At 31.6% G+C, this 144179-nt stretch overlaps 7 protein-coding genes and 1 long non-coding RNA gene across 10 annotated transcripts in view; 4 read left to right on the top strand and 4 right to left on the bottom strand.

Annotated features, from left to right (window-relative positions):
- LOC134680998 (uncharacterized) overlaps positions 1 to 16268 on the top strand; it is a 17847-nt gene extending 1579 nt beyond the window's left edge. The window contains exons 2-13 of the mRNA XM_063540331.1: positions 4672 to 4914; positions 6141 to 6197; positions 6549 to 6631; positions 8279 to 8430; positions 9182 to 9304; positions 9486 to 9645; positions 10434 to 11018; positions 11773 to 11879; positions 12779 to 12897; positions 13820 to 13893; positions 14954 to 15115; positions 15636 to 16268. Of these exons, the coding sequence (XP_063396401.1) occupies positions 4699 to 4914; positions 6141 to 6197; positions 6549 to 6631; positions 8279 to 8430; positions 9182 to 9304; positions 9486 to 9645; positions 10434 to 11018; positions 11773 to 11879; positions 12779 to 12897; positions 13820 to 13893; positions 14954 to 15115; positions 15636 to 15813 (2016 nt within the window). The 5' untranslated portion in view covers positions 4672 to 4698 and the 3' untranslated portion in view covers positions 15814 to 16268. The remainder of the gene's footprint in view (positions 1 to 4671; positions 4915 to 6140; positions 6198 to 6548; positions 6632 to 8278; positions 8431 to 9181; positions 9305 to 9485; positions 9646 to 10433; positions 11019 to 11772; positions 11880 to 12778; positions 12898 to 13819; positions 13894 to 14953; positions 15116 to 15635) is intronic.
- A 13387-nt stretch (positions 16269 to 29655) lies between these two features.
- Positions 29656 to 49457, bottom strand: LOC134680997 (golgin subfamily A member 3-like). Its single transcript, XM_063540330.1, has 15 exons — positions 49375 to 49457; positions 47848 to 48075; positions 46725 to 46943; positions 44350 to 44567; positions 43909 to 44059; positions 43370 to 43485; positions 37310 to 39877; positions 36524 to 36755; positions 35539 to 35753; positions 34960 to 35238; positions 34563 to 34679; positions 32430 to 32555; positions 31744 to 31910; positions 30976 to 31089; positions 29656 to 30019 (listed from the first exon to the last, which is right to left on the bottom strand). Exons 2-15 carry the CDS (start codon positions 48035 to 48037, stop codon positions 29878 to 29880), a joined length of 4854 nt encoding a protein of 1617 aa, XP_063396400.1. The 5' UTR covers positions 48038 to 48075; positions 49375 to 49457; the 3' UTR covers positions 29656 to 29877.
- A 234-nt stretch (positions 49458 to 49691) lies between these two features.
- Positions 49692 to 67853, top strand: LOC134680996 (uncharacterized). Of its 2 annotated transcripts, none has more exons than XM_063540329.1 (8): positions 49692 to 49855; positions 56632 to 56893; positions 57403 to 57765; positions 58153 to 58231; positions 58676 to 58829; positions 59899 to 60019; positions 60602 to 60651; positions 64225 to 67853. In XM_063540329.1, the coding sequence occupies exons 1-8, from the start codon at positions 49784 to 49786 to the stop codon at positions 65362 to 65364; spliced, it is 2241 nt and encodes a 746-aa protein (XP_063396399.1). In that variant the 5' UTR covers positions 49692 to 49783; the 3' UTR covers positions 65365 to 67853. The 2 variants fall into 2 exon arrangements, with proteins under 2 accessions (XP_063396399.1, XP_063396398.1); XM_063540328.1 differs by having other exon boundaries at positions 57400 to 57765; positions 64225 to 67851.
- Positions 67854 to 71323: 3470 nt separating this feature from the next.
- On the top strand, positions 71324 to 75999 carry LOC134727698 (cytochrome P450 2F5-like). The gene is made up of 4 exons (XM_063592079.1): positions 71324 to 71912; positions 73465 to 73690; positions 74611 to 74624; positions 75821 to 75999. The coding sequence occupies exons 1-4, from the start codon at positions 71558 to 71560 to the stop codon at positions 75997 to 75999; spliced, it is 774 nt and encodes a 257-aa protein (XP_063448149.1). The 5' UTR covers positions 71324 to 71557.
- A 3459-nt stretch (positions 76000 to 79458) lies between these two features.
- Positions 79459 to 80556, bottom strand: LOC134727696 (uncharacterized). Its single transcript, XM_063592078.1, has one exon. The coding sequence runs from the start codon at positions 80554 to 80556 to the stop codon at positions 79459 to 79461; it is 1098 nt and encodes a 365-aa protein (XP_063448148.1).
- Positions 80557 to 88328: 7772 nt separating this feature from the next.
- On the bottom strand, positions 88329 to 106310 carry LOC134680994 (uncharacterized). 2 transcript variants are annotated; one of them, XM_063540324.1, is made up of 13 exons: positions 106165 to 106310; positions 98869 to 98969; positions 97232 to 97344; positions 96128 to 96311; positions 95072 to 95176; positions 94491 to 94567; positions 93267 to 93380; positions 92829 to 92925; positions 92183 to 92351; positions 91583 to 91674; positions 90083 to 90250; positions 89295 to 89420; positions 88329 to 88637 (listed from the first exon to the last, which is right to left on the bottom strand). In XM_063540324.1, exons 1-13 carry the CDS (start codon positions 106241 to 106243, stop codon positions 88623 to 88625), a joined length of 1440 nt encoding a protein of 479 aa, XP_063396394.1. In that variant the 5' UTR covers positions 106244 to 106310; the 3' UTR covers positions 88329 to 88622. The 2 variants fall into 2 exon arrangements, with proteins under 2 accessions (XP_063396394.1, XP_063396395.1); XM_063540325.1 differs by having other exon boundaries at positions 98875 to 98969.
- A 114-nt stretch (positions 106311 to 106424) lies between these two features.
- Positions 106425 to 117979, top strand: LOC134680995 (meiotic nuclear division protein 1 homolog). The gene is made up of 6 exons (XM_063540327.1): positions 106425 to 106562; positions 109332 to 109397; positions 111877 to 112050; positions 112273 to 112380; positions 113807 to 113966; positions 117734 to 117979. Exons 1-6 carry the CDS (start codon positions 106560 to 106562, stop codon positions 117838 to 117840), a joined length of 618 nt encoding a protein of 205 aa, XP_063396397.1. The 5' UTR covers positions 106425 to 106559; the 3' UTR covers positions 117841 to 117979.
- Positions 117980 to 131595: 13616 nt separating this feature from the next.
- LOC134681935 (uncharacterized) lies at positions 131596 to 133147 on the bottom strand. Its single transcript, XR_010100724.1, has 3 exons — positions 133029 to 133147; positions 132041 to 132170; positions 131596 to 131664 (listed from the first exon to the last, which is right to left on the bottom strand). It is a non-coding gene; the product is annotated as an uncharacterized LOC134681935 (long non-coding RNA).
- Positions 133148 to 144179: the final 11032 nt, after the last annotated feature.

Raw genomic sequence — 144179 nt, 5'->3', positions numbered from 1 at the left:
GCACATTTAACATGCTTACAGAATGCAATTTTTTTCAGGGAATTGTTTACTGACGATCAGAATTTTTTGCATTTATTGGGCTTATATTCAATTGGTTAAAACATTTTCCCAAAAATATTTAAAAGTAATGATGAAATAAGTGACGATTCTTTGGCCAGCAAAGATAAGGATGGCCTATTTTTTTTAAATTATTTTCAAAGATTGGGGAGTATATACAATTTAAGGGTCCATTATAAGACGCTGATATACATTTAAATCCAATGTTGTGGAAATCAGTTACTGGGGGTACTATTTTTTTAGGTATAAATAATGATTTTTTATAAAACATGATCATGTAGAGTTCATAGTTTAACTGTTTGTCAGCAGGGACCTGCTGTAATATATTGACATGATATCTCTTGTATTAGGGTTATATTTATTCCCCAGTCTGTTGTCCATTTATCCAATAATTCAAGGACTTTCTGAATATGAGCTGGTCCCCAGTAAGTTTAAATGTTATACAAAAGACATCTTTTAGGTATTAAACATACAGGGACTTACAATTTTACACAGAGAGGTAAAGAGGAAAGAAGCTGTTTTTTAGGGCACATAAGGTTGAAAAGTGAGGATTTGAACTCAGAAGCAATATTCAAATGTTTCTTTTACTTAAATCTGAGTGACTGCACCAAAAACTTTTTCAATACTAGCCTGAAGACCAATATTCTGACATTTTTCTTATCGGTGCAAATAAAGTTTTTCAAAAACTTACTATTCCAAATGAAATTTTACTAGTCTGGGGCATCAGACTAGTGGCTAATCCTGCAGACTGAAATCTGTATGTCATGTACATGTCTGTTTTGGCATTGAATTTGCACAATGTCTTATATCTACTATGATTTTTCTAATGTTGTTCAGAAAGCTAGCTTGAAATGTTTCACCTGACAACATACAATGTATAATGTTATCAGTTGAAGCAGTTTTTAGCTAGCTTTCAGTAACATCAATCCGTCTTTCTTATAAAAGAAATTCCACTATATACTAGAATAAATCTCTTTTCCATTCATGTTCTTTTTATGCCCCACCTACAATAGTAGAGGGGCATTATGTTTTCTGGTCTGTGCGTCCTTCCGTCTGTGAGTCCTTCTGTCTGTCCGTCCGTCTGTTCATCCGTCCGTCCCATTTCAGGTTAAGGTTTTTGGTCAAGGTGGTTTTTGAAGAAGCTAAAGTCCAATCAACTTGAAACTTAGTACACATGTTCCTTATGATACGATCTTTCTTATTTTAAAACAAAATTAATCTTTTGACCCCATTTTCATGGTCCACTAAATATAGAAATTAAAAGTGTGAGTTTCAGGTTATAGTTTTTGGTCAAGGTAGTTAATGTTTCCAAAGAAGTGAAAGTCCAATCAACTTGAAGTCTTGAAACTTAGTACACATGTTCCCTTTTGGTTGATCTTTTTACTTTTAAGGCCAAATTAGATTGTTTACCCAATTTCACGGTCCATTGAACATGGAAAATGATAATCGAGTGGGGCATCTGTGTACTTTGGACACATTCTTGTTTCATGCTAATCATGATTAAAAAGGGTGAGGGTTGAGATATCAAAAAACTAGTTTAAGCCTGCATCATATTGATGTGTCTGTGAAAAGTCAGAAATCTGTGTCATATATATCCAATTATGTTATTTATCTCAAGTATATTGAGTTGATTGTCTTTTTATCAAACCGCAAAAATTGAAAACATTTTGGTCGTATATTGGTATCACGTTGACGTCGTCGTAGTCTGAAGACATTTTTTTTTTGCACTCTAACTTTAGTAAAAGTAAATAGAAATTTATGAAATTTAAACACAAGGTTTATGATCATAAAAGGAAGGTTTGGATTCATTTTGGGTGTTTAAAATGGTCCCAACAGTTAAGGAATTAGGGGCCAAAAAGAGCCCAAATAAGCATTTTCTTGGTTATCGCACAATAACTTTAGTACTAGTAAACAGAAATCTATGAAATTTTAACATAAAGTCTATGACCACAAAAGGAAGCTTGGGATTGATTTTGGGCGTTTTGGTCCCAACAGTTTAGGAATAAGGGGCCAAAAACAGGTCCCAAAGTAAGCATTTTTCTTGTTTTTTGCACAAAACTTTAGTATAATTCAGTAAATAGAAATCCATGAAATTTTAACACAAGGTTTATGACCACAAAAGGAAGGTTTGGATTGATTTTGGTAGTTTTGGTCGAAACAAATTCGGGTCCAAAAGGGTCCAAAATTGAACTATTGGGATTCTTTGATATACTGAATCAAACTGTGTATTTAGATTCTTAATTTTTAGTCCCGTTTTCAGATTGGTCTACATTAAGTTCATAGACCTTATGTTAAAATTTTGGTCCCAACAGTTAAGGAATTAGGGGCCAAATAAGCATTTTCTTGGTTTTCACACTATAACTGCAGTTTAAGTAAACAGAAATCTATGAAATTTTAACACAAGGCCTAGGTCTTCCAAAATTTAACTTAGTTTGATTTTAACAAAAATTGAATTCTTGGGGTTCTTTGATATGCTGAATCTAAAAATGTACTTATTATTTTATACTACATGTATATTGGTATCACAGTGGCGTTGGCGTCTTCTGGAAACTTATGGTTTATGCAGTATAACTTTAGTATAAGTAAATAGAAATCTATGAAATTTAAACACAAGGTTTTTGACCTCAAAAGGAAGGTTGGGATTGATTTTGGGAGTTTTGGTCCCAACAGTGTAGGAATTAGGGGCCAAAAAGGGCCCAAATAAGCATTTTCTTGGTTTTCACACCACTATCACTGTAGTTTAAGTAAACAGAAATCTATGAAATTTAAAATAAGGTCTATGACCACAAAAGGAAGGTTAGGATTGATTTTGGGCGTTTTGGTACCAACAGTTTAGGAATTAGGGGCCAAAAACAGGTCCCAAAATAAGCATTTTTCTTGGTTTTTGCACAATCACTGTAGTATAATTAAGTAAATAGAAATCCATGAAATTTTAACACAAGGTTTATGACCACAAAAGGAAGGTTTGGATTGATTTTTGGAGTTGAGGTCCCAACACTGCGGTTGTATAAAGCTGCACCCTGCAAAGCTTCTGGTTACAGGAATATGACCCTTAACTACTCTCTTCGGCATCAGTTCAAAAGTTGACCTTTCGATGCATATGTCTTGGTTATGTTTGGCATATAAAGTCCACATCTCCTTCAGACCTTTTATTGCCTCACCTGTAAAGAAGGTCACAAAATTCTAGACATTTTGTATACAGATGCCATATGTTTAGTCATGCAGTTTCTGTCTGTCATATTTCCATTGTTCTTTAATTAATATTTGTGGTTCAGTGACTACTTGAAAAAAACACTTAGGAGCGTTTTTTGTTATGTGAATATTTCACTTATTATTATGAGTAAAGTGCCTTGAATTTATATTTTTTTTATTAAATTCAAAGTATTCAATAGTTATTTAAAAAAAAACGAGAGAAGTTTTATATGACTACATTGATGTCTATGTGAGATTTAATACATACATGACATATATGTTCTTAAAATACGATATAAAATGAACAAAAACCATAAAATTTAATAATTTTAAAGAAAGTAAAAAAGTGCATGATGTGCTAATCATGACTGAGATAGCCTCTAATCTTGATTAACATTTAAGCAATACTTTACATTAGTTAATCTAAAGTACCTGAATTCTAAAATAAACAGTAAAAAAAAAGAGAAAAAAAACACTTGTCTGATCATTTTAAGATGAGCAAAGATTTGAAATGATTGTAAAATAAATATTTTTTAGATAGAGAGATTATGTATTTAATTATTAAAGTCTATCCATACATTTTGATAAAGAGAGTGAATTATCAGCAAGTAAAAAACAAAGATTAATAGATCTGTCATATTAACATAAAACATATGCAATGTTACTAAGTTCATTTTGAATTTAGATTTCAATTTTTTAAAATAAATCTAATTATATAGACATTATTAAAATTTATAATATAGTTCAGAAACTTAATCAGAGCTAAAATCACCAGTATCAAATAATATTCCATCTTTTGTGTATGTGGTTGGTGTGAAGGGGTAGAGAATCCAAGCGCTTGATAATATGTCAGAGTATTTTTTTATTCCCGCAACAATATGTGGGGTAGGACTTAATTTTGATTAAGTCCCGTCAGTCGATCCCACATAGGTTATAATGGTTCAGGGGTGCACTGAATATTTTACAGTTTCGAAGCTGAAACTTTCACGTTATGTAGGGCATGGTAGGGTTTAAAATTACTAGTTTATCTTCATGTCATGATGTGTCCACATACATGTACTCAGCATTTTGATATTCTTAAAATTTTGTTCAAATGACAGATTCTTGAACTGTCATTTAAAAAAAAAACATTGTTTGTACCAAGAAAAGCCCATGTCCTTCCAAATAAGTTAATTGGTTGGTGTCGTAATAATGCATACTATTTACAAAGTTATACATGTTTATCATTATGTATAATGTTTTAGGCCTATCATTTCTTCTTCTTTGTTTTTTATTTAAATTAAATGATACATGTATTTGATTTATACTGTTTAAAAATATTTAAGGTATTTTGTTTATACATGTATTTGTCATCTGTCAAGTAAAATAATGCATGTTAATAACACAGAACATATAAATTCAACTGATTTATTTGTTTTGCAGGTTTTGTGCTTTAAATAAAACTTAAACATGAATAAGACTAAAAAAACAGAAGATTTTGATTGTGACCTTGATAAGAACACAGAGGTCAAAACAGCAACTAGTAACCATGACAACTCCTCTGAGGTGAAACTTCCAAGGAGAAAGTCATCAGTATGGGTTCTAGTGAAGAAAAAGATGAGTGTGACCGAGAAAGGGGCAACGCCCATTCAGTGGAAAATGGTCATTTTAGTATTTATTTCACTGGTAAGTGAATGAGAATTCATTATTTTTCATAAAAAAAAATAAGTGACATTTGTTGGAAATAATTATTCTTCATTCTAAGATCCCTTACACTTTTACCCCTGCTCATGAAAAAAATAATGTTATGGAATGGTTGTTTCAAAAGTTGATGAATTTAATGTGTGTACAATGGCCATACAATAATGTTCTCTCCTTGACACATACCGCATACAAATCTTATTTTATTCAATTTGAAGCGTGATTACAGATTTTGACATGTCTGACATTAAGACAAATAAAACTATATGTATGGTTGCAGTTACCTGACCAACCCTAGTTTAAACCCTAAAACTTTTTTGTCATTTCTTAAAAATAAATTTTTAAACAATCAAATTTTGAGGGATGTGAATTGAATTCACAGACTTTTGTAATAAATTTTTATTCGAAGTATTCACTATGCATGGCCATGCTATGGATGAAATGCAACAAATTAACAGAATTCAACAAAATTAACTAAAAATGTAACATATCTGCTTATTTTTAAACTAAACACATGGAAAACGACAAACACATTTTTTCTTGCATTTTAACCATTCAAGATAAAAATTAAAAAAATAAAAATTGCCGACCTACCGACCTTGTTTTATTTAATGATATAACTGGAACCACACATATATTTTTCTTTGGCCTTCAGAGGAGTCAGGACATGTATTACAGCTATCAGTACAGTTTCCAGATGTAAAGGGAGTTCGCTTTTCAGTTTCAAAATAATTAACTTTTCAAAACACTTGCATATATTGAAAGGGGATTCATAAAGGAATCAAAAGAGCAAAAAAGTTATATAGGTCACTGTGCTCTTTTCGACATATTAGTACTTGAAAATTTGGTGGGAAAATGTTCTCTCTTGACTTTTCATAGCTTTATCATTGACAAGTTTAAGTCCTCAAAAACTATTGAAAAATAATTAAAATTTTATAAGACTTTAACAGACAGCTTATCGTTATTCAGGTAAAAAAATAATAAAAAGAAAAATGGAGGTCACCGGGCAATTTTTTTTAAGGCATTCAATTGGGTAAAACCAGAGGATTCCGAAAAATCTGACCAAATTTCTAAAAGTGACAAGTAAGCTTTCTTTAAATGCTTCAAATTCTTTTTACAATTTCATTCTTTTTTATACGAAAGAATTTAAGAAATTGGTTTATGCATAAGAGATAAAAAAAAATCTAACATAAGATATTATTTTATTTCAGTTCGGCAGTGCATTCAGTCTGACATTCCTGTTCCCATTTTTACCTGAAATGGTTTTGGTAAGATATATACTTTTTACAGGTAATCATATAAAAAGTCATGTCTAAAAGTACAATTTGAATCTGATCATTTTATATTTTTCAAGGAAAATGAAGTTTTCTGTATTAAATGAAGATATCAAGGGGAGACAATTTAAGCAGTAGGATTAATTTATTTTAGCAGATTCATTGCTCTGGAAATTTTCTGAAATTAGTAATTTTTTTTACAGAAATTTGATTCTTTTGTTAACTTGATATTAAAAAAATGAAGTGTAAAAAGAAGAGAAAGATAGAATACTAGAATTAGTTGAAATTTGATTGAATCTTTCATTTATAGAAGTTTCACATTAGAAATGAGTTTATTTTTTGTAGTGGTTTGGTTATGAAGAAGAAGAGAAGGGCTACTATGCTGGATTGATAGCCTCAGCTGTGTTTCTTGGAAGGGCAGTAGGAAGGTAAAACTAATTTAATCTTCCACAAGGAAATATTGTTTTCAGTACATATGACCATATTCCACACTCATCTCAAGAATCATTAATTTTACTGTAAAATTATAATAAAAAAAAATGTTCCTTGTAGTTACAGTGAACGTTCTCATTTTAAAATTTAAATTAAGATTCTTGATTTAAAATTTGTATGACTATGACTGCTCATGATACACCATGTGAATTCAGGATTATGGACTTTCAGTTCTACCAATGAAACATATATCCATCAAAGTTCAAATGAAGTGGATGTAAGCAATTATGGGTGCTATAAACAGTTTCGTATAAAAAACTAGGGGTTACTCCCCAACTAAAAATAGACATGGAGGGAAGTCCCTTTTTATCAACATAATTGGTGAAAAAGTATCATGTTTTTTGTATTTGATTGTAAAAATAAGTTAATTAGCTTTAATTAAAACAGGTTGAATGATTAAAAAGATTTTAAAAAATTAGATTAAATACACATGTTTTGAGGGGAGACAAACTGTAAACATCCTTTTTTTTTTTTTGGCAGTGAAAAGTGCAAAACTTATTTGCACCCACTGTATCTCTTTTCGGAGCAGGCGAACATAGCCTGAAGCATAAATTTTTAGAAAGACCAGGTAAAAACCTATGAAATTCATACAGTTTTGATTATGAAAAATGTGCATGTACAAAAATGTATCATGTCTGCATGGGTGTGCATATGGCCTGATTTCATGTTTTTTATGCATAGATTAGGCAATGTTTTTCCCATTTTCTCTGGATAAAACTTTTTGGTACTATTAAAAGTACAATTTAATTTTATTTCATTATAAACTAGAGAAAATTCTGATTCTAATGATATTTAGTTTTATACAAGTATCTTTATTAACCTTAACACCACTAAGGGTCAATTAAGAGATAACTGTATTGTATTTGAAGCTTTAAGGACGTCAATCGGTAGTTTTACTGTCGCAAATTTAGTTTACCTGGCGACGCGGAGCGGAGACAGTTAAACAGGTATTTGCGACAGTAAAACTACCGATGGACGTCCGAAAAGCTTCAAATACAATACAGTTATCTCTATTCTAATACAAAACAAGTTTATAATTAAATTTCAATCATTATTTCAGTATAAAACCTTCATTAAAGAAAATTCCGCGAAAAGACGTTATCTTCTTTGGTCCCTACACTAGGTGACGTCATAGGTATGCTTCCGGCGTCAAACATAAACACCGGGCGTTTTCAGGCTTTTGTGCCGCTTCAGAATGTAATAAAATTTGATAAAAAGAAGATTTTTAGGCGCAACAAGTGAGTTTTTCGTTTATTATTGCAGAAATAACATGTCAATTCATTCCAAAATTCAAAATGTCGGCTTCCTTAGTTACAGACAAGGAGATAGAGATTTTTACGCTTGCTGTCATCCAATCAGAACAATTGTTACAAAATAATTGCATTAGAATTATAAATGGTCCCTCAAAATATGACGTTATAGAAAAAAACTGTTGATTGCACCCTATAGCAATAAAAGGCAACCATACAGCCATTAATATTTAGAAATACATACCATCTTCAAATGGCCCTAACATGTAAAATACATGTAAATAACTATTTCTTGAAAACTAAAAATGGAACTAACGCAAAATTTTGTTTCAGCTATTTTTGGGGATGGCTGTCAGACAAGTTTGGAAGAAGACCAATAATTCTGATTACAGTTTTTCTGAATGGATTTTTTTCGTTAGCGTTTGGATTTACATTTAACTTCCCTATGGCCATGATCACCAGATTTCTCACAGGATTAGCTAATGGTAAGAAAATATTGTAATAGCCTCCTTTACCATCTGAGGTATATATCTTGGTATATGAAGATGTGGGGTATGAGTGCATGTGAGACAACTCTCCATACAAGTCACAATTTATGAAAGTAAACCATTATACCTAGGTCAAAGTACAGTCTGCAGGACGGAGCCTTGGCTCTCACAGGACAACAAGCAATAAAGGCCCCAAAAATGTCTAGTGTAAACCCATTCAAACAGGAAAACTTACAGTCTAACCTATATAAAAAACGAGAAAAGCGAAACATGTATGAACCACATTAACAATCTACAACAACTGAACATCAGGTTCCTGACTAAGGACTAATCGCCCAGTAGTCAGAAGCTCTGTGTTGACATATGGTCATATCTTTATTTGATTTTTTTTGTAATACATATACAATGGATTTTGTACTCTAGGAATAGATTACCTGAGCTGTATTTGGCAAAATGTTTTTTGAGGGGTCCTCAATGCTCTTTAACTTAATATATTTTTAGCCTTATATTTTTTTTAATACTAGCATCACTGGTGTTTCTTTTGTAGAAGAAACTTTCTCCTGGATTTTTTTTTAATGTTTCAAAAAATGTTTTAAAAAAAAATATGGTACTGGTATCTGTTATTTCAGCAGTATAAATTATTTGTGCTGAGGTGTTACAAATCAAACATCAATCAACCATTACTACAGTTAATATCTAGAAAAATTAAGAAATCAATTCTTATCTAATCAACATATTTTTTGTTTAGGAACTGTGGGTACAGCTAAAACAGTGATATATGAGATTTGTGACAACACTAACCAAGCTGTTGGCATGTCAATATTATCCATGGCATGGGGGGCAGGGCTTATTTTAGGTCCAACTTTTGGAGGTAAGTACAGTATATAAGATATTTGAGTCTAATAAACATTAGCCATTAAAACATGATTTAAAAGTAAGTCTGTGTAATGGTAATAGTTTATACCAGAAACTATCTACATGTTTGAATAATTATCTGTTCTCCATTTTATTTAATATATGATTGAAGTAATTTAAAAATGATTTGTTTTCAGGTTTACTGGCAGATCCAGTTACGAGTTATCCATCAGTGTTTGGTGGATCAGAGTTTCTGGAGGAATTTCCATACCTGTTGCCAGGGTTACTTGTATTTATAGTATGCACATTAGTGACTATTGTGGAATTCTTTTTATTGGAAGAAACTTTACATAGCAAGTATGTATACTGTTTATAACATCAAACTTTTAGTGCACTTCCTATGTAAAGCTTGGATTGAAAACTTTCAGAGACTGCTCAGTTTTTTTTTTGCATTTTTAAAAAGTGCTTATAATGAGTTCAAACCAAATTTCAGAAAAATAGCAGAGATGGATAGTCAAGGGTTGTTAGTAATTATAAATCAAAAGACTATCTTCTAAAAAAGAAAGGTCTGTTGTTAAAAGTTATTAACAGGAATGGGAGGTCCAGGACTTTATCAAAATTTTAAATAAAAATAAAATTAAGAATGGAAATGGGAGAATATGTCCAAGACACAACAACCAAATATTAGTCCACTTTTGAACCTTTAGTCCTCAAATGATTTGCACCCTAGGAAAGGTGTACCAGATGGGTGAATATCTCTGAGATGTTATTACCTCACTTTTCCCATGTGGGCCAATTGAACTTGTCATTTTGCTTCTATTGGTATTGATAAATTTTGAGAAAAATCTCTCTTTGCTAGCTTGGCTTGAACTTGATCTCAAGGATTCTTGGGCTGTTATATTGTGAATCCTACAAAAGTTAAGTTGATTTCACTACAAATAGAAAATTGGATGAAATGCATTTTTAAATTGTTAACTATTCTGAACTTATTTATATTTGTCTGAAATATTAGCAAATATGGTATAGAATTATTTTAGCAATGAAGAGCTGGGCATACATGCATATAATTATGCCAATGGAATATAGCATTACCTTTTTCGATAATAATATTTTGTAAACATTGTTTGAATTGCATATCTTTTCAGAAGAGGAGATATAGAACTCACTATAGAAGAAAGAAAATTAAATAGTGTTGATATTAATCCAGATGAAGATATTACAATCTTAGTTGATGATGAGGAGGATAAAAAATCAATACAAAGTTTTTCTAGTCGGAAAATGCCAAAAATATCTATGTCTGTTGAAAATCTTCATTTAGAGAATGAAGCTGCTTATTTTCACGCTCAGTATAGTGCTCTTTCCAAAGAGTCTCTGAACAGAGACAGCAAACATTTAAATGAAACAGATTCACTTACTGAAGAACAAGAACACAGCACACTGCTACAAGACAGTGGTCTTAAAAGTAGGATAACCAATGGACATTCAGGTTCTTCTTTTGTGAAGCGAACTAATTCTGTGAATGGTTCATGCCGTTCTGATTCCACTCGATCTTTAAATGGTTCTGCCCATTTTAGTTCTAAAAATAGCATCCAATCATCTCCAAAGAAAAGCTGTAATGGACATGACATAGTTGAATTTTCAGTGAAAGAAATTACAGATAAAAAGACAAGAAATGTTTGTGTAAGATGCTGTAAAGTGATTGGAGAAATGTCTTTATTTAGACTTTTAAGGTAAGTACAGATAGATTTTGACACAGATTAACTGGTTTTAACACAATCTCTGTCCAAAGATCAAACTGTCTCCCATAAACATGAAATAATGTTTGAAAATTAGAGCATAGGTAAAAACATCTTCAAATTATCTACATCTGATTTAATCTGATTCGATAATTAGCTACATCCAATTGCAAATTGTTCATGCATGTTCAGAAAGAAATAGATATATATTAGACAATATTAAATGTTGTCTTCATGTCTTAATTTGTACAGATTTTTATGTCCCATTTATGGGCATTATGTTTTATGGTCTGTGTGTCCGTCAGTTTATTTGTCCCGCTTCAGGTTAAAGTTTTTGGTTGAGTTGAGGTTTAAGATTTTGGTCGAAAAGTTTTTGATGAAGTTGAAGTCCAATCAACTTGAAACTTAGTACACATGTTTCCTATGACATGATTTTCGAATTTTAATGCCAAATTAAAGGTTTTACCCCATTTTCACGGTCCACTGAACATAGAAAATGATAGTGCGGCATGCCTGTACTTGGAACACATTCTTCTTTAGTTTTAAGATATTATTAATTTGCAAACATCTTGTGCTAAAGTTTTTCCTCTGGCTTTAAAAAAGTTTCATCGTTCTTGTAAATCCATTTTGATTAGTTTTAAAATTATGCACCAGTGTGTTTTTTTCAATTGGACAAAACTAGCACACTATCTTTATTATATATTGTAATGTTTTAGGCAATAAGAAGGTGATTACTTTTATATTTCAGCCAATCAGATATCAGACATCCAGTATTATTGTACACAATATTTTCCTTTGCTGTGATTGGTTATGAAGAAATTTTTACAGTTTGGTGCTCAACAGATCCTATGTTAGGTATGTTACCCCTGTATAACCTTGTTAATTGATATGATAAAATGATTTATACTGCACTCGTTCTATTTGAGCAGTCAAAATGCGTTGACTGTATATTTCTATGTCATATACAGTCACTGACCCGATATCACTTGTCCTCATGAATATTCAAACCGCAGTTGCCGAAAATATATTTAATTATTCATACGACCTCTTCAACCTTTTCTTGTTTTTAATGTATACAACGACGAGTGGAACGACTTAAACTTGTTTCTTTTACAATTTTTAGAAAATTATATTTAACTTGTTAATATTTTTTGTTTGCAACCTATAAATCAATCTGTTTTATGCTTATTGCTGATTTTTTATTCCATATTCAAACAAATTCGTTCACCATCGATTTCGAGTTTCAACAGGTAATCAATGTATTAATGTATTAAATTTCATCATGTCGTATATTTCTCCGCTTGCATGATATGAGGCCTTATAAAGGGGGGATTTTCCCACTATTTAAATCAAATAAACAACATTAACACATTAAACAACAGTTAAAATGGTTTTTATTAGATTGCAGTATAAAGACAATAATAGTGCCTTGACTTGACATATCAACGATATAAGGATTTGGCCCGAAACGGGGAAATAGCTCAGCATAGCCTCGCATTTCCCCGTTTCTAAGCCTCATCCTTATATCGTTGATATGTCAAGTCAAGGCACTATTATTGTCTATATATTTTTTTTTAGACTAATTAATCTGTTCAAAATTCATTCTTGAGAAAACAATGCATCCACAAAGTTGTTGTTTTCATTATGAATAAATATACAAATGACTTTCTTGAAACCAAGTGTTATGGCAAGATTTGATTATTGCATTGATCATTTATGAGTTTTAAGTTTTACATACAATTTTGATATTGCAGATGGTTTGGGTTTTAACCCAGGAGAAATAGGAACTGTTCTTGGTTTGTCAGCAGTACCACTTCTGTTACTTAATGCATATGTTTTTCCATGGTGTGCTCGAAGGTTTGGAATTAAAAAGGTTAGTACCAGTTCAATTGAAGGAATGTTTTTTGTGGGAAATAAGGGATATGTTCAATTCAGATCTTAAATGTCAAGGAATGCCAGTTTTCCTGCAGGAGATCTGTAATTATCTTTGGGTACTCCTGCTTCCTGCATTTATGACAACTTGCCGTCATGATATAAACAAAGGTCACTGAAATTTGGATAAAACACAAAAAAACACCATAGATTTCTGTTGCAAATTAATTATGTAATTATTTCTATATCTAAAACTGACTTTCTTCACTGTTTAGTGGAAAACACACAGTTGATTTTTGTGAATTTTTTTTTAAACCAAATCTTTTAGTATCCTATTGAACCGATAAATGTTCAGCAGGACATCAATGTTGAACATGAAATATTGAACTGTTTGGTATCAGTGGTTGCTGCCAACTATGGCTTATTTTTTTTATATAAAAGGGTCCTTTACAGCATACTAAAAAAATGAGGACTACAGCATTTACTTAATTTGCCCATTCAAAAAATATTTAAAATAAAATATTGTTTTGGGGTTTTTAGTTAGACAGCAGCCCATGACAGAAAAAGTCAACTAAATAAACATACAATATTCTACAATAAACTGTTGCCTATACCAATTTCTGAATCAACTTGTATAAAACAGGAACTACCAAAGATCTGCCATAAACACCAAATTCATCATTGTTTAATTTTTTTTTAATGATATTGCATTTAAAAATAGTGCGGCAGCTTGAAAGAGGCAGCAAGCCTCAATTGAAGTCTATGTTTGCATGCTTGTTTTAAAAAACTGTCAATACATTCTTTTTAATGGATAACACTGTCAAAGACATGTGCCTCGTATGGTTTTTTTCTGCTGTGTAAATTGTAGAAATTTGGTGTTTAAATGTAGAATAATTGTTATTGATTGTTCTGTTCTATTGCAGACTTTCCTTGGAGGCTCTTTGATAATGATGGTTCTAACAGCAATACAACCAGTAGCACATTTATTACATGACAGGTAATTGTCCACCTCTTCAATATTCTCTATAGTTATTTGTTCAGATAGGCTATTTTTATGACCAATTTGATGTGCATTATGTTTTTTAATCTGTGTGTCTGTCCGTCTGTTTGTTCGTCTGTAAGCCAGTCCAGCTTCAGATTGAAGTTTTAGTCAAGGTAGTTTCTGATGAAGTTGAAATCTAATCAACTTGAAAGTAAATGCACATGTTCCCTATGATATGATCTTTCTTATTTGAATGCCTAATTAGATTTTTGCCCCAATTTAACAGTCCACTGAACACAGAAAATAATAGTGGAAGTGGGGCATCAGTATTCTTGTTTCTATATTGCCCAAATTCTGATAGAGCTAATGCAGGATTTCGTAACTTATCTAATTTTTTAGATCAAAAGACATGTTATTCATCTTTGATTACTTTTTATCATACATAGTACAAATACGCTCATTTCTGGAAACATTTTCAAAAGTATCTTTCATTTTCTACATTGAGTGAATGAGTACTGATTCTATATTTAGTTACATATTAATTGCATTAACCGGTCAATGGTTCAAATAAAATTGCAAAGTATGTCTATCATGTATATATTGATACAAATAACATTTAAATTTTTTGAAGTATTTTCAAAAAATGACAAACCTTCAGCTATATGATCATTCACATATTGTGCTAACCATATATAATTAAAATCATCTGCTTACTATGTCTATGCAAGTTACTTTTATAGATTATCGATGATCATTCAATGAGATTGATTATCTTGCTTTAGCCGGTACAGCGAAAGCCAGAAAAGCAATTGTGTTGAGATGACCAATGTTAAGCTGTCTATCCCTATTTTACCTATGACGTCATTGTCAATTTCATGTCATTTTCATTAGCAACGCCACATGCCTCCTTAGTTTCTAGCGATAATTTTCCCTCTCAAGCTAGTAGCATGATGTGAAAAATTATCACAAAAAAAGATCAAAAGAAAAATGCACAAAAAAACTTGTTATTCAATGGTTGAAAATTGCTACTAAAAAATGAAAGAATCAACAGTAAATATATATTTATATTTTGCAGACCCTCAGCATTATGGGCCACTTTGTTAGTTATCATCCTGCCATTAAAGGTAGCTGTAAGTTGTTGTTTCACTGCTACAGCTATATTTATAAACAATTCTGTAAAGCCTAGTGAGGCAGGAGCAGTCAATGGTATTGCCATGACAGCCACAGCTATAGGAAGGTACGTTTAGTGTCTTACTAGTTGTTATACTGGTTCAGCTTTGAAAATGGAAAAAAAAATTAAGAGTTTATTTAAAAGGCATTAGATAGAACATTAGTTTTTTAGTAGAAAAAAGTATTTAGCACATATGAAGGTACAAATGGCAATTCAATATTGTACCAAAAGAGAGACGAACGATACCAAAAGGACATTTAAATTAGTTACTTAAAAATAAAAAAAGATGATTATTATACAAACAACTTTATACAAAATAAAACATGCAGAGAAGTTTCACATATAATCAATGACTTCTCCGTTTAAAGTCTTACCACTTCTTCCAGCTGTCAGTTCAAAAATTCTTCCAATTACAAGATTTCAGGCTTGGAACAAACATGTGGTGGGTTTAAACTATTGTATATTGATGGACAAATCTTGTTTTAGTTCATACTAATATTGACTTGAATTAAAATGATGCAAGATTTGTTATCAGCTTACGGTCATTACTAAATTCAGTACATTTTTGGTTTATCTTTTCTTGTAGGACTTTGGCACCAACAGTAGGAGGAAGTTTATTTGCCTGGTCCATCAGCTATGGTGCCAAACATCTTGGTCCACCATTTGATGTCAGTCTTTCCTTCTTTTTCATGTCTCTGTGTTGTTTTATAACCATTGTAAGTGCTGTTACCTTACCAGAAAGACTAACAAGACAAAAGAAATAAGAAGATAAAAAAAAAGCTGTACAGGATATTGGTATTTTGAAGAAAACAGGAAGATTTGTAGTAAAATAGGGGAAGAATATTCTAACGTGAGAGGGATTTTTAAAGACTTTGTACCATTAAAACTAAAAGATCATAAAAAAGACAACAATACAAAAATTATGATAACAGGAATTCCTAGAATATATTTGAAAATCAAGCAATATTGTTCACATTAAATTTTTTGTTGGCAATAGATGTATTTTTGCTTTTTTGTGTTTAGTTGAATTGTCTGTTACATGTGTTAATGACCATATATCTGTCTCTAAATAACCTTCTGCCATCATGTAACAATGACTTAAATTATGATGCCAATTGTTTTTATTTTTGATTCAACATTTTACAGGAACATATATGACTATCAGTAATGGCCTTCAAACTAGAATATATAAGTATGAATAGGTCTTATTGTTTTCAATGAAAATAAGTATGCACCAAAAAAAAATGAATGTTAACTTTGAAAATAAGCATAACTAAATAAATGATGATAAGGATGGCTTGTCAAGTGTTTGAATATTTTATTAACCATGACATGTGTCTCAAGAGGAAGACATAACAATTTATTAGAAAACATTTCTTTGGACCACCGTCAAACAGAGTTATTACATACTTTAATATTGAAATTGTAAATTCAATTATTTTTTGTGGTAAATAATATTTCGAGGATTGAAAAGAAATGTATTTTCATTGATATTTATTTTTTGTGGTTTTGCCAAAGTCTGCATGCAAGCCTATATTTAATAAAAACATATTTTGGATAAAAATTTAAATTGAAGGGTCAACCTTGACGATGAAATCCACGAAAAATTAATATCCAACGAATAATGATGAATCCACAAGTACACAATATTTTGTGGTGCAATACTATTCAAGCATTATTTAGCAGTTTATTTTTTGATGAAACTGTGTTCAATGTGAAAACATGTTGTAATTATATCATTGCAAATGTATTTAAATGTGTTAATATATCATTTATAATTATATGATATTATTATATATATATAAAATTTATGGGATATAATCTTATTGTTATTGATACATTGTTAATGTTTATGTAGATTCTTGAATGAAAACTTTTATCAAAGTGAATTATAAGCAATCTTTTGATTATGGTTATTAATGAATGATGTATTTTAGCACACAAATGAAGGTTTTGTTATACTTTTATATATATATGCACATAATGATTTTCATACATAGTTACATTACATTCACTTCTTAACTGATTTCATTGGTTTGGAAGCTGTCGGCTGACTTTTAGTAAAGTCTTAGTATTTGATTGACCTTGATGTTTGACCTCTTTTTTTAAAACAAAACAGTAAAAGTCCTTTGAACTGGTCTATATAATTGTGAAAAAAACCAAAATGAGATTTGATAATAATTAAAACCAATGAAAAAGATACCTTAACTGATCATGCATATCTGCTCATTTACATAGGAAATAAGAACTTATTCTAATATGGACTTAAAACCTCTGATGAACCTTTTGTGCATTTAGGTGAAAGTAAGATAAATGTAAATGAATCATAGCGTACTTGTATACATCCGTTATATCTGATATGCCTCCCAAACTTGATTTAGTTTAAACTTTAATAATTTCAGCAACTGATGACATTGGGCAAGTCCTACATTATATTTTTTATATTTTATAATTTTGTAGAAATTCCAATATTTGTATTGTGACTTTAATTTCATCCCTTTAATCAAAACATGTATGATAACAGTTTTTATCTATTTAAGTACTGTAACTGAAAGGCTTCACTTAGTTCAGTGCTTGTTATTTTTGGGATCTCTTATCACATGTCTCAAAGACTTGTTGTCCTTTGTTTTTTAGTTTTTTTTTATATTTGTATTATGGTACAGTGTTCTCCCCAGGATTTTTGGATAGCACCAGGGTAACGCGTGACGAAATGAATTTTACAGTATTTTGTGTCGCGTTGCTTCGCTTATTTTTTTCTTGTTACTTTTTGTCATTACCTGTTTGCCTTTGTTTTGTTTACTGTGGTACTGTGTTGTAGGACTTTGGGTCAGAAAATTATTGGTAGAAAAAGTAAATCAATAAACAGTTTGTATACTTTAATATCTTTGAAGAATAAATAAAAGAAAGCACAATTAGTCTTTAAGCTAAAATCACTTCTTATATTTTGATCAAGCCATTTTGTCCCAATACTTGCAGTTACACTACACATTCCCCATGTTATATTTCACCATAACAATGAACTTTGAACAAGATTTTGATACAGAACCTTCAGTAAATTAAAAACTATTTTCCATAGTTTTAGACTATAACAAAATTGTTTTTTATGATCAATACTTACAGATGTGGAGGGTTCTTTAAAAGAGTTAGATATTTTCAAGGTTCATCCCTATATATATTTGTGACTGGGAATGTATTAGAGTTGTGACAGTAGGCTTTTTTTTTTTTATCTTTATTCAATTCTTCAACATATATATACAACAGATATATTACATATTACACAAAATATCACAAGGCAATGTTTTTAAGTATAATCATATATAATCAGCACAATATTTAGAAATTAAATGTTATTACACCTTCGGTTTCTTGTACCAGAATATTATTCCTTAAAAAGTGTTTCTCAAAAATATTTCTCATACATCTTGCATCACACAAATATTCATACAGGTAAGTTATATAATGTTTTACAGTGTATTTAAATAGTCTAATAAGATCAACATTACTGTTTAAATTTTTAAGTAAATTCCTTCTTCTGAAGATACAATATCTCGCTACAGATAACATGAAATTGACAAAACTTACATTTACGCCTTTGATAGATCCAAATAAACCAAACATAAATACCTCTTCATACACTAAATTATCATCTGTTGAACTCAATGTTCATCAATCAACAAATGGAAGTTTTTAACGACCTTGACTGGCTATACAGCCCTTGCACGGTCGGGATGTTCATCATTGATTAAAATATACCTATCTATAATAATATGTCTGTGCATCAATAATGGTATGATTCTCAAAAATAATTTGCAAAACATTTCTGTTGGTATGTTCTAAGAGTGTTTTTATCCTTAATGTAACATTCTAATATAATTTTGCATTCAATTTGTACTTTATTTTTATTTGCAATGAGAAATTATATGTGAGGATCATTTATTTGTAATTAGCAAAATCAGGGGAAATAACTCCACAATTAATTCCTAAAAGGCAAATTATTTTGACTTGAGACTGGCGTAATAGGGTTCATTAACAAATGTCTGCTTGTCCCTCACAAGTCTGTTATTAAAATTACGATCTCTTGATTAAAACACAAAAGGATCATGTACATCGATTAAATCCAATCATCAAGGTTGACCCCAACAGGTAAATCGATCACGTGGTGTAAACAATCTACTTGTCAATACTGGATTAAACTGGTTAGTACTGGTCAATTTTGATGTAAAGTTGAAGTGATCTGAAACTTTATCGATTTCAATACGATTTTTTTACCGAAAACTTTTAGCACCACGGAGAAAAATTATACATCGCGGCAAGAACGATACCACCGCGGTAGAAAATTATACATCGCGGGCCCGTGGTCCTTTAAAGGCCTGGGGAGAACACTGTGGTATGTTGCTGCATATTTATTTTTTTTAAATATTAGTGGTATTGCATGACACTAATGAACTAGAAATTTGTTATTTACCATATTTTAATAACTAAAGTTATTGGGGTAATATTTTACCAGTAAACCATGTCAACATTATGAGGAAACTTCATTGTGTCAGGCCATTCTTCAGTATTCTCTTTTAATTTTACTTTTACTTTCATTTTGCTTTTCTATATACTGTGACAATTTTACTGATATTTAATGTATTTTGTTAGTTTATATGTACATGGGTAGTTGTTTTGAATTTTAATTGATTGTTGGAATACAGTGTACTTTTGGACTGAAACTAGATCATTTATTGTATTGGCTGTGATGAAAATTTTGCGCCAGTATGGAAGACATAGGGATGTTAATTAGACAGTGGCAGCAGTGTGAGCTATTTGAATAAAGTTATTATTTGTAATATAATAGAGGACCTGGAGTCTATTTCACAAAAAACCTTACGACTAAGATTAATCGCAAGTATACTGATTTGGTCATGACTTAAGACCAATCTTAGTCGTAAGTTTTTTTGTGAAATTGACTCCTGATTGCTTCATACCCCATATAAAGGTGCTTTATCATATCAAGTTTCCTACTGTCATATTTTTGTTGTTCTCATTTTCATGAGTAAGCTACAGCTTAAAAAAATGGGTGTTTTTGCCATGTAAATTTCCTGCTTATTATGCATAATAGGTTAATGATATCTGTTATAGAATCCTTGCAAGGTCTACATATTTATAAGACAGTGTTCACTTGACCTCATTTCATGGATCAGGTTTCATATGACCTTGATCTAATTTTTTATGGTTAATTGGTCAATTTACATTTTTTAGTATTTGGGTCCCATTTTTATGATACAAGTAATAGGTCAAATATCTTCGGTTTATAAAATGATTAAACAGAGTCTGCTTAGTATCATCTGACCTTGGCCTCATTTTCATGGTTCCATGTTTAAATGTTTAGTTGCCTTAGTTGGTCCTTGTCTCAAATAATAAAAGCAATACTGAATAGGCCAACTATATTTATGTGTGGAAAGTTGAACAAGGTTGGTTTGACCATCACCTCATTTAAATTGATCTCTGCTAATTTTAAGTGATTCTTATATATATATTTAAGTCCATCAGGATAAAATTGATTAGGACCAGCAGACAAGACATTTCTGTGTGTCCACTTTTGTTTTTAGATCCAATATAGCACAATTTAGGTCAAAATTAAACAACAACACATTAACATGGAATATTCTTTAAAATAATGACAACAAACTACATAATGATGACAGGTTGCCGTCCAATATATTTTGCCAAATACATAAATTCCTTTTACATCAGATAATGATAAATGAAAAGCTTTATATTTTAATCCTTTAGAAGAATTCCATCCATATAAATATATCAAAATATGATTTTGTGTGAGAGAGAATATTATTTTATTTTCATGTCCATTTTATAAGAAATAATCCTGAAGTAAACCAGGTAAACTTTAACCTTATTCACACAAAATTAACTTGCAGTCTTCTAAAATTAAACCAATTCCTGGCTGGTTTTCTGAGGTTTATTTCTTTAACCTGCTTTTTTTTTTTTTTTCATTGTAACTGATATGTTATTAATGAATGGATGAAATATTTCTTATGTCATTATGTATTTTTTATGGTAATATATGCCAAAACCTTTGTAATCTATATTGTATTGTCTAAAATAACTAATGGTTGTTATGAATCTTGTTCAGGGATTATTTGTTTTGTTAGATAAGTATCTTTATGAAAGTTAAGTATGTGTTCATTGTTAAGTTTCTCGGTGATATTTCAGTTTAATATAAACGAAGTATGTTGTAGTTCTGTTGTCATGAGTTGTAAACAATAACAAAATCAACAAAATGTTGTAGAATAAATGTAGTTCTGTTGTCATGATTAAGAAAAACAAAACCACCTAAAATGTTGCAGTTCTGTTGCCATGAATTTTTAAAAACAAAAAGATGAGGCAGTTCTGTTTTCATGAGTTGTAAAGAAAAACAAAAACAACAATACCTACCCTTTAGAAATAAAGTATTGTTATTGCTATGTTGTCCAACATTTTTGAAATTCAATCAATGGTATTTAGACTTTCCTTTATAGTCAGATTCAATATTTTCATTTTTGCCATATGATTTAAAACCATTGGTGCTTTATGAACTGCCATGATTTTAAAGAAAAGAAGCAAACATATATTTTTATAAAAAATAAATACCTCTCTATTTATAAAAAAAAAAGTTGAGGAATTTTTATTTTCCTTATTTTATTATTTTAATTTAATCCCTGATCATTCAGAAGCAGTAATATATCAAAGGTCAGTGATAACACTTTTTACATGACAGAGTTGTTATATATATTGATGTTAATGTGTAATGTTTAAGCATTGTTGTATTGATATATTTTATTTTGCAAAATGTATTGAGGATTTTTAAAGAAAATTTCTGATTAAAATTTGTAAAGCTTGCTGTGTATGTCTTTATTTTAAAATCAGAACTTTAGAAATGAATCAACACAGAATAAAACAAACAAAACTCTCATCAAATATTTACATACCTAAAATAGTAAAAAAGCTGCAGTTTTTATGCCCCACTTACGATAGTAGAGGGGCACAATGTTTTCTGGTCTGTGTGTCCGTTCATCTGTTTGTTCCGTCCGTTTGTCTGTCTGTTCGTTCGTTTGTTCGTCTGTCCTGCTTCAGCATGTTCAGGTTGAAGTTTTTGGTGGATGTAGTTTTTGATGAAGTTGAAGTCCAATCAACCTGAAACTTAGTATACATGTTCCTTATGATAGGATCTTTCTAATTTTAATGCCAAATTAGAGTTCTGATCCCAATTTCATGGTCCGCTGACCATAGAAAATGATAGTGCAAGTGGGGCATCCATGTACTGGGGACACATTCTTGTTGAGAGGTAAAATGCCATCTTGCATATCATAGGAATAAAGGGACATTAGTGGTATGCATCAATGTGACAGCATCCCAACTACACAATATAAAACACTAAAAAATTTGTAAGGGTTCCACGGAACCCAGTGTCTCGCCTATTTTTGCTGTAAATCGCAGGCTCAACAACAATGAGGAAAAAAATTAATAAAAATATTCCTCTTGTTACTATTTTATGATTAATGTAAGAAAATCTAAGTTCATTTAAAAGTAAATTACAGAAAAAACGGAGTAATCATTTTACAAACTTTACTTCTGAATACAATCTTATGATCATAAATAAGCTTCTGTCCAAGTTTGGTACAAACCCAGGATAGTTTAAGAAAGTTATTAAAAATTTTAAAACTTTAACCACAGAGTGAAAGTAATGGTTCCCCGCAGAAAAACTAAGTTCATTTAAAAGTAAAATATGGAAAAAATGGATTTATTTATTTACAAAATTTACTTCTGTATACTATTTTATAATCATAAACAAGCTTCTGTCCAAGTTTGGTACAAACCCAGGATAGTTGGAGAAAGTTATTAAAATTCTAAAAACTTTAACCATAGAGTGAATGTTTTGTTTCCCCGCAGAAAAAACTAAGTCCATTTATAGTAAAATACGGAAAAAATGGAATTTTATTTTTACAACATTTACTTCTGGATACTATCTTATGATCATAAACAAGCTTCTGTCAAAGTTTGGTAGAAATCCAGTATAGTTTAAGAAAGTTATTAAATTTTCAAAAACTTTAACCACAGAGTGAATATTTGTTGACGCCGCCGACGCCGAAGGAATGTAGGATTGCTTAGTCTGGCTTTTTCGACTAAAGTCGAAGGCTCGACAAAAAATAGATAGGTTAACTTGGTAAAGATAAGTGTCCATACCATTCCCTTCTGCAACTTTTGTTTGCCTCAACCAAATGTTATGAATCTTATACAGAATGTTTATAACCACAGCATACAGATCAAGTTTGAATATTGGTAGTCTCACTATAAATGTTCTAGAGCTATAAATAAAGGAAGATGTGGTGTGAGTGCCAATGAGACAACTCTCCATGCAAATAACACTTTAAAAAAGTAAACCATTATAGATCAATGTACGGCCTTCAACACAGAGCCTTGGCTCACACAGAACAACAAGCTATAAAGGGCCCCAAAATTACTAGTGTAAAACCATTCAAACTGGAAAACCATTAGTCTAATCTATATAAAAAAACAAGAAACAAGAGACACGTATAAATTACATAAACAAATGACAACTACTGTACATCAGATCCTGACTTAGGACAGGTGCAAATATAGATATTACATAAACAAACAACAACTACTGTACATCAGATTCCTGACTTAGGACAGGTGCAAACATTTGCAGCGGGATTAAATGTTTTAATGGTACCAAACCTTCTCCCTTTTTCTGAAACAATAGCATAACATCACAACATAGAAAACCACATGATAAAATATCAATTGGCAGGCTTATCTCAATTAAAAAATGTAAATTAATACACTAAGAACGAATAAATTTGACTATGTCCCTTTACAAATGAAAAAAACTGCTGAATTTTCTGTTTCTTTTCTCTAACTAAAGTGAGCCTCAACCAAATGATATGAGATTTATACACAATACTTATTACCAAAAAAACTCATGTACAAATTTGGGTAATCTCACTTTATCATTCTTCAGTTAAGTCTCTCAACAATTAAAAAAAACAACCCATTAAATCACATATAACATTTCATGCTACCAATACACAATTTTATGCATAGTTTGAAGGATTTGATGCAAACTAGACCAGGTTTAGAACAACAATGAATTTTAATTCATTATCTCCATTTTAACTCCTGGCCAAAATTTCTCACACTTGATCTGAGTTTCAGGTTCTATAAGATGTATGTTAAAGGGGATGGTATATGAAGGGAACATATTTCAAACACAAGCTTTTTATGTACATTTAATCAGTTGTTTTTGCAACCTTCTGATGTAAAAAACGTATTTTTGTGTGAATTTTCTTAAATTTTCCATCTGAATGACACATAAATGTATGTATAATTTGGAGTTTAGTATGATGTGCATTATCACTGAACTAGTATACATATTTGTTTAGGGGCCAGCTGAAGGACTCCTCGTGTGTCGGAGTTTCTCGCTGCATTGAAGACCCATTTGTCGCCTTCAACTGATGTCTGCTCTATGGTCGGGTTGTTGTCTCTTTGACACATTCCCCATTTCCATTCTCAATTTTATATTGATCCATCTAATCTTAACTTAGCTAGTGACACTATACTTCTAAACTTAATAAAACAATGCACATTTTATTTTTCAAATATTTTATTATATCCCAAATTAACAAAACAATTTATAAACAAAGATCAACTAAGCCAAGTAAAACAAATATTTCAAACTCAATTTAATACATAGTAAAATTAATCTTAACATTATTCTTGTAATGGAACATGAATATTGCATATTTTTTATTCCAATTCTTGTCTTTACATAATGAGGTATTTATGTTTAATAAAATGGTTAAAAAATCAATTATTTGATTATTAAATTTTCTACTGAAATAAATATATTATTGATTGATAGTTGACTGCTAATGTTGTGTCAGCATTAAAATCTATAGAAAGAAGAGAAAGGAAATTTAAACATACATGGACATTTATAAAGTACCAGCATATCAAAGCTTAAACACACAAAACAGCATTGTATTTATTTTACTTGGCCAGGAACATGAACCCACAGTAACAAAAACATGTAAAAACTGATATGAAAAGATAACTTATTGTTAATCAATGAAGTGACAATCGAGAAAAAGTAGAATTAAGATATGTATTCTAGGAGAGGACAAATTTATAAATTGGAACTTATATAGAAGGTAGTATGAGGTCAATATCAATGAGATAGCAACCTCCCAATACAAGTTAACTAATCATGCTACTATAGCCATCAACATACAGTCTTCAAAGATGGACAAGTGCCCTAGTTACGTGGAACCTTCTTAATCTATATACCAATAGTAAAATTTCAGCTTGAAAAAAAATCGATTTATTTTTATGCTTATCAATCATTTAATCTTTTTTAACAAAGATTATTCAAGTACTGATTTTAAAGCTCTTAAAATATGTCAGAATTTCAAAAGGTATAGAAAAATACTATTTTTTGAAGCTTTAATTCAAAATCTTATATTTCTGCAATTTTTTTGGCAATTAAAAATTACTAACCTTTTGAATGGCATAGGCAATAAAAGAATGTCTAGAAATTCTTATCATCAGTTTCAAAATATCAATGAAGTGGATATCAATTCTTATATGATGATAAGAATGCTTTATTTGAACACCTTGCACATTCCTGACTGAAGGATAGTTTTCTACAGCAGCTTATTCAAATTTCTGACCAGTTGAACAGTTTGATTTGATAATACAAATTGCAATTTGGTCAACATTTTTAATAAACTGCAATAGATGGAGAGCAACAACAACAGTTAGGTCATATTATAAAGATTCAAAACTTTTATGTAGATTGCCACAAGACAATCTGGATTTCAATAGGAAAGATATGAAAAACAATTTTGATTCCATTAAATTCTTTAAAAAAACATTATTAATATCTTAAACATAAAATTAAAGTAAAGAAACAGAAAAATACAGTTTGATTTGTAGATTTTGACAACTTGAAGAAAAACATAACAATGGAAAATTATAAATACAAATATAAACACAAAAATACATGTCGTGAAATACATTACACAAAAATTCTAAATTTTGAGTGCACAAGAAAAACAGTTTCTATTGCATCACTGTCAAACCTTACATATCCTAAGATAAGCCCCCTGCACTAATAAAGGCCACTCTCAACTTGTGTAGACATGTGATAAATTGTAAATTCTAATTCTATGTGAAACTAAATTTATTGTTTTATGTTTGAAGCTGACTTTTCTTTCATATTTGGTATATTCCATGAATCTGACCACTTATTTTCATAGATCCATATCAAAACTAAATTTAGTACATTCTCAGAAAATGTGATACCGTATAGATATAATCTATAAAACCTGGAGAATTTCTTACATCAAAATTTAAGTTCATAATAAATAATCTCTGAAAACATCTTGGAAAAAAAATGGACTCAGTTCCTTACATAATTTTTATAAATATTAGTCTATGAATGGTAACACTTTCCAAATATATCTGCACACAATAATTTTCACAACTAAATCCCATATAATATATACATCTCTGTTACAAATTTGCAAATGAAATATTGAAAACTTTCAAATATTCATATTGGGTGGGTTTTATAAAGAATTTATAACTTTGTGACACTGCCATATTTGTTATCAGCTTTATAACATTTACAAGATAAAATAAAATGGAGTTGGTTTTATACATGATTTTCTTCTACTTGAAAGCATATAATCACAATACAACATTTGATAAAGGTTTACAAAAACACAGTGTAAAAAGAGATAAATATGCATAGAATTTAAGACATGAAATACAATAACAAACAAAAATATCCATTACATTTAAAAGTGGCACACACACATTAAAAAGACATTAATTATTGCTATCTGCCTTTTTAATTCAGCATTATAGCAGAAGTTTTCGCTGAAATCAAATGGTTTTATTTCAATTTCATCACAAAACTATCATCTGAGAGCTCATGTTAAAAACTTGAAATATTTAACCTGAAGTCATAAATTTCAAGAAATAGGTGAACACATGAATGACTTCTGCCATAAATAAAAAGATTAACTAAAACAAAGATCATTTTCAATGCTTTGTACATACAAGTTCTAATTATACATTTATTGCTTAAATTGCACTTTGTTGGTATACATAAATATACTACAGAATGGTAAACTACTTATACAATACATTTACATCTAGTTTATGATAAAATGCAAACAGAAACAGCAGTATGAGATTTGATGCATTTAAAAATTTAAGGATTTCAAAATAAAATAACTATCATTTTCAGCACTAATTCTAATAAAAAGTTTCAGCAAAAATGAACACATTGCGCTACAAATATCTGTATACGTAAACTAATTTGCAGAATCTTTAATGCATCCTGGGTGATAGGTGTGTATGACTTACAACATTTTAACTAATAGAAATTCAACCAATGACTTCATCTTATTTTCATTTAAGGGCATACGATACAGTTTTGATCCTGTATTTACAAGTTCATGAAAATTTGCATATAGGCTATTTTTTACCTGATTAAATCAAATATGTTATAAAAAATATACCTTCATGTGCTACTTTTCGAGTAAAATGAGGTCGAAATTTTGTATATTTGCTCGAAATACAGATTTGTGGCCGTAATTTCTTTTTCGAAAGAAAGACATAACTTTTTTGTTATAATAGATAAAAACAAATTGTTTTTTGTTAAATAATCGGTTATATCTGTATTTTATAAATATCTTTAAAAATATGCATTTTTTTATTCAGAAATAACTCATATTTATCAAATGTTCATGAATTCAGGAATAAACGTAATTTTTTACTGCATATCACAATTAAAAAAAATCCTCTATTTACAGTTTTATAAAATTTGGGTCACATAACCTCCCTGCAAAATGAAACCAAATACCGTTTTGAAAAATAGAGGTCCATGAACTCGTTTTCAAATCAAATCAGTTTGAGTGATAAAAATCAGTCGAAAAATGCATCTTTTCCCAATATGTCGTAGTTTGATGTCGAGAAAATAACAAATTACGATAGCAACGTCATTACCTTCCCTGTAACTGTATCGTATGCCCTTAAAGGTAAATACATAGAGATTAATACATGGCCTTTTCCATATCAGCCTGGGCATCATCCCCAGACCCCCATATCAGCCCAAGACGGAGTCAAGGCTCTGATATGGGTCGAGGGATGATACCCAGGCTGATATGGAAAAGGCCATGTATTAATCGCTTTATCATATACTTCCGACAATAGTTTTATGTAAGGAAAAAAACCAAACGCAACAACTAAAACAGTCAAAAACTTTATTAAGAAGTTAAGTTATAAATTCAATATACTAAAATTGTCAACTAACAGCATCACTACCTCCATATATATGTACATTGTATGGTAACATTTCCTATAGAGGCATTTTGAAACATTGAATATTTGGAAGAGTTTCATGATCATTATAACTCCATGTTTGTTGTACTATAAAATGATTCATAATTGCCAATGATTTGTTAGCAAGTACTTAAAACTATCCCAACAAAAGTTCCCATAAATTTTGACGTCGTCATCAATATCTGACGTCACAATGGAAAAATAACAACCGATACCGGAAACACCGGAAGTAACTTGCACGAGAAGCACTGTTATGGGTTTTTGCATGAGACGCCCCTGATATGGGTTATCAGACCGGGCTGATATGGGTTATCAGCCTGGGTGGGAAATTATGGCTTGTGTACTTCCGTTCGTTACACATATGCAAAAGCTATCATATTAATGCTAAGTTTATAATAAAATAAAATTACCCATACTCCTTTAAATTGTTGAACAGCAGACTACAATCACAACACACTTCCCTCCATACAGATTACAAACACTGCAGATCTCAGGATTAATTATTCAGTATCAATAAATATATTTGAAAAAAAAAGATGTAGGTAACATACCAATGAGACAGCAATTCAACAACACAAGAAAAACAGAAAATTCTTATACATGTAAATGTCAAAAATATCATATGGCTTTCAGCAATAGGCAAGTGACTTTAATAATTTCTAATTTGCTGAGATTATGTGTTTTAGTAATTAGCAAAACTACATGAAAACAATGTAAAAAAAATATAATATAAATAATAGTACTGCTTGAGAAAAGAATAATATCTTGGTTTTAAAAAAACTATTTTGTTTTTAAATCTGAGTGGAATACAATAAATATTTATTTATCATACAACAAAGTCTCAATATGTTAGAATGAACACTATTGTTGAAACATTTCTGTTTTTATCAGCTTGTGTTAAATGGTTGAAACTTATCAAAAACTACAGCGTCAACCACACTATAATAATGGCAAACCGGTTTAGTTTGGCACAAAACAAATATTTCTTATATCTAATCACAAAATACTCATAACACAATTGCATTTATTTATAATGCAACACATAAATAATAAATAAACAATAATTTGGCAATTGTAAAAAAACAAAAAACAAAGTGTTACCATAAAAATCCATGTAATTGGTGGTGTATTAGATTTATGACAACAAATATTAAATGCATTTATGACAAATAAATTTCAGTATGGTAAAATTTTAAAATCCAAACTTTTTAAAAACATAGTTTATGGAAAACAAACTGGAAAAGTTTCTTAAAACAATATGCCTCTCAGTTAACATTAATGATTTGTTTCATGTAATAGGATAAATATTTCACCCCCACATATAAAATCCCATTATAAATTGATCCCACATTTTGGTGCAGCAGACAGTTTCTATAGCAACCCATGTCAAGGTCACTTAGGAAGCACCATATTTATATATTGAACACACCATTGGTCATGTGATCAGGATCCACAGCAGCAGCAGATATAGAGGTCGTTGTCATGGTATTGTTGGCTGTTTCAGTTATTGTTTTGACAACTTTCCTTAATTCTTGAACTTGGGTTTCAACAACACTGAAATATATATCAATGGTTTAATAAAATGTAAATAGGATAACAGTTAAATGAATATAAAACAAGAATGTGTCCTAAGTACAGGGATGCCCCATCCGCACTATCATTTTCTAAGTTCAGTGGCTGTGAAATTGGGGTAAAATCTCTAATTTGGCATAAAAATTAGAAAGATCATAAAAAAAACTCACGAAAAAAACGAACAGTCGGACCAGAAAACATAATGCCCATAAATGGGGCATAAAAATTTGGAAAATATTTAAACAATTTGTTCAGATCTTTACTAGTTGAAAAACAATATAATATTGGTAAAATATGAATACTGTAAATTCAAAAATTATTGCATGCATTTTTTGTTGCGATTTTGGATTTACATGCAATTTTAATTTTTGCGATATTGAGAAAAAATCCTGTTTGATTCATATAATAACATTCGATGTATGTATCATTATAATACGTTATTCTGATTGGCTAACTGCACATCACTTTTTATTCCTTAATCAATTACATTACACAATAAAACTTATCATTCATGATAACAGGTGGTCCCTCAATAAAGTGCACAGGTAAATTAAATAAAAAATTATAAAATTCCTGTTTTCATTATCCTCGCTAAAATTTAATTATAAGTATTGAATGCTTCTTTTTATAACTTCACGAGTTGTAAAAGTGTTGACATGTGCATACATTTTTAGAATGAAGTGCTTTTGCGCTTCATACAAAATGTACTTTAGTCAATGTTTTTTCACCCCAATAAGGTTACAAAAAGAAGCATTCAATTCTTGAATAAAATAATTCAAAATGAGAGGTTTAATTATTGGGATTAAAGCCCTGTTGCATATGTTGTAATTAATAAAAACATCACAATAATTTCTGAACTTACAATTTATGATATGTATGTTTTCAGCATATAATTATCTAATTGATAAACTTCTAAAGAGAATTGTATCATAACATACCTCCATGAATCTGTAGAAGTTTCTATAGACAGAGTATGGACATCCATCTGTTTCTGTAAACCTGATATCTGTGATCTCAATGAACTTAAACAGGTCTGTAGATTATCTAATGGTCTGAAAACAAAAATCAATACATGTTTAAACAATTCAGCCTGATATCTGTGATCTCAATGAACGTAAACAGGTCTGTAAATTATCTAATGGTCAAAGAACACAAAATCAGTACATGTTTAAACAATTCAATCTGATATCAATGTTCAGAATAAACTTTAAACATGTTCTGTAAGTTATAAACTGGTCCAAAAACAAAATGGAAATAAATTTTAGTTAAATCCAACTTATTTTCAAATAAAGCTGAAAATATTAAGGTTTTCTCACAATCAATGCAACAACTCAATTGATTTTAATTGAATTGTTATTTCAAATTCAGTACTGTGGATCCCTTTTTAAAATTTATTTACATGTAAGATTGACCTCAAATTTGAATTCCCCATTCATCACATCAGATCTTGGAATTATGGGAGTAAGTGTACTCTAATTTTTTTCTCATTGCCAATGTTGGATTTCTTTCAATACCCACATAACTATAGAATATGTAACCTGAAAGCCATTATCTTCTGTATCAAGCTTGAAGACCCATTGGTAACCTTGGGCTGTTGTTTGCACTTTTGTCGGGTTGATGTCTCTTTTACATATTCCCTATTTCCATACTCAAGTTTATTGATCTTGTTCATTGTTCATTGTCCATATAACTAAATATATACTTACTTGCTTTCAAGGGCTTTTACCCCTGTATCCTGAATGAGTTTCTCAACTGTGTCCAGATCAAAAGGTAACGGTGGTATCAGTACATCATGGTCTACAACCTGTGTTCCTACATCCTTTGTATCCTCAGAATTATTTCTACTTCCACCAGAGTTCATCCTTTTTGTCAGCTAAGAAAAAAATAAATAAAATTTTCATTTTCCTGTGAGATTTGTTACTTTGATGTGCTTTTCAAAATGTTATTGCCTGTCGAAATAAAATTTCAAGACAACAAAACACTTCTCCTTTAATTTCAGTCACAAAACAAAATAAATACATTCCTGACAAAAAATTATTGACCTGAAAACATTTGACCGCATGCTTGGAAATTTGGTTAGTCTAAACAATAGACAAAAGCTGCACAACATTGCAGATAAAGACAGATAGATTAATGGTAGCTTAACATCCATTGACAAATATTTCTGGTCAACTCAGATGTAGGTAGATTAAGAGGACATCACAATTCTATACTTTGAATAAGGCCATATTTTGACCAAAAAAAATAATGGTTTCTCAGTCCCCCTCTCCAAACCCTTGGAAAAGACCAATATGAATTAGTTGATGTTTACAATATTTATGTAATCTATCGACAAACATATATTCTAATACACACAAACATAAACCTGCTTTGATTTATTGTTTATACATACCTTATGATGCTGCACTGAGGCCTTCAGTGTAGTTCTTAGTTCTGTAACCTGTGCATGGTAGTTAGCTTTTTCCTGTTTAGCTAAAGCCAGCTCTGATCTCATGGCCTCTGTTTCAGACTGACTTTCCTTCAATTAAAAATCGTGCATATTTTTAACAATCATATCTTTCACTTTATCGACACTTATACTTTCAGCTGGAATTTTTCAAACATGCAATATTACAAAAAAATAAATTAAACTTGAAAATAATCAGCTAATAATTTATCTTCTTGATTTGTTGAGTACTTTACAGAGCTGTGTGTTTCTTTAAAACATGGTTTTTCTATGGTGTCTTCAGATAAGGAATACCCTACCATCACTGATGTCAATGTTTTATTATATTTTACAATTTCCTGTTTTATTAAACAATTACTTGTTAAAATATAATGAAAACAAAAAAACAGCTTAAAAAGTTTCTTATTATTCCACAGAAGTGTTTAGGGAAAAGTAGAATATCTGCAGTTAGTAACCTTTTTATTTGACCATACATGTACAAATGGTGGTAACTATGTCTTTTCTTGATCATCTATCTAACATTGTTCCAAAACTACTTTCCATGGTCCCTTAATAATTTATAAGTGCATAATTACTTGTACTTTTTGATTAAAGTACACTAGTTTTTTTCCTGTTTTGTTTATTTTTCATTCAAATTCACTCCACATATTTATGGTGGCTTGAAAAACACCGGTACCACTCAGATTACGATTCTACCTTGACAGGTAAGTTTGTATCTAGCCTATAAAATACTTATTTAGCCTTGAGAATTGAAAGGTCAGTTTATCCCATTCATACAAAAGAAGTTTACCTATGAGGTTCAGAATGGGGTTTACAGAATAGAGAATACATGTAATAGCAACAAAAAATAATAGAGAATATAGAAAATGAATATCAAAATAAAGAAAAGAGAATAATTTACTGCATTGCAAAAGTATAAAGAATAACTGTGCAAAATAAAGGGTTACTTAGGTAACTGTTATGCAATACTGATAATATAATCATGATCAATGTACATAATTGATAAATAATCTTGTAACAGAAAGACTAAATTGGAAAATCATTTTCATGAGAATTTTACAGAATGAGTTATTTCAAGGCTATTAAAAGAAAATGCCCTAAAACTTTAAAGAATACAGATATTAAAAAACCCATCCAGGTCCTCATGTTATTTACATTGTCAAAATATAGGCCACACCATTGTTATTCCAAGAGTAATCTAGACATCTAGTCAAACTGGTTTTTAACTAAAGATCTAGTCAAACTGGTTTGGTATAACTGACAGTTTGCTCCTGCCCTAGATGTCTATTTCACAGTGACCTTATGTGTTTGTGCTTAGAGTACATTGTACTGTCATATTTATTGATTTTTTGTTGGGACATGACCTAAACATGCAAAACAGTAGCTTGAGATTTAAATTTAAAAGGAATCAATAAAATCTTAGAAAGTTTATTCTATATGAACTTATTTTAGTATAATAAATTAATATTTGGAATTTTATATCCTGATTGATGATTTTTTTTGGGACCAAGATGTTTTCTTCATTCTAATTCACATATAATTATTCAACCTTCAATTCACATTAAAAGATAAAAAAATTTTTCAGCTCTCTTTTAAAATATTTTGCAACTAAATTTAATAATCCGTTAGAATTTGGTGTAAACAAAAAACAAGAGAACCTGCAAGCATAGTCTATTTCTATTAAGTCAAGCCGATAGTTTTTTTATATCTGAAAAGAAAACTAACACATAAAAAAAAGGGCGAAAGTAACCCCTAAAATTCAACATTAACATATTTTAAACAATTGAATCAAGATGCACAAAGTTTAAGCATTGGGCAGAATATAGGGTTCTTTTGTACTTTAACAATATCACAATAACAATAAAGTGACCATAATGTTGGACAAGGTAAATGGCATGAAGCCAATTTTACCAACTTCTTTTGTATGAATGGGATAAACTGACCTTTCAATTCTCAAGGCTAAATAAGTATTTTATAGGCTAGATACAAACTTACCTGTCAAGGTAGAATTGTAATCTGAGTGGTACCGGTGTTTTTCAAGTCACCATAATTTCAAAACTCACTCCATTTAGAACTTACCTGTAAACTTTTCTTGAGATCATCAATTTCCACATTTTGTCTCTGTTCTGCCAATGAGATGTGTTCCTGTATAGCCTCTATCTCTTTACATTTCTGTGATAGCTGCCACTGTAAACTCTGAAACAATAAAGTACAAATTTTTTATAGGCTTGCATGCAGATTTTTGTAAACCATAAAATCAAATCCATGATAATTGGTACATATGCAAATAAATGAATACACAGTGTGCTTTAAGAATGCTCACTAAAGAGAGCTATGGCCAGCTATTGGTGTTTATTGCAATGTTCAAGAATGTTGCTAAGTAAGTCCCTAACTCCTTGGAAAACCGTGCAATTTAAAATGTAATCATTGAATCTGCTAAATACAACCAATAGAAACAGATGTAACAAAGGCATACCTGAATCTGTTCTTGAAGAACTGGTTCCCTGGCTAAATTATCAGTCAGTTCTCTTTTGACTCTCTCCAGCTCTCTGGTCAGTACTTTGTTTTCACTGTCTAAATCGGTCAACCGTGACTGTTCACTAATGTGCAACTGTTTCCACTGGTCCAGTACTGTCTGTAGTTGACCTTTCTCCTGTGTAGCTACATCCAGATCATGTTGTAAAGTTTCCTTTTCAACTTTTGATGTGTCATGTCTGCGTTTTAACTTTTTGTTCTCTGTTATCTTTAATCCAATCTAAAGAAAATAGGTAAAAAGAACATAATTCGGTTAAATGAGCTAGTAAAAAGTAATATCAAAAGATGGTTTGATATTGCTTGGTAAAAAGACCTACAACAACCTATTTACTTTTAAGTTAAACAAGAATGTAAGTGTTGTCCACCTTAGCCACAGTGTTGCATATTTAATCATGATCACCACAAATAAGAAAGTCCCCCATTTCTTAAGAGGGTGTATAGTGTGTCATCAAAAGAAAATCATGTTTTAAGGTACAAAAGAATACTTAATCATTATAATCAATAATACAGAAGTACCCACCTGTTTTCTAAGATCTCTCTGTCCATCTTTCTCCTGTTGAAGAACACCTTCTAAACTTTGAATCCTTTTATTATAATCTTCCTCTCCATCCTGCCATTGCCTGACTAAGCCTTCCATGTGTGTTTGTACATCTACCAGGGAAGACTCTCTCCTAGCTAATGCCTCTTCTAGTTGGGAAACATGTTGTTTCAAAGAGCTGTTGGTTTGCATTAAACCTATGAAAATAGAATTTTATAATGTTAATAAAATATCAAAATTCAGAATCAACAGCCGTATAATTTTGGAATACTGAGCTCAAATTGATAAATTATATAATAACACAATGTAAACACAAACAGATTTAACCTGAAAAGCCTATTCCACTTCAAAAGATGTCTAAAAACATAAACTTACATATCTCAAAATCATTCATGTCATGAAAGAAGTTACATGTAATTACTCAGCCTAAGAGGTAAAATAACTTTTTACTTATTTTGTTTACATTTTTGGGTCCCTGAGTTCATGATTATACTTTTTTGTTCTCAGCAAACATTGATATACTGTGAATTCATAATTATTCGTTGGATATCAATTTTTGTGGCAGAGAGGCCAGAGTACATACTGTGTTTACGTTTGACTTCACCTAGTTTAGATAAAGAAGTCCCAAAGAAGATAACATCTTAATGAAGAATTTTCTTCAATTTTCATCTGTAGTATTACTGTCGCAAATACCTGTTTACCTGTCTCAGCTACGCATCACCAAATTATCTAAATTTGTGACAGTAAAATTAGTGATGGACGTTTGCAAAGCTTCAAATACAATACAGTTATCTCTTAAATGAATTACAAATTTTCTATAAGACTTTGTATGCAGAGATCGCCTTTCCATGAAAATGCAAGTTTTCCACAATTCAAAAAATAGATACCCACAAAAAATAAATGAATCTGCAGTATTGAATGAAATTTTCATTGTCATCAACTGTAAAGACAACAGACACACATTTACCTGCAACTCTGCCTTTTTCTTTTTCCAATTCTAGTTCTAGTTTCTGATTGGTCTCCTGTGAAGCCATATCCTCTAAATGTTCCTGTCTTTCTAGTTGTAACTGGTCTTCAAGAGCTGTGAGGTGTAGCTGGAACTCTTCTATTTCTTTTGCCTTGATTCTTTGGATCTCAAACAATTGGTTTTCTAATGCTTGTTTCTTTAATTTTGCTGTTTCCAGTTCTCTAGCAAGTTTCTAAAAAGCAAGATTGGAATTATTGAAATGAATTTAAAAATCAATTTAACAACTAGTCTTACTATGAAATATGAACAATTTTCTCTGTTTTTTTGGAAATAAAATCTACCATTATTCCATCCAAATCTTATATCTAAACTAAATGTGAAAAACTGTGACATCAATTACTTGCACTCCATACAGATTTCAAAAGGAGAAGAGAGTGCACACACTAAGTCCATCACATGTTTTGTCTATACCATAATACCAAGTCAGGTTATCAGGACCATGAGCTGTTTGTTATAGTATATACTGTTCAGTATTTTTTCATATTCCTAATATGCTTTTTTGGTATTCTTTCAAAAATTTAACTGTGTCAATTTACCTTATTCAATTTGTTTGACATTTATGTTTTTTTTTTTTTTTATCTTCACACCAAATGTTCCTTCATCACTGTTTCTAGTAATATTATATTTTCAAGTTTTAAAGGACTTATAAAAAACAAAGTTTAAATCATTTAAATGAATTAAACATTTAAAAAAAATATTTACACTGCAAATATATAAAATGATTACCTGTAATTCTGAAGTAACCTGGTCTTGTTGTTCTAACATACTAATATCATATTTTTTCTTAGCCATATCCAACTCAGTTTCCAGTTTATCTTTCTCCTGAGTTACTTCCCTTAGTTTTAAACTCAGCAGCTCCACATTAGTATCAAACACTGTCTGTCTGTCTGTCAGCTCTGTCTGCAATGATTTCAGATCAGTTTCTAATTGTTCAGTTTTCCATTGTTGATGATTTGCCTCCTTTTTATGTTGTTTTTCCAAATTTTCAAATGAATTTTTCAGCTGTTCATTTTCGTTCACAATCTCTTCATTATAAATTTTATCTCCTGAACTTTTTAACTCATCAATTTCTTGTTTCAATGAATTCAATTCTTTTTCAGTTTGTGTCAACCTCTCCTGAGTTTCTGACAGCTCTTTTTTCAAATTTTCTTTTTCTTTAATGTTTTCTTCTTTCACATTTTGAAGATTTGAAATACTATTTTCTAATTCACCAATTCTTTCTACAAATTGAGATTTCTGATTTTGTAATTCATCGAACATATGAGACTTATTTTCCGTCATACAAACTTCAGCTTTTTGTTTCTCCACCTGAACACATTTTGATGATTCTTCGACTTGAACCAATAAAACATTCTTCTCGGAATGAACTTGATTAAGTTCAGAGGTTTTATTAGTCAAATCCTGTTTCATCGATCTGAAACTTTTTTCAACTTTACCCATATCACTTCTTAAATTTTCTAAAGCCTTGTCCACAGAAGATTTTTCTTCAAGTGCAGCTTTCAGGGCTATCTCAGTTGCTGCTTTCTCCTCTTTCAACTGTAAAATTTCAGAATCTTTCAAACTTAAACTTTTTTGAAATGATGACAACTGTGCCTCAACTTCAATCAGTTTTTGCTTAGATTCCTCCACAATAGTATCCCTTTCAATCAAACTTTCTTGAGACAAAGTCAGTTTTTTCATCATTTCAATCTGTTCATTTTCGAGATTAAATATCTGATTTTGTTTTTTCTTCAAGTCTGCTTGTGCCTTTTCTAGTCTTGAATCAAGATCATTATTTGATGAAATGAGATTTTGAATTCGAGATTTTTCATCATCTACAGACTGCAATTTTGCATCAAATGTATTTTCAATCATAGTTCTCTCCCTTTGAATGTCTTGAAAAGCAGCCTCACGTTCCATCATATCAGATTCAATAGCCTCCAGATGTTTGGCTAATACTTCCTTATCTTTCAAAGCTTTCTGCTGACTTTCTTTCATTTGATGTCTAAGCTTTGCATTTTCAGTTTTCAACCTCTCAATAATACTACCTTGCGAGGCTGCCTGACCTTGAAGCATTGTCAATTCATGTTGTAATTTTGACCTTGCTTCATGTGCAGCCTGAAGCTGTTGCTGGTACCAAACTTTAGTATTGAGTAAAGAGTTCAGATCACTTCTTGCAGATCTCATTTCCGATTCTGTCTCCATTTTAGTCTGTAAAACACTTTGAACTTCTACATAAAGTTCTGCAATTTTATTTTTTAAAGCCTGAATAGTAACTTCTTTGGCTCTTATGTCATCTCGAATCTCTCTAACTTTACTCTGCATTTTATCATTTGACTCTTGAGAAAGATGTAATTCTTCTTGTAGTCCTTTTGACTCCATAACTTTTTCATCTAAAAATTTTTGTGCAGATGCTAAAGATTGTTCCAGAATAGACCTACTGGACTTAAATTTATCTAGTTCTAACTTCAATGCATCTACTTCCCCTTTTTTACTGTTTTCATCCACAGATTTCAATTTAATTTTCAATGATGACACCTGTGCTTGCAACTCTGCCCTCTCTTGAAAAGTTGTCTGTGCCTCCTCTGTCAACATCTCTAGCTGTCCTTCAAGCTTAGCCTTTTCCCTCAAAATGGCCTCCAGTTCTTCTGATCGTACAGTCTTGTCAGGGGTTTGATGTGTGTTTTTGGTTACTACATGCTCTCTAAAGTTTTTGTTAAACAATGGTCCAACCTGAGGAACATGCATGTTTGAAAATCTTTTTGGAGTACTTGTCACCATGGTAACTGAGTTATTATCTTGCACAACCTCTGAACCAATACCTGAATCTGTCAGTTGATTAGAGTACAAGTTGTCAGAAGTATCATGAAAAGAGGTCTTCAAATCTTGAGAAATTTGTTTGACAGGTCTAAAAGAGGTCTCCTTAACTGGAGGAGAATAAGTTCTTTGCACTTGCTCCTTAGGCACTATATCATTAATATTTATCATTTTATATGGTGGCAGAGATTTCAGAAATCTATCAGTTTCAGACTGATTGATAGCCTCTAATTCACTAGCAGCACTTGACACACTTTGTGTGTCCTCAGACACAGAACCTTGATCACTAAGTGGATCAATGTCCAATTTGGTTTTGTCCTCTTTAGTGATGGCTGAACCTCTCCAGGATGTTTTTTCTGTTGTCATAGTGATGCTTTGTGTTGGTACACGAATCAGTTCACTTGTAGCCATGAAGTCTGAGGAGGCAGATGCATTGTCATTGGTGTTGACAGATAATTGAATATTATTAACACTCAAGCCAGAGGTTGGAGTCACATTCTACAATGAAAAATAATCAGAAATCCTTTAGAACAATATGTCATTTGTTATTAATGTACAAAAAAAAGATAATGTTGATGATAAACTAAGATTGAATGATAGAGGCATTCCTAATGTAGGGCTGCAAAGGAGTAGGTCCAGTAAGGACCGATTTTGGCCTCAAATTTCAGGTTCATCTGACGAAAGATTTTGACCACTTTTTAAACACTTAAGTGTCTATTTCATTTGAATCTATTAGTTTATGTGAAAGATTTTTACTGATTTAGTCATTAAAAACAATCCGATTCAAGCTCAAATATGAAAAATCTACCAAACATGCCGAAAAATGTCACTTTTCAGATGGTTTTTGTCAAAAATGAAAGTGGCCGCATCCATGTTCATCCTTCACCTTTATATATGTTATGTATTATCATCAAATACAACTTAAAATTTCAATATTAAGGATGAACACGAATGCGGCCACTTTCATTTTACACGAAAACCGTCTAAAATTTAACAAAAATGCTAGAATAGTGACGATTTCAGTAAGTTAGCATAACTTAATGGTGCTAGTACCCGATATATGCATTGTATTGTCAAAAACAGACCATATTTATGAAGCAGAAGCACTCTACTGTCAAATAAACACCTAAAAGTTTACATTTTAACTAGTGTTGTCAACGGTTAACCGGTTAATCGGTCGAACGACCGAATACCGAATACCAACAACGCTAACCGGTTAAGTGGACTTTTTTCAATTTCGATAGATTTGATAAAAATTTGAGTTGAAAATCAAATCATTAAATAGTTATGTTTTATTTAAAAATTGTCGTCGTGGTAATTAGTTTGACAGATCAATTGTCCAGTATATTGATTGCTATTGTTAATTCTAAAAACATAAAATTAATTAGAGTTCGAGGCAGGATCTTTAAGAAACATAATTAGTAAACATGTTTTTTTAACAGTAACTTTAAATCAGTAATGAGATTTAATTTGACTAATTACTTCATTATTTCGTTTTCAATATTGTGTTCAACATCTGTAGTGCAAGGGTTAGTCTTACTTTAAATTGTGAAATGCTTTACCAATGTGAATGTACTCAATGCATACGTGAAAGTACGAGTAACATGCTTAAAGAAAAAAACAAACACAGTGAAGAAACAGGTCGTACAACATGTACAATGACCTAGTATAGTTGTTAATTTCTGTGTCATTTTGGTCTCTTGTGAAGAATTGTCTCATTGGCATATCTTCTTTTTTTTTTTTTTTATAATTAATCATTTCAAATTGAAACACACCCCATTATTTTCAGAGACAACAAGAAAAAAATAGGGAAGAATAATAGGATTCAGACATATAACATATTCAATTCTACGAGATTAAGATCATTATTTTTTTATTTTTTTATCTGAAGATGGTACAAAAGCTATGGTTGATACGATGCATTTGATTATTAAAAGTCAAACTTCGACAAGAATCCTCACAGACAAGCCTTATAATGCTAAAGGAAAAACTTCAATTCTAAAAGCGTATTTATGACTAGGATGAAAGGTTGTCAAATTGACTTTCATACCACATCTTATATGTATGTGTAGGGTTCTATTGATAAGGCTTTCAAACACCAACTTAAATTACCGGTTAACCGGTTAATCGGTCGAACGATTATCCGAGTAACCGGTTAGGCAAAAGTGTACGATTTGACAACACTAATTTTAACAATTTTGTAAAACTACTATATTTTGGGGCCAAAAAGGGGTCATACTGGACCTACTCCTTTTACATTCACATTCAAAACATGAATATGGAATTATTCATTTTTGTGTGTACTAATTTTTAAGGATTTAGAAATCTTGCTTTTCCGTGGGTACTTGATTTTGTGTTTTGTTCAGTCTGCCTTTAATCTTTGAACATTTCAATTCTTTGCTCCCCTGTACCCATGAAATCACATTAATTGGTATCCAACTTATCAAATGAATCCACAACAATGTGAAAAATATACCCTACTTTGTACTACAATAACACTGATCAGGCGCGTAGCTCCCTATACGCCAACACGCAGTTGCGTGCACATCGGTTCGGCATGCAAAAAAAATTATTGCAAAATTAAAAATTTATAAATCAAATTTTAAAGGAAACATATGTTGTCACTATTTTGATCGATGAAATGTCATTAAATAACGGCATTTGGTTTAAAAATAGAAGTTTTATTGGAGATCATGCATGACAAAATCGGACACTGTAACTTGTATCTTTTACAAGATATGAATTTGTTATACTCAGTCTAATACATTTAGTTTCGGAGCATATCGTTGAAATTATGCCACGGTTATGTGTTCGAGGGACTACCAGAGCCACTCATCCTGCAAACACGGAGCACATTTTACATTATGCCACGGCGATGTGTTCGAGGAACTACCAGAGCCACTCATCCTGCAAACACGCCAAAAAAGTAGTGGAAAGTCTCATTTTATTTTGCGTTTATAGACCATATGATAATGGAACTGGAGAGTGGAGTCGCGTCTGGTATTATCAGAAAGTCGCTTCTTTGTGCCGTATCTGCTTCCTCGTGTTGTAGGAAATATAACAAACGAACAAATCTCAACATTGTCTGAGACATACGAAACTGACCTGGTATGTAATTTTGACGAATTCAATTGGGAGGTCGCTCGTACACTGGTTTATAACATCTCGCGAGTGCTATCGTGGTGATCTATCAGTGTACTACGTCTGTTGAAATCTAATGTACGATCAACAATGAACAATGACAGGTTATCATCGCTAGCATTACTGCATATTCAACGAGATTTCAGTGTGAATATTGACAAATAAATAGAGAAGCTCGTTTCTGCCTAGACCCGAAGAGCAGATTTTGGACAATTTTGAGTAAATTCTGTATGAGAAAAATGTGTAGTTTATGTTTTCAATTAACCATGATTAACTTTATTCAGAAGCGTTATGAATAGTTTTACATTCATAAATTGTTTATAAGTCCTATCTACATGTAGCTCCTCTTTCAATTGTCCTATGACAGAAAACCGAAGAAAAAAAACTTTTTCCTGCATAAAAGGGTCCCAAAAATTTTTCGCCTCGGCAGTGTGTGCTTGCACATCGTTTCTTTCTAGCTACGCCCCTGCTGATTATGATGCAGGAGAAGAATTTGTATACCCGTACACTGTTTTCCAATTACTCTCCAATCCTTGAATCAACTTGTAATTTGTGTGCACTTTTATCTTCCAAACAAAATAGTGTTTACATTATATCCATGGATATGACATTGACTTATGCAACATTATACCAAACAACATTGATTTATCATGTGGGATTCATACTTTTTACTAAAAGCCTTATTACACCATGCATGGAACCATTGTGCTATCTGAATATATTTTAAAATAAAATGTATTTTAAATTTATAGGACAGTGCTATTTCTTGGTGCCAGTTGAAAATCATGGTGGTAAACAGGAGATTGTTCCTGAAATGTGAACTGTTAAACCAATTGTAAACCATCATACCTGTTCTGTGCCTGCTGTTGGTGTTATAGATGGACTAAGACCTTTCAACCTTCTCTCTGTTTCTGCTATAATCTGAGCTACAACCTCTGGTGGGGCTGGTGCTATTTTCCTGTCACCTAAAAATAATAATAAAGATCTTTGGAAAAATATCGCACATTGTTGACCTAAAGACCAGAATAGAAGTTTTCAAATTAAATATTCAAGTTAAAGGGCACAAGATGCATGCAGATGAGACAAAAATGCTATGAAATACTATGAAAGAACCGATTTATGATGGGAACCCTCCCCAAGTTTGGGGAGATTGAGTATTCACATAAAAGTATAACTCTGCCATTCCTGTATGTGCCTACAAAAAGTCAGGGTCCTATTATAACAATAAAATCAGATCATTTCACATCTTCTTATTTTCTCGGTTTATATACTAGGTTCTCACAAAGAACTCTTTGTACAGGAATGCATCTGATTGTCATGGATTTTATTACTTTAAATAATTGAGATCTAAAAACATTTGTTTGAGCAAAAGCAGATGTATAACATACCTATGACTGAGTTCTGTAGATGTAAAGCATCAGCTACTGTTTCAAATGCCCCATCCGTAACATCACCTGGACCAGGACTCTGGTTAGAGTTCGACATTCTTAATCTCTGGAATGTTCTGGCTTTGTTTAAGGCTGCAGTATTGGCAGAAACCTGACAAGAAATATCGATTATTATCATCGTCAGGTACAATTAAGTCTTTTGAGAACATAATCATAGTATTGATAAGAAAAGAACCTAGCAAAGTGGAGTATCCCTTTGCAAACATGACCCTGAATTTAAAAAAAACATTCTGTATTGCATTTGATTGACCAGATGAAAGACTATAAAGCTAAATATTGTTGTTTTCTGTAAGACTCTCCTCAAATATTTTGTGATCTAGACATTTGATTTGAAATTCAAAGGGGTTAACTATCCCTTGACCAAGTTATCTATAAACAAACCTTAAACAGAGTTCTAATGTCAGTCTCAGAGATCTTTTCTTTCCTTGTAATGTATGAAGTGTCTATATCTCTTAGAGAGTAGTCAGGATGTATAATGTTGTGTTGGTGTAACAGCCCTGCAGACACACCATCAGAACACACTAACTTGGTGTGTATTTGTGTTGTCTTCACACAACTAGGCTGGGCTCTAATTGATGGTCTACTGGTTTGGTTGCTTACTGAAAAAAAATGTATTTTATGAAACTTTTTTAAAATCTAATGCTTTATAATTTTTTTTTACTAGGAGTAACATGGTGAGTCTTAATAGTGGAGTAGGATCTGCTGACCTTCGATAAACCTGAGTTAACCTCCAATTTTGTTTGGGTTTGTATTTCTCCATCTTTATGTTCAGTGTTATATTTTGTGACGGTTATTTTTTTCATCTTTTTTTTTCTCTCCAGCCATGATTTTGTCAATCATTCTTGACTGGGTTCTTTTATTTTTCATAATAATTTTTTGCAAACCAAATGATACTTTTCCACAGAGTCATATCATCTTGATCAAGTTATTTAAACTTTTGTTATTTCACTTGTCCCATTGAAAACATACAATAGGTATTTAAAATAAATTATATCTAGTTTTTAAAAAAAAAATTCTAAGAGAAATCCATTAATCTAATTTACTTGTCGAAAAAATGTATATTCTAAATAGAAGAAAATACATGTATCAACTCACAAAACTGCATGTGCTGTTTTATTGATTAAATATCAATATATTTTCAATCTGTTCTGTTAATTGATAAAGTCTAGTTTGATTTTGTCAGTTATATGGCCTACTGAATCAGTTATCACCAGATTTGTACTAACATGGGCAACACAGGTGCCACATGGGGAGCAGGACCTGCGTACCCTTCCAGAACATCTTTGTTTTGGTGGGTTTCATGCTGGTCAGTAATTAGTTTTCTATGTTGTGATATGTGTATTGTGGCTTGTCTTTTGGTCTTTTTCGTATTTTGCCATGGCATGGTCGGTTTATTTTTTGAATCACAAGTTTAAATTTATCTTTGGTATCTTTTGTCTCTCTTTTAAGGAATGCTCTGTTTCAATTAACCTTAGAATCAGGTGTTTTTGTTATAGTTTTTAAAAGTTATGATAAAAGAATGCTCTTGTTGAAATTAGTAGTTCACTGTGTAAAAGACACTTAATTTAATTTAGAAATCTAATTAGTTAAAAGACTAGCAAATACAACACTGAAATTTTAACAGTAGAAAATACAAAATTAGGAAATATTAATATAAATAGCAAAAAAAAGCATATGCATAAACATAAGCATAAATAAATGAGTAAAATCTGCAGAATAAAACACCAAACACTTAATTACCTATATTGCAGACATGTATATATCTTCTTTTACTTTAAGGGTCCCTATACTTTAGAGTTAAGGTTCATTCCTGGTTGTGGTTAGGTTAGGGGATGTTTTAGGTTAGGGTTAGGACTAGTGTTAGGTTTAGGTATAGCTCTTTATGGGTTGGGACCCCTAAAGTAAAAGAAGGCCTTATATATATATTATAAAAAAAACACTTTTTGTACAAGAATCTTTGTCATGCTAGTATATTTCCTAATTTCTAAATCATTAATCTAATTTTATAAAGAAAAATTGTGCAGAAATGTAAAAAAGATTATAAGCTAAAACTAGTCCTTATTCATGTATTTCATATTTGTTTCTCATAAATTAGGCCATTGATTTAAGTTTAATTACATGCCCTCAGTTTCAAGAGTTAAGTTTAATCTAGTTTCTATTGCTTCTTATGTATATTATTTTTTTCCCACTGTATTGCTACTTGTGTATATTATTTAGTTTCACTCTAATGCTACTTTATGCATATTATTAAATTTTACTCTATTGCTACTTATGCATATTATTCAAGGCAAAAAAATCATATAAATATAACTTTTACAGTTACTTTGATTACAGTAGAAACTTTCATCAATTGACAGTTTCTTTTCGACAAATTAATGCTATTCTGTTCATAAAAGATTCAAATCTAAAAAAAATGAATTGTAGAAATCGAATTTTGTCTTGTCTGTGTGATGGAATCACAATTTCAAACAATTTTTGATAACCATGTCACCTAAAAAGGTACATCTAAGTCTTGCAAGACAATGTTAGCATAGTTTTTGAAATTTTGAATTCTCACACTAAACTCACTTAATTTAACATAAAGTTACCATAATTATTTTATTTCACAAAAGACATTTTATTTTTTTAGAAAACTAACACTTTTTAGGAAGATTCTATGACAATGTACCAGTAATTAGTCAAACATTGGTTAATTGAATGTTTTATGTGCACAAATCTACTAATACTAAAACGTATAAACTTAAAACATAATATACCATTAGTATTAAGCCATGTAGTTTTGTTAGTTCTGTTTCTGCTTTCAGTGTAAACATGTGAGCTGTTACTATGGTTACATGATGGTATGTCAACTAACTGTTCTCTATATATCTGGTCACGTTTTATCAAGCAGGGTTTACTTACAAAGGAACCTAAAGGGACAAAGCTCTTTTGAAGGGTTTCATAGGCTGCATGCGATCCAAGCCCTTTGGTTTCCCCTAAATTTAAAAATGTATATATTCATGCAAATAGAATATATATTAAGTTGCTAATAAAATTTAAGTATGCAATGAAATTAAAGAGTCAGTTCTTTTGTTAAACAAAGCAGCATATTTGACCTACAATCTTCTCTAAAAAAAATTCAAATCCTTAGATGTTTCTAGCATAACGAAATATGTAAACATAATAAATGTAAATAATAATAAATGTAAGCATAAATAAAGAATATCTAATTGAACACAACTGAAAGCAAAATAATCTTTTCTACAAGAATTGATGTCAGCTATTACATATTTAATTTCATAATATAGAAAATTTTATACTTTTTTTGTCTTTCTAATCTGTTTCTTTCACCATATGTTATTAAGCTGGAATTACATTTTAATTTTGATACAAATGAAAAATAGGCACAGCTTTTTTTTAGCTTACGAAAAAGTGCATACAACCCAATGAATAACTGACCATATTGTCTCATATATATCTGAAGAATTAAATTATATACAAAAGCTAACATCAACCCTTTATCAGTAATGCAGAGTTGTATACAAACAAGGTTATCAAAAAGTTATCATCATCAAGCTCCAGATTATCTCCCCTTTTATTTTAATTATGAAGGAAAATAAACAACTCTGCCTTTCCTATTCAAATATAAAGCAAAACCACTGGTTTGGATCCAGGAATCATATATATATGAGTGTGTGTTTAATTTGCCTTTCCAAAATCTAAAAAGATTAATATAGTAATATAGTGTTTGAATCTATTCATTGATTTAGAAACATGTATTTTTTTCACACTTTCTTACAGATAAACAAAAACAAATTTGTTTGCTTATTTTGATAAATATTTTGTTTGTTTCAAGGATCCATGCCAGATATGTTAAAATAATCTCTATGAATGTCACACCTCTACATTTATTAGCCTCAGAATAAGTATAGGTCAATGCACTGCTACCCTGTAATGTTGTTCCTCTTCTGGCTGGCTCAAACTGAGTATCGTAATTAACAACAGTGTCAAATGAATCTAGATCTGACTGAGGTGAAAAATCCCCCTCTTCAAAGGTGACCTGTTGTAAAGTCAGTTCAAATGGCTCCATAGAAACAGCAACAGTCCTTCATTACCAGGAACTGCTACCTACAATGAGGAAAAGAAGTTATGATCAATTATGCTGTAAATACAAAACTATGTTGACACAATTCTAGGCATGAATGTATGATACAGTTTGTATTGATCACACTTATGGAGTTGATACCATAAATACACCCAGAAAACAATATTCTAATAGATCTATCACTATGTTTTAAAGCATGATGTTTAAAGAAGACCTTGTGTTTTTCTGTGGCTTATAATCTTATAATTGAGATAAGTTCACCCAGAGTCAGTAAAGGACTGAGTCCCACTAACCATGTTATTACAGTTAATAGACCTAGCAGTAGCAGTATTCTGAGCCGAGTCTAAGAGTTACTTTCTGTGGTATCTGAATCTAATAAAAGAGTGTTTTGGACTATTTTCATTGTATCTTCTAAGTTTTCATTAGTTAACAGAAGTTTATGAATTACAACTGTAGCACAATAGTGTTGAAAGTGGTGTTGAACACCTATCAATCATATTATTACACAATCTTCAAAGAATTAAAGAATGAAAAATGGTTGCACACTTATTTTACATTTAAAAATGATGACATTAAATTAAAATACAATTAGTTGTTTACCAGTCAAAATTTTAAACGCAGGACTTAAATATTTACAAGGGAGACAATCTAAAAATGAGAAGGGCGGTAATCATATGAATCTGGGTCCGTTCGGGCCCATTTACGTTCCCACCCACTCATGTTCACCCCCTTTCACTTTCGCACCCTACATGTTCGCACCCAAAGTCCGTTCACACCCTTCATGTTCGCGCCCAATTTTAGAGTAGAGTGCGAACGGACCTTGGGTGCGAACGTGCGAGGTGCGAACGTGTAGGGTACGAAAGTAAATTGGACGCGAACCGACCTGATACCTAATCATATGGACTTAAAAGGCGCCTTTTCTTCAGGATCCTAACAGTCCACAACAAATTGTGCACTAAGGTCAAAATACTTCTTTGGATCTCCTAGAAGGGTTAAATTTTAAGAATGATTTGCTTTCAAGCATATTTTTCCACAATCTGACAATAAATAATCTCATGTCGTTTTTATAATGTTTTGTTTAGATTCATATGGCCTGTAGCACAAATTATTAGTGGACTGATTGTGATTTTACAAGTGTGGTGTGACGTGACTGTGGCTAAATTCGCAAAAAATGAACCGGATAAATCTGATACATGTATCAGTGTATTGTTCAGTTCCCTTACTGGCCATAGCTTTAGTAAGAATAACAAAGTGTGTACACATGAAGCCACATTGTTTCTGTTTTCAGCTTAAAAACACGATTATAGGGAAATACTAAGTACCATTATCTAGTCATATGTACTTGTCGGCACAAGTGTCAAAATTTTTGTTTGGTGTCACTTCCTGCCATGTTGTTATTTTTTTTATTGGGACAAAGTATGTCATATGGTCCCGTACTCACCCCACTTATATCGTTTTTGTAAAAAAATGTCTATCATAAAGTTCTAATAATTGTATTTATTTAATAATAATATCATGATGAATATATATATATACATTAAACTAATGTACACTATATATTTAAATAAGAGCTAATAATTCTGTATTCTAATAAAAGTTTTTCTTTTCTGTTCGGAAGGCCTTTTGACTCATCCTGCTTTTCAAAGAACTGTGACTTAATTTTTCGCGGGAGTTTTTAGATGAACAATATTTAGAAAAGTTAGACAACAAAGTTTAAAGCAGTCACATCCAATGACGACATTACTACAATCATTCAATTATGTTTTTATTTTTCTTTATTTTTTCTTGATACCAAGTGTTCAGGTAAACAACCTCATAGATCTACCAAACAAACATCCATTATTGTTATTTATTTATTTACAGAGCAGAACCAAACAAACAAATAAGAGGGTCTTTCTTAATGAGGGTATATGCTTGACAAATGATGTTATAAATTTTCTTACGAAATTACGTTAAAGGTCATTTTTGGTGCATCATGATGAAATCTACACTTTTTTATTAAGATGATAAAAAAAAATGATGTTGATGAATCACATAATTTTTTTTAACTAATCTGACACTACCTGCGAAAAATGTAGCTCTTCATGCTCTTAAAGTCCTTTTCATGATTTTTGATATTTGCGTCTATGGCAAAAAAAATCAAAGGTTTTAATCTATGGCAAAAAAAATTCAAAGACAATAGAGCTACATTTTCGCAGCTTAGATCTTACACTAACATGACTAAAGGCAATTGACCCTTTGACACTTGACAGTAAAGGGCATTCATTAAAAAATGAGAAAAAAAACATTGTAAAGGGTTGTATTGTCCAGGATACCTTCATGACAAAGAACGATAAAAATATTGTCAGATGATATTAACAGTAATTTTTGGTGAATGACAAATAAACAGATAAAATATTGACTTCGACCATAAAAAATCAGATTTTTATATGAGACATATAATGACGAATCACAATACCGATATTTTGAAGAAAAACAATAACGATTTATGCCATTAAACGGTAGCTAAAAATGACTGTTTGAAGCCTCACAGTTAAGGGATAATTCCTACACAGGGCCTGTTTCTGTATGCCTAGGGTGCTCTCATCCTTAATCCATGCAGGACTTTATAACTAGCCACATTGCTAGTTTGGCCATACTTTATATAGCCTGTCAGTTATGTTTAATTTTTTGATTTGGTATTAATAAGGGTCAGGTTTCTATGAACAGACGAAAAAATAAATTGAATTATTTTAATTAGATATATTAATAATTATTGATACAATTTTGTATCATTTTATTTATGTTAACTTTAGACATGTTAGATGAATGCTAGTAAAATTGTGATTAATTAATAAAATTAATAGACAAGACACGATAATATGGATTTGTTAATATTAGTTTGATACCAATTTTCATAGATGTTGGTACGGGGGAACCACAAATTTAAATGTTCAACAAATTATAAACTTCCTATTAAAGGAATATTTATATACAGACTTTGCCAAAACCACAAAATTAAATATCCATGAAAATGCAAGTTTTCCTCAATAACAAAAAAATGTTACCCAAGAAAATAAATGAATCCATGGTGTAGTAATTATCTTGAAAATTTAAAAAAGGGATTTACTGTCAAGAATAAAATTCTTGTTCACAGATTCTCATATTTGATTTATGATTTATATACTACAGATACTAAACATGCTAAAACATGTCCAAATAAAAAGAAGTACAGAAGAGACAATTAAGAATGAACAGATGTTATAGGTGGTGCACTTTGGCCAGCAAATACAATTAAGTCTTTTCAAAAATATAAATATATAGACTTAAACTCTGTCATTTTCCAACTTAAAATACAATTTTTATGATAATTCATTTTTCACTTCTGCAATTCGAAAATAAAACCAGATGTCTACAGGGCACAGCTTTATACAACTGCAGAGGTTTAACCCTGAAAGTTGGGACAAGTATGGACACAACATTCAAGCTGGATACAGCTCTGAATTTGGATTGTGATTAAATAGTTGACACAGCATAGGTTTCTGACACAGAATGAATGTGACCTAATGAAATTTCTGATGGAGTTTGCAAAAATAACTACTCATTTAAATACATAATAAAATATTAAAATATAAAATGTCATACAGTCATGGTTAAAATTAATCTTAATTAATAGTAACTTCTAAATAAAAAAATACAGCTAATCATCTCAAGACAACCATCATTTCTTAATACTTTTAAATTTTTCAAGCAGTGTAAGGAAGGTAATCAAACAAATATATAACAGTATTCTTTAAATGGAATTGGATTACCTACCTCCCTTATACTGCTTTTAAATTGTCTATATTGTCCTTAAACCAGAAAAACCCTTGTTTCCCCCCTTTTTTGCCCCTATTTGCTATTTGATTTGAGCCATAAGCCCTCATAACCATCCCTTTGTAGTATGGAAACATGTGGTATAACTTCAGAGAGATTTATGCACTTAAACACAAGTTATCGACTGGAAACTACAAAAATGCTTTTTGGGCTCCTTTTTTGGCCCCGACTTATTGAAACCCCCTTGTTCCAAAAACCCCTTAACTCAATTACAGCCTTTCCTTTATAGTTAGAAACCTTTCAATATAATTTTAGAGCAATCCAAACACTTATACACAAGTTATTGTCTATAAACTAGTAAAATTCTTCTTTTTGGCCCTTTTTTGGCTCCTTATTCCTACATGTTCGGGGATATTAACCCAAACTCAATCCAAGCCTTCCCTTTATTATATGAAACCTTGTGGTACAATCTCAGAGAGATCCATACAGTTACACTCAAGTTATTGTCCTGAAACTAGAAAAATGCTTGTTTTTGGCCCCTTTTTGGCTTTTGATTCATAGACTGTTTCCCCCACAACCCTTAAAATAAATCCCAAGCTTCTAATTATGATATTAAGGAAGCTGGCTTGTCATGTTTTGGATTTTTTGTCAGATTTTCGGAATCCTCTGGTTTTATCCATTTGAATGCCTTGAAAAAATTTGCCCGGTGACCCCCATTTTTCTTTTTGTCAATCTTTAACATGTATGATGATAAGCCATCTGTTAAAGTTTGATAAAATTTTAATTACTTTCTAACAGTTTTTGAGAGCTTCAACATGTCAATGATAAAGCTATGAAAAGTCAGGAGAGAATATTTCCCCGCCAAAATTTCAATTACTAATATCTGGAAAACAAGGACGGCGACCTATATATTTTGTTTGCTCTTTGGACTCCTCTAATAATTCCCTATCAATTTAAACTAGTGTTTTGAAAAGTTAATTACTTAGAAACTGAGAAGCCAACTCCCTTAAACATTATGGTACAATTTCAGAGCATTTAAAATACTTATACTCAACTTACATGACTAATGGTCCTGAAACTAAGATAAATGCTTGTTTTGGGCCCTAATTCCTATACCTTTAGGACCATAATCCTCAAAATTATTCCCAATCTTCCTTTTGTGGTTATTAACATTGTGTTGAAATTTTATTGATTTCTATTTACTTATACTTAAGTTATTATCCGGAAATCATCTGACCTAGGATGACACGACGTGATATCAATTTACAACCATTTTTTTTTCTCATCACTTGGCGTCAGTCGTCCGTCGTCGTCTGGAGTCCGTCGTCTGTAAACTTTTACAAAAATCTTCTCCTCTGAAACTACTGGGCCAAATTCAACCAAACTTAGCCACAATCATCATTGGGGTATCTAGTTTAAAAATTGTGTCTGGTGACCCGGCATACCAACCAAGATGGCCGCCACAAATAAAAAAAAGAACATAGGGGTAAAATGCAGTTTATGGCTTATAACTCAACAACAAAAGCATTTAGAGCAAATCTGACATGTGGTAAAAGTGTTTATCAGGTCAAGATCTATCTGCCCTGAAATTTTCAGATGAATCAGACAACCCGTTGTTAGGTTGCTGCCCCTGAATTGGTAATTTTAAGGAAATTTTGCTGTTTTTGGTTATTATCTTGAATAATATTATAGATAGAGATAAACTGTAAACAGCAAAAATGTTCAGCAAAGTAAGATCTACTAATAAGTCAACATTACCAAAATGGTCAATTGACCCCCTAAGGAGTTATTGCCCTTTATAGTCCATTTTTTACAATTTTTCGTAAATCTTAGTAATCTTTTAGAAAAATCTTCTCCTATGAAACTACTGGGCCAAATTCAACCAAACTTAGCCACAATCATCATTGGGGTATCTAGTTTAAAAATTGTGTCTGGTGACCCAGCATACCAACCAAGATGTCCGCCATGGCTAAAAATAGAACAGGGGTGAAATGCAGTTTTGGCATAACTCAAAAACTAAAGCATTTAGAGCAAATCTTACAAAGGGGGTATATTGTTTATCAGGTCAAGATCTATCTACCCTGAAATTTTCAGATGAATTGGACAACCTATTGTTCGGTTGCTGCCCCTGAATGGATAATTTTAAGGAAATTTTGCTGTTTTATGTTATTATCTTGAATATTATTATAGATAGAGATAAACTGTACACAGCAAAAATGTTCAGCAAAGTAAGATCTACAAATAAGTCAACATGACCAAAATGGTCAATTGACCCCCTAGGGAGTTATTGCCCTTTTATAGTCAATTTTTAACAATTTTCTTAAAATTTGTAAATTGTCACTAACTTTTCCACTGAATCTATTGGGCCAAGTTCATTATAGATAGAGATAATTGTAAGCAGCAAGAGAATGTTTAGAAAAGTAGGATCTACAAACACATCCCCATCACCAAAACACAATTTTGTCACAAATCCATCTGTGTCCTTTGATTAATATTCATATAGACCAAGGTGAGCTACACAGGCTCTTTGGAGCCTCTAGTTTTAAATTTTTGCGGTTGTATCAAAGCAACTTGTTTATGTCTGAGCTTTGACTGATGAAAGAACTTGTTTACAAACAATTATTAAAGGCAGCATTTCGTATGTATTTTAGACTATACACAATCTTATTAACCATAGACACAGTCTTAAGATTTGCTATAAATATAGATGACAAAATAAGCATTTGCAATTGTGTATTGACAATTTTTCTAATAAAATTGAGAAAGGAAATGGTGAATATGTCAAAGCGACAACCACCCGACCATAGAGCAAACAACAGCTGAAGGCAACCAATGGGTCTTCAATGTAGCGAGAATTCCCGCACCCGTAGGTGTCCTTCAGCTGGCCCCTAAAATATGCATAATAGTACAGTGATAATGGACATCATACTAAACTCCGAATTATACACAAGAAACTAAAATTTAAAATCATACAAGACTAACAAAGGCCAGAGGCTCCTGACTTGGGACAGGCGCAAAATTGCGGAGGGGTTAAACATGTTTATGAGATCTCAACCCTCCCCCTATACCTCTAGTCAATGTAGAAAAGTAAAAGAATAGCAATACGCACATTAAAATTCAGTTCAAGAGAGGTCCGAGTCCGATGTCAAAAGATGTAACAAAAGAAAATAAATAAAATGACAATAATACATAAATAACAACAGACTACTAGCAGTTAACTGACATGCCAGCTCCAGACCTCAATTAAACTGATTGAAAGATTATGTCTTCATCATATGAATATCAGGTACAATCCCTCCCGTTAGGGGTTTAGTATCATACTATCATAAAATATATGAGAAGAACATAACCCGTGTCATGCCAACAACTGTTTTTTAGAAATAAATGTGTTTAGTTCCGATGCAAAGACCCTATCAGTGAATCAATGTTAAAGCCAAAATATGCAATCTTTAATGACCTGACAACAGTAACGTAACTATATCCCCTTTTAATGAGTCTTTTTAAAGGTTTTGTTAGTTTCTGAGGAGAATACTGACATTTTTGTGCTTTATAAAGAATATTTCCATAAAATTTTGGATGTGAAATACCTGAACGTATAAGATGTCTGCATGTTGAGTTATATTTACGAATTATTTCCTTATACCGGTGATAAAATTTAGTAAATGTTTTGACCAGTTTGTGATATCGAAAACCCTGGTGTAATAATTTTTCAGTAATACATAAATTTCTCTCGCTAAAATCTAATACGTTGTTACTTACACGAGCGAATTGACAAGTTGAGATATATAAACACCATAAGATGGTGACAAGGGAACGTCACCATCTAAAAATGGATAATTAACAATAGGAAATGAAAAATCATCTCTTTTATCATAAATTTTTGTATTAAGCTTCCCGTTTATGATATAGATATCAAGATCGAGGAAAGGGCAGTGGTCATTGTTATCATTAGCTTTATTTAAAGTAAGTTCTACAGGATAAATTTCTTTAGTATACATACTGAAGTCGTCATTATTGAGAGCCAATATATCATCCAAATATCTAAAAGTATTGTTAAATTTTTGTATCAAATGTTGTTTTGATGGGTCTTTGCTAATTTTAGTCATAAATTGCAACTCATAACAATACAAAAACAGGTCCGCAATAAGTGGTGCACAGTTAGTCCCCATTGGAATTCCAATAACTTGACGATATACGGAATCTCCAAAGCGAACAAAAATGTTATCAAGTAAAATATTCAAGCGCATAAATAGTATCAAAGCATGTCCAATTGACATAGTTCTTTTGTTTATTGCTACTAAAAAATTATCTAAAAGAGTTTGAACATATGTACTGGCATTCCGACTTTTTAAATGCCCAGTTAATTAGGGATGTGAATTTTTCCTTAATAAGAATATGAGGCAAAGTGGTATATAGGGTAGAAAAATCTAAACTTTGAACAGATTCAAAAGTTTGTTTGGTTTTATTATATAGATTTAAAAATAAATAATACATTTACCTGTATATATGAATGATTTTAGTGGAACAAATCAGTTAAAAAATGTTTTTTCTTGGTGGCTACCTGGGCTTAAACGCTTCCATGAAAACAAATCTAGAGAAAGAGAAAAGCCAAAGGGGGAAAGGGGGAGGGGGAGGGACTGGGAAAATTTATAAAAATTATTAAAAAAATTTAAAAAGAATTGTTTAACATGCATGACATATATATATATCTATTGTTTTTTATTTCATTGTACACATAGTTTAATTTCTTACATTTTTTCTTAGGCAAAGTATTCTATTTTCAGACAAAGCAACTGCTAGAAAGTACAGAAAATTCAACAAATTCAGCCTTCAATGAAAATGACAACAGAAACATTTCATACTTAAAAACTGCAGCAGAAACATCAAATGTCAGTTCAGATATCCTTGAGAGGTTTTCTGATCAAACAATTCAAAAATTTACTCCACAACCAACTACCACCTTGACAACAGTGAAATACAATGTACTGTCAACATCAAAGCCACAAATTGCTACAACAACTTCTTTGGCTGATGATGGAGCAAAAGGTAACTAATAATCTAATAGGTTGGTTTAAGAGGGAACAACTTGTAATGTTTAGCCATAAAATTTGATGTGTTGTATCAATATTGTAGCTCATCTCATTTTATGTAAATTATTTGACCCTCAGACTTCAGTTAACTCCATTTTACTAGGGGTCTTGATGGCCTTGGGGTCTAAGTAGTCCATATACTGTATCACTACCCAGGCAACACTGAGGTTACTACTTGGAACACTGCAGATGTCAGGTGCCTTTGTCTCCAATCTCAATTAAACAGCATTACCATTTTTTCTGCTGAAGGTCTCAGGGCTCTCCATCTTTCTCCACCAATGAAAAATAATTGCCCCAATATAGCCTTTAATAGCCAATAGGCTGAAAGTAAGGGTTATAGACCAACAATTCAATCTAAAGTTAATTTGAATATGTTTAGAAAAAGTAAGTTGAAGTTTAATCTGCAAGATCAGTACATTTTTAAAGTTATTGTAATTATTTATTTTCAAATTTCTATTTTAGCAGATGACTGTTTTACTACAATAGAAGCTACCTCTGGTCACATCTTCTCTCCAGTATATGATGAAAAAAAGAAAATACTGCAGTGCGATTGGATGATTATTGTTCCAGACGATTATGTCACTAGGTTAAAGTTCTTGACATTTGACCTTCCTTCGATGTCAAATGATAGGTGCTTAGATGGATTTATTCTTTATGGTTCCTATGACAGCAAGAATCGTAGGGTGAATGGTCATGATATGTGTGGCAATGACATTCCTGAAGTGTATATTTCCATTAGCAACAGGATTTGGATATACTTCCAGATTATAAATCATGCGAAATCTAAATTTGAGCTCATCTTTGATGCCGTTCCAGTTGAAAAACATGGTGAGAGAACTATAAAAGTACATGTGAACATTATATTACAAAGAACGTACTCTAAAAACTTGCATATAAAAAAAGTTCTTTCACATTTTTTTGTCCAATTCTTTGAAGAAACCATGAACACAGTATCTTTTATAAGGGAAAAAAAGGGGGGTATAGTTTTAGATTTTAAAAGTATGAATTAAGATGTATCAAATTTATTATTAGTTTTATTGATAAAATTCTCCAGAAACTGATTATTGATGGATGTATGTTTAAAATTGAGAATAAAAATGGTGAAAATGTCAGAGACAACAACCCTAACAAAGAGCAGAATACGGCTGACAGCCACCAATGATTCTTCAATTCAAACAAACATAAATCAGTATTGTTCATGTTGATATATTTCAGAAGGATCTAATTTATCACTGTTGGCTTTGCTAGTAATTGTTATACCACTGATTGCAGCAATTTCTTTCTGCTATGTTAAGTAAGTAAATAATAAAGATTAAGATGTATTTCATTTTATTGTGAGATGCTCTTTTTGTTGATAGCCATTGGAGCAAAAAAAATGTGTACTGGTAAGTGACCCTTATAAAATAGATCCTGTACTATCATTGACAGTAAGGGTTAAATGACCAGATCTATTTTCAACTGGGCGTGAGGAAAACAAAAATCTTATCAATCAAGTTTCTTGATTCAAAAATATTTACACCAACAAAATCAACTTTTAAGTGAATTATTGCCTAAATATCATAATTTATTTTAAAGTTAATTATAAGCATTATCTATCTTCAGAAAAAATAATACAACTTGAAATTCTTCAGAAGTGCTGTTTTGGTCAATTTACCTACTACATAGAAACTTTTATTCCTTTTGTTTAATTTAAGGTGAATTTCTGCCTAATTTTACTCTTTTTATTCTGATATTTCAGGAAACAAAGAAAAGAAAAACAAAAGAGAGTTGAAGTTCAAGTGTATGACAGATTTAGACAGAAACACCAAAGAAATAAAACTCTGCTAATGACAAAAAAAGTAAATAATGGAGAGAAAAACAACCAGAACTATCAGAACAGTGTTAAAATCAGGGTATTACTATCTTCATCATATTGTTAATTAAAAAGAGTTGAGAAATATGATTTATTTGAAAGGCCTATTTTGTTTGTCTCTGTCTGACAAAATATCAGAAACATAGTAGATTTTATTTGATTGATCTTAGCTTAAAACAGTATTATAATCGCTCTCAGTCATCCTTTAGACACTTTTCATAGCGTTTAATTGTCCTACCCTTTTTAAAGAGGGATGTATATATTGTCTTCTGTCCATCTACATGTATCATATCTTTTGTCAGAAGATAATTCATTTTTTTTTTTTTTTATAGTTTTGACATCAAATGTTCAAGAGTTATGTCCCTTACTAATTTTTATCTGATGATATATACCTCTTCCTGGAGGAGGAAAGTTTATAAAAATACACACATCTGTCTGTCTGTCAATCACTTAGTTGGTTTGAAGATAATAACTTAAGTACAAGAACTAAATCTTTTGAAAGGAGGAGGGTTTAACATATATTAGAGACATTTTTTGGCTCCTGAAATATTTAGCAAAAATAGATAATTTGTTCAAGCCATTCAAAATTATGTTAATTTAATTGATAAATGGACTGGATGCTCTCATCTGATAACTTGAGTCTAAAATGGTTGGTTGTAGTTTATGATGTTATAAATATATATCAAAATTTTCATATTTAATCTGGAAATTGTAATTTTGTTATAGTTTTTGGTCAAAATATATCTCAGCAAGAGCTTTACCCCAAAACATATTTTGACTATTTTATTTATTATGTCTGTTTAGTTCACGCATCATTGTAAATATAATGGAATTTGATGAGACTGTCATTAAAGTGAGAGGTTTAGAGCTTTCTACATTTAAAAATGCCTGTACCAAGTCAGAAATATGACAGTTCTTGTCCATTCGTTTTGATGTGTTTTGTGATTTGAATTTGCCATGTGATTATGGACTCTTCAATTGGATTCTCCTCTGAGTTTAGTATTTTTGTTATTTAACTTTTTACACACATTAGCATGTTTAAAAAAACAACATTTTGTATAACATCTACTTGAGTACAGCTCTTGCTAATGCCTGTATCAAAATTGTAGGTTTCTAGACCATCTGATGACTTTGAGGATTCCCACAGAAGGTTTTTTGATCCTGAAATGTCCTCCATCAGAGGATCAGGAGATTACGCAATGACTCCAGGACAGTTCTGTGTACATAGAGGTAGTTAAACAATGCATGCTTCAATATTACCATGCATGCCTTAATATTCGGTGGCCGATAAATCTAAGTAGTTACTACTGTTATTACTAGCCAGTCAAAACCTTACTTAAAGTATCATCGGAAAATCTGTGGTCATCAATGATTAACAATGATATATATGTGAATTAAGAAAAGACATGAATGAGTTAAACACAGACTACTAAAGATCATATACGCTATATATCTTGAGAACCGTTATAATTTCAAACTTTATAATTGACATGTATATTAACAAACACCAGAGGGTGTGTCATAATGTATACAACTTCTTACATCTCAATGATGTCTAGTTGCCAATGAGAATCCCATCCAAAGACCAAATTACATGAAATAAACGATAACAGTTATAGGTCATGTGACGTCCTCAATAATGAGCAAACCACGGCATAGTCTGCTTTAAAAGACCTGAATGACATGTAAAATAATTCAAATGAGAACACTAAAACCCTGATTCATGTACAAAATAATGAACAAAAACAACTATGATATACAACAACAAACACCCAACCACTGAATTTCATGGAATTAAATATCTATTTTTAGTGATTATGCCGTCTGCAGCTAGCAGTACTGACGGATCTGTTTTCTTAAAGGTAATTTTCATCATGTGTTTTTGGCTTTGATATCACAATAAAGGTGGGCAATTATGTTCAGTAATCAATTTAACCTAAAGTTAATAGTCCATTTCCTTAAAACTAAAGAAGACTAGAAAGACACTTAAATTATCCATACACCACTTTTGGCAACAGGAATTTAGGAAAACACTTTTTAATCACTAAAAATTTCAAGTGAGGGTCAGGTGATTTCAAGTTGTATGTTTTCATGGAAAAATCTGCTTTACATCATCGATTAAGAGAGGAAGATGTGTCTAAATGATTCCCGAACACTTCACAAGTGTAAAATAAGTAGTGTTGTTCCGATGATCGGAATAAGTCGGAAATCAGTTGGTTGGGACTGGCGATGTCGATAATCGATTGGGATTTTGTTCAATCGATTGTCGTTAAAGTTTCCGGACTTTGAGCTTGTCAACTTCCGGTCCGTTTATTGTTTGCATTTCATATGCGCAGTCAAACAATATTAACAAAAAATATCAGTCGATGACAGTAACAATGTCAAACATCCTATAATTAAAGAAATAACTAATTTCCTTCTTTATAAACGTGACAAAAAGCATTTGCAGATTGATGGAATGGTATTTAAGAGTAATAACTTTGTATGAAATACTTTCTTTCTATTCCGCTACTTGTTACTTGAGAGCGTACAAATAATTCTGATTTTAGACAAAATAATTCCGTTGCTTCATTAAAACGTGTTGCAAGTTGCCTTTTATTAATGTGTTATCCATTTGTAGCATCAAAAACGTCATATTCCTTTCCAGATTGCTTGCCAAACATCGTTTACTTTTGTAAATTTTCCGAAATTTGTCCGCCATTTATAAAAATAAAACAATCACGAATCGGATACGGTTCAACTATGTAAAAATTCCGCATTCTTGCAATTATAAGTTCAGACACACGAATGACACAATTGAAAGAAAATAATGATTACAAAAGTAATAAAAGCGTTCTACATGAATTAACAGACATTGGCTTAATACCCATGTTTACTGTAAAATGCAAATGCATTGTTTTATTTTTTTCTGGTAATTTTAAATTTCTAAAAGTTAAAAAAACTTTATATATCTTTTCCTAATTTGAAGCATTCAAATGTTCATACAGCTATGTTATTGAATTTTTTTTGTGAGTTTCACCATTGAAATTTAGAAATGTTAGTGTCACTGTTGGTTATTATGAGATAAAATATGTTCAATATGAATCTTGATTCTTATTAATTCATTGTTTTAACTGCTAAATAGATAATTATCAAAGGTACCAGAATTATAATTTAGTAGTAATTATGCCAGAATATGAAATGGAAACAAAAGATCAAATATGAATACAGGTATATAAACTCTGCAATGATATGGATATACACATTAGACAAGTACAATGAGACTAAATGCATGATTTCCTTTAAAAAAAGAGGCCAAGGTGTTATGATCCGATTATAACCGATAGTCGGTTGGTTGCTGTCAACCGATTGTAATAGATAATCGATTGGTAATTTCAACCGATTATCCAACACTAAAAATAAGCTTAAATCACGTGAAGAAAAAGCAATTGGTCAAGTTGTGTTTGTCATTCACCAGACCATGAACAATTTCAGTAATTTTAAATAATTTGATAAAAATATTTAATTCTATCATAAGATAGTATCTAGAAGCAAATTTTATAACAAAATAAATCCATTTTTTCCATATTTTACTTTTAAATGGACTTAGTTTTTTCTGCAGGGAAACATTACATTCACTCTGTGGTTAAAGTTTTTAGAATTGTAATAACTTTCTTAAACTATCCTTGGTTTGTACCAAACTTGGACAGATGCTTGTTTATGATCATAAGATAGTATCCAGAGGCAAAATTTATAAAATAATAAATGCATTTATTCCGTATTTTACCTTTAAATGGACTTAGTTTTTTGCAGGGAAACATTACATTCACTCTGTGGTAAAAGTTTTTAGAATTTGAATAACTTTCTTAAACTATCCTGGGTTTGTACCAAACTTGGACAGAAGCTTATTTATGATCATAAGTTAGAAAATTGTGTATAAAGATAACTCCATTTTTTCTGTATTTTACTTTCAAATTGACTTTGATTTTCTTCCAGTTAACATTACATACAGTCTGCAGTTAAAGTTTTCAACACATTTATTAGATTCATTAACTGTCCTAGATTTTTACCAAACTTGGATAGAACCGTCTTACAATCATAGGATAGTATCAAGAGGAATATTTTTATTGTTTTTTTGCCTCATTTTTGTTTAGCCTGCGATTTACAGCAAAAGTAGGCGAGACACTGGGTTCTGCGGAACCCTTACAAATTTTTTCTAGTATATTTTTACTTATCTATTAAATGTACTTTAAATTCATGTATGTTTAGCAATTTATACATTATCATGATTATGTGAAAAGTTTATCTATACTATACAGTTACATATTTATTCCTGATATACTATATACTTATCTATTTATGCAACAAATTTTTACACTTATTGCGTAGATATATTTATACATTTCTTTGTTACTGTGATCTCATTTTCTGAAGGTTTTTCATGTGAGAAATACAAAATAAAATACTCTGATTCATCTTAAATGAGTATGTTTTTATATGAATAAAAGGTGATGCTGGGGTGACTCCAAAAGCATATTCAAGTTGTGAATAAATTATATGGAAACATCTTCTATTAACACCAAAATCTTATCTTATCAAGATAAAAAAAAAAATGATTAAAATATTAAAATAATCAATTCCACCTAAAGTTAATAGTCCATTTCCTTAAAACTAAAGAAGACTAGAAAGACACTTAAATTATCCATACACCACTTTTGGCAACAGGAATTTAGGAAAACACTTTTTAATCACTAAAAATTTCAAGTGAGGGTCAGGTGATTTCAAGTTGTATGTTTTCATGGAAAAATCTGCTTTACATCATCGATTAAGAGAGGAAGATGTGTCTAAATGATTCCCGAACACTTCACAAGTGTAAAATAAGCTTAAATCACGTGAAGAAAAAACAATTGGTCAAGTTGTGTTTGTCATTCACCAGACCATGAACAATTTCAGTAATTTTAAATAATTTGAAAAAAATATTTAATTCTTAACAAATTTTGCAAACCTATCCAGGTCACCTTTGCCTAAAACAACACATTTAATATTAATGTACATGTATTATTATCTCCCCTGCCAACTAACTTTGTAGCCAAGTACATTAAATATTAAGAACATATAACAAATGGAGAGGTCTTGATTAAACAACAGAAATCTTCCAAGTACCCTGGAAGTGAAGCAAATCTTGCTCCACTAGTTACTGAAAGTTTAGAACTTATTATGTGCCTTTAAAATTTTGATTTTGTCATTTCAGACCAAAATGTTTTTTCATGTATAAGTTTTGCAATATTGAGAATATATCGGCTTTATTCATATAAATAAATCCAAAATGAGAGATTAAAATTATTGCAATTACAACTCTGTAACATTTTTTCAATTCAAATTAACAGTATTTAAAATAATTAAAAGAACAAAAGATGAACTTTGATGTGGACTGAAGTATTATTTAAATATTTTAGGATACACCAGAAGCACAGATGATCTCAAACTGTGGGTCAAGTTTGAGTTATAACAGTAACTTCCTGTCCATTCCTTCTAAATTTAGTCACAGAACTCCTCTGCCCTCTTACCTGAGTCTGAGACAACAAACCTCTGATAGTAGTACTGAGGGTAGTTTAAAGTCATTAACCAAGAGGAAAATGAAAGAGCAAACGAAAAAATCCATGTTTCCAAACAACAAGACTATAGGAAGTTTAGAGAGTATCGCTGAACTTCCACCTTATAAAGATCCACCTCCGTATTATCGAGACAAAGATGGTAGTTGTTACAACGGTAATAAGCAATTACCAGTTATGGTATCTGATACATCAGTGTTTTCAAATGAACATCCGAAGAAACTTGATAAGAGGCAAAAAAGAAGAAAAACTGAAAACAAGTCTGCATCCTTCATCGCATCAAATAGCAGTAGAAAAAGGTCAAAGGGATCTATGACATGTAATGAAGGTAGAAATGGTTATCGTACTGCACTTTTCAGTAGATGTGCAGAGGCACCAGTAGATTCGTATCGCCCTGGTACAGGACATCCAACATTTTTGTCAACATCTAATTTCCATAATATGAATAATTTTGTTTCGTCAACTAATTTACAAAGAGGAAAATGGGAAGATATTCATTGCTTGAATGATAGTGGGTACAAATTCTCACAAAATAGCTGCTGCTCTTTACAAAACTTGACGGAGATGAAAGAAATGTGTAAAACTATGCCGATCATTCATGTGTCATCTTTTTCATCAATCATCCAGGAACATAATACCTTATCATACTCAGCCCATGCCCTTAACCATGCGACAACTGAAATGGGAAGCAACTCCACCTCAAACAATGAAAACATGTCATTGATCAATGAGGAAGGCGATGTATCAGTAAACAAAGAGTTTGACAATCCTGCTTTTGTGCTGGACGAGTCCCCTCTTAATCAAAACAAACAAATGCAGTTTCACCAAACATGTTCGATGGATGAAAATAAATCTTTTGTTGATTTGAATAATAACACACAGTTCAATGATACTATGGGAGAAAACAAATCGTTCATTGTCAATGATTTTTATCCGGGAGAAAATCATTTTATTGTGCTGGACAGAGGAGAAACTATTGTTTGAAATTCAAAACAACTAGGCTTGTCTATCATAGTGCTATGCTTTTTTTCAAGGAATACATGAATTTACATGAATTTCAATTACGAAGTGTTTTGGTTTAGGGTAGTTTAATCATGAAATTATTATCATGTAAACTTTACGTTTAGTACACATGTGATAATGATGTAATTTTTTAAGATGTATACAAAATAAGGGTTTTCATTGTGCATGCATGTGGTTCAATAAACATTGCATTGAATTTAAAAAAAAACACAACATAAAACATATTTTTTGAAACATTGTGGCCCATTTCCCAAAGTCTGAATTAGACTCTAACATCATTTTAGTAGATTAATTTATACTACCTTTTTGGGGGAAAAAACGTAGTGGTTGGAAGTAGATGATATTTTACTAAATTTAATTACACAATGGTCAGTGTAAAGTTCAATATATTTTGAGGTTACTACTGTGGATTCATTTATTTTCGTGGGTACAATTTTTCATGGATTGAACAAAACTTGGACTTTCGTGGATATTTAATTTCGTGGTTCTGCCAAAGTCTGCATGCAAGTCTATTGAAAATTTTGTAATTCGTTGATCATTTAAATTCGTGGTTCATCTGTACCCACGAAATCCACGAAAATTGGTATCCAACGAAAAATAATTAATCCACAGTATAACAAAAGATTTTTTTTTTAAGGTAAACATATTTTTTTTAATTTTCTCTCTTTATTGCAGGAAATGATAACACACATTGCTTATAAAGGGAAATAACTAATTGTAATTTCAAGATCAAGTTTCAAGTTTTGAGCAAGGGCAATCGAAATTTTCTAGGAGATATGTATCTTAAACTAACTTGGTGAAATAAGATACAGTAAATATTGAAGTATGATATATTTCATGATTGTAATATGGTATAACACACTTTTCTCTTGTAGTATGGTACAACTTATTATAAAACAACTATTGCTAGTTTTTATATTTACAAATGAAAATAGTTTAAAACAATAATAGTTTATTTAAGATAAACATCTTTTGGACAAAATGTGTCAATTTTCTTTATAGTTTATTCTGATACATTGTCATTTTTGTCGACCCTTCGACTTTAGTGAAAAAAGCGAGACTAAGCGATCCTACATTCCGTCGTCGGCGGCGCGGCGTCCACAAATATTCACTCTGTGGTTAAAGTTTTTGAAATTTTAATTACTTTCTTAAACTATACTGGATATTGTAAAAATAAAATTTCATTTTTTCCGTATTTTACTTTTAAATGGACTTAGTTTTTTTTGCGGGGAAACATAACATTCACTCTGTGGTTAAAGTTTTTAGAATTTTCATAACTTTCTTAAACTATCCTTGGTTTGTACCAAACTTGGACAGACACTTGTTTATGATCATAAGATAGTATCTAGAAGCAAATTTTATAACAAAATAAATCCATTTTTTCCATATTTTACTTTTAAATGGACTTAGTTTTTTCTGCAGGGAAACATTACATTCACTCTGTGGTTAAAGTTTTTAGAATTGTAATAACTTTCTTAAACTATCCTTGGTTTGTACCAAACTTGGACAGATGCTTGTTTATGATCATAAGATAGTATCCAGAGGCAAAATTTATAAAATAATAAATGCATTTATTCCGTATTTTACCTTTAAATGGACTTAGTTTTTTGCAGGGAAACATTACATTCACTCTGTGGTAAAAGTTTTTAGAATTTGAATAACTTTCTTAAACTATCCTGGGTTTGTACCAAACTTGGACAGAAGCTTATTTATGATCATAAGTTAGAAAATTGTGTATAAAGATAACTCCATTTTTTCTGTATTTTACTTTCAAATTGACTTTGATTTTCTTCCAGTTAACATTACATACAGTCTGCAGTTAAAGTTTTCAACACATTTATTAGATTCATTAACTGTCCTAGATTTTTACCAAACTTGGATAGAACCGTCTTACAATCATAGGATAGTATCAAGAGGAATATTTTTATTGATTTTTTGCCTCATTTTTGTTTAGCCTGCGATTTACAGCAAAAGTAGGCGAGACACTGGGTTCTTACACATTTTTTCTAGTATATTTTTACTTATCTATTAAATGTACTTTAAATTCATGTATGTTTAGCAATTTATACATTATCATGATTATGTGAAAAGTTTATCTATACTATACAGTTACATATTTATTCCTGATATACTATATACTTATCTATTTATGCAACAAATTTTTACACTTATTCCGTAGATATATTTATACATTTCTTTGTTACTGTGATCTCATTTTCTGAAGGTTTTTCATGTGAGAAATACAAAATAAAATACTCTGATTCATCTTAAATGAGTATGTTTTTATATGAATAAAAGGTGATGCTGGGGTGACTCCAAAAGCATATTCAAGTTGTGAATAAATTATATGGAAACATTTGCAAGATCTTCTATTAACACCAAAATCTTATCTTATCAAGATAAAAAAAAAATGATTAAAATATTACACAAGACCAACTTTGATGAGGTTCCTGACATAGGACAGACACCCTATAATGATTATGTTATAAACTTGGTTTTCCCGTTTGAATGGTTTTACACTAGTAATTTTGGGGCCCTTTATAGCTTGTTGTTCTGTGTGAGCCAAGGCTCCATGTTGAAGGCCATACATTGACCTATAATGTTTTACTTTTTTAAACTGTTATTTGGATGGAGAGTTGTCTCATTGGCACTCACACCACATCTTTTTATATCTATTAAACTAGTTCTTCAAGATCCAAACCCTCCCCCTTTTTGAATTTTAATCACTGGACTAAACATACATTAAAGATAAATAAAAGAGCTTGACTCCAAAATGGTATGATAAATGAAATAAAACTATTAAACAAGGAATTATTTGAATCTGGAATAATTTTGAATTCTGGAAAATTGATTAGAAATTAATGATGAAAACACCTAACTAAATAGTCATGGCTAAGGGGGGTTAGTTTATAGTTCATACTGAAATGATAGTGGAAGAAAAAGTAGCTTTAGCCATGCACACATGGCTAACCCTATTAAGTTGGGTTAGTTTTCATCATAATCAATTTTCCAGAATTCAAAATTATTCCAGATTCAAATAATTCCTTGTTTTTAGATGAAAATTTATTCCATGCAATAGTACTTTGCCTGATGATAAATCCTCTGTATTAAAATTTTTCGCTATTTTGTGCATTTTTCCTTTGATCTTCTTTTGTGATAATTTTTCAAATTTTTCTTCTCGCTTCAGATGGAAAATTATCGCTAGAAACTAAGCAGGCATGTGGCGTTTATAACAAAATTGACAACGACGTCATAGGTTAAATAGCGATAAAAAGCTTATCATTAGTCATCTCAACTCGATTGCCTTTCTCGCTTTTGCTGTCTTGGCTCAAGCGAGAAAATCAATCTCGTCGACATGATAAAAGATAATCTATAAATAGATACACAGCAGCATAAAAAACTACAGATTTTTTTGTCTCTAATATCTGTTGCTGTATTTCACCAGAAAATTCCATACAGCAACATGAGAAACTTCAGAAAATTTGGCCCTCTAATATCTGTAGCTGTACTTCACAGAAAATTACACAGCCGTATAGGTAACTACATGATATAGACTGATGAAAGTGCTATAAAGCTGCCCTGCATTAAACACCAATAATTATATTATCATACTTGCCAACTTTTCAAAATGCCCATGGGTCTTTTACATGCAAGATGGCTCTTTAATAGTTCTAAAAAAACCTTCAAGGGGCTTCAAATGCTTCTTTATGTTGTTTTTTTTGTCTTCTTCAGACTTTTTAACACCTATTGCCATTGTAAAATTAACTCTTGTTTAAAATTGTGGACAAATATGCTCTTATGAAACTTTCATTTTGGAGCTGTTTCATGGGGGAAATCCCCCGCAAATAGTGACAGTTGGTAGGTATTTAATATACACGTGTTTTGTCTATTTCATATCTCGATTTACACCTAGAATTTAAATGAGTAGGTCGGTTTAAAACTGTCACTGACAAAAGCAAGGACTTAAATTTTGCCATTGTGAAGTTCTCATTTTTAAAAACCAACATTCCATCAGCTCCTGCATATGACTTGCTACAATATCCCATGTTATGTACAATGAGTTTATTGAAAATTGGCCCATAGTGGGAAAGTTGAAGTAACGAAAATCTAGATAGATATGAAATAAGGAACCCTCCGTTTTGGGAGTAACAACTATGTCAAGGTCATATAGATGAAAATGTGGTCAGATCAGTGTTTCTACAGATGCCAACTAAAGAACCTTACTTGGGATTTGAGCCAAACTTGTGAGTTGGTCACATTATACTTAGAGAAGATCAGAGAACGATTTCTTTATCAAAACCTCAAGAGTTATTCCGGGTGGGAATAAATCGTAGATAATGATTTGCTTATGACAACTAATTTGAGCTGGGAACAGTATGTCAATATATATGTTCCTGATTTGAGCAATACCGTTAGGGTGCATCAGGACTTGAATCAATTGTGCATGAGTGTAGTCGAGAGGCTTTTTTTAGTTGGTAATGAACTAATTTTTTTCACGAAACTTGACTCTTCTAAATGTTATCTCTATGGTTAACTTAAATAAGGCTAAAGATAAGAAATGACGAATATAAAATATATAGAAAGCTAAGCCTTAAGTTATAAAGTATAGGAATGTTAAATGGGGAATTTGGATTGGACAGAGATGTCTCGTATTTATAAAATGCAATAATAAGTGTCTATAATATGAGCGACTTTTCCTAAACGGAACTGCACAATCAGAGATGATTACTAGAAAGAGGATACAAACGCAATGAACTAATGACGAAACTATACACACGTAGTACAGCAATGCACAGAATATTCACGATAAACGAACAAGACTGTGTAAATACATGTACTTCATTCGAATGAACTTTCAGGATCGCTGAAAGAGAGGTCAAGCATTGCCTATTGCAAGACTTTGCAACAATCGTAGTTTAAAGAAATATATTAAATTGTTGTTTTAAAAATGAAGGCAATACAATGCCACATGTCGGAAAGTGTAAATACAGGATCTGCTTACCATTTTGGAGCACCTGAGTTCACCACTGGTTATAGGAATGGTGGGCTCTGTTTTTTTTTTTAATTTTCTATGTTGACTTGTGTTTTGTGTTAGTTTTTTTTGTCGTGTTTCGATTGTTTTAATAGGATTTTCAGTTGTTTTTATGTGTTTTAATATCCCTTGATATCTTTCGCTCCCAAATTTAGCTTACCTGAAGTGCCAAGTGAGCTTTTCCCATCACTTTGCGTCCGTCGTCGTCGGTCGCCGTTAACTTTTACAAAAATCTTCTCCTCTGAAACTACTGGGCCAAATTTAACAAAACTTGGCCACAATCATCATTGGGGTATCTAGTTTAAAAAATGTGTCCAATGACCCGGTCAACCAACCAAGATGGCCACCATGGCTAAAAATAGAACATAGGGGTAAAATGCAGTTTTTGGTCTATAACTCAAAAACCAAAGCATTTAGTCCAAATGTGTGGCGTGATCCGGCCAACAAACCAAGATTGTTGTAAATAACAATAAATGTTGGCAAAGTAAGATCTACAAATAAGTCAACATGACCGAATTTGCCAGTTGACCCCTTGAGGAGTTATTGCCCTTTATAGTCATGTTTAAAACATTTTTTCGTAAATCTTAGTAATCTTTTACAAAAATCTTCTCTGAAACTACTGGGCCAAGTTAATTACAGATAGAGATAATTGTAAACAGCTAGAATGTTCAGTAAAGTAAGATGTACAAACACATCAGCTTCACCAAAACACAATTTTGTCATGAATTCATCTTCGTCCTAAATTTTGTTTAATATTCACATAGACCAAGGTGAGCGACACAGGCTCTTTAGAGCCTCTAGTTATTAAGTCCTTGTAATATACTCTATTATAATTACTTCCATAATTCCATATCATTACTTAATTCGGTCAACACGGTCAATGTTGACATTATAATAGCGCATGGGTTTGCATCACATTTCATACGAGGCAAGGTCAACACGGATCAAACCATTAATTTACCTTCATACACATGATCTACTTGTATGAATAAATACGATCTTTAGTTTTAATTCGGCTGTTGATTTATATTACACACTCTTGTTATATTTATTAAAACTCGTGTACTTTTAGTGTCCTATTAGGCTAAGCGTGATATTGTGAACTGTAACATATGGTACAAAATGGATTGTTGTTCATCAAATACTTATCTTGTTTATGGACTGATAGCTATACTGAGCTACATTATATATAATTACATTAAGGGATGGCAGACAGGGTCGAAATTGCCACCCGGGCCACCTCCTTGTCCTATATTTGGAAACAAAATACTGTTCAAAAAGGATCCACTGGGATATAAACGTTTGACCGAGTTATCTAAACAATATGGAAGTGTTTATCGTTTATACTGCGGTTCGACTATAATTGTGTTTCTAAACGGATATGATGCGATACATGAAGCGTTTGTTAAACAGGCAGCTGTATTTACAGACCGACCTCAACTGTTTGCTCCACTCATTGGTGTGTCTAAAGGAACAGGTATGTAAAAAGAAGAGTATTTTATAGCCATCATTTTGGCTTTTTTTTTTTGTTAAAATGAGTATAGAAATATATACACGGTTACCTGTTCAGGAATAATATTTCCAATAATGATAAGAATAAATGGTTGATAATTTGGATGAGAAGCATGAATAATACACGCATGTCAAAATGTATGTCACATGCTGTATCAGCTTGAAAAGGATCAATTCAGTTTAGCTAGAGGGCAGATATTGATTGATGGTTTGTACATGTGTTACCTTGTATTGTTCAGTTCATCGCATATTTAAATTTGAATTCCAGGGGGTTTGGTAAAAAAACGAAAAAACACTCATATTCGTCTGTGTTTCTATACAACAGGAACGACCAAAGACGACTTTATTTGGAAGCCAAGGTTGTATATGAACGATCAAGGATTTGTATAGTTAGACTATACAAATCCTTGGAATGATCAACCGAAACATTAGAAGAGCGTTTAACGTTATGACCAAAATTAAATGACAGAAATAAACTAAAATAATTTAAGGTCAACTTTGCCCAATGGATTTGAAAACTTGGTCTCTTAAACAATTCTAGATTAATGGACGTACTAAGAAGGGTTGTTATAAATCATGTCAGGTATTGATATTCTACCAGTAGAGGTAATGACCTATAAAAAAGAAGATGTGGTATGATTGTCAATGAGACAAATATCCACAAAAGATCAAAATGACACAAACATTAACAACTATAGGTCACCGTACGGCCTTCAACATTGAGCAAAGCCCATACCGCATAGTCAGCTATAAAAGGCCCCGATAGTTCTGTACAAAATAAAAATATCACTACTATATATATATTCGTTACAGGTTATGCGGTATACATCGCATGTTGGAAAGCAAATAACGATGGCTCTACATTAAATATTCAAACAGCAGTATCAACAGATACATATACATAATATATTGTACCGGTATCACATATGATTAATAATTAACGAGATATCAAATTAACTTTATTTAACAAAATTGCGGTTCTTTATGATTTAAATGTTTTAGCTGTGTTAATTTTTTGTATTCTTGTCTTCCATTTTTGATAATGTGCTTTGTCTATATGTCTTTTTGTGTTTCTATGTTGACACATTTGTTTGTTTTTTATAGTTATTAAGATTATAACACAATTTTGACTGCTATTCTCCTATTTTTGACATTTTTTCCTATTATTTGTGATTGTTTTGTTCACACATTGTTGTCTAGATAATGAATTTTTAATGCGACTGTCATACAGTGAGAGGTTTAGCAAGCTATAAAACTAGGTTTAATCCACCATTTTCTACATAAGAAAATGGTGTACAAAGTCAGGAATTAGACAGTTATTATCCATTCGTTTATTGTGTTTGAGCTTTTGATTTTGAGATTTGATAAGAGACTTTCCGTTAAATTTTCCTCGGAGTACGGTATTTGTGTAATTATACGTTTTATCATAAATTTATGTCAGATGGAAATTTAAACAATCAAACATGGAAAATGCCTACAATAATTTTTTTCCTTAATTGTACTTTTATATCATAAAGGTATAACATACAACAGTGACCACAACTGGAAAACTCTACGACGTTTCACCCTTCAGGCATTGAGGGATTTTGGAGTGGGGAAGAAATCTTTGGAGGAACAAATTGTGGAAGAGGTTGATGTCGTCTCTGACACTTTAAAGGCCAGCAATGGGGAACCTATTCGAGTCAAACCTCTCCTCTTGTCAGCTGCCACCAATATTATTTGTAGTGTCATGTTTGGAGAGAGGTAATCATTTAAAACTATCACCTGTAAATTAATTTATCATTATTTTTTTTCAACAACTCCTCTTAGATTTAAGTAACAGTTATTGAGAATACGTTGTTTTGAATGTTGTTTCATGAGTATTTGCTTTGATTACAATTTGCCTACCCTTCTGGTGTACCTTCGATAATAAGAAAATGTCGGTTCAAGTCAAGAATATGTCAGTTGTCAGGGGCGTAGCTAGAAAGAAACGATGTGCAAGCACACACTGCCGAGGCGAAAAATTTTTGGGACCCTTTTATGCAGGAAAAAGTTTTTTTTCTTCGGTTTTCTGTCATAGGACAATTGAAAGAGGAGCTACATGTAGATAGGACTTATAAACAATTTATGAATGTAAAACTATTCATAACGCTTCTGAATAAAGTTAATCATGGTTAATTGAAAACATAAACTACACATTTTTCTCATACAGAATTTACTCAAAATTGTCCAAAATCTGCTCTTCGGGTCTAGGCAGAAACGAGCTTCTCTATTTATTTGTCAATATTCACACTGAAATCTCGTTGAATATGCAGTAATGCTAGCGATGATAACCTGTCATTGTTCATTGTTGATCGTACATTAGATTTCAACAGACGTAGTACACTGATAGATCACCACGATAGCACTCGCGAGATGTTATAAACCAGTGTACGTGTTTGCCATCGAGCGACCTCCCAATTGAATTCGTCAAAATTACATACCAGGTCAGTTTCGTATGTCTCAGACAATGTTGAGATTTGTTCGTTTGTTATATTTCCTACAACACGAGGAAGCAGATACGGCACAAAGAAGCGACTTTCTGATAATACCAGACGCGACTCCACTCTCCAGTTCCATTATCATATGGTCTATAAACGCAAAATAAAATGAGACTTTCCACTACTTTTTTGGCGTGTTTGCAGGATGAGTGGCTCTGGTAGTTCCTCGAACACATCGCCGTGGCATAATGTAAAATGTGCTCCGTGTTTGCAGGATGAGTGGCTCTGGTAGTCCCTCGAACACATAACCGTGGCATAATTTCAACGATATGCTCCGAAACTAAATGTATTAGACTGAGTATAACAAATTCATATCTTGTAAAAGATACAAGTTACAGTGTCCGATTTTGTCATGCATGATCTCCAATAAAACTTCTATTTTTAAACCAAATGCCGTTATTTAATGACATTTCATCGATCAAAATAGTGACAACATATGTTTCCTTTAAAATTTGATTTATAAATTTTTAATTTTGCAATAATTTTTTTTGCATGCCGAACCGATGTGCACGCAACTGCGTGTTGGCGTATAGGGAGCTACGCGCCTGATTAATTGGCAAATTCCATTTCCCTGGAAAATATTTGTCTTCGCCCCTCAGTCACAGTCTAATGACTTTGAACCTTATCTTATTTTACATGCATTAGTCTGTGATTAGATCAGTTTAAGATGAACTGCTAATTTTAAGTCAATGATATTTAGTATGCAAATTCATTTGAATTTGCAAGTATCGTTTCCATGGAAATTATATAGCCCCACCCCTTCTTCGTGGTACATTGACTTTGAAACTTTTACATAGTTTACAAGTTAATGTTATTATTTAGGATTGGAAACGACTTATAAGAGGTCAATGATATTTGGAATGCAGTTGTATCAGCATTGGCAAATCTCATTTACATGAAGATTGTTTAGTCATGTTACTCAGTCATGGTTCATTGACTTTGAATATTTGCATAACTTGTGTAAGATGTTACAGTATTGCTATTTTGATTTCAATATTTGCATCATCAAAATTACAAAAAGGCGATACATATCTCTGTGATAATAGTTTATATTTTTAGGAGTAACGCCCCTTTAGTTCATTTCCTTCAATATTCTACTGCAACAGTTTGTCATTGCAACTTCTCTGAAACCACACAACAGAATTTCATGAAACTCTGTAGATAAAAGGACATACTATGGAAATAATAAGGACATACTATGAAGATATGCATATCGACAGGAAATTATGATTCATTTTATTTCTTATACAATATTTTTTCTGAACAGTAATTTTATTATCTATCCAGTGAAAATGAGGGGACGTGGGGTATCTGAGCGCACCCACTAAAATTCTTTAATTATTATCTATTACAGGTCCAAGATTTTGTATTGGAGAGCCCCTTGCAAGAATGGAACTGTTTTTATTCTTCGCCAACCTATTACAACAGTTCTCATTTACCCCTACAGATGAGAATGATCTCCCTTCACTTGATGGTATTCAAGCTTTAACATTGACTGCCTTGCCTTACCAACTGGTGGCAAATCCTAGATAATGATTAACTTTGATAGACTACATAATTAAAAGTCTATGTACTTTATCATTTTAAATAGTATATTTATCAACAATACAATACATTGATTTTATGTGCCTTCATTCAGCAATCTAATTAAAATATTGATCTCTGATTACGTTATACTACATACATATGATGTAGTATAACGTAATCAGAGATCAATTTTTTAATAAGATTGTCATTCGAGCAGAATAGTTACTTTTTTTTAAATCGTAACAATGAAACAAAATATATACTACTATCAAAACACGATTTCAATATTTTAAAAGTAGATTCGAACCTTCAACATGCATGTAACCATGCACCATGAATCTGATGTACAGTAGTTATCGTTTGTTTATGTAATTTATACATTAGCCATATTTGGCACAACTTTTTGGTTTTTTGGATCTTCAATGCTCTTCCACTTTTTACTTGTTTGGCTTTAGAAATATTTTGATATGACTTATGAGTCTTATGTACACGAAACGTACCTTTGGCGTACTAAATTATAATCCTGGTACCTTTGATAACTATTATACCTGTTTCTCGTTTCTCGTTTTCTTATAATGATTAGACCGTTGATTTTCCCGTTTAAATGGTTTTACACTAATAATTTATAGTTTTTTTAAGGCTCCGTGTTGAAGGGTGTACCCTGATCTATAATGGTTTACTTTTTTTTTAAATTTTGTTAGTTGAATGGAGAGTTGTTTCATTGGCACTCATACCACATCTTCCTATATCTATGTAAACATTTATTGGAAAAAGAATTGCATATAATATACTGATGGATAAAATACCAAGCGACAGCGATATGGATCCCCTTGAAACACACACACAATACAATATTGAAAACATTTAAATTTCATGGCTGACAAATAACTATTGCTCACAGAATGTACACCAAGGTTGATTAAAACAGAACCGAAGAATAACAGCTTTTTCTTAATATTTCCAAGCTAAGAAATCCGTTTTGTACAATCAAAAGTTTAACCGATTGATTATACTGTTTAGTATCAACAAGATGGTTTGATAACTTGTTAACATATTTTGTATAAATTTTAGGTACATGTATAAAGTGAGGATAAAGACTTCAGTTGATGATCACCTAAAAACTACTCAATCGGCGTCTTTTATCTTGTTGTATTTCATTCTATTGAAAAGAAAGAGTGGGAAGAAACAAAATGAACAGAAATCAAAATTTTCTAAAATCTCTTGTTTCGAGAATAAACAACTTTGTCAAATGTTAACGACCTGAATAACTCTAAGATCGATTGGAAATTGTCTATCGGATAAAGGCCATAGGAAAAAAATGTAACTGAAACATTCTGTCCGTTTCATATACTACCAACAATTCCCTGTTTTGAACCTTTCCTATTAATAAATCTCGGCCAGCTCGACTTTTTTTAAATACAATTTTGCCAAAACGTTCGTGTAATATTTGTGGCGGAGTAACACTATCTTTATCACTATTTTCCTTATTAATAATCGTTCCGTTATCTTTATCTATAACTGTTCTATTGTGTTTTAGAACTTCTTTCCACAAACGTTTAATAACAGGAAGCCACGGTACATACAGCTGGTCCGTATGACCAGTCCGTATAAAGATTTCATATGGCCAGTCCGTATGAAAAAAAATAGTACCCGGGTCAAACAGCGGTATTAAACGTAATATTATAATTAATATGAAATGATCTTTTAAATTTAATATTAGCTTGCCAATTGAATAATAAGAAGTGTAAAATTATCTCTCGTAACATTCGGGTTATTTTACTCATTCTATATGACATTTCTACGTCATTGAATCGTTCAATTAATAAATTATTTTTTTCAATGTTGAATTTGATAAGAGATATAAATTGAGTTTTTAAAATTAATTGAGATTATTCCTTATCACACAAGAGTGCACAAATTGGAATGCCTCGCCTTTTTTTACTGATCATTGATATTATGTTGATAGTCCTAAATATAAAGCTTAATAACAACTGTTACATAAACTTATAAACATTGACCAATGAACCATAAAAATGAGGTCATGGTCAGATAAACCATGCAAGGCAGACATGCACAGCTAACAATTCTTCCACACAACAAATATAGTTGACCTATTGCTTATAGTTTAAGAAAAACAGACCAAAACACAAAAATTTAACACCGAGCAATGAACCTTAAAAATGAGATCAATGCGGTCAAATAAAACCTGTGCGACTGACATAAAGATCATAATATATGTCCATACACCAAATATAGTTGACCTATTACTTACAGTATAAGAAAAAAGACCAAAACTCAAAAATATACTTTGACCACTGAACCACGAAAATGAGGTCAAGGTCAGATAGCACATGTCTGTTTAACCTGACACCTTACATTCATTCCATACAACAATTATAGTAGACCTATTACATACAGTATAAGACAAACAGACAAAAACACAAAAACTTAACTATAACCACTGAACCATGGAAATGAGGTCAAGGTCAGACGACACATACCAATTGGACATGTACACCTTATAGTCCTCCCATACACCGAATATATCAGAACTATTGATTATAATATCTGAAATATGGGCTTGACCACCAAAATTTAAGCTTGTTCACTAGCTGGTTTATGAAATGATGTCGAGGTCAGGTGAAAACTGTCTGACGGGCATGAGGACATTGCATGGTATGCACATACCAAATATAGTTATCCTATTACTTATAAGTAGAGAGAATTTAACATTACAAAAAACCTTTACTTTATTTTCAAGTAGTAACTGAACCATGAAAATGAGGTCAATGACGTTGGACATGTGATTGACGGAAACTTCGTAACATGAAGCATACTAGTATATATACATACAAAGTATGAAGCATCCAGGTCTTCAACCTTCTAAAATATAAAACTTGTAAATAGTTAGCTAACACCGCCGCCGCCGGATCACTTTCCATATGTTGAGATTTCTTTCGGAGGCTCAACAAAAATGAGATTTCGTTTACAAAAAATGAGATAAGAGTTATGCTAACATACAAATGCACCACCCACTAATTAGGTCTTTCCATTTTTCCGTGGATCTGTGTTATTTTGTCTCTTGTAGAGAGTTATATCATTGGCAATCATACCACATCTTGTTATATACGCTTTTGAAACTGACTGTTTAACCGAACACTTTTCTGTGTAAGAGTTATCTCCTCCGCAACCTTAAAACAATGCGATACATTTAGTTTTCCGAAATGCTCATTATATCCTCATGATATAACGTTTTAGGTATTTACTAAATTGTTAGTTGAGCCATGTCGTAACATATACATTTTGGTTGCAAAGGTAATCTTACATTAAATTAGAGTCCCCACCTTAACTCCTCTTATATCTAAAATTACGCGAATAGTGATTCACTGACTTAATCGTAGTGATGATATTTAAGATTATAAAAGTCTTAATTATTCTTTTGATTTTAATCTTGTTTAATAGAATTCAAAATAGTTTCTCTGTCATCTTAACAGCGTGAATTTTCCCGCTCTCATTCCCGCTTTCGACACAGCCGATAAGTAAAAATCCTTCACTATCTATACACAGTGCACATGGATCTCTTATATTCATCTCATGAACAATCTGAATTGCAACTAGAGTTCCTCTCGAATTTAAGGCAAGTAAAGCGTCGTTTTCTTTGTCACACAACACGATGTTATCACTTGGAGTGACAACCATTGATGTTGGACGGAAAAATTCAAAACTGTTTGGACCATAATAAGTAAATTTCAGGAAACCACTTCTATCAATTGCTACTATTTTCCCATTGTGGTTACTGTCAGTCCAATCAAGGATATAAATGATATTTTGGGAATTTGTTCGGATACGTGATGGGTACGCAAATAATCTTTTTCTCTTTACGTCGAATTCGAAAGTATTTTTTTTCCTGTAATCGCTTCCAAAAACAACAACTTGCCGCACGGAGAAATCATGTATTGGGAATGGACAACCTTCTTCACGTAAACCACATATCAGTTCGTTGTCCTCGTTTAAGTGTAAAGCAAGTAACCGCATCGGTTTAGGATCTAAAACAGTTTTAATTTCTCCAGACGGTAATAACATGCGTATGGGACTATCAGGTACACGAGACACGTTAGTAAAAACAACATTCCCTTTTTTGTTTAAGGCAATGTCAAATATAGGTTCATCAAGGGACATCAATGTTCGAATTGAAGCTTTCAGCATTTTCACCTTAATAAGTTTTTCTTGTGTTGGAATGTTTGCAAGAATGTACACAATGTCATCATCTGTGCATAACAAGTTATGTACTGGTACAGTAGTTGTATAAGAATTGAAAATTGATGAAATGACTTCAGATGAAACCCCCGTGGAAGCAGATGTATCCTCACCAACATTGTCAAAGGATAACACTTCATGATCCTTTGTTGATTTAATTCTTTCATGGATGTTATCCTTACAAGAATTACACATCATTATATCGCACTCCTCGCATTTCCATTTGATTTTGTTTCCGTTACAAAAATGACAAGAAATTGGTATCTGTGCCTTTCTTATACTTGCAGATGTCACTGGTGTCGCCATATTCCCTAACATCCGAAGTCACATGTGTTACTTCCTTGTTACCTGTATTTTTTTGTTAATATGTGATAGCGGGTCATCGATTTTATATCATATTCTGTAGTGTGGAAAGAATTTAAATAATAAATACAAGTTCTATGTATACAAAATTAAAATACCAAACAAACGAAACATCGAAGGACCCCTTTTAAGGAGTAATAGCTTTAGATGACCATATCTGATTAATTTGCTAATACTTATCTATCAAAAACTTTTTCAAAGATCTTCTGCTCTAAAACCACTGACCCATTTTTATGGCAAGCCAAAGTGGACAAAAAGAGCTATTTTCTAATATTAGAAAATCATTTTCTAATATTAGAAAATGATTTTCTAATATTAGAAAATCATTTTCTAATATTAAAAAATCATTTTCTAATATTAAAAAAGAAAAAGTCTATTTATTAATATAAGAAAATCATTTTCTAATATTAGAAAATGATTTCTTAATATTAGAAAATGCTTTTTTAATATTAAAAAATCATTTCTTAATATTAGAAAATCCTTTTTTAATATTAGAAAATCATTTTCTAATATTAGAAAATCATTTTCTTATATTAGAAAATCATTTTTTAATATTAGAAATTCATTTTCTAATATTAGAAAATCAAAAGTAATTTCTTATATTAGAAATTCATTTTCTAATATTAATAAATGATTTTTTAATATTAGAAATTCATTTTTTAATATTAGAAATTCATTTTTTAATATTAGAAAATCATTTTTTAATATTAGAAAATCATTTTCTAATATTAGAAAATCATTTATTAATATTAGAAATTCATTTTCTAATATTAGAAAATCAAAAGTAATTTCTTATATTAGAAATTCATTTTCTAATATTAATAAATCATTTTCTAATATTAAAATATCATTTTCTAATATTAGAAAATCATTTTCTAATATTAGAAAATCATTTTCTAATATTAGAAAATCATTTTTTAATATTAGAAAATCATTTTCTAATATTAAAAAATAATGTACTTTTTAATATTAGAAAATGATTTTCTAATATTAAAAATGGTTTTCTAATATTAAAAAATGATTTTCTAATATTAAAAAATGATTTTCTAATATAAAAAATGATTTTCTAATATTAAAAAAGGATTTTCTAATATTAAAAAAGGATTTTCTAATATTAAGAAATGATTTTTTAATATTAAAAAAGCATTTTCTAATATTAAAAAGTACCTTATTTTTTAATATTAGGAAATGATTTTCTAATATTAAAAAATGATTTTCTAATATTAGAAAATGATTTTTTAATATTAGAAAATGATTTTTTAATATTAGAAAATAGCTCTTTTTGTCCACTTTGGCTTGCCATACATTTTCAACCAAACTTTGGTTGAATGGTCATTGCGTAGTATAATGTTTCGGGTTTTTTTCCGGGTTGGTTTATAACGGTGGGTGTCATCCTGGTTTGCCCACTTTTAATTACATGTATATGTAAACATAGGGGGAATTGTTGTTTTAACAATTATAGTTTATTTCTAAATGAAAGTCATAATTTTTACCTTTTATTTTACCTGTAATTTTTATACAAATAATACAATATTCTGCTAATAAATCAATGAAAATCTGCAAAAATATTTTTTATTTTAATATTTTTGAGCAGAAAAATGCAGAATTTGACATTATACCTCTTTTTTTACCTCTTATTTTTTTTAATTAAAGATACTACATTGTATATTCTGCTATTAACTCAAGAAAAATGTACAAAGATATTTTTGTTTTATATATATATAATTTTGAAGGAAAGTGTATTGAAATTGACAAATATAAAAAAGGCAAAAAAGTGTATTACTTTTGTTATATATTAACAAAAAGTTTTAATTGTTGTCACATTCTGAAAAATAATAAATTAAAGAATAATAAATATATTTTTATTATTTAAATAAATACACTGCTCTGAAATTAATATAACAAATGTCAAATTAGTTGTAACAAATAGAATATAACTGCAGCTTAACAAATGCACAATTTGAACAGTAAATCTGTCTCTAAGAGCTCTGAAAGGTAGCATTGTCTTATTTTTAAAACAAATCTGAAGCTAAGTAAGGATACATCGCTAAACAAATTCAGTAACAGCTTCATTTAGAAAGAAATATGAGACAGCAACCAACAACACAGATGGTATTCCCAACTTTATTAAGTGTATTTGTTGAAAGGCACAGAAATGTTGACTACAAACGTATGATAAATAAAATGAAATATCACTTGATTTAAAAGACGAGCCGCAGTATAACCTCTTGTTCCACCCCAACTCGTCGAGAACGTTTTGCAAATTGAAAAAGTTTAGTAGACATTGGGGAAGCTGACAAAATACTTGCTACTACATTATTGACTGATTATGTGACAGAATTCTGGGTTGAAGTATATCGCTTTCTATGGAACACCAAAATTATGATATGACTCCAACATGCCCATCCGTGCTTTATTTATTCCCTATGTAATGTACTTATAAACTTTGATTCATATATCATATAAATTATGTTTGCAATATTTGTATTGCAGTATTTATATCATGAAAATCATTCAGAAACTAAAAAAATGTGAAGACACTTTTATTACTGAATGTCATTCAATTGTTTTGTCTTTAGTTGTATGTTATATTATAATATTGAATTGATATCAAATTATTGAGAGAAAACCTATTTGATTTATTTATTATTTTTCTTTGAAAATCATAATAAAAAGCATGTAAATATAGTAAGAAAACACTGATAAACTATATACCTAAGTTGGAACAGACTATACAATTGTATGCTCATTAAACCTTTTGTCTTTTTTGTTTTCTTTGCTATTAGATAATTGGTAGGATTAAAAGTGGGCAAACCAGGAGTAAACCGTTTATAACATTTACTCCCTGCCTAAAAAAATAAATGAATGTAAAATACATTGTAAGTGTCACTTCTTGAAAACTTTATGTCTAAAGTTAAAATATGATACGGGTTAAAAATGGTCAAAATTTCAATATCTACCCAATTCCATTTTGCACCAACACATCAAATGACTCAAAATAATATTTTTTTAACAGTTATCAAGTTTTTGTCAATTGTCTTAAAACTATAACAGGAAGGTATAAACCACCATGACCACGAATAGCAAAATTTTATAAGCAAATACCATTATTTATCTTGGTGTAATTAGGGGGGAACAGAATTTTGCACCGGTGTTGAAAATTCATACACCCCAAAGCGCAGCCGAAGGGTGTAGGCATTTCCAACAACGGGGTAAAATTCCTTATCCAATATGTTTGCACCCATCAGAATACATTTATTTTTTACTTATTCACCAGTTTTTTTTACTATTATCTTAAAAATAACTACAATAGATGATTAGAAGCTGTGAACAGCACACATAATCAATAGAAAAAGGTCTATAAAAAGGATTATTCATGTCCCAAAACATTACACGATTTCTGTTTGCCTATTATCATGAAAACTATAATTAAAAAAAAAAGTAGAAATCGTGAACAGCAAAGAAGTAAGCTATACAAGATCTACAAAAAAAGTTAATGTTTCTGCAACTAAGTATTACTTCTTACATGTTTTATTGCATTTAAAAGACGATATTTACATCAGATGTGACCTTGAGAGGTCATACCTGTGTTATGCCGGTACCACGATTTCCCGAGAACTACGAGAACAATATAAAATCCAGAAAACAAGTTTATGTATCCCGAGAACAAGATTTTTAATTGTGTTATAGGTGTTTTTATTGTGTTTTTACTAATTTTTACAATAATAAAGAATACTAATAAGAGATAATACTCGTTTTTATTCAATAAAAATGCAATTTTAGGTCAAAAATTCGATTTCTATGTCTTGTATGCAAAATCCTTGTTGAACACAATATGGCGGACATTCTTAAGGTAGACAACTTAAGAAAATCAAAGTATTAGAAGATCTTAGAAGAACTGACAGAAAAGAAAAGTATCAAATGTACTGAAAGAATAGATTTTATTAAAAAAAAATGTTAGAAATTCATGTAAAAACTGACAAAATATAACGTCCGCCATATTGTTTTAAGGAATAAGGAATTTGCCTCATACAAATCTATTTTCTGAAGATTGCGTGTACTTTTATTAATTATGAACGCCATAAACCTTAATCATTGTATGCTGTTACACTTATTTAAGCAAAAAACACATATAATATAACACCATAAAAAAATCTTGTTCTCGGGATATTATGTTGTTCTCGTAGTTTTCGGGAAATCGTGGTACCCTTGTTATGCTGCCGCAGAAATTTCTTGCGCTTTTGACTGATAACCGAACGTATTTCGTATAAATACACGGATTTTATTGAATTCAAAGGGGCGAAAGATACCCAAAGAACAGTCAAACTCATAGATTGAAAATAAACAGACAACGCCATGGCTAAAAATAAAAAAGAGAAACAGACAAATATTAGTATACAAGAATACAACATACTAATCTCAAGACTAAGCAACACGAACCCCACCAACAACTGGGGGTGATCTCTGGTGCTCCGGAAAGGTCAGCAGATCCTGCGCCACACATCGTGTTGCTTGTTTTTTTTTTACAAATCCGGTAAATATTCTTATTCGGTAGGTCACAATCGTGAAAAAGGAAGGATATTGTAGTAAACAAGAGTTATTCGTGGTACTTATGTCTAATAAGTTTGAATAAATGGACACAATATTCACGCTTGATACAGGTCTAACTTTGGATTTTATTAAATTTTTGACACATAATAGCTACAAAGTTTCTTTTTTTAGACAAATATTTTCCGATAACGTCAATGTCGTTCAAACTCTCCCTGGACTTCAGGTATTAAATTAACTAAGATCAGATAATAGGTTTCTGACAAAGAATAACTGTAGTCAGAGAACTTCAACTTGAATTGGTTATATGAATTTATATTTATTTTTTTCCTTTTGTGCAATAAACTATCATGATTTTGTCAATTGACACCCCTCCCCCAGTGGCGGATCCAGAGGGGGGGTTCCGGGGGGTGCGCACCCCCCTTTATTTTTGCCGATCAATGCATTTGTATCGGGACATATGTTTTGCACCCCCCCTTTGCCCTGGGTTAGCACCCCCCTTTCGAAAATTCCTGCATCCGCCCCTGCTCCCCCCCAAAAAATACCCCGTTTGTTTGCTTTTGTGCAATTCACTATGCTGTTGAATGATACCCCCCCCCCCCCCCCCAACAAAAATATTTGATTTTTTTTAATTTCTGAAATCTGAAATGAGAAAAACTGCCCTCTTCCAATTTTTTTCACCTCTCTCCTTCACCTTATTCCCAAAAAAAATTCTTTCCCTCAAGATATGGTCAGTATTTCAATTCAAATTTCTTATGGAGTTTGCAACCATAATTTCCCATTTAAATAAATCAATAAAGTTTTAAAATACAAAAAGACATCCATGGTTAAAATTAATATTAATTAATAGTAACTGCTAAAATTAATTGACAGCTAATCACCTCAAGACAAATATCATTTCTTAATACATTATTTACAATCAGTGTAAGGGAGAAAATCAAACATTTTCTTTTTAAATTGATTTGGATAACTTCCCTTACACTGCTTTTAAATTGTCTCAATTGTCCTTAAACAAAAAAAAACCTTTGTTTCCCCCCCATTTCCGAAATCGTTTAAGCCATAACACCCCAAAGTCAATCTTGACCATCCCTTGTAGTATAGAAACTTGTGGTATAATTTCAGAGATATTCATACACTTCAACACAAGTTATTGTCTGAAAACTACTAAAATGCTTATTTGGACCTTTTTTTGCCTCATAATTCTTAACAGTCGGGACCTTTAGTGGTTATAAACTTTGTGTTAAAATTGTACTGATTTCTATTTACTTATAATAAAGTTTTATATAGATGAGACTGTTGGTTTTCCCGTTTGAATGGTTTTACACTAGTAATTTTGGGGCCCTTTATAGCTTGTTGTTCGGTGTGAGCCAAGGCTCCGTGTTGAAGGCCGTACTTTACTTTTTAAATTGTTATTTGGATGGAGAGTTGTCTCATTGGCACTCACACCACATCTTCCTATATCTATTATCGTCTAGAAACAATCCCTCTTCTGGCAATGCTGACAACGACAATGCCGACGATTACGTGAAGCATTATACGACCATTTTTTTAAAATTTTTGCAGTCGTATCAAAATGTGAGTTAAGTACCTTGTGTTATATTATGGTATATAGGGGGAAAAAAATCTGAAACAAGTGCCTGTAATTCTATTGGTAAAATATTCAAAAACGGGAGATTCTTCTATGCTCATATTATTCTTTTATTTCATATACTACATGTAGATGTGCACATCTTCATAATATCTGAGCTTTTGCTGTAAACCAGGAAAATCAGAGTAAAATAAGAACCATTGGTTCCCTGTAAAAACATTTGTAAGGGTTGCGCAGAACCCAGTGTCTTGCCTTCTTTAGCTGTTAATCACAGGCTCAACAAAAGTGAGGGGAAAAAATAATAAAAATGTTCCTCTAGATACTATCTTTTGATTGTAAGAAGTTTCTGTCCAAGTTTGGTAAAAAACTAGGATAGTTTATGAATCTAATAAATGTTTTTAAAATTTAACTGCAGACTGTATGTTATGTTTCCTGGCAGAAAAAAAACTAGGTCCATTTATAAGTTAAATGTGGAAAAAATGGATTTTTCTCTTTCAAAATTTACTTTTGGATACTATCTGATGATCCTAAACAAGCTTCTGTCCAAGTTTGGTAGAAATCCAGGATAGTTTAAGAAAGTTTTAAAATTTTAAAAAACTTGAACCACAGAGTGAATGTAATGTTTCCTGGCAGAAAACTAAGTCCATTTATAAGTAAAATAAGGAAAAATCATTGATTTTTTTTTACAAAATTTACTTCTAGATACTATCTTATGATCATAAACAAGCTTCTGTCCAAATTTAATAGTAATCCAGGATAGTTTAAGAAAGTTATTAAAATTTTATAAACTTTAACCACAGAGTGAATGTTTTGTTTCCTGGCAGAAAAAACAGCGCCGACAATTACAATGACAGAATGTAGGATCGCTATTGCTCGCTTCTTCAACAAAAGTCGAAGGCTTGACAAAAATCAAACCATTTCAATGAGTCACTTCCAGCAGGGAAACTAAACTTGTATGTACATTTATATGTTATGATTGATCTAACATGTCTTTATCCAATAAACCAGAAATATTATAAGTGATCAATTTACCTGATGTGGACTTTTTATACCTTGGCACAGACATGTTGGTTGATCCAAATATACTGAAGTATTCATATACATTGTAAGACATACTTAATGGTTTTCCTATATTAATGGGTTGCTACTTCCTTAACATTTAACTCATTACTTTTTACTGAATCATTTAAACCTTCAGCAAGTATATGACCTTCTTTTCATAATTATACTGATTTAGTGGAAATTTTCACTTTTGTACCAGATCTGAGTAATAAATCAAAATAACACATATATTTACAAATAATGTTTATTAAAACTGGATAAGCTTGTAATTCATTACAATCTTAAACATAAAAGCAAAATACATGATAAATATTCTATCTATAATTGTGTAAAATTGATTAAATATATAAAAATTGATCACACTTAATTTAAATTTTTCTGTCAATCTATAAAATGAGACAAGTTTAACCTATCAAAGTGGGAGATGAGGCTGTTAGTAATGAACTTAATGTTTAGTTACAATCTCTCAGTCAAAGTTGTCTTTAGGTTTCCAGCTGTTTTATCAATATCCTTTTAATTTTTTTAGCTCTCAAACCTTTTATTTTTTGCCTCACATTCTTAGTCTTAGTCTTCCAAATGTCATTTCAGAATTTGTCTTGAGAATTGAAATCAGAATCATGCATTTGATCTGTATTTTGACTTTTTCTGTAGCCAGTCAGACTGATACATTTTCCCCCTGAATTAAGAACAAAATAATTTGACTTCTTCTACATAATGCATGCTGGAAGATCTCAATCAATTGAAAATAAGCAAACTATAGATTGCTGCCTAATATAATTCTGTCTTTTAAATGGTTAACTTGACAATGTCTTCATCCATCACCTTCCTGAAAAGAAATAAATAATTATCCATATGTATATTCATGTTTAGAATGGCCTGTCATCACAAGGGAACACAGTGATAAACCTTTATAAATTTTGTGCGAACAGAATACTGTGAATAGCTCATGGCTCTACTAAAAGCATGTTAAATGAAGTCTTTTTAGGACAAACTTGTAAAATAGTGTAAGATGAACATACCGAATTGACTGTCGTCAAATGTTTGTGTGACTTTCCAAAGTCAAGAAACTTTTCAATCTTTACACCTTACAATTATTTTTGGCCCATTGTGGAATTAAGTTAAAAAGTTAATGGTTTTTGTTGAATTCATTCATGATAACACTAGATTAGGTCCTTCAGAGCTTGACATATTGTATGAGAACCCACTTATTATTAGGACCTTAAGTTTGACCTTCATATGTTGTCCCATTATAGCATTTATGGATTGTTATAACATTTCATATACCCAATCTATACATTTATTTATATGTAAATTAATGATTTGAATGGACTCGTATTTTTCAATGAGTTTGAAATTAACACATTTGTTTAGGGTATTTTTTACTTATGAGAATTAAAAGAAATATCATACATCACAATACCTTATACAGAATGCTTTGTAAAAATGTTGTATTTGTTTATTTGAATATAAATATTTTAGAAACCTGTGATTCTCCATAAAAGTATACATCTAACAATTCACTGGCTTGGTGTCTTATCGTATCATTATTGTGGTAATCTAAAGCCTCTAGCCTTGTCACTCCATCACACTCCTCAAATATATGACAACCCTATAATGAAGAGGAAGCAATGTCATTTAAAGCAATGGTAGTTTGCCTTTTCTATGAAGAAAGCTACCAAAAGGATATATATCTATAAAGACATCTGCCTTATGGCTTCATATTTTCTTATGGCTTATCTCCCTTAGAAAACTAATATTTATTATTTTATTTTATAATTGTTTACATTTGTATATGTCACAAGTGTTAAAGAGATTTACTATGTAACAATAAAGAACTATTATTATATTATTTAAAGGATAAACATGTTAACATTTCGAAAAACCAAATAACGTTTTTGAAAAGTCAGTCAGCTTTATGTTGTTGACCCCTCTTATTAGTTTCTTCCATTTGATTACTTCAGGTTTTCGTAACTATCCAAATACTTTTTTAATTATAAGTACAAACCACATATATAAACATATGTTTTACCACTATCAATACTTAGGGTTCTTTTGTACTTTTATCAGCATTACATTTTCTTCTTCTTCTGAACATTGTTTACCTTACACATACATTTATAACCTTATGGTTAATAATAACTCCTATTGAATATCCCAAAAGATGTAAATCTATCTGTACAAGGCTCTACTTGGAAATCAAGGTATTTTAAAATCACTTGGTAGTATATCCCCAGGACCTTTGACCAGCTCTAACACCTTATGCATACTTACATTATGTGTCATTCTTAGTGCCATTTCTACTAAGGATAGACCTAAATTTAATATTTCTACATCTGATGACTTTAAAACTGGTGTAACTTGCTGTAGAACTCCATTGTCAACAAGGTAACTACAGATTTCTTCTCCATGAATGGCTAAATTACATAACACATATAATGCCTGAAACATATTACACATACAATGACTGAAATTACATATTACACATACAATGACTGAAATTACATATTACACATACAATGACTGAAATTACATATTACACATACAATGACTGAAATTACATATTACACATACAATGACTGAAATTACATATTACACATACAATGACTGAAATTACATATTACACATACAATGACTGAAATTACATATTACACATACAATGACTGAAATTACATATTACACATACAATGACTGAAATTACATATTACACATACAATGCCTGAAATTACATATTACACATACAATGCCTGAAATTACATATTACACATACAATGCCTGAAATTACATAACACATACATAGATTCCAGTACATGTACTCAAACCCTTCCATTTGGTCAATACATGATACTAGTATATAGAGTCCAGTCCATTAATAATCATATCAGAATTTGATTTGAAACAATTTACCTTTCAAAGGAATTTACAAGACTTAAGGTTAGAAAGTATTCAGATTTATAAAAGATTCATTTTAAAAGGTTCAAGTGTGAAAGTAGACATTGCTCAAATAAACCAAAGTTGGGTTGAGGGGAAGAAAAGTTTCACTTGTCATCCAATTGTTTGGTTTTGGAAATCAAAGTTCTAATTTAAAAAGCAGATGTACCTTCCCATGTCCTGTAAAAGAATTTGTGCAAGTTTGGGTGTTCCAAGCAGTTGTGGATTATAAAAGTGTGTTATTCACAACTAAGATATAATACAACAGAAGTGATCCCAGCTTTCAATGTCAGGTGTCAATCATAAATACATATGGCTGCATTTTTAAAATCTTATAAGAATGCAGTAGTCCTCTCTTATAACACTATATCATTTAAAAAATGGGAAAAAACAACCATCCTCTTTATAAAACTACCATCATGGCACACCGATAGTTATCATTCTTTTAAACAATACATGTCATCACAAAGTTCTCATAAAGTGGTAGTCCAAAGGTTTTGACCATCAAAATTATGCAAAGAATTACCAAATTTTGGGTATTTAGCAATACAGAAAACTGTGAGGATCAGCAGATTTTCTTCAAGGACAAACAGTGATAAGAAGATTTATCAAAAGGAAATTATGTTCTGACAAAAGGATATAGATAACTATTATGGATTATCTCCCTTTGATCTCGATATGCATTGATATATTGCAGTAAGTTTTAATTGCTAATCCACTTTTGTAAAAATACTGTCTGTGTTGAGGGAAAGACAGTATAAAAATATCAGTGAATGTCGTTATTAGCATTTCTGTAATACATTTGATTGGCTAATTCTTATGTAGTTTCTTAATAATACTAACCTCCATTTTGATATCAAAAGCAGCAGGTACTTGCTCTAGGATTTGGTGTAAAAGAGGGCTATGTGTCACTGCAGAGCATGCCTTGGTTTCACCTATAAAAACAAAGTAGGGAATTACAAATGTAAATTACAACATGGTTTTTGAAAATGTAATGGATATTGCATTAAAATGAATGTGGGAAGGTAGAGAAGGAAGTTACCTTTTTCATATGGGTCATAGTTCATATGTGGTTTGGTTGTTTATCAATTTAGTGAATGCAACATTACTCCAAATAATCTGTTGGTTGTGAGGTGATTTTTTTGGAACCTTCCACCATCTGATCTACACATCCATTTTTATAAAATATGACCACATTTCTACAGATGTTCTTGACAATGATTCAAGATATCAGGCTTTTAATTCCAAGACTCAAGACAAGTTGTAGGGTTATTAAATTAACATAAAAAGTCTTTCAGGATATTTTTTGTTTCTGCTTTGTTAATACAGTTTTAAAAAATATCAAACGTAAACATGTCAAAACAATTAATCTACAAATATTAAATACATGTAGTTTAATTATGTATTTGAAATAATAGTATAATTGTATGATAATTATCTTACTTGTTAAATTAGATAAAACCCATAATGTTTCTTTCTTAACATGTCTGTGATTGGATGATAAGTAAGTTCCTAATACAGGAAGTAGTTGTTGGTTCTCACATGCCATAACTGTGAACTCGTCTGGACCACTACACAGGTTACCAAGGCAACGAAGCAATGGCGTCACAACCTATAACAATCACAAAGTGTTTGAATGACAGAAAACAGATATTTGGAACAATTATTTGGAACCATGGTGACATTATCTATAAAAAGATAGCACATTGCTCATTGCCACAAGTTCAAATATACTGTCATGACTGTGGATTCATTTAAGAATATAAGTACTCATTTTCTTTGGATATGTGAAAATGTATTTTTGCTGATATTTTGATTTCATGGTTTTGTCAAAGTCTGCATATATACCAGCCAATAAGTTAAGATTTTTGTAAAGCAAATATTTGAAAGTAATATTTTTTTGGGAAATAACAATATGAAAGATATGAGATTTATTGATTCATAAACTTTATGAAAGATATGTTATTTTATGATAGAAAATTTTTAATTTATGCTTTCCATTTCTTATTTTCATAAACTTTTACAAAAAGAATGCCTGAAAATGAAAAAATAACAGACATCAATAAATTCTTTTTTTAGAATAACTTACCGTTGCTATATGTGGTTGCACCTCAGATAACTGTATCAACAATACAACTATTTGTGTTAAAACACCATTTTTCACAATTTCTTCAGAGAATTCTCCACTAAAAGTAAAGAAAAAAATAAAAATGACGTAAATAAATTTTACTTCACAAAATTGGATGCATTTTTTTCTCAGTATTTTCTAAAAATAATATGCATATAACATTCACAGTGAATTATATATGTTTAACATATAACATGTTGTATAATATCTAAATTTCTAAATGACAGCTAAACAGAATTAAGTCTTCTGAAAGATCCAATATTTATTATAGAAAAGGTTTATGTCTAAATTTGAATAAATAGTTGCAAACATTTCTACAAAGTTACATAGTTTTATAAAATTTTGTCTCCTTCGTAATGTTTAAGTTCAAATATTTCAGACAGTATTAAGTTAACCTACCTTGAGGCTAGATAAGTGAAGACCCATGAGACCTCTGACAGTATATTGACATTGTCTGGATGATAGATGAAATGTGGCAGTAACGCTGTTATAACCTGTCCCTGTACCATCTCCCTGAAATAGTTGTGAAAATTTTAGAAAGACAAATCTGAAAATTTAGAGAGTCTTATAACAACAACACTTTAGGGACTGCTGCAGAAATTTATTGATCGACATGTTTCGGTGCCTAGGGCACCGTCATCAGGATAAAAACAATACATAAAATCATGTTGAAGTACAAAATCGGGTTGTTAAAATTTAAACGTCACAATGTTACAATGGTAAGTAACGTTATTAATAGCAACGTACTGAAAGTGAAAGTTCATTGTAAGTATGTAAATAAACTATTAAAGAAATTAAAATAAAATAAAATGTTTTTGTTGTGAAAATGTTTGTTAAAATTATTCTGCCAACATGTGTTTGTCCTCTTGCATCGTCGAAAGAATAATACAATTAGTTTTCAGGTTGTGAATCTGAAAATTGTATATAGGAAAGGGAGCTTATTTTCACTAATCCCCAAATATACTATAAAATTTGAATTAAATTGATCTGATTATATTTATTACAGTTTAATAGTGCACAACATGTAATTGCTGTTAATTTGATGGTTCAAGTCCCACAATTCTTTAATTATAAACTAAAATTTGGAAATTAAAAGGGAGCTTGCTTTTACCACACTCAAAAATAAACTTAAAAGTGTCAAGTAAATCGATCGCAGTATACTGTATTTATTGCAGGACATGTAAAAAATGTACTTAAATTTGATGGTTAATGTCCCATAACTCTTGAACAACCTTTAATATAATTTTTGAAACAATAGTGTAAAGATTCAATCATACCAGACTTGTCCAAGATATGTGATATATAGCCTTACATCAAACAATTTCACTATGGAACAACAAACTGACACTTTTTTAAAACAGAAAGTGTGCTTTTATCCATTGATTATAAAGCACAATTTTTTTTTATAGAAAAATTATCAAAGCATTATCTCCCCTTTTGTACAAGTGTAGATTTAAGGAGACTGACACCCTTCACTTGTCAATATTTTTATCACCCGACACATTTTAATCCTTTGTCTTAACTTTAAATTGTTAGCTAATTTTCATTTAATTAAACTATTCAGGCTTTTCAAGTATCCCTCATTTTTTTAAATATCCAAACTACAAAATTTATACATCCTACCTTGCGATTTCAATACATTCCTTGGCCAAGTTTGATAAAGCAAAAGCTGCAGACTGGACAACAGCAGGATGTTGGGACTGAAATAAAGAAAATCTTGTACTGCAAGACAACTCAGAAAATGCTCATTGCAAAGAACAACAGTGAAAATAGTAATTGAATAATTTTTTAATATCCTTTCTTTCATTCTTCACTGGCAAAAGATACCAGAGACATTCAAACAAATAAGTCGAACTGACAAACAATAGTACACATAAAACAACATAAAAAACTAAAGGCTGAGCAACATGAACCTCACCAAAAACTGGGGGTGATCTCAGGTGGTCAATTGTAAAATGATCATGATGAAGTACTTATATTTATCAGTTCTGGTTTGTATGTTTTAAAATTCTATCTTTCAAGCTTTGTGTATACAATTTATTACATGTAATAAAAAACATGCATTTCAATGTCTATTAAATTTATAATAGTTTAGTTTGTTTGTGCCTGCAAATGTATTGCAGGACATTTATTCCTTAATATTCCTTGATAATTATCTAACTTATACAAATTCCTCTCCAACATAAATATCACATTAGACTAACCTGCAATAATTTAATTAATGGTGCAACCACACCCTGTGCACGGACCATATTTCTACATTCTTGACTATCTCCTGCCAAATTGCCAAGGGCCCAAGCACTTTGGTCCTATAAAGTTAAAAAATAAACAAAGTACTGGTAACACAATTTATACTTGTGAAACCCACAAATAATTCAAATACATGTAGTAAGAATCATAAATATCTCTTAAAGGAAGCTATGAGAAGAGTTTAAGTACTGAAAGTTTTTTTTAAAATTTTTATTTTTCAAAAGGGATAGAAAAGAAATGGTCATATTAGGCTTAAATTAATATATTGTTTGTTTCCCCAATCCCGACCCTGTCAAGCCAGGTGTGGGTAGGTAGGTAGGTAGGTAGGTAGGGGGGAAAAAAATTCTCCAAAAAGCTGGAACAATATCGGTCAATTTAGGCAAGCCTGAAAATTGGAAATGAATAAAATAATATTTAACTTAGTTTTGACAATAAAATTTTATAAGTCTGACCGTTTTTGCAGGGTCAGTAGGGATTGGAGAAACAAATAATATTTTATTTAAGGCCTTATATCCATAATAAACTTCATTTATACTTGATTGTTGTAAACACAACAAAACAAAACTTTAACCAAATCAACCTCCACCTGTATTTCATGTCTGACTAAGTTATCATATTTTTGATTAATCAGTATATTACATTCTTGTCTGGTGGTTGTTGGTGGATAGTTGCCTCATTGGCAATCTTTATATTTTTTCTTATAAGGATTTTATCAATCTAATAAAATTAGCATAATGAAAAATGAAGGGAAAAAAATGAGCGAGTGCAAAGATTTAATTTTAATTACATTGGATGTTACACACTTCACAGTTGGTAAATAAATGGCAGATGAAGGAAATACCACTGATACAAACACAATACATATATAAAATATAAATGAAAATTTCAGTGTGATGGTCATTTTTGCTTATTTCACAATCATGAATACAATATTGAAGTTGTTAAATATCAATCTGCAAAAAGGTTCACATTTAAAGTATTAATCTTCTTCTTGTACAATAGATTATTACCTGTAAGAGAAAGTTCTGACTACTAAGGTAAGCTACTAAGTATGGAGCTACATATTTAGAGATTAACATGGCCTGGTCATGGCTTCCTGCTGATATATTTGTGATACACCATCCTGCTTCTAGCTGTAAATCTGAGTTTGTTCCTGTATATAGTCCAACCAGTGTGTGTATAATGTTTTCCTCACTAAAAAAATTGTTTTGTTATCAAATTATTATTAGATAACACAGAGAAATGTTTTACCATGTGTAGCTTAATTACAAACTTTATCTCTAAGGTAGATTGATTAATTATTGGTGTTTATAAAAGTATTTACACTTTTGTTATTTAGCTGTATTTTGCCTCCGAATGACCTTATATCACCTCCGAATAACCTTTTGACGTCAAGCAACAATCACTTTTTAGTTGTGACATCAAATATTTTAAATTATGAAGTCAAAGTTTACGGGAACCTGTGTGATGTTATGTAATGGCGGACAAATTTGCATACAAGTGTAAATACGTCTATTGTCTCTTTGTATTGTATAAGCAGTCAGTTTTTAAATGGTGAAGGAAGCAAGGCTGCAAGAGTACCAAGAGAGAACCATGACCTCCTGCATGAAAACCAACAATCTAAGTCAACTTACATTAGAGTCAAACAAACCTGTCATGTACACCCTTCAAACTCACAACTGACAGATAGATTGACGTTAGCTTTCTCGTTTGAATTGTTTTACATTGTCTTATCAGGGTCTTTTATAGCTGACTATGCAGTATGGGCTTTGCTCATTGTTAAAGGCTGTACGGTGACCTATAGTTGTTAATGTCTGTGTCATTTTGGTCTTTTGTGGACTGTTGTCTCATTGGCAATCATACCACATCTTCTTTTTTATATTTACAGTAGATGAACTACAACTCACTTAAGGCCTAAAGATAATGCTGTCATATCAAAGAGTGATTTACAACAAATACGAAAAGGAACTGTGAATGAACCCCAGCCCTGCAATTTCAATTATCTTTCCTTTAACATCAATTTTAAATTGAATCCCCATGTAATTTCTATTCATGCACCATATTTTATATTGAATGAGCAATCAAATGTACTGAAAGTAAGTTCATCTACTTACCTAACAAAGGCATCAATGTACACTGTTCCTTGTGAAAATGCCTGTCGTAAGAGTTTTAAAGCTGCTAAAGTGTTAGTTCCAGACTTCTTTAAGTTAGCTGCTATGGTTTTTACCTAAAATATATGAAAATAGTTAATGTAATGTAACAGCATATTCATTACTACTTAACATTACAAAACTGTTAAATCTATGTCACACTGATATATAAAAACAAGATCAGCTTTTTTTCTAAAATAGAATTGAAAAAGTCTTTTTGTGATAGTTGGGTTGGTTGGGGGTGGGGTTGTAGGATCTTTTCGGGATGTCATGTTTTTGAGCTCAGGATTTCGAGATTGAACCTTTCAGGATCCAGAAATTCTTTTTTCAAATTCTGGATTTAATTTTTTTTAAATTCAGGACCTCTGGATCTCATGTTTTTAAGCCTGGAATTTCAGAATCAGGACCCCTCCCACCATCCTTCATAGTTGTTGTTTGTATACAATGCGTTCATAAAAAAAATAATTGATATTTTGAAATTAAAAGTAATCCCTGAACTCTCCTACATACAGTGTACAATGTAGTTCAATATTGAATTTTCTTCAAAACTGATAATTTGTTTCCACAGAAATTTATATTTAAATGTCAGATCTATTTCAAATTTTTAGTTTTCTGTGTGGTATTATGTGGATTGATGTTGGTCTTGGTTTTTTTTTGGCCCATGGTGCTGTCTGTTTTTTTGAAATTTTATTGCCTCCTGGGTATATCTTCCCAAATGTTTGTACTTCACATTAAAACAAAATATTCAACTTTTTCACACCTCTGAGGAGCCAAAAATTTCTAGAATTAAACTTTTTTTCTTAACCTGATTTTTAGGTTTATAAGACTGTAACAAAACAATTGGTGAAGAAAAAATCATATGGTAGTGTGCTTCTTTTTTTGCTACGGCCCTTTGAAAATGCCCAATTTTGATGATTTTCTCACTTTTCATCGCTTTTTACCTATTTTTGGGCTATTATCGTGAAAAAAATCACAGTTCCACAATTAAACTTTTTTTCATACTTTCCATAAAGATGAAGTGGACCAATCTGAATAAATTTAACTTACAAAAACTATAGGTAGGTGTTAATATAAGAAAGTTTTATCATATTTTGATGCTTTTTTGTGTAAAATTTACCATACTGCCAATTTTGTATTTTTATGATTTTTCTCATTTCAAAGAACAAAATGCATATTAATTCAACTTTTTTGTTATAAATGATTGAAAAAATACATATCTAAGAAATTTGAAAAGACTAAAATGAGATGGGATGTATATTATTCTTGTAAAATCATTTTTTGTATCCCTCACCCATTTTCTCAAAATTTTGACTAACAATACTGACTTGAATGGTCGTAAAATTTGATAACTGGATTATTCAAAAACCGTTCATGGTAAATACACCATTTTTTCACAGAGTTATGTTTGATTATAATATTTTTAAAATTCATTGATATTTTCCACTTCTATCATATGTTTTGGAAATAATTTAAGAACGAGATTTCAACGAGACCGAACGAGACTGAAAAGTCAGAAGAATACATCCTTAAACTACAGTCTTAAAAATTGCCTGTACACTTCATCTACATGTACATACATGTATTTTACTAAAACAAATTACCCATACTTCACTAATACTGTATTCATCTGTTATTTCTTCTCCTTCAGCTAAACGAAATCTTTTTGAGCTCAATAATTTATCTTTCTTTTCTTTTCTTAAAGCTGAAAACAAAAAAATCATGTAGTTCCTCATTATATTTATGTTTTTGCATTGCAACACAAACAAATCGAGAAAAAATATGTGACACAACTCTAAATGATAACTTATTAACTAGTACTGTTTACACCAGGGTTGGCAAAGTATTACGGGTTTTCCCGGTGTCATATGGTATTTTGAAACCCCTAAAAATTGAACCCGGGGTCAAAATACCATGCGGTAAAATGACCCCGGGGTCATTATACCGCATGGTATTTTGACCCCGGGGTCATTTTTCACATATGGTATTTTGAACCCCCCTGCGGTATATTGAACCCCCCTGTTTTTAAGAAATAGTATTGCAGATAATCTAATTTACAATTTATTGGCTATTATTTTTTTTATTAGAGGTTATGAGTAGGGGGTTCAATATACCGCAGGGGGGTCAAAATACCATGGCTATATAAAATTTTGGAAAATATCTTTTCCAGTATGCCAAATACATATAAACTACTTATTGGAGTATTATAACTATGTGAAGGAGTTAGAATAGCTTGGATTTTTGAAATTCAAGGTCTATAGTAGGGGGTTCAATATACCGCAGGGGGGTCAAATTACCATGACTAATTAAAATTTTCAAAATATCTTTTCCAGCATGTTGAATACATACAAATTACAATTTGGAGTGTTATTACTATGTTAAGGAGTTAGAATAGCTTGAATTTTTGAAATTCAAGGTCTATGGTAGGGGGTTCAATATACCGCAGGGGGGTCAAAATACCATGGAAATTATTTTTTTTCAAAACATTTTTTCCAGGATGTTAAATGCATACAAACTACTTATAGGAGTATTATTACTAAGTTAAGGAGTTAGAATAGCTAGAATTTTTGAATATTAAAGTCTATGGTAGGGGGTTCAATATACCACAGGGGGGTTAAAATACCATGGCTATATAAAATTTTGCAAAATATCTTTTCCAGTATGCTAAATACATACAAACTACTTTTAGGAGTATTATAACTATGTTAAGGGGTTTGAATAACTAGAATTTTTGAAATTTAAGGTCTATAGTAGGGGGGTTCAATATACCGCAGGGGGGTCAAAATACCATGGAAATTATTATTTTTCAAAACATTTTTTCCAGAATGTTGTATGCACACAAACTACTTATTAAAGTATTATTACTATGTTAAGGAGTTAGAATAGCTAGAATTTTTGAAATTTAAGGTCTATAGTAGGGGGTTCAATATACCACAGGGGGGTCAAAATACCATGGAAATTATTTTTTTTTAAAACATTTTTTCCAGCATTTTAAATACATACAAACTACTTATTGAAGTATCATAACTATTTAAGGGAGTTAGAATTGCAAGAGTTTTTGAAATTTAAAGTCTATGGTAGGGGGTTCAATATACCGCAGGGGGGTCAAAATACCATGGCTTAGTAAAATTTTCCAAATATCTTTTCCTGTATGTCAAATGCATACAAACTACTTGCAGGAATATTATAACTATGTTAAGGGAGTTTGAATAACTAGAATTTTTGAAATTTAAGGTCTATAGTAGGGGGGGGGTCAATATACCGCAGGTCAAAATACCATGGAAAGTATTTTTTTTTCCTAATATCTTTTCCAGCATTTTAAATACATATAAACTACTTGTTGGAGTTTTATAACTTTGTTAAGGAGTTTGAATAGCAAGAATTTTTGAAATTTAAGGTATATGGTAGGGGGTTCAATATCCCGCAGGAGGGTCAAAATACCATGGAAATTATTTTTTTTTAAATATTTTTTCCAGGATGTTAAATGCATACAAACTACTTATTGGAGTATTATTACTATGTTAAGGAGTTTGAATAGCAAGAATTTTTGAAATTTAAGGTCTATGGTAGGGGGTTCATAATACCGCAGGGGGGTCAAAATACCATGGAAAGTATTTTTTTTCCTAATATCTTTTCCAGCATTTTAAATACATATTAACTACTTGTTGGAGTATTATATAGACCTTCAATTTCAAAAATTCTAGCTATTCTAACTCCTTAACATAGTAATAATACTTCAATTAGGAGTTTGTATGCATTTAACATCCTGGAAAAAATATTTTGAAAACAAATAATTTCCATGGTATTTTGACCCCCTGCGGTATATTGAACCCCCTACCATAGACCTTAAATTTAAAAAAAATTCTAGGTATTCTAACTCCTTAACATAGTAATAATACTCCAACAAGTAGTTTATATGTATTGAAAATGCTGGAAAAGATATTAGGAAAAAAAATAATTTCCATGGTATTTTGACCCCCCTGCGGTATATTGAACCCCCTACCATATACCTTAAATTTCAAAAATTCTTGCTATTCTGACTCCTTAACATAGTAATAATACTCCAATAAGTAGTTTATATGTATTTAAAATGCTGGAAAAGATATTAGGAAAAAAAATAATTTCCATGGTATTTTGACCCCCCTGCAGTATATTGAACCCCCTACCATAGACCTTAAATTTCAAAAATTCTAGCTATTCTAACTCCTTAACATAGTAATAATACTTCAATAAGTAGTATGTATGCATTTAACATCCTGGAAAAAATATTTTGAAGAAAAAAATATTTTCATGGTATTTTGACCCCCCTGCAGTATATTGAACCCCCTTCTATAGACCTTGATTTTCAAAAATTCAAGCTATTCTAACTCCTTAACATAGTAAAAATACTTCAATAAGTAGTTTGTATGCATTTAACATGCTGGAAGATAATTTATAGAAAAAATATTTTTGTGGTATTTTGACCTCACCCCTCCCCCTTACCATGGTATATTGAACCCCCTACTATAGACCTTGAATTTCAAAAACCCAAGCTATTCTAACTCCTTATTAAAGTTATAATACCCCAATAAGTAGTTTGTATGTATTTAACATGCTGGAAAAGATATTTTGAAAATTTTACTTAGCCATGTTATTGTACCATGGTATATTGAACCCCCTACTATACATCTAAAGACCTTTCATGTTAAAATATCTTGCTACTGTAACTCCTTTAGATATTTATTATACTCCAATAAGTAGTATGTATTAATTTTATTAGCTTGAAAAGATGTTTTGAAAATTTTATTTTTAGATTAACTGAGCCATGGTAATTTGACCCCCTCCCCCTTTTTTACCATGGAGAATTAAAATTTAAAAGTCTACCATTCTATATAAATATTTTTAATTTCAAAGAATTAAAGTGTCCAAGCTACATTGTTTGGTTTTAATGCTTTAAGAAGTTTTTTGAATGAAATTTTGTTGGTTAAGACTTCAGAGCGATTATACCAAGCAAATATTTTTCTTTTAACCAATCATTGAAAATTGACCTCCCCTTTTTGTATTAATGATTTTTAATATTTGATTAGCTTTTATATAATGTTAAATGTTTTATTAATCATCTAGAATGAAAAAAACAGGGGGGTTCAATTTACCATGGGGGTTCAATTTTCCATACAGGGGGGGTTCAATTTACCATGGGGGGGTTCAATTTACCATAGCGGTATTTTGACCCCGGGGTCATTTTACCATGGGGTTCAAAATACCATATGACACCGGGCTGAGCAATATTCCCAGAAATTGGTAATAGTGGGCAATACTGGGCAATATGATTTTCTATGCTTATTTTAACACTAAATAGTACAGACTTGGTACAGTTTCATAGTATAACAGCTAAATATATATACTTTTTATACAGATAACCATTGACAGTCATCTAGAAGATTGAAATGTCATTCTCTCAATTTCATTCTCTTATATTCTCTATTAAGTGCCAGTCGGCCTAAGAATCAAGCAGTTGTGAAAACATGACAAAAAAAAAACCCACCCAATTTGAAACTGATTTCAGTTCATAATAAGTAGTTATGCACAAAAATAACACTCATTTCCATTTTCTGTTCTGGTAACAGAAGATACAATTTGGTTGAAATGCACTAGAAATTATGGAATAAGAGGAAATAACTCTTGTAATTTGCTATCATTCTAACCAATTTTCTAACCAAGTTATTTGATATTACCAGACACACACAAACAAAAGACTAATAATTTTTAACTCAGGATGATGGTTAGTATTAAAAAGCATGATTAGCTCGGTGGGTTTTTTCTAATTATGTTTTAATTTTGACCTAAATTGCCTGATTCTTACAAATACTGGCACTTAATTCTAATTAACAGAAGATTTGTACATTTAAAGATACCTTTTTAATTACCAAGCATTGTTTAATAATCCAAACCTTGAAACATGCATTTTATTGCAGTGTTTAAGTGATTTGTTAATTTTATTTGTCATACATTCATATTGCTAAATAAACACCCTAAGGGGTCATGCCAATATGAATGAATGAATGAATAAAACTTATAGAATTATAAGGGCTGATTATTGTTACATAAACAAATCTGTATTTTAATCTGAATAATTACTAATCATGCTAATTAGTGACATTATTTAAATGTAATTTTTCTTACAAGTAATTGTTAATTCTTAATAAGAGTTATATTTATTTGAAAAAAAATGTTTTGCTTTATATTTTCAGTTTGCCCATCTAGACAAATTCTTAACAAACAAAATAGGGTATAAAAATCTTATTAAATGTATTACAATTGTGTTTATCACTGAATCCTCTTTAAAATTCAGACAAGCATTTTATATTACCCAGTACTGCCCACTAAAACCCAGTAAAACCTGGGTTTTCCAAGTATTTCCCACTAGGCTGGGCAATACTCATAAAACCCGGGTTTTTGCCAACACTGGTTTACACAGAGTTATATCTCCCCTGTACATGTAATTTTGAAAGTATAAATTAAAGCAAATTTTGTAATAAAAATGGCAATACTTTAACAACTTAACTATGAAAATATTTAAAGACAATATAAATGTAAATAGCCAAGAGAGAACTTTCTGTGTTGCAAGACACTGGGCAAAGTTTTCCCTTGGAACCAATCACATTTGGTTTTGAATCTGATTCTTTACCTAGAAGAAGGAGGAACAATGACTGAATGTGGAGGGTCATCTCTATGAAAATGGGAAATGGAAATCACCAATATCAATAGAAGTCCATATATTGTTAACTAACCATAAGTTGTTCCATCTAAACTGACTAATACACTGGTCAGCATGTAACTAGGCAATTATTTCAGTTAGAGTTGTTGAAATCTTTTTTTTTTAGTTTGTAATTAGCACAATAGGCTTGTCCTTTCACTATCTGTAGTAGTCATTGCATTGGTTTTGTTGCTTTTTTAATGAACTATCTACACTTTTCCTTTTTGACTTTTGTATTTAAGCGTCACTGATGAGTCTTTTAATTGTAGACGAAACTTGCATCTGGCGTTGATGCAAAATTTGATCCTGATATATATGATGAGTCTATTTACAACAACTGGGTTGATGCCACTGCTGGTGGAGTTTTAATTCCCAGAGGGTTTCACAGAGAAAAATTTGAATTTAGGAACTAAAGTCAAACAATATCAATTTGGTTACATGTATGTTTACATTGTACATGTACAAAATGTAGCATGTGTAGTGCAAATAATTATACCGTCTAGAAACTTTCAAAGGCTCTTTTTGATATTGCTGTTGAAGGAACTGGCCTCCAATTTTTTCATCAAAAAGCTGTATAAAAACATTATTATTATTTGGACTAGAATACATGAATATCAATGATATCAATACTTAATTAAGAATCAGGATCATTGTACTCCCGTGGGGAGATTCACATGTGTGTAAGATTATAAACCTTTTTTTAAACTGTCTTAACTGTAAGTTAAGGGGGCATATATCGTCTGTCTATTTGTTATTTCATCTGTTTTTATTCTTAGTATTAATATGGTAATAATATATTTGCTCTTTTATTAGATAGTTAACATAAGTTTTGTCATGTTTTTGAGTACTCAGTTACTTGCATAGCTTTTTTTTTAGATAACAGTAGCCCCTCCTGTAGTTCATTTAGTTTGAGAGCAAGTATGTTTTTTATTTGCTAGCTGTTTGTACATATATCATTTATATTGTAGGTATGCATGAAGTCAGGTAGTCCGAGATTACTCTGACGTCCGACGGCTTTTTTGCCAGACAAGCTGGGGCCGTGGGACGTCAGAGCACGTCCCATATCAAAAAGTGGATATTTGCCCACCCGAAATAGATGCGCTGCCTCCTCGCTTATGGAGCTGACTTTCACCTACCTGCCAACCTTTATTTTTCTATATTTTAACAGTTTTCACAGAGACCAATCGATTGATGCATTTTGACTTTCACTTTCAAATGGATGTCAAGTTACGAGAGAGTTCGTGGCCTCGAGACTCAAATATGCAAATATCTATATTTTTTTTACCTCCTTCATAGGAGATCAATGTTTAACATTTAGAAGCAAAAACATGTTTTTACCTCCTTTACAGGAAATCGGTAATTAGCATTTAGTTCCGACCACGATTACAATCGGAAGCTCTTGGACATTTAGGTAACTTGCATCGTACATTGTAAATGAATGAGGTGTTACATCATGGTCGTTTGCTTGTTTTCTTGTGGTCACGTGATAATCTTTGAAAATGAAAGGCAAGATGCAGAAATCGTAGGTCACTGTGAAAACTGTCTAATTATCAGAAAATAAAGGGTTGGCAGGTAGGTAAAACTTACATAAATGAAGAGATAAATGAAAAATGAAGAGATTGAAGCCCGATTGATATAATTCCAAGGTCCTCAGTCGGCTCCAGAAGCGAGGAGGCAGTGCATCTATTTTGGGTGGGCAAATATCCACTTTTTAATATGGGACAAGCTCTGATGTCCGACGACCCCAGCTTGTCTGGCAAAACAGCCGTCAGACGTAAGAGTAATCTCGGACTAGTGGTCAGGTTTTTGATTTATATTAATATTTGCTCTTTTGTATGTTTTGGGAGATAGATGAACTTTGTAGTATTTTTAGTATTAACTTTCATATTTAGTGCATAGGGTTTTGAGATAACAAGTGCTCTGAGCTATATGAAAGACTTTTGAACACTTTCTTTCATCTAGAATTATGATTTCCTATCCGCGGCACCAATTCATCTGATAAACAACTGCCTCGTTATAAAAATTTACACTAAAGACAGTCACACAAAATACGATTTTTAACCTTTTTTCAATCATTTACTCAAAATAACCTGAACCCAGAAATGAAAAACACACTGCATACAAAAACTTGAACATAAAACAAACAGATTTCCTAACTTCCTACCAATTTCTTCATTTCTATTCCTATTTCTTATTGTATCAACATCATCTGTCTTGTGTTTATACTGAGCTTTTCTGTCCATCACAGAAAAAAATAAGGGTAAGGAAGGGAAGGGAAAGCAACCAACGCTTTGTTGTCAATTGAAGATTTATCTTAAAACCAACTAAATATGAAAAATAATAGTATCGTTGATGTTGCGTCTAGAAAAATACTTGAAAGAGTAACAGACAAAGAATAATTCGATAATGGTACAGTAGTGATAAATTCATGATTTATTTTACAAAAAAGATAAAGAAAGATTAAAAACACCTGGCTTTTGTTGTTCATAGTTAAGCTGTTGGTTTTAAGTAGTATCAAGAAAAGGCGCCAAATTTAATTTATCATTTCAGCTTGCCAAAATGGTAGTGTATTACTATACTGCTATATATATATATCATATATAAGAACAGATTGTTGTCATACAGCCATGTATGTTTTATACTCCCTCACATATTCCATATTTTACCAACAGGCAACAAGAGCACATGTGCTTGGGAATCCTTTAGAGATTCTGAGTCAAAGTCTGGAAGAGGGAAGGAAGGGGTAGGGGGTTTGTTCTGTGTGCGCACCAAACCCTAGGTAGTATAATTAGTTTGTTTATTGTGGCCATTATTGGCCTTCTTTTTCTTAAAGGATCCTATACTTTAGAGTTAGGGTTCAGTCATGATCATTGTTAGGTTAGTAACGGTTAGGGGATGCTCTAGGTTAGGGTTATGATTTAGTAGTGTAAGGTTTAGCCACTTTAGGTATGGGTTAGTATACAGTGGCGGATTGAGAAATTTTTATAAAAGGGGGGGGGGGGGGGTGAAAGACCTAAAGCTCAAGTCATGCTTCAGTGATTCCCTAAATAATCAACAAAATTTGTCCCCACGAAAAGGGGGAGGGGCAGGGTCCCCCCACATCCCCTGGATCCATCTATGGTATAGCTCTGTATGGGTTGGGACCCCTAAAGTAAAAGACGACCATAAAATTGGTTAAAACTATAAATATCCTAATTTGTCTAAAAATCCCTATTGTAATTCAGAATTTCTGTGTAATTCATCTGAGGTTTCAAATAATTTATTATTGTTAGTTTAGAACAAAATTTTAAGTGATGTGTCTAAAAGAGAGTACAGTACATTTTAATGATTTTATCGCTATGCAGAAAAAAATTACCATTAATGTCATTTGGCAATAATCTTTACTGTTATTCATCATTAATGTACCCCCATTTTAAAATTAGGCTGGTCCTCTCCCATACCTGTCAAGTGACCCATTTTCTGCGGGTGTGACCCAAGATTTTCACAATTCGGGGGAATCGCCCGGAACACCCGCTGGGTCATTGAAATAACCCGGGAATTCCGAAAATGACCCGATTTCACCCGTATTTCTTAGCCTAGATATTGATTTCATTAGTAATATTTCTTTGAAATAACGGCAAATTCGTAATTCTTCTATGAACAGGAAGATCATCTAGCTATTTAAACTGTCAAATTAAGTGACCCATTAAGTGCATGGCTTCATTTGACAGCTTTGGTGTCAAACACACTGTTAATTAACACCAATTACCTTAGCTTTAGGTCGTAAATAAATTGCATTATTAGTGTGTAAACAAACATATTTCAACTAGACAGTTACTTCCCCTTATTTGTCACCATTCAAAATTATTCCTTATATTTACGTTTTATGGGTGAAAAAGATTAAATCATTAAAAAATATAAAATTCAAATACATATTGAAAAATAAATTTCCATTATTTTTATACCTTTATATAATCATGATAATTAAAAAAAAATTTGTAAATTATATTTTACATTTACACTTCCTTTAACTGTATTACTATATTTTATCATAGTCTAATTTCCATCAGCAGTGCTATTTGAAAGCCTGGAAGGCTACATAGCCAGTGTCTCCTACATTTAAATTTTACATCTTAAAAAGTAATTTCAAAGTATACAAATCCTTGCTAATTATAACAAAATGTAAACAATGTAAGACTGTTACACAAATTATAAAAATCTTTAAAAGTGCAATGAAATAATAATTAATAGGATTTGAAATGAATTAACCAAGTAAACATGCATTGATGTTTTGGTATATTTGATATATACATTATAAGAAAATGTACCATAAATACTGAAATTTAGCTCGAAAAAGTTTGTACGTGTTATGACCTGAGATTTGACTCTACAATGCAGGTCATGACCTGCATTTTCATCGTCAAAGGTTGACAGGTATGCTCTCCCTTGCAACATACAGGTATCACTGATCCCCTCATGGGGGTGTCCATTGCAAGTAATTACATAATCACTAATGTTTTGCCAATATAATCACTTATGGATTATTTTTTTTAACCAAGATAATCAAATAATAAAAAATACACTCCTAGATTATCAAATAATCTTGAAATATTTGGTCAGGTATTCAAATGATCACAATAAAAACGGCAAAATAATAAAAAAAAAACCCTGAGGAGGCTCATTAAGACCCTACTGGAAGTGTAACAATTGAGAATCCTTAAGGTGCTTGGTTTTGTAAACCTGGAAATATAAAGGTACAGTGTAGTTCAACTGGTTGAGTAAGGTATTATCTTTGGGTCTATTGTCTAGAACACTGCCTTTAGATTCCAAAATTGAGGGTTCAAATCCTGCTGGTACCATGCGCATGTAGAGCATGATTCTATATATATATATGTATACAAAATTGCTTGTCCATGTTGTCTCTCCTGGGACTCAAACCAGCTACTTCTGTAGTATAAGGCAGCACATTAACTGATTGAGCTAACTCAAATGTTTACGGTTGACTTATAATTAGTATCTTTTAATGAAGGGAAGCAATCCTGTCACACTTCTTCCACCTCAACTTGTCTCAAATGTCATCATACAATTGTGACTCTTGCACGTATACAACATGTTCCCTGGCTAGAAATGATCTTTAACCACCATATTTTGGTTGTGCATGAAATATAACTGGAGATCAAAAATCTGTTTAAGGTTTGTTAGGACTTTGTTCTCAATAAATTATACTCCTGATTTTCACATGATCTTGTTATGCTCATACAAATTAGTCTGACGGTCAGTTTCAACAGATCCAAAGATTTTCAACAGTGATGCTAACTTTTAAGCACTAATAATGAATGCATTTTTTTGTAGTCAAAGAAAAGAGGATTGAGTGTAGAAGAGAAGAGAACAAGAATGATGGAGTTCTTTTTTGAAAAGGTAATTGATTATAAGGCCAAACAAAAATATATGTGTGGTTCCAATTACATCTTTAAAAAAAATAGTATGGGGTTAGCATAGGTAGTTAGGGATTTTTGTCGAGCCTTCGACTTTAGTCGAAAAAGCGAGACTAAGCGATCCTACATTCCGTCGTCGGCGGCGGCGTCAACAAATATTCACTCTGTGGTTAAAGTTTTTGAAATTTTAATAACTTTCTTAAACTATACTGGATTTCTACCAAACTTGGACAGAAGCTTGTTTATGATCATAAGATAGTATCCAGAAGTAAATTTTGTAAAAAATAAAATTCCATTTTTTCTGTATTTTACTTTAAATGGACTTAGTTTTTTCTGCTGGGAAACTAAACATTCACTCTGTGGTTAAATTTTTAGAATTCTAATAACTTTCTCCAACTATCCTGGGTTTGTACCAAATTTGGACAGAAGCTTGTTTATGATCATAAGATAATAACCAGAAGTAAATTTTGTAAAAATAAAATTCCATTTTTTCCGTATTTTACTATTAATGGACTTAGTTTTTTTCTGTGGGGAAACAAAACATTCACTCTGTGATTAAAGTTTTTAGAATTTTAATCACTTTCTTAAACTATCCTGGGTTTGTACCAAACTTAGACAGAAGCTTGTTTATGATCATCAGATAGTATCCAGAAGTAAATTTTGTAAATAAATAAATCCATTTTTTCCATATTATACTTTTAAATGGACTTAGCTTTTCTGCGGGGAACCATTACATTCACTCTGTGGTTAAAGTTTTAAAAATTTTAATAACTTTCTTAAACTATCCTGGGTTTTTACCAAACATGGACAGAAGCTTATTTATGATCATAAGATTGTATCCAGAAGTAAAGTTTGTAAAAAAATTACTCACTTTTTTTCTGTAATTTACTTTTAAATGGACTTAGATTTTCTTACAATCATAAAATAGTAACAAGAGGAATATTTTTATTGATTTTTTTCCTCATTGTTGTTGAGCCTGCGATTTACAGCAAAAATAGGCGAGACACTGGGTTCCGCGGAACCCTTACAATTTTTTTTTTATTTTACCTATTTTTTTTAAATTGAGTCTACATGGTCTATGGGAGAGACATTCCGACGTAGACTATTTTTCAGCTTATAAAATTGGGAGGGTACTGTAATAGAAAGTTCACATATTTTTTTTTTATTTGGCCTTACTTGGAATATTATTTTGGAAAAAATTTTTCAACATGATCAATGTTTACATATAGTTTAAACATATTTATTTATAGTGGATTGGGAAACAAGTTTTGCAACTTATATTAATCCCTTTCCACTTTGCGGGTGCGAGTGCTGCCTTGTAGCGGCATTAGCCTACTCTTTTTCGAAATCTACAAGGGTGTCTATAACGTGCAAGAGATGTGGCTCTCTCTTAACACGGGTCAGCCATTTATCGTCCCTTTCCGATGGACTATCATCGTTTCCTCAAGACCATACTCGCAGATGGTGTCAAGGGAGAGCCGAAAATTGAGTTTCTGAAATTTTCATCCCAAACGGGAATCGAACCAGGAACCTTTGTGTTAGTAGTCCGATGCACTAACCACTACACCACGGCTCTCTCTGTTTACATATAGTTGGTCTTGTAGACTATTAATGGAGAGGATGAGTCCACATGACATCTACATGACATCCACATATTATTTCAGGAATGAATGGGATGTTGTGAAAAATGCGATAATAATTTAAACTTGCGTTTTGAATTTTTTATATGAATTAAACAGGATTTTTCTCAATATTGCGAAAAATTAAAATCACATTTCATTCTAATATGACTAAATTGCAATAATAAATGCATGCAATTATTTCTGAATTTACAGTATCAGAAAAACTTTAATGATTTTATTACAGATATTTTCATCCCAACTCAGTCATAGAAGTTGGGGTTTTGCATTTACAGGACGAAATCGATTATTTTTCAAATTCTTCTTAAATTTAACAAAAATTGATGGGACCGAATTAATTTTTACTAGACAGTCCTGTTGGCCATGTGCTATTTCAAGTTCTGCAGACTATACAAGATAGGTTGTCATACCAGACAAAAGCTTGACATTGAGGCCTGTTTTAAATACATGTACATTTATATTCTTATTTACAAATAAGAATTTTTGCTTTTATTCTGTCAAAATCTGCCATGATATTTTAATTCCAATGAAGAATGTTTTATGTAGATAAAAGTAAAAAGCCTTTTTACTTTTATCAGGAACATATATATTAACCATATACTGTTCCCAGCTTTTATTGATTTGTCCATTTCTGTCATGTATGTAAAAGTCTCTCTTAACTTTTGTAAGAGTGGCTCTTGAATGTTTTTAAGATTGTTTTTGTACTTTTAATTACTAGTAAAATATGCTGTAGATATTGTATTCATGTTTTTATAATATTGTACATGAAGAGAGGTGAGACTTTTTTTGTACAAAATTGTAGATAATTTCTAATATTTGCAGAAGGACGTGTTTCTGTTGAAAGAATTAGAGAAGCAATGTCAGAAAGAGAAAGGTATAACATCAATGTCTGTCAAGGAGATAGTGACAAGCCTGGTAGATGATGGAATGGTCGACAACGATAAAATAGGAACATCCGTCTACTTTTGGGCATTTCCTAGTAAAGCTAGTCAGAATGTAAATATTGGCTTCATTATTGTTTAAAGTAGTCTTTGCCAGGATCAAGACTTCAAGTGTTGATACACACATTTTTGTAATGTTTTAAATATAGATATTGCAGCTTATTTGCTAAATTTTGTTAGCATTACATTTTAGAGATTTTCAGAATTAACCTTTTTTCAGTTATAATTTATTTGTAAATGGTTGTAAGTCAATAATATTGTCTTTGAATTTTTACAGCGGAAAAGAAAATTACTGGATTTAGAAAATAGAATTGAAGAACTAGACTCAAAAAAGCAAACACTAACAGAAGCCATAGAAAAAGCTAAAATGGGAAAAGAGGAATCTGTAAGTTGTCTCTTTTGTTTTTTATGTCCTATTTATGGGCATTATGTTTTCTGGTTCGGGCCTCAGTTCGTTCGTTCATCGTTTCATCAGTCCCACTTTAGGTTACATTTTTTAGTCAATGTAGTTTTTGATAAAGTTGAAGTCCAATCACCCTGAAACTTAGTACACATGTTCCCTATGAAACGATCTTTCTAATTGAAATGCCAAATTAGAGATTTTACCCCAATTTCACATATCACTGAACATAGCAAATGATAGTGTGATTGGGGCATCCATGTAATATGAACACCTTCATGTTTCTTATATTGTAATGGGTTTCTTTCCACTCTTTCCAATTTCATTTCATTTTATATTTTATGATTTAGCAAATTTGAGTGTCCCTAGTTCAATCTATTTTCCAAAGAAACACCAGTCTTTATGCATATACATTGAATGTCTAATTTGATGAAATGTTTTGAACAATTTCTCCTATCTTAAGGCCTTAATTTTGTGATTCATGTATAAATCACAAAAAAAAGGCAGCCTTCATAATTTACCATTGCTCATGGTTGAAATTTGTTTGTATACTTTAATTAATCATACTGTTAAGTGTTTTCAAGGTAAGTAGTTTTATTTTGGAGAATGTACACATCTTATCAGGATTTTGATATTAATAAAATGAAAAGATAATTGATCTTTTTTTAATAAACAGTGTTAGTATAATTGCAGAATCCTTTTGAAGATTTTCTAACCAGATTGGTTATCTTTCACGGTTCACATGACAACATAATTTTTTTGCAAATATTTATATATATGGTGGACTGTTTGCCCAATTTTTGTAAGTTTACAGTTTTTATGTTGAATATTTGAATAAAAGTATCCGCTTTTATAATTTCCTTCCTAAGAATTTAAGGGTTTGTATACATGTCAGCACTTTTTCACAATCCAGAGAGCATTTTGTATTCACTGAGTTAGTTTTTGGAAAACTGCATACTGCTTTACTGTTTTTGGGTCTGTGTTTCAGATCACTAGTTTGTTCACCCTTTTGTCGTCTGTCCAGATTCAGATTTAAGTTTTTGGTCAAGGTTGTTTTTGAAGAAGTTTAAGTAAAATCAACTTGAAACTTAATACACATGTTACCTATGATATGATCTTTCTAATTTAAATGCTCAATAACAGTTTTGACCATAATTTCATGGTCCATTGAACATAAGATGATAGTGTGAGTGGAGCATCCATGTACTATGGACACACTCTTATTATATTAAGAAATCCAACAAAATTGTAAGGGTCAGCATTCAGGGTTTGTTCAGATACTCTAAAATGGGCATATTTATTTTCTGTTTGGCCTTATTGTATGTAAAATGGAAAAGTTCATTTGATTAGTTCTAATGCAGGTCTTATTTTGTCTGTAACTATATATATTAGCTGTTATCTTTTGTTTTAGGATTCCAGAACAGAACTGTTAACTGCCTTAATAGAGAAAAGAACAGAAAAATCTCATCTTATGTCAGAAATAGAAAAATACAAAGAATGTGACCCAGAGGTGGTAGAGGGGGTCAAGAAACAAGCAGAGATATCAAAAGACGCTGCTAACAGATGGACAGGTACGCAAATAAGGGTTAAAAAGGATAGAAGTTGGGGTGGGGAAATGTTTAGAAATTAATCAGAAATGTTATAAAATGCTGGCCTGCTGAATGTAATAGAATGAGAGGAATTCCTACTATTCTTGCAATGTTATTCACTTATAAATCGTTCTTATCTTACTAGTATTAAAGAAACTCATCATAGATACCAGGATTAAATTAGTATTATAATTTACGCCAAATGGGCACAAAAGAGTCATCAGTGACGCTCGAATCCAAAAAAGTCCAAAGGCCAAATTAAGTACAAACTTAAGTTTGAGAGCATTTAGGACCAAAATTTCTAAAAGTTTTGCCAAATACAGCTAAGGTAATCTATTCCTGAGGTAGAAAAGCCTTAGTATTTCAAAAATTCAAAGTATTTGTAAACAGTTTATTTATAAATATAACCATGTCAATGATAATTAAGTTATTCACTGTGATACAGGATGATTACTGTTGGCCTTCAGGAGTTAGGTCCTTAACTGATTGAAAAATGTCATTTTGAGTTGATTTACAGTTTGTGTAATAAGGTGCAAACTGTCCAATGATGAAGGAAGGGTTTAGTGACCTTGGCCCTCACACTGTTCAACCAGTGCTTTTCAAACTTAAACATGGTGTACAAAATTGAGGTCAGGTTAAAGGGGCACTAGCTGTCAAATCTTAATTCTCATATTTAATTTATAACAATGTAAAGCATTTGTCGAACCTATTAATAGTCTCAGATCAACAGTTTACAGCTCATGAGCTCCATAATATGCAGCTTCTTTTCGTGTGTATTTTAGTGAAGACACAATCTAATTAAATATCCAGTTGACCCCGGAACACCTCCAATGACCATATAAGCGATATAAACATAAATATAGATTTAAATAGATTGAGCAACTGCTGCTAAAAATCTATGTTTATTATTGTTTTTACCTGTATAAGATTGATTTTTTGTGAATCAAATCAGTCAATCAAATGATTTACCTTTGTTTCACTTTCAATAAAATTGAGAATGGAAATGGGGAATGTGTCAAAGAGACAACAACCCGACCAAAATAAAAAATACAACAGCAGAAGGTCACCAACAGGTCTTCAATGTAGCGAGAAATTCCCGCACCCGGAGGCGTCCTTCAGCTGGCCCCTAAACAAATATATACTAGTTCAGTGATAATGAACGCCATACTAATTTCCAAATTGTACACAAGAAACTAAAATTTAAATAATACAAGACTAACAAAGGCCAGAGGCTCCTGACTTGGGACAGGCGCAAAAATGCGGCGGGGTTAAACATGTTTGTGAGATCTCAACCCTCCCCCTATACCTCTAACCAGTGTAGAAAAGTAAAAGCATAACAATACGCACATTAAAATTCAGTTCAAGAGAAGTCCGAGTCTGATGTCAGAAGATGTAACCAGAAGATGTTGACATTCTTTCCCTTTACTCTACACGGACAATTCATGGGTTATCTATCTCCGGCTAAGTGGTTAGATTGAAGTTCACATGACTACGGATTCAAGAAGGTTGGAATTCATCATCAATGTTTCTTAGCTTTTTAACCGGATTTTTGTGACAAAAATGTCGGTTATTGATATGGGGATGCTCGGCGGGCGGGCAGGTGGGCGGGCGGCAATCAAATGTTGTCCGTGTATTAACTCATGAACCGTTCAACCAAAGCTTTTTAAATTTTAATATGTTGTTACTGACAACTAAATGAAGGTCAAGTTCAATAATGGCAGGAGTTATGGTTCTTGAAAGATTGAAAAATGGCGTTTCCAGTCGTGTTCCGTGCATTTACGCATGAACTGTTCTACCAAAGCTTCCCAAATTTTAATATGTTGTTACTGGTGACAAAATGGAGGTCAAGTTCAATAATGACGATTTTGACTTTTACCGTTCAGGAGTTATGGTTCTTGAAAGATTGAAAAATGGCGTTTCCAGTCGTGTCCGTGCATCTACGCATGAACTGTTCTACCAAAGCTTCCCAAATTTTAATATGTTGTTACTGGTGACAAAATGGAGGTCAAGTTCAATAATGACGATTTTGACTTTTACCGTTCAGGAGTTATGGTTCTTGAAAGATTGAAAAATGGCGTTTCCAGTCGTGTCCGTGCATTTACGCATGAACTGTTCTACCAAAGCTTCCCAAATTTTAATATGTTGTTACTGGTGACAAAATGGAGGTCAAGTTCAATAATGATGATTTTGACTTTTACCGTTCAGGAGTTATGGTTCTTGAAAGATTGAAAAATGGTGTTTCCATTCATGTTGTTGCAATTACTCACAAACCATTCAATCTAAGCTTTTCAAATTTTAATATGTTGATACTGATGACAAAATAGAGGTCAAATTTGATATTGACGATTTTCACTTTCACCAATCATCAGTAATGGTTCTTGTGATATTGCCAGGACACAAATAAATGTTAATAAATCCGGTTTGCTGTCGTTGTGACAGCCTCTTGTTTTGACATAATTTGAACCATATATCACTATTTCGCTTTAATTAATGATTGAACAAAAAAAATCATATTTTAGATTTTTATGCCCCACCTACAATAGTAGAGGGGCATTATGTTTTCTGGTCTGTGCGTCTGTTCGTCCGTCCGTCTGTCTGTCCATTCGTCCATCTGTCCCGCTTCAGGTTAAAGTTTTTGGTTAAGGTAGTTTTTGATGAAGCTGAAGTCCAATCAACTTGAAACTTAGTACATATGTTCCTTTTGATATGATCTTTCTAATTTTAAAGACAAATTAAGTTTTTGACCCAATTTCACGGTCCACTGAACATAGAAAATGAAAGTGTGAGTTTCATGTTAAAGTTTTTGGTCAAGGTAGTTTTTGATGAAGTTTTAATCCAATCAACTTGAAACTTAGTACAAATGTTCCCTATGATAGATCTTTCTAATTTTAATCCTAATTATATTTTTTACCCATTTTCACGGTCCATTGAACATGGAAAATGATAGTGCGAGTGGGGCATCTGTCTACTTTGAACACATTCTTGTTTTATATATCTTGTAACTAGTGCCCCTTTAACAGTAGTAATTTATAAAACCTTTCATAATTATACATCAATAGCTGCAAGTACCATGCTTATGGAATGTTTTACACCCAATCTAAGGGTTGCAGACAGACAATTCCACATACTGAAATGACGTTGTCTGTCTGTTACTACATATTACTCAGCTTCTTAATTTTAAAACATATAAATTTATCAGGAAATTCATAATGCTGAGTTGTACTTTTGATAGGTGTGATTGTTAGATTGGCAATGTGTGGAATTCAATGTTAATGTCAAATAATTAGCTGGAATTCTAAATTGGACAACATAACACTCAACTCCTTGTTATCTTGTTATTTTTTATGCCCAACCTACCACCTACGATAATAGAGGGGCATTATGTTTTCTGGACTGTGCATCCGTTCGTTCTTCCGTCCATCTGTTGTACCATTCGTTCGTCTGTCTGTTCGCTGGTCTGTCTGTCCCTTTTCAGGTTAAAGTTTTTGGTCAAGGTAGTTTTTGATGAAGCTGAAGTCCAATCAACTTGAAACTTAGTACATATGTTCCTTATGATATGATCTTTCTAATTTTAATGCCTAATTATATTTGTTACCCATTTTCACGGTCTATTGAACATGGAAAATGATAGTGGGAGTGGGGCATCTGTGTACTTTGGACACATTCTTGTTTTATACATCTTGTTACAAGTGCCCCTTTAACAGTAGTAATTTATAAAACTCTTAATTTTTTTATATTTCTATTTTCAGACAACATTTTTTCAGTTAAATCATGGATCAAGAACAAGTTTAGTTTTGAAGAAAGTGTGATAGATAAACAGTTTGGTATTCCAGCAGATTTTGACTATATTGAGTGAGGAAAGTGTATTTATCAAACACTTTGGTATTCCAAAAGATTGTGACTACTGATATATTATGTGAAAGTAGAAAAAAACACCATCTGGTGTTAAGTTTGATGAGAAATGAGAGATGTGTACAATATAATTAAAATTAAATCCTTGAATTGCTCTTGTTCTGCTATGTGGCGCATCAAGGCTTGATGCAGGACATATCAGAACAAGAGCAATCCAAGGATTTAATTTTAATTAGAATGAGATGTACACAGATAAATTTTGCTAATACCTGGATAAAATCATGTACAATAATAGAGTTTAGTCTGTTTGAAGTTATTTCTGTGTAAAGTAGAAATCTGCATTCATGGTTGTCTTTTATATGTTAGTGACTATTAATAGGAATTAAACCTAGGCAAGCTAAACACCTACCTTATCCAAAAAAATAATAATAGCTGTCAGAGGTAAAAGACCATGTTGAAGTATTTAACTTAAAATTTATCTTCTGGTCTCAAGAATTGTTACCATTTTGTGGAATTGATTATGTGGAGCATGTTAATAAAATTTAAACTCTGATGATAAATCATGGGCCATATCCCTTGAAGAATTCAGTTTGAATTGACCTTGTTTGAGAGTTTCTCATTTTAAAGCCAATACAATCAGGCTTTAGGATAGCTGACTTAGGCTGCTGGATTGAATAGTGACAGTGTTGATATATAACATGTACTATTTTAATTTGTTTCATTATCATATTTTATATAAGACTTTTTATCATTGTTTGTTGAATGTGTTTATGTTGTATTTATTAAAGTAAATTAGAAAAAGAATATGAGTCATTTAAAACTTATTTGCGAAAAACATAATTAAGAAAGTAATTTTCATAAACAAGTATGTATTCAGCAGATAGGGTTTCCCTGTAAATGAAACTATCATCACTAGCCCCAATAGGGATTTTATAATATAATTTCTATTCATCATTTATGTTTTTGTTTATATATAAGACTAATGGGATGTGGTATGATTGCCAATGAGTCAACTATTTTGTCATATATAATAGAATTTATATTATTTTGTCATATGAAATGGAGAATACATTATTTTGTCACATATTATGGGGAAGGGAAGTGCATGTGTCCTATGACAATGTCAAAAGTATTTTAACATCCAGAAAAATGTTAAATGTAAGGAAATCATATTCCTTTTTAAGTGTCAATATGATGATTTACTAGATTTTTGTCCCCCAAAAACATTGTTATCCCAAAAACATGTTTGTTAAAGAGCACAACGGCAGCCCGAAGTATTTGTTGTTGATTTGGATGATAAGAAACACAATTCGGATTAAACTTTTATTTGGAAAGGTCTTGCATCTAAGTGTTGTGTACTTTGTCCATTGTACATTATTTTGTACAGTTACCTTGGCGGCATGGAAATGAAATATTAAAACTTTGACAATATACATTGGAACTAAAACTATAATTTTTCAAAATTTTATATCTTATTTGGACTTGTTAATACCTCTCCCATAAGAGATAAGGCAGTACACAGGTTTGTTTTTGATGAAGCTGAAGTCCAATCAACTTGAAACTTAGTACATATGTTCCTTATGATATGATCTTTCTAATTTTAATGCCTAATTATATTTGTTACCCATTTTCACGGTCTATTGAACATGGAAAATGATAGTGGGAGTGGGGCATCTGTGTACTTTGGACACATTCTTGTTTTATACATCTTGTTACAAGTGCCCCTTTAACAGTAGTAATTTATAAAACTCTTAATTTTTTTATATTTCTATTTTCAGACAACATTTTTTCAGTTAAATCATGGATCAAGAACAAGTTTAGTTTTGAAGAAAGTGTGATAGATAAACAGTTTGGTATTCCAGCAGATTTTGACTATATTGAGTGAGGAAAGTGTATTTATCAAACACTTTGGTATTCCAAAAGATTGTGACTACTGATATATTATGTGAAAGTAGAAAAAAACACCATCTGGTGTTAAGTTTGATGAGAAATGAGAGATGTGTACAATATAATTAAAATTAAATCCTTGAATTGCTCTTGTTCTGCTATGTGGCGCATCAAGGCTTGATGCAGGACATATCAGAACAAGAGCAATCCAAGGATTTAATTTTAATTAGAATGAGATGTACACAGATAAATTTTGCTAATACCTGGATAAAATCATGTACAATAATAGAGTTTAGTCTGTTTGAAGTTATTTCTGTGTAAAGTAGAAATCTGCATTCATGGTTGTCTTTTATATGTTAGTGACTATTAATAGGAATTAAACCTAGGCAAGCTAAACACCTACCTTATCCAAAAAAATAATAATAGCTGTCAGAGGTAAAAGACCATGTTGAAGTATTTAACTTAAAATTTATCTTCTGGTCTCAAGAATTGTTACCATTTTGTGGAATTGATTATGTGGAGCATGTTAATAAAATTTAAACTCTGATGATAAATCATGGGCCATATCCCTTGAAGAATTCAGTTTGAATTGACCTTGTTTGAGAGTTTCTCATTTTAAAGCCAATACAATCAGGCTTTAGGATAGCTGACTTAGGCTGCTGGATTGAATAGTGACAGTGTTGATATATAACATGTACTATTTTAATTTGTTTCATTATCATATTTTATATAAGACTTTTTATCATTGTTTGTGTTCATCTTCGCAAGCAACTATCTATGCCCTATTGTCCACATCAAAAATGACCTTAAAAGTAATTTGGAGTTCATGTCATAATGATACATATAGACAAAGTTAAAGAAAATGAAACGTCTGCAACTAAAACGAAAAAAAGTCCTTGGAGAAAAGTTCAAAATTGCAATTGTACCCAAAAGAATTTGCAACAATTCATCCAAATTCACTTCATCACAAAGCCTAGAAAGTAAATTTGGAATAGGAACATCTAAGTATTCTTTGACCAAACTGATTATTTATATGAAGAAAGATAAATGTTTTATCTTGATTTGAGAGTTATAGAAAAGTGCTTTAAGATATCAAACCTGATATCTTTTATTCTTATATGCTTTAAACAATATTTCTTTTCTAGTACAAAGAAACGAATAATGAAGCTGTTCAATTTGGTTAATACAATATTTACCTATTAATGCTTATACAGTGGTGGATGCAACCATATATTTATCAGAAGGTATGATAAATAAACATTTCATACATTGTATACAGATACAATATATTTCAAAGTATCCACCTTTCATTTGTCAATGTCATTGTCTCATTGTTCAGTCTTTTTTTTATCACGTGAGTTTATCCTTTATGAGTAATTTTATATCATTATTTGGTAGATTGTGTAATTTGCTAATCTTTGAACACCTAACGGGTTCACCCGACCATGACCCCATTTCAAAGATCAGTAGCTTGCTTAAAGCCGATTACATATTTCAGATATAATTAATAAGTCAATTCCATCTGGTATATTGTCCTTCTGTCTTTTGTCTTGTCTTCTATTACATGTCCTGTCTTTTGTCTTGTCATCTATTACATGACCTTCTGTCTTTTGTTTTTTGTCTTGTCTTCTATTACATGTCCTTCTGTGTTTTGTCTTGGTCTTCTATTACATGTCCTTATGTCTTTTGTCTTAACTTCTTTTACATGTCCTTCTGTCTTTTGTCTTGTCTTCTATTTCATGTCCTTCTGTCTTTTGTCTTGTCTTCTATTACATGTACTTCTGTCTTTTGTCTTGTCTTCTATTACATGTCCTTCAGTCTTTTGTTTTTTGTCTTGTCTTCTATAACATATCCTTCTGTCTTTTGTCTTGTCTTCTATTACATGTCCTTCTGTCTTTTGTCTTGTCTTCTATTACATGTCCTTCTGTCTTTTGTCTTGTCTTCTATTACATGTCCTTCTGTCTTTTGTCTTAACTTCTATTACATTTTGTCTTGTCTTCTATTACATGTCCTTCTGGCTTTTGTCTTGTCTTCTATTACATGTCCTTCTGTCTTTTGTCTTAACTTCTATTACATGTCCTTCTGTCTTTTGTCTTGTCTTCTATTACATGTCCTTCTGTCTTTTGTCTTAACTTCTATTACATGTCCTTCTGTGTCTTAACTTCTATTACATATCCTTCTGTCTTTGTCTTGTCTTCTAGTACACGTCCTTCTGTCTTTTGTCTTAACTTCTATTACATGTCCTTCTGTCTTTTGTCTTGTCTTCTATTACGTGTCCTTCTGTCTTTTGTCTTGTCTTCTATTACATGTCCTTCTGTCTTTTGCTTTTGTCTTGTCTTCTATTACATGTCCTTCTGTCTTTTGCTTTTGTCTTGTCTTCTATTACATGTCCTTCTGTCTTTTGTCTTAACTTCTATTACATTTTGTCTTGTCTTCTATTACATATCCTTCTGTCTTTTGTCTTGTCTTCTATTACATGTCTTGTCTTTTGTCTTAAATTCTTTTACATGTCCTTCTGTCTTTTGTCTTGTCTTCTATTACATGTCCTTCTGTCTTTTGCTTTTGTCTTGTCTTCTATTACATGTCCTTCTGTCTTTTGTCTTGCCTTCTATTACATGTCCTTCTGTCTTTTGTCTTAACTTCTATTACATGTCCTTCTGTCTTTTGTCTTGTCTTCTATTACATGTCCTTCTGTCTTTTGTCTTTACTTCTATTACATGTCCTTCTGTGTCTTTTGTCTTAACTTCTATTACATATCCTTCTGTCTTTGTCTTGTCTTCTAGTACACGTCCTTCTGTCTTTTGTCTTAACTTCTATTACATGTCCTTCTGTCTTTTGTCTTGTCTTCTATTACGTGTCCTTCTGTCTTTTGTCTTGTCTTCTATTACATGTCCTTCTGTCTTTTGCTTTTGTCTTGTCTTCTATTACATGTCCTTCTGTCTTTTGCTTTTGTCTTGTCTTCTATTACATGTCCTTCTGTCTTTTGTCTTAACTTCTATTACATTTTGTCTTGTCTTCTATTACATATCCTTTTGTCTTGTCTTCTATTACATGTCCTGTCTTTTGTCTTAAATTCTTTTACATGTCCTTCTGTCTTTTGTCTTGTCTTCTATTACATGTCCTTCTGTCTTTTGTCTTGTCTTCTCTTACATGTCCTGTCTTGTCTTAACTTCTCTTACATGTCCTTCTGTGTCTTATATCGTGTCTTCTATTACATATCCTTCTGTCTTTTGTCTTGTCTTCTATTACATGTCCTTCTGTCTATTGTCTTGTCTTCTCTTTCATGTCCTTCTTTCTTTTGTCTTGTCTTCTATTACATGTCCTTCTGTCTTTTGTCTTAACTTCTATTACATGTCCTGTCTTTTGTCTTGTCTTCTATTACGTGTCCTTCTGTCTTTTGTCTTGTCTTCTATTACATGTCCTTCTGTCTTTTGTCTTGTCTTCTATTACATGTCCTTCTGTCTTTTGCTTTTGTCTTGTCTTCTATTACATGTCCTGTATTTTGTCTTGTCTTCTATTACATGTCCTGTCTTTTGTCTTAACTTCTATTACATTTTGTCTTGTCTTCTATTACATGTCCTTCTGTCTTTTGTCTTGTCTTCTATTACATGTCCTTCTGTCTTTTGTCTTAACTTCTTTTACATGTCCTTCTGTCTTTTGTCTTGTCTTCTATTACATGTTCTTCTGTCTTTTGCTTTTGTCTTGTCTTCTATTACATGTCCTTTTGTCTTGTCTTCTATTACATGTCCTTCAGTCTTTTGTTTTTTGTCTTGTCTTCTATAACATATCCTTCTGTCTTTTGTCTTGTCTTCTATTACATGTCCTTCTGTCTTTTGTCTTGTCTTCTATTACATGTCCTTTTGTCTTGTCTTCTATTACATGTTCTTCTGTCTTATGTCTTGTCTTCTATTATATGTCCTTCTGTCTTTTGTCTTAACTTCTATTACATGTCCTGTCTTTTGTCTTGTCTTCTATTACATGTCCTTTTGTGTTGTCTTCTATGACATGTCCTTCTGTCTTTTGTCTTAACTTTTATTACATGTCCTTCTGTCTTTTGTCGTGTCTTCTATTACATGTCCTTCTGTGTCTTGTCTTGTCTTCTATTACATGTCCTTCCGTCTTTTGTCTTGTCCACTTTTACATGTCCTTCTGTCTTTTGTCTTTTTTTTGTTTTTTTCTCTACAGAAACAGTTCCATATTTTGTGTATGGAATGATTGTAATTTTCAAATATCTGTCTGACAGGATTCTTCTGACCTTGATTTCAATTTCATGGTTGAAAGATAAATGTAAACTTTTTGCGTTTAGGTCCGTTTTCCAGGTAATATAAGCAGAATAATTAGTATATTTGCCGAGTGGAACAATGGAAAGGTGTTCGCCATGTACGTATACTGTAAATATGGAAGTTATCATAATAGGCTAAAAGTGAAATCACAAAAATACTGAACTCAGAGGAAAATTAAAAAACGGAAAGTCCAAAATCAAACGGTAAAACACATCAAACGAATGGACAACAAATGTCATATTGAAATTCCTGACTTGGTACAAGCACAAAGCTCAGGCTATGAGTTATAACTAATCATAAAAAATGTCTGTCTGGCAGGATTCAAATGACCTTTACCGTATGTATGATTCATTGTCCGTGACACCTTTAGAAAAAACCTTTATTTTACAGGATTTCAACACCGATCAATTCATTTTTAATAAAGCATGCTAAAACTCAGTTTTGCAATCCTTTTGAGATGAAAGTTGTTTCCATTTTCTTTAAATATAAATTTTCTATGATTAGTTATTACTTTTAGTCTGAGCTTTGTCTTTGTTTCCTGCGGGAATTGTTTTTCCCCGTGCTAGAAACTATAGATGTCTATACTATGTATTTATACTTTGCCTGGGCTATATTTAATACGTAGATTGTCGGAACATCTTGAATTAAGGGCATACGATACAGTTTTGATTCTGTATTTACAAGTTCGTGAAAATTTGCATAAAGGCTATTTTTTACCTGATTAAATCAAATATGTAATAAAAAATATACCTTCATGTGCTACTTTTTGAGTAAAAATGAGGTCGAAATTTTGTATATTTGCTCACATAATCTCCCTGCAAAATGAAACAAATTGCTGTTCTGAAAAATAGGGGTCCATGAACTCGTTTTTAAATTATATCAGTTTGAATGATAAAACTCAGTCGAAAAATGCATCTTTTCCCGATATGTCACAGTTTGACGTCGCGAAAATAACATTTTACGTTAGCAACGTCATTACCTCCCCGGTAACTGTATCGTATGCCCTTAAGTTTTGTTTTTTTTTAAATTCAGTTTCCAAGATTGACTTTAATTTATTTTTCTAACATTTAATTTATGTTTCGATTTTAGAGTTACACATTATTTTCCATATGTGTTAACTAATTCGTATACAATGCATGAAATCTTTAACTTAAACTTTTTATGTTTTGATGTCAATAAATAATTGTTTTGTGAACACCAAAACCTGAACTGTCAGCCTGGATATCCATTTCTTTCCCACAATTATTAAGTGAGATTTATACATGTATTTTGGCGACTTGCGTTTATTTCACAGTTTAAAATGTTGGTTAGCAATAGCTCAAATACCGTATGCATTTCTCGTGAACATGCTTTTGAATAATGTATATTTAATAGAAAAGGCAATGAAATCTGGAGCGCATGAAAGGATAGTATTTTGAAGATGAATGTCATTCTTCTCATGGTCCGATTTATGCCTCATTTTGTGATCAGTTATAGATGATAATTTAGTTCCACTAGACACAAAATTTTGAAATATACGTAGAGAACATTCCTTGATTTGCCGTTTTAACGAAAACATTAAAGAATTTTGCAGTCAATAACAGAACGAACGGTGAAATACCGACCTAAGGAAACCTATGTAGATAGAGCAACCGAACGAACGGTGAAATACCGACCTAGTGAAACCTATGTAGATAGAGCAACCGAACGAACGGTGAAATACCTACCTAGTGAAACCTGTAGATAGAGCATCCGAACGAACGGTGAAATACCGACCTAGTGAAACCTATGTAGATAGAGCAACCGAACGAACGGTGAAATACCGACCTAGTGAAACCTATGTAGATAGAGCAACCGAACGAACGGTGAAATACCGACCTAGTGAAACCTATGTAGATAGAACAACCGAACGAACGGTGAAATACCGACCTAGTGAAACCTATGTAGATAGAACAACCAAACGAACGGTGAAATACCGACCTAGTGAAACCTATGTAGATAGAGCAACCGAACGAACGGTGAAATACCGACCTAGTGAAACCTATGTAGAGAGCAACCGAACGAACGGTGAAATACCGACCTAGTGAAACCTATGTAGATAGAGCAACCGAACGAACGGTGAAATACCGACCTAGTGAAACCTATGTAGATAGAACAACCGAACGAACGGTGAAATACCGACCTAGTGAAACCTATGTAGATAGAACAACCGAACGAACGGTGAAATACCGACCTAGTGAAACCTATGTAGATAGAGCAACCGAACGAACGGTGAAATACCGACCTAGTGAAACCTATGTAGATAGAACAACCGAACAAACGGTGAAATACCAACCAAGTGAAATCTGTAGATAGAGCATCTATCAAACAGTGGCCGATAGCTAGCAAATACCGACCTAGTGAAACCTATGTAGATAGAGCATCTATCAAACAGTGGCCGATAGTTAGTAAATACCGACCTAGTGAAACCTATGAAGATAGAGCATCTATCAAACAGTGGCCGATAGTTGTGAAATACCGACCTAGTGAAACCTATGTAGATAGAGCAACCGAACGAACGGTGAAATATCGACCAAGTGAAACCTATGTAGATAGAGCAACCGAACGAACGATGAAATACCGACCTAGTGAAACCTATGTAGATAGAGCATCTGAACGAACGGTGAAATACCGACCTAGTGAAACCTATGTAGATAGAGCATCTATCAAACAGTGGCCGATAGTTAGTAAATACCGACCTAGTGAAACCTATGTAGATAGAGCATCTATCAAACAGTGGCCGATAGTTAGTAAATACCGACCTAGTGAAACCTATGTAGATAAAGCATCTATCAAACAGTGGCCGATAGTTGTGAAATACCGACCTAGTGAAACCTATGAAGATAGAGCATCTATCAAACAGTGGCCGATAGTTGTGAAATACCGACCTAGTGAAACCTATGTAGATAGAGCAACCGAACGAACGGTGAAATATCGACCAAGTGAAACCTATGTAGATAGAGCAACCGAACGAACGATGAAATACTGACCTAGTGAAACCTATGTAGATAGAGCATCCGAACGAACGGTGAAATACCGACCTAGTGAAACCTATGTAGATAGAGCAACCGAACGAACGGTGAAATACCGACCTAGTGAAACCTATGTAGATAGAGCAACCGAACGAACGGTGAAATACCGACCTAGTGTAACCTATGTAGATAGAACAACCGAACAAACGGTGAAATACCAACCTAGTGAAATCTGTAGATAGAGCATCTATCAAACAGTGGCCGATAGTTAGCAAATACCGACCTAGTGAAACCTATGTAGATAGAACAACCGAACAAACGGTGAAATACCGACCTAGTGAAACCTATGTAGATAGAGCATCTATCAAACAGTGGCCGATAGTTAGTAAATACCGACCTAGTGAAACCTGTAGATAGAGCATCTATCAAACAGTGGCCGATAGTTAGTAAATACCGACCTAGTGAAACCTATGTAGAAAGAGCATCTATCAAACAGTGGCCGATAGTTAGTAAATACCGACCTAGTGAAACCTATGTAGATAGATCATCTATCAAACAGTGACCGATAGTTAGTAAATACCGACCTAGTGAAACCTGTAGATAGAGCATCTATCAAATAGTGGCCGATAGTTAGCAAATACCGACCTAATGAAACCTATGAAGATAGAGCATCTATCAAACAGTGGCCGATAGTTAGCAAATACCGACCTAGTGAAACATACCGACCTAGTGAAACCTATGAAGATAGAGCATCTATCAAACAGTGGCCGATAGTTAGTAAATACCGACCTAGTGAAACCTATGTAGATAGAGCATCTATCAAACAGTGGCCGATAGTTAGTAAATACCGACCTAGTGAAACCTATGAAGATAGAGCATCTATCAAACAGTGGCCGATAGTTGTGAAATACCGACCTAGTGAAACCTATGTAGATAGAGCATCTATCAAACAGTGGCCGATAGTTAGTAAATACCGACCTAGTGAAACCTATGTAGATAGAGCATCTATCAAACAGTGGCCGATAGTTAGTAAATACCGACCTAGTGAAACCTATGTAGATAGAGCATCTATCAAACAGTGGCCGATAGTTGTGAAATATCGACCTAGTGAAACCTATGTAGATAGAGCAACCGAACGAACGGTGAAATATCGACCAAGTGAAACCTATGTAGATAGAGCAACCGAACGAACGATGAAATACTGACCTAGTGAAACCTATGTAGATAGAGCATCCGAACGAACGGTGAAATACCGACCTAGTGAAACCTATGTAGATAGAGCAACCGAACGAACGGTGAAATACCGACCTAGTGAAACCTATGTAGATAGAGCAACCGAACGAACGGTGAAATACCGACCTAGTGTAACCTATGTAGATAGAACAACCGAACAAACGGTGAAATACCAACCTAGTGAAATCTGTAGATAGAGCATCTATCAAACAGTGGCCGATAGTTAGCAAATACCGACCTAGTGAAACCTATGTAGATAGAACAACCGAACAAACGGTGAAATACCGACCTAGTGAAACCTATGTAGATAGAGCATCTATCAAACAGTGGCCGATAGTTAGTAAATACCGACCTAGTGAAACCTGTAGATAGAGCATCTATCAAACAGTGGCCGATAGTTAGTAAATACCGACCTAGTGAAACCTATGTAGAAAGAGCATCTATCAAACAGTGGCCGATAGTTAGTAAATACCGACCTAGTGAAACCTATGTAGATAGATCATCTATCAAACAGTGACCGATAGTTAGTAAATACCGACCTAGTGAAACCTGTAGATAGAGCATCTATCAAATAGTGGCCGATAGTTAGCAAATACCGACCTAGTGAAACCTATGTAGATAAAGCATCTATCAAACAGTGGCCGATAGTTAGTAAATACCGACCTAGTGAAACCTATGTAGATAAAGCATCTATCAAACAGTGGCCGATAGTTAGTAAATACCGACCTAGTGAAACCTATGTAGATAAAGCATCTATCAAACAGTGGCCGATAGTTAGCAAATACCGACCTAATGAAACCTATGTAGATAAAGCATCTATCAAACAGTGGCCGATAGTTAGCAAATACCGACCTAGTGAAACCTATGTAGATAGAGCATCTATCAAACAGTGGCCGATAGTTAGTAAATACCGACCTAGTGAAACCTATGAAGATAGAGCATCTATCAAACAGTGGCCGATAGTTAGTAAATACCGACCTAGTGAAACCTATGTAGATAGAGCATCTATCAAACAGTGGCCGATAGTTAGTAAATACCGACCTAGTGAAACCTATGAAGATAGAGCATCTATCAAACAGTGGCCGATAGTTGTGAAATACCGACCTAGTGAAACCTATGTAGATAGAGCATCTATCAAACAGTGGCCGATAGTTAGTAAATACCGACCTAGTGAAACCTATGTAGATAGAGCATCTATCAAACAGTGGCCGATAGTTAGTAAATACCGACCTAGTGAAACCTATGTAGATAGAGCATCTATCAAACAGTGGCCGATAGTTGTGAAATATCGACCTAGTGAAACCTATGTAGATAGAGCAACCGAACGAACGGTGAAATATCGACCAAGTGAAACCTATGTAGATAGAGCAACCGAACGAACGATGAAATACTGACCTAGTGAAACCTATGTAGATAGAGCATCCGAACGAACGGTGAAATACCGACCTAGTGAAACCTATGTAGATAGAGCAACCGAACGAACGGTGAAATACCGACCTAGTGAAACCTATGTAGATAGAGCAACCGAACGAACGGTGAAATACCGACCTAGTGTAACCTATGTAGATAGAACAACCGAACAAACGGTGAAATACCAACCTAGTGAAATCTGTAGATAGAGCATCTATCAAACAGTGGCCGATAGTTAGCAAATACCGACCTAGTGAAACCTATGTAGATAGAACAACCGAACAAACGGTGAAATACCGACCTAGTGAAACCTATGTAGATAGAGCATCTATCAAACAGTGGCCGATAGTTAGTAAATACCGACCTAGTGAAACCTGTAGATAGAGCATCTATCAAACAGTGGCCGATAGTTAGTAAATACCGACCTAGTGAAACCTATGTAGAAAGAGCATCTATCAAACAGTGGCCGATAGTTAGTAAATACCGACCTAGTGAAACCTATGTAGATAGATCATCTATCAAACAGTGACCGATAGTTAGTAAATACCGACCTAGTGAAACCTGTAGATAGAGCATCTATCAAATAGTGGCCGATAGTTAGCAAATACCGACCTAGTGAAACCTATGTAGATAAAGCATCTATCAAACAGTGGCCGATAGTTAGTAAATACCGACCTAGTGAAACCTATGTAGATAAAGCATCTATCAAACAGTGGCCGATAGTTAGTAAATACCGACCTAGTGAAACCTATGTAGATAAAGCATCTATCAAACAGTGGCCGATAGTTAGCAAATACCGACCTAATGAAACCTATGTAGATAAAGCATCTATCAAACAGTGGCCGATAGTTAGCAAATACCGACCTAGTGAAACCTATGTAGATAGAGCATCTATCAAACAGTGGCCGATAGTTAGTAAATACCGACCTAGTGAAACCTATGAAGATAGAGCATCTATCAAACAGTGGCCGATAGTTAGTAAATACCGACCTAGTGAAACCTATGTAGATAGAGCATCTATCAAACAGTGGCCGATAGTTAGTAAATACCGACCTAGTGAAACCTATGAAGATAGAGCATCTATCAAACAGTGGCCGATAGTTGTGAAATACCGACCTAGTGAAACCTATGTAGATAGAGCATCTATCAAACAGTGGCCGATAGTTAGTAAATACCGACCTAGTGAAACCTATGTAGATAGAGCATCTATCAAACAGTGGCCGATAGTTAGTAAATACCGACCTAGTGAAACCTATGTAGATAGAGCATCTATCAAACAGTGGCCGATAGTTAGCAAATATCGACCTAGTGAAACCTATGTAGATAGGGCATCTATCAAACAGTGGCCGATAATTTGCAAATACCGACCTAGTGAAACCTATGTAGATAGAGCATTTATCAAACAGTGGCCGATAGTTAGCAAATACTGCTTATCTTACATGAGAATTGCTTATGCGCAGTCCTTTTATTCAAAACAAGAAATCATTTTTTTGCAGAATCCTTCAATCAAGAAACTTGCACAATTCGGTTTTGCTGTATCAAGGTTGTAAGATCGCATAAACTTGAATTTGAAATTACTCATAATAAGATACAAATGTCATTTATTTCAGCGTAATGAATAAAGTTTGAAGTGAAACTACCTCAACGCCAATCCCGAAAAAGCAAAACAAAAGTGAAAACAATTTAAAAAAACAAAGAAAAAAAACATCCCTTCCAAAAACCTAAACAATCGACTGATTGTAATTGTAATAGATTAAATGCCTGCACCAATTCAGTTTTTTTATTCGTTCGATGTGTTTTAGCTTTTGATTTTGACATTTTATAAACATGATAAAGGACTTTCCGTTTTGAATCTCCCTTGGAGTTCTGTAGATCTGTTTGATTCCCAGACTAGAATGTATCTCTCGTGATAGTGAGTTCAAGTATGATACAAAACGTCCACAGTAATACAGTTAATTTATTTCAAAACTTTATCAGCATTGCCCCTTATGCATCTCATGGATTATAACACCCTCTGCCTTTTTCCTGAAAAGAGAAAACATTTTCAATGATTAAAATACAAAAATACCATGTGTCTGCTGAATACACAAGATATTTATGTTTACCGAAGGTGAACATCCGTGAGAATAAAGACAATCAAAGAAATATTTAAAAAAAAAATGCCAAACTATACTGTTTATATATAAAAATGTTTATATTTCATCGAATCGAGATTTCGTAGTCATACCAATTTATTTTTTCTATTTGTGGTGGTTGCAATAATGACCTCAAATCAGTTTTTGTTTGATTGCTGTCCCTTCATAACATATTTTTTACATACATTGTCATGCATCAATCTAGAATTAGAAAATACACCTCTTTCTGAATGTTGTTCAATAAACTTATTTGATAACCAACTTACAAGCATGCAGCAATTAAGAGTCCGCATTTGTTGCTATAAGTTACACCATCTGATCCACAGACAGGAGAATAATCGGCAGTGCAAAACATAGGACATGCTGCTCTCACGACTGCTGACTCAGTAAGTAACACTTGAAAATAAATGCGTATGTATAACAAGGAATCAGTAAACCAAAAAGTGATATTTTTATAAAAGTGATTACAAAAATCCGACATAATCCAAATTAAAGTTCTAGATACAACATCTAGTTTATGGTGCAAGTATATAGTTGAGATATTTCCTTCGTAATTTTGAATAAGGTGTAGAATGATTTCGCTCTGATTTAGTATCTTATTCTGCTTTGAGCCTTTCCGATGACGGTAAGTCAGAAACGCGTTTCGAACGCATTATATTTATATTTTGTTGTTTTCTTTTTTTTTGTAATCAAAAGCGACAGATTCAATGGAAGTAATTTACAGGTTGCTGTTGTTGAAGAATTATTATAATAATATATTTAAGTGGATTCATTTTGTAAAAGGAATATCTAACAATACTGGTCTCGAACATATTTATCATGAATCACATTGCCTTAAAAGTTTGTGGTTATGAGTTAACACATTTTGTGTATGTGCGTTATCAATAAATCTTGGATATTGAATCTAAAATATGAAAAAGGTATTGAAGTGACGACTGGTATACAAGATATTAAAAAGACGCCAAGAACAAAAACGATTAAAAACACTCCCATGAAATCCCTGCTTGAGATTAAGTGATCCGAAAAAGGTTTCAAATGGAGAAATTAAGTATACAGTTCTAACTATTAGTAGTCTTAGTGTAACCAGTCGATAGCTTGAGGTAGTAGTGTTTCAACAATTTCCAAAATAACTTGTTCTTACGATTAACAAGTCTAGTTTATTTCTAGTCATGAAAGTTGTTATTACCTTATTATTTTCATCGATGAAATACAAACTATCCTAGGTTTTATGACTGAAGCGTTTACATGTCTTACCAGTTCCAAGAATACACACAAGAAGTAGTACTAATTTCATATTATCCACCAGCGACGCTAGACACAACTGTGTATGTAAAGGTTCCGAACAAGTCTGTGCAAACTTTCTGATTATCTATTGACACAATATTTTGTTCATTGATAAAGCACACTGCATTGACATGTACATGGTATGTTGTTTTCAGGTAAAGTACGCCTTAACGAAAAGAGCACCTGAGATCACCCCTATTTTTTGGTGGAGCTCGTTTTGCTTATTATTTAGTTTGCTATGTTGTGTCTAGTGTACTATTATTAATCTATTTGTCTTTTTCTTTTTTGACCATTGCGTTGTCGGTTTGTTTTCTATGTAAATTTAACAGTCCCTCTGGTATCTTTAGCCCCTCGTTTTTAAAAGTCGCTTGCATTGTTCTTATGTATGGTTAATGACCGCATATACGTCTATCAAGCCTTCTTTCGGTTAGCCAACATTCACATGTCTGTAAAGTTAACACTCTAGTTCGTAGCCGAGATTTGTTGATTTTCCGAGTATCGTAGCTTCTGGTAAAGCAAGATTTTTAATCAAGTTGAGTATCTGTTATCAAAATTCTACAGAACTGTTTTGTTTTACATTTAGAGTTATACTTTAAGTATTTGCAATTTTCAATGGATATTCGTAAGACAGAAAACTGAAGTGTAAGTTTTAAATCTTTTTTTTCTCTCTTTTATTGTTGAAATACTCGTGTCTTCGTATATCTTCGGCCTATGCTTGTCCCATTAGTATACATCTTCTTGTCCCACTAGTATACATCTTCTTTACTGTTTTAAAAATAAATATGATTTGGTAGATATTTCACGTTTTTGACAAGAAGGAACTCTACTTATTATCAAACATGATTTAATAGTAATAATAAAATTAACGGTACCAATTTTCTTGCACCAGATGCGCATTTCGACAATACATGTCTCTTCAGTGATGCTCGTGGCCAAAATATTTGAAATCCAAAGCTTATATAAAAGACGAAGAGCTATAATCCAAAAGGTCCAAAAAGTATAGCCAAATCCGTGAAAGGAATCAGAGCTTTGCATGAGGGAGATACATTCCTTAATTTATAATAATTTCTAATATTTTGTAACAGCAAATTTTAATAACACAAAAAATCCGTATTTTCATTCGGGGACTAATAGTCCACCAGCAGAGGCATCGACCCAGTGGTAGTAATAAAATTAACGGTACCAATTTTCTTGCACCAGATGCGCATTTCGACAATACATGTCTCTTCAGTGATGCTCGTGGCCAAAATATTTGAAATCCAAAGCTTATATAAAAGATGAAGAGCTATAATCCAAAAGGTCCAAAAAGTATAGCCAAATCCGTGGAAGGAATCAGAGCTTTGCATGAGGGAGATCCATTCCTTAATTTATAATAATTTCTAATATTTTGTAACAGCAAATTTTAATAACACAAAAAATCCGTATTTTCAAGCCAGTACCAATAATAAACTAGATACAATATAAACAAAAGTAAAATAACAAAAAATACTATTCTCTGAGTTAAATTCTAAACAGAAAGTCCCTGAGTAATTGGCAAAATCAAAAGCTCGAGCACATCAAGCAAATGGATAACAACTGTCATACTCCTGACTTGATAAAGGCCTTTCCTCAAGTAGAAAATGGTGGATTAAACCTGCTTTCAAGCTTAATCTTTCACTTGTATAACAGTCGAACAAAGTTGAATTATATTGAAAACGATGCGTCAACAAAATAAAAAGACATAATATTTAAAAATGTCAAAAAATAATGGTCTAATTGAGAAAAATCCTCGTTTTATCTAATACAAAATTGGTTTCTAGTGACAGTGTTAACGTAATATCAAATACGCTAAATAGGATTAATAAAGATAAAATCAAGGACCTGATAGAGCATTAACTCGAAACTGTCATTAAATTTTAAGATTGTTCTCCAAGCAAATCTCTGATTTTCGAACCTAAAAATGTTTGAATTGGAAAAAAAGTATACAATGTAAAATACAACCCATGTTTCATCTCTCTTTCAAGTTCTTCAACTTAACACACAATTACAATTATAGTTTTGTCGATTTCTTACCGAGTTATGCCTACACAATATTTAATTTTACAAACAAAATTTCTATCTAAGCATTTTGCACTACATTTCTCTTTTCTAATAAGTAAATTATAATATTTAGATTCATTGCATTCTTTGTGTTTAAGAAATTGAGTTAAAAAAAACTCGTAACTTTATGTCGAATATGCAATTACTAGAGAAAAGGGATATTTTTCGATTGGTCACATAATTCAATCTGATAGAAGATTAACAACTTTTAGATTGAATATACACTGAAATTAACAACTATAGGTCACAATTAGGCATTCAACAATAAGAAAAGCTCATACTACAAAGTCAGCTATAAAAGGGCCCGAAATGACGAATATAAAACTATTCAAAAGAACAAATCACTAACCGCCTAATTGATGTACAAAATAATGAACGGAAAACATATTTGTAAAAAAGCACAAAAACGGCAACTGTTTAATAACAGGCTCCTGACGTTGGACAGGTTCATACACAATGTGGTGGGGTTAAACTTGTTTGAAGGTGCCAACCCTCCTCTTACCTTGAACAGTGGTGTAACAGAGCAAAATAAGATTTAAAAAAAATCAGTTATAAAAGGCTTAAGTAAATCCGTTTCATTTGAACTTTGGTATAGAGTTGTCTCATTTGCAATCAAACCACATCTCCTTATTTTTATATTAATTCATCAGATAGACACAAATAGAAATACATCTAACAAAATCACTGATACCAAAATCAATATCATTACAAAACAAAACAAAAGATATTCAAAGACCTTATTACAGTGTTGAATTGCTAACCTTTTAGAGGATCGATATGTTTACCTGGATCCTTTACAATTTTTCGGGCTCGGTAAAAAATTTCTTCGTAAAAAAATAGTGAACACAACAGACAGTCCCTAATCAAATGGCATAATCAAAAGCTCAGACACATCAAACGAATGGATACCAACTTTCATTTTCTGACTTGGTACAGGCACGTTATTATGTAGAAAATGATGGAGTAAACCTGGGTTTATAGGTAGCTAAATCTCGCACTTGTCGCATCAAATTTCATTTTAATAATTGACAACGATGTGTTAACGTTACAATCAGATATAAAAAGGTCAAAATGTCAAAAATAGGGGTACATCGGTCAATATTGTGTTATAGTCTTAATCGCTTTTTAAAAAAAACCCAGATATGTATCAAAGAAGCACAAAAGGCATATACTAGTAGACAAAGAACCGTTTATATTTGATTTATTTAAGATAAGTTCCTCTAGTTGAATTTCGGCAGTTTTTTTAAGGAAATGCTTGATTATTTAACGAACAAGTATCACCAAGATACATGCCAGCATTGTGGAACTTATCTTTTAATTGCAATTAGACGTATCTGTGATTCATAACAATACAAGAACTAGTCTGCATTTAAAAGGGCGTTATATGTGCCCATAGGAATACCTACAATCTGTCGATAAACTTAAATTATTTTGACAAAGATGCCGACGAACACGTTTTTGTAGTCGATGGTAGATTCACAAAAACGCATGTAGTTGATAGATCATACCGTATACAGAACATGCTTTTTCGATAATATACAAGTTATTAAAATATGAAAACAATTGAAACACAACGTGAAAGCACAGTAAACATTTCCACGTCCGAAGCGAATTCCAGGTTCTCCAACGGGACACTTCGAATTCAAGCCAACTAAACGAGATCAAATGATTGTTACCTATTATATATATATATATATAAAAAAATTGAGAATGGAAATGGGGAATGTGTCAAAGAGACAACAACCCGACCAAATAAAAAAAACACAACAACAGAAGGTCACCAACAGGTCTTCAATGTAGCGAGAAATTCCCGCACCCGGAGGCGTCCTTCAGCTGGCCCCTAAACAAATATATACTAGTTAAGTGATAATGAACGCCATACTAATATATATATATATTACGTTGCAACTATTTACAATTATTTTGTTAAATTCTGATATTTAACGCAGTTCAAGTTTAAATTTTGTTACATAGAATTTAGTTGTACAATTATTATATTGATATTATTTATTCATGTTATTACCTTCATAATGAAAATAATAAATATTGGGATTATTTATCTTTATAATTAAATTTACATTTGTTAATTATATTTGACGCCTGTAGATTTATCTTTAATATTTCATTTGTTTTTATCGACGTTTAAAGTTATGGCAGTTGTTACGACACATATATCATAAGGTAATCCTCCTTTATATGGCGTCAATATGCATGCTCAGAAATTCCAGAAGTCGGTCTTAAAATTGTCTCAATTAATATTCTTAGGACAAATCTTATTACAACTTCGATAAATAGAACCTAGATAAACTGAATATGATTAGTCCGTTTCAGTGTGTGTTACATTCTAATGTTGTGTCGTTGTTCTCCTCTTATATTTAATCTGTTTCCCTCAGTTTTAGTTTGTTACCCCGATTTTGTTTTTTGTCCATGGATTTATGAGTTTTGAACAGGGGTAAACTACTGTTGCCTTTATACTTATATAAGCATGATTTGGATTTTTTTTTAGGGAAGTAGGCTTTCGTTTTGAAATCACTCACCTTTTCTTATGAAAATGATTTCATGTTAACTTTCAGTGACTTATCTCATTGTAACAAAGGAGGCCAACTTCATGACATATAATAGATAATCATACGACTCGTGATAGTACAAGGTCAAAGGTTTACTTTAGAATGGAACAACTCAGGATTTAAACATGTGGATGGGATTTATTAATTTTTTTACTGGATGACTTTTTCGTACAAATCAGTAGCAATATAGTAGAATAGAATATTCAAATCTTGATGCTAATTTGGTATATTTTATTCTATATGTTGAAACTGTATGTTTGAACTATATCCCTATGGATTCATATTTGTATCACTCGAGCATCACCGAAGAGATACATGAAATGCGCAAATAGTGCAATAAAATTGGTATCGTTTACGTTATTGTACAAATCAATTATTTCAATCTTTTATACTTTATAAGTTATATTTTGATTATTTATTCATATATTGCATGGAAAGCTTATTAACAGCAAATCTTTTACTTTTAGACAATTTGGTGTTTGGAACCATAACATTTGAAAGTTATTGGTCCCCAATCATATTTTGTTCCCCAAATCATGACATTTTATTGAAGAATGTAACCCTTCCTTATAAAAAATTAACAAAATCAAACACTATTAATCAACGGAGCAAGTGTAAAACAACAACCATGTTCCTTACTTGGTACAGGCATTTTCTAAAGAAAATTTGCACATGGAATATAGTCCAAACTTTCAATAAATCAATAGCAACTATTAAACATTTAATTTTTCATTTTTCAAATGTTTTAATTATCTCAATTTTCTATCCAACTGGCTTAGCACATGCACTGTGTTGTGTAACTGTAATTGGGGCTGATCTCGGGTCTGCCTTTAATAGTCTGAAATAGATGAAAACCATTAACATAAGACTCAAGTTTATTGATAATTCTTATTTCAATCTGAAAGAATAATATTAATGGCATAAGTATTAAATCATAAAGTATGACTCGCAATGTAACGAAATATGTGACAGAACAGAGGGCAAACGGAAAATTGATTTCAAAGTGTTAGGGTTTGAGCAGAACTACATCTACTTTGCTACTTTTAAACATACTTTCATTTATAGTTCAAGGAACTGAGATCATTTCAAAATAATACGAAAATCTATGTTGTGTTTTGTATACTGTTGTTTGACCTTTGGTCTTTTTTTAGCCATGGCGTTGTCACTTTATTTTCGACAAATAAATTTGAATGTCCCTTTGGTATCTTTCGCCTCTCTTTTTCAGTCTTTTCGGGACTTGTCTGCATTTTTGTTGTATTCAATAATATTTATAAATGCTTGACTTTATCTTTACTTCTCGCTCTTCCAGACGCATACATATTCAATGTATACCATTTGTGAACTTTTTATTTTGTTTTGTTTTTAAATTGTCCAAATTTTAGTTGGAAACTATTATTTTGTAAGAAATCGATTTAACGTGCAACATTATAATCACACAAAGATTCTATTTGTTTTCTACCATTAATAATGTGTTATCTTCACCACACATACGTTTCATCAGGATAGGGAATAGCTATTAAGATACAGTGTAGCACTGGTGGAACAGGATCTGCCGAATCTTTCGGAGTACCTGAGATCACTTATGTTTTGATGGTTAGTGTATATATTTTTATAAAGCGTTTCGTAAACTTGTTTTTTTTTGGGGGGGGGGGGGGGGGGGGTCGTTTTTCTTGTTTTGCATGGCGTAATAAGTTTTTCTTCGAATTATGAGATTTAATTGTCCCCTGTACTTCATAAACAAAAACTGTCTCTGATCGTTCTATTACATACAGGACTAATGCAAATAATGCAAGACCCCCATCAGTTGTACAGTAGGATTTGTAAATGCATCAGCACTTTTTCAATGCTAAATTTTTTGTTGAATCAGAATACGTATACACTTATTATAAAGCGCATGTTCTTGATTTCTGAATATGTCCATTATTTTAAACTAAAAATGGTCTACATGATAGAAAACCTTTTTCTATTTTTTCTAGAACGAAATATTATAGTTTTAAATATTACATATATGTTTCATTATGATACGTTATTTTGATTGGCTAACAGCAATATCGAGTCATTTTTAAATGAACATTCATTTCAAAATGAAAATTTAACATTCATTATGACATGAGCTTCCACAATAAAGTGCACAGGTAAGTTATGCAAAAAAATGATAGTAATTGTGTTTTTAAGATCCTTGTAAAAACATTCAATTCTTCAATATAAGTCAACACAAGAATCCTTCAGAGATATTTATATAAATAGTCAATGCGTGTACTTCATGTTATTTCGTTATTTTGAATATTTGAAAGTGTGTTAAGGTAGCTCGGGTGTCTTCCTCCATCGTGGATTGGAAAAAGCAGATAACAATCGGTCTAGATCTTTATTTCAATTTGCAAATTTTGAGAGTAGTATGTAATTCATGTGTAAGACTTTTTATGTTAATATAGACAATTATGTGTTTTATCATATTTACGGCTATATTTTACAAAAAATAGTTGTGAATTTACCTATTTTATTTTATAGCAAGAAAACGAGTCCCGTGACTCCATTAATTCTTTTTCTTATCTGAAAGCATATTATTAGAGCTATGTTCTCATATTTTATCTTAAAATTCTATGGTGTAGTTTTCTTTTTATCACCCCAACTTGGGTTTTCCATACATAACCTATACAAAATCTGACAATTTTGCTCAACCCGTAGCGTGAAAAAAAGCACGGTGACCCATACTTCTTATTATATTTTTGAAAAAAAGTATGATAAAAACTTCATTTTGACAAGATACAAAAAAAAGATGGATTTGAATTAAGACCCCTTAATAAATAAATAATTTTATTTTTGGCAAGACTTCATCTTATAAACTAACACATTACGGGAAATCCTCATCAACTTTATACTTGATTTGGGCTTTGAAATGTTTACATGAGCGTTACTGAGATTTTTTTGGACAAAATAAAATGGATCAAATGGAAAAAGACAGAAAACTTCAATATATGTGTCAACGAATAAAAAAAAGCGACGACCAAGGGCATAATTCCTACTCACAATATGTTACTGATATTTCTCAATTCTCTATTTATTGCTAATTTTGGAAGATTTGAAGGTCACAGTGACCTTTTATTCAGAATAAATAAAATTAAACCTTGATTTTATGAATACCATTTATAATGGATGCATACTTTTGAAAATTATGGGGCCGATTTATTTTGGTTAATTTGCATGGAAAACATTAGTTAATCAATTTTAAACGATTTTTAAAATTAACAAGATCTAGTTCTACTCCTTTAAGAAATAATGTTACTCTAAATTAGAAAACTTACACACATTTGGCAGCTTCAAAACCACACATGTTACCGTAAGTTTTACCATCTGAGCCACATACAGGCATATAATTCATGGGACAAATCTGTGGACAGTCAGCGGCCAGGGCTAGAAAGAAAATGCAATAAAAGATAAAGCAAAAATAATAATTTTACAAACAATTGAACATGCTTATTATTTTATAAATAGCTGAGATGGTGTATGGATAGAAGAAATAAAGTGATTAGTTGAAGTTTTTATAAGGTGAAATTGACTTTAAAAACAAAGACTTATTAAATTGAATGTTGTAAAAAGCATAGTACATCAAATTGAATGTTATAAAATAACCATAGTACATTAAATTGAATGTTTTAAATTGAATGGTTCGTGTTGCTTAGTCTTTAGTTTTCTATGTTGTGTCTTGTTTTCTTTTATTTGTCTGTTTGTCTTTTTTCTATTTTAGCCATGTCGTTGTCCGTTTATTTAATATCTATGAGTTTGACTATCCCTCTGGTATCATCGCCCCTCTTATTGAATAGCATATTTAACTGTCATTAAAATTGTTTTAAAAGAAACAAGGATGCTATATCATAGATAATAGAGTAATCTTAAATAAATTTTATATGTATGTCATAAAGGAAGTAAATATACTTTAAAATGAAAAATATCGAAAATTTCCATCATACGATACATTGTAGCAGCGCAATTTCAAAGCTGATCGAAACAAAACTGTAATGTACCGTACCAACGTTTTTTCTACATCGAAATCCAAGTCTAAAACATATTTGAAGCTGCCTCAAAGCAAACTTTTAAGCTAAACTAAAATATTACAAATCCTTTTTTTGATGCGACTGTCATAGAAGTGAAAGGTTAAGCTAGCTATACAACCAGGTTCAATCCATAATTTCTACATATGAAAATGCCTGTACCAAGTCAGGAATATGACAATTGTTATCCATCCTTTTGATATGTTTGAGCTTTTGATTTTTCCATTTAATTAGGGACTTTCCTTTTTGAATTTTTCTCGGGAGTTCAGTATTTTGTGATTTTACTTTTTTTTTTAGATATTGTAGGAAGACGTCAGCATTGTAGCTCCAGATGGTGAAAGTAAAATCCGTTATATTCATTAGCATTATGGTAAATTGTTTTCGTTTATTGTGCAGTATTTCTATCGGGAACATTAAAAGCTTGCTTTGCGGTATAGATTTTGATCAATGATGAAGTCGTATTGTGACCTTAAGTTGTTATCTTTTACTTCATTATTCTCAGCTGTTGATTAATGAAAATAAAAACATATCAACATAGCGAAGGGTATCAATGGCCCATTGTCTTTGTTTCTATATTTTCAGATTCATTATCTACTTTTTAATCCATTCTAAAATTTTTTTATGTATAAGTGAATCCTGCAATATATGTATTATATAACAATTTGTTCGTGCACACAATGGTTGTACGTGTTTAAGGGATAACAAATCTCTCGTATTTCATAAACGTTGACTGCATTAACTAACACGTTAATGAATGGCTTTGTCTATAGAATCCAACTTGCAAATATTCTGATAGATGAAGTATGTTTGATATTTTGTAAAATCATTTTTATCTATCGATCTAATTGACGTTGCACATAAGGGCTATTTCATTTTTTTGATAAATGTTTTTGAATACTTACTGTGAATCAGAGTTATAAATAGAAATTTTGAAATGTGAATTAAAACTCCACATCTTCACTAAAAAACTGAGAGTTGTAAATCTCAGTTGAAGATGTCATTTTGAATATACGTCTTTGTATAAAAAAAATATGTGCATTCTTCTCTTTGACTTTCTTTTATCTATGATGAGTTTATTCTCTAACTTAATTTGTAATTTAAGATATTTGAACATCGGCAAACAACTGTTACAAAAAATATCATTATGAAATCGATAGCTTTCACACGAAACTCAAATCAGCTTTACAAAATGGATATATAAACTAGATAACTTTATCGATTATCACCGTTAAAATATAATTTAAATGTTTTGATCATTTCTATAAATTACCTGCACCAATGCACAAAATTAGAATGAAAAGTTTCATGTTAGTCCTTCTGCAGTTATCTAACTAATGACAATTCCGGACCACGCGACAGATTTATAACAGATATCTGAACTTTACCAGATGATTCGTTCTCATACAAAGTAAATAGACCAATACACAGATTAATCTTATATTGGTTAAAACATGTCTTACTACTTTTATGTGTTAGTAAGGAATTATTAAAACTATGATAACCATTCCAAAAAATGAACTCTTTAAAACTTCAACTTTTAAAACATAAACGTACTAAATTATTTCAGCTATTTTTGTTATACACAAGAGTGGCGACTTGTTACGACAATATATTCAATTAAATAAGTTTGTCGGCTGACTATTATCTATCAGACATTCTTTCAAAAATACACAAAAATGTAACATTCGATTTGAAAATCCACCTGATAATAAAATATATGTCAAGTGTTGTTCAGTAGGTCTCTGTCACACCAACGATCCATATATCATACTGAAGTGATATGAAACAAACGCGTTGACTGAACTGCTTGATATAAAAAGAATGTATATACTAGTATCTTTAACATTGTGCATGCTAAATTATCTTTTTAGGTTATGAGTATTGTATCTTACAAAATGTCATTCGAACCTCACATGTAGCAATCATATGGTTTTATATTGCTTGGATTGGTCGCTATAATGTCTTACTGAGGAAATTATCATGAAAATAAGTAGAACATTTGGGCGTTCGTTATTATCGTCAAACCGATAGTTTGCAGCAGCTAGTTTTTCCATTTAAAAGGTAAAAGCAAAAATCAATTAAAAGATTCTCAAGTCCAGTTGTATTCTATTTTATCTAATAGATAAGAATAAGATCTTTCAACTTGACGGCAAATTTTAGTTATCGTACAACGGATCATATGATAGGCTGATGCCTTACGGCTTTCTAAATCAATGGTTTTAGGATGTTGGGCAGCAAACTCGGTAAATGTGTGCATCGTCTTCAGCAACTTTATTTTTGAAAAAAAAATAATCTCTAAGATTTGTATTTTGTTTCGTTATTTGATTTTATAAATATGAATTTGATAAATATTTCTATTGGATAAGGAATAAGTTAACTAACACTTCAATACATCCCTTTATAGATTGCTGGTCGGCATAAGCCAA

This window comes from Mytilus trossulus, chromosome 8 (assembly GCF_036588685.1).
Source record: "Mytilus trossulus isolate FHL-02 chromosome 8, PNRI_Mtr1.1.1.hap1, whole genome shotgun sequence".
Lineage (NCBI taxonomy): Eukaryota > Metazoa > Mollusca > Bivalvia > Mytilida > Mytilidae > Mytilus > Mytilus trossulus.
The sequence above is the reverse complement of the archived record's forward strand: the minus strand, read 5'-3'. Positions and strand labels throughout refer to the sequence as shown.

What these genes read in the sequence shown, in the direction of transcription:
- LOC134680997 (XM_063540330.1), bottom strand. Translation starts at nt 48,037, where the DNA reads ATGGAGCCATTTGAACTGACTTTACAACAGGTCACCTTTGAAGAGGGG. An exon ending in ACATTAGAACTCTGTTTAAG is followed by an intron (nt 44,060 to 44,349) that starts GTTTGTTTATAG and finishes ATTTCTTGTCAG; the next exon opens with GTTTCTGCCAATACTGCAGC. An exon ending in TCTACAGAACTCAGTCATAG is followed by an intron (nt 43,486 to 43,908) that starts GTATGTTATACA and finishes TATTATTTTTAG; the next exon opens with GTGACAGGAAAATAGCACCA.
- LOC134680996 (XM_063540328.1), top strand. Translation starts at nt 49,784, where the DNA reads ATGACGACATTACTACAATCATTCAATTATGTTTTTATTTTTCTTTAT. An exon ending in GGCTGATGATGGAGCAAAAG is followed by an intron (nt 56,894 to 57,399) that starts GTAACTAATAAT and finishes TTTCTATTTTAG; the next exon opens with CAGATGACTGTTTTACTACA. An exon ending in AGAACAGTGTTAAAATCAGG is followed by an intron (nt 58,830 to 59,898) that starts GTATTACTATCT and finishes TCAAAATTGTAG; the next exon opens with GTTTCTAGACCATCTGATGA.
- LOC134680994 (XM_063540324.1), bottom strand. Translation starts at nt 106,243, where the DNA reads ATGGACAGAAAAGCTCAGTATAAACACAAGACAGATGATGTTGATACA. An exon ending in GTCAGAACTTTCTCTTACAG is followed by an intron (nt 95,177 to 96,127) that starts GTAATAATCTAT and finishes TTAACTTTATAG; the next exon opens with GACCAAAGTGCTTGGGCCCT. An exon ending in TTCACTTATCTAGCCTCAAG is followed by an intron (nt 92,926 to 93,266) that starts GTAGGTTAACTT and finishes CTTTACTTTTAG; the next exon opens with TGGAGAATTCTCTGAAGAAA.
- LOC134680995 (XM_063540327.1), top strand. An exon ending in TGGAGTTCTTTTTTGAAAAG is followed by an intron (nt 109,398 to 111,876) that starts GTAATTGATTAT and finishes TAATATTTGCAG; the next exon opens with AAGGACGTGTTTCTGTTGAA. An exon ending in CTAGTAAAGCTAGTCAGAAT is followed by an intron (nt 112,051 to 112,272) that starts GTAAATATTGGC and finishes GAATTTTTACAG; the next exon opens with CGGAAAAGAAAATTACTGGA.
- LOC134727698 (XM_063592079.1), top strand. Translation starts at nt 71,558, where the DNA reads ATGGATTGTTGTTCATCAAATACTTATCTTGTTTATGGACTGATAGCT. An exon ending in TGGTGTGTCTAAAGGAACAG is followed by an intron (nt 71,913 to 73,464) that starts GTATGTAAAAAG and finishes TATATCATAAAG; the next exon opens with GTATAACATACAACAGTGAC.
- LOC134727696 (XM_063592078.1), bottom strand. Translation starts at nt 80,556, where the DNA reads ATGGCGACACCAGTGACATCTGCAAGTATAAGAAAGGCACAGATACCA.